The sequence below is a fragment of the Sciurus vulgaris genome (assembly GCF_902686455.1).
Source record: "Sciurus vulgaris genome assembly, chromosome: 12".
NCBI classification, from domain to species: domain Eukaryota; kingdom Metazoa; phylum Chordata; class Mammalia; order Rodentia; family Sciuridae; genus Sciurus; species Sciurus vulgaris.
In genome coordinates this window covers 105,757,454-105,899,809 of record NC_136473.1, presented here as the reverse complement: position 1 = coordinate 105,899,809, position 142,356 = coordinate 105,757,454, and the positions used below count along the sequence as shown (strand labels likewise).

Sequence of the window (142,356 nt, the reverse complement as noted above, 5' to 3'; positions counted from 1 at the left end):
TGCCGGGCTCCGTCGACCCCTTCATGATCCCGTTCACCCTGACCATCTCTCTAGTGGCCTTGCCTCTTCTATTCCACTGATTACACTGGGTCTCAGCACCAAGCCAGGAGAAAGAAAGGACCTGACTTCTCCAACATGGTGCATCATGAGGAAGGCTAGAGGCCCCGTCACAGGCTTCTTGTACTTTGGGGATCAGCTACTCAGGCTCTGGCTTTTGCATCGCCTGGAGGTGGTCCCTTTCCTCTGCAGAGGTCTTCTCTGCCCATGAACTCACCTTTCACTGAGAAGAAGAATCCAGCACAAAGTGCAACTTGGGGGCTAAAGGGAGGGTTAGTCAAAGTTCTGGTCGAAGAGTTTCCAGCTCATACTTCAGATGTGTCTCTGCAGCTTCTGACTTCCTTCAGTGGCTGGAACTTCAGAATTTTTTTAAAGCAACCACACATGTGTGTCTGCAAAGTGTTTATGCCAAGCGCGGTCTCACGCAGATGCTGGTAAACACACTGCCAGTTACCAGCCATCTTTCCACCAGTCCTAATCATTGTTCGCCTACCCGTCTGCAGAGAGGTGCATCCTGCGGCGACACACTCCCAATCACATGCCATCCCCCACAGCGCCTGCTGAAGTGCCTTCCCCACGTGCAGGCTCACATACTTGCCCTGGACCCCAGTGCCTTCCGCAAAGACCCACCCATCTGTCTCCCTCTGCCTTATGCTTAACCAGATCCTTCCTTGTAATTATTTTTGAAGTTTAGCTTTAAACTGCTCCCCAAACCACCATGGCATGGCAGAAGGTAAGTCTGCCAGGTTGAGTCATGATGTCGACTTTTGCCCTTTGCCTCAGGCCATTTTCCTTCTTGCAGAACACTGTGATGGAAAGGTGGGCAGACATTCTTCTGCTTTTGGTCTGATGGCTTCTTCTGGAACATAAACTAAAAGCCCCACAGTCCATGTGGCGCCGAGTCTCTGTGACAGAGGCTGGTCACAGGGGCTGTGGATAAGCCTGCATTTGGTTTTGGACTTGGCTAGACCAGCAGGATTCTTGGAGAATTCTTTTGTTCTTTGTCATTGCCAAGGGGCTGGTTAGAAGAACCAAGGAAACATAATGACAGCCCTTGAAATTCTGGGTTTTCTCTCCATCTTATTCAATTAGTGGTTAATTTGGTTTGGATGACACATTTTTGGATGAGAGTATATTCTTAAACGATCACTCTCTACTTCCTACCTCCAAATCTTAGATTTCGGACCCTGGACCCATACTGTTTCTCTATTGTCCTACTGAGACAGGAGTCTCAGCCCACAAGGCCAGCATGTCTATATTATCATTACTACTGTCATGGAGGGTCTAGATAAGTAGGCCATTTTATTTTGACTGACATTCAGGGGCTTCCAAAATCTGGCTCCTGCATACCACTCCAAAGTTCTAATCATTTCTTTGAACTATTGCTTTGATCCAAATGGCTTTCCTTTTTTCATATAATTTCCTGATAACCTTAGAAATCCTTCTACATTTCTTCTCAAACTCCTTTTAGGGTACTTCTTCTTCCAAACCAACAGTCTCCCGAGGGGTCTGATATGGGTCTCTTTTTTGCCCTTCTCATTTCACACGTTCTCGTTCACTCTGACCATTTCACCCACCACCACTATGTCCAGCCCACTCCCTGCATCCAGGAATATCTCCTGAATTCTAGATGTTTCTAATTTCACTGATATCTTGGACATCTCAGTGGACACTTCAAACCGAACATGCCCAGAACAGTCCATTTGTTCCCTCGAGCTTGGTCTATCTTATCTATTTCCAGCTTCAGAGAGTGACCTATACATCAGAAACTGGGATTCACAGTGCACTCTCCCCACTCCTTATTTCTCATCCAAAATTGGAGCTCCACCCTAACCCCCCCACATACATAGTCTTATCATCGTACATCCAGATGCCCAAGACAAAACTCTCCAGGCCTCCTTGATATCTCCCTTTCTATTATTCCTACATCTGATCCATCAGGAAGAATTAGTTCTACATCAAAATATTCCCCAAACTTCTAATTTTTTCTCGTTGAATAAATCTGAGTAGTTACTAGGTTCTATAGACCTTTATGCCACAACACCTCTGTTTAGTCAGCTTTGTTGCTGCTGTGACCAAAAGACCCGACAAGAACAATTTCAGAGAAGAAAAGTTTATTTGGGGTCACAGTTTCAAGGGTTTCAGTCGGTAGATGGCCAACTTCATTCCTTAGGGCCTGAGGTGAGGCAGCATATCATGGTGGGAGAGCATGGTGGAGATAAGTAGCTCAGGACATGGCCACCAAGAGGAGAGAGGGAGAGGGAGAGGGAGAGGGAGAGGGAGAGGGAGAGGAAGAGGGAGAGGAAGAGGGAGAGAGAGAACAAGAGAGAGCCTCTCGCCACTGACAAAATATATAAACCCCAGGAGCACACCCCCAACAACCTACCCCCTCCAGCCACACCTCCCTGCTCACAGTTACCACCCAGTTAATCCATTCAACCGGATCAATGCACTGATTAGGTTAAGGCTCTCATAGCCCCCGATCATTTCACCCCTAACTTTCTTGCATTGTTTGCACATGAGCTTTAATGAACATCAAACATCTAAACCATTGCAGTCCACATGGCTGTTTTCTCTCCTCCATTCTCTTCCCTTTCTTCACTTTCTGGCTCTTGTCCAGACTACCATAACTGCCTCCTGACTGGTCCTCCTGTCTCCAGACTTCCGTCCTTTATGGCCATTATTAATTGACTCTAACATCAGTGGAGTGAAGGAGCTGAACAGAAGTGCTTGGGGAGCTTCTGTGAATATGGCAGACGTGATGGCTGCCCTCTGAGCCTGTCATTTTGGTCAGAAAGACAGATGTCCAGTACTTACAAGAGTGACAGGGGGTGGGAGACCCTCAGGGGCCAAGAGGATGGGCTTTCAGTGAAGGAAAGTTTCAGGTGAAAACGAGAAATAAGTAGAAGGCAAGCAGGTGAAGGAGGAAAGGTGCGGGAAAGACTAGGGTATCCACGTAGGAAGAAGCATCAAACGAGGAAATGTGTAAGGAACTCGACTCACACAGTTACAGGTTTGCTCTTCCCATCTTTTTTCTCGAAGTAATGCATCGTTGTAGGCCATTTAAAAATCCTGAGAGATAAAACAACATTGACTGCAAGCTCAGATTCAGCTTGTCATGCCATTCCTTCTCTACCCCATTCTTTGGGGCCAAACCCCAGAGAACTACGTTTCCCAGAATGCTTTGTTTGCTTCTTGCTCAGCTTTCCATTCTTTGTGGAAAGCTAGCCTGGAAGCTGGTTGTATGTGACTCTGCATACTAGGGGCTTGGAGTGGGGAAGACAGGAGAGTAATAATGTGGCTGTTGAAGGCAGGGGCGTGTGAACTTTCACAGACAAGAGCAGTGTTCTGTACTAGGCCACGGGGTTGGGTACATGGTGGATTGAGGAATATTTGAATGTTGTATTTTGAGATTTTTTTTAAGGAAGAAAAAAAGTTAAATCCACTAAGTAACTGAAGGCAGTGCAGAGATGGCCATGCCTTGGACTTAGTTAATGTTTTCCAGGGCTTCCTGTGTGCCAGTCACTGTTCCAAGAGAGTCACCTCAATGATCCATTAATTCTCACAGCACTCATGGGTAAGTGCCACACTATGATCCCCATGTGACAGGCTAAGCAACAGCAGGAGGAAATAACCTTATCCAAGCCCATACAAATACGTGGTGGAACTGGGGTGTAAACCTGCTAGTGTGATCAAAGTATGGGAAGAGGTCAAGTCCCCACCCTTTGGAATGGCTCCTGGTTCACATCCAAGTTAGTCTGATCTGGATACCCAGGTGGCAGTGCCAAAGTGATATTTACAGAGTGAGTGGGAAGGGAGATGTGGATGTTTTCCACTGCTACTGCGGTCTGAGATGTTACTGAGATGAACCAGTTATTTCCTGGTTCTAGACTTCTCCCCGCAATGCATCTATGCCATCTGACCAGCCATCGGGGTCTCAGTGTGAACTACCAGCACGGTGCAGAACAGACAGACAGTAATGGAGGGAGGGGAGGAAGAAAGGGTCAGAGAGGGGGTGATACAGGTGGGTTTTCTAAGCATCTGCTGTAGCATCCCAGGTGGGAAAATCTCCTTCAGAAAAACATATGGCCTTGAAGTTTTAGAAGTAGACTCTTGGAGATCAAGATAAAAACAAGGACTCCAGTCTTCAGTATGTCCATTCGATTTTGTCAAAAAATATTAAAATAGAAAAGAAGGGCCAGGCGCAGTGGCACACAACTGTAATCCCATCAGCTCGCGAGTCTGAGTCTGGAGGATTGCAAGTTCAAAGCCAGGCTCAGCAAAAGTGAGGTGCTAAGTGACTCAGTGAGACCCTGTCTCAAAATAAAATATGAAATAGGGCTGGGGATGTGGCTCAGTGGTTGAGTGCCCTGAATTCAATCCCTGGTACCCACCCCCTCAAAAAATAAAGATAGAAAAGAAGGAAATCAAGCTGTTATTACTCAGATACTATAATTATTTACGTAGAAACTTGTGAAAATCTATAGGAAACTATCAGAATTGTTAAGAGTAAAAACAAAAATATCAGGCACTTTAGGAAGATATATGAAAGTCCCATGGAGAAAATGATAAAACTTTGTTGATAGAAGATACTAAGTGGAGGGGGAACCCAAGCTTGTAGACAAAGAATTCAATGTTGTGATTCTGTCAGTGTCCCCATACGAGTTCCCAGGGGCTGCATAACAAAGCACAGCTTGAGCATCGTGACCCGCCAAATCTGAAATCTGAAATGCTCCAAAGACTGAAATTTTTAAGTGCTGACCTGATGCCCTCAACTTTTCAGATTTTGGAGCATTTTGAATTTTGAGTTTCGGATTAAAGATGCTCAACCAGTGAGGTCTATGTGAATGTTCTCAAATCCCCAAACCTCCAGAGTCTGGAACGCTCCTGGTCCTGGCACCTCAGATAAGGGGTACTCAACCTATACCTCAGGCCGGCTGGCTTAAACAGCAGAAGTTTCTTTTTCTACAGATGCGGAGGCTGGAAGTTCAAGATCTAGGTATCACCAGGGCTGGTTTCTCATGAGGCCTCTCTCCTTGGCTATAGATGACCGACTGCATCCTCACCTGGTCTTTCCTGTGTGTTTATCTGCATCTCAATTTCCTATTCTTTTAAGACACCAATCATTGGTTTAGAGTCCATTCCAGTGACATCGTTAAACTTTAATTTCCTATTTAAAAATTCTATCTCCAAATGCAGTGTGTTTTGGTTTAGAAATTAGGTGTCTCCCAAAGCTTATGCATTAGACAACGCAAGAAAGTGCAGAAGTAAAACGATTGGATCGTGTGAGAGCCTTAACCCAATCAGGGTGTTAATCCAGTTGAATGGATTAACCAGGTGGTAACTACAGACAGGTAGGGTATGACTGGAGGAGGTAGGTCATTAGGGACATGCCTTTGGAGCTTATGTTTGTCCTTGTTGAGCCGAGCTCTCTCTGCTTCCTGGTCTGTGTCCTGAACTATTTTCCTCCACCACACCCATCTGAGGTGATAGTCTGCATCACCTCGGGCCCAGAGCAATGGGCTGGTTATCTATGAACTGAGACCTCAGAACCATGAGTGCCAAATAACTTTTCTCCTCTAAAGTGTTCTTGTCAGGTCTTTCAGTCAAGCAATGAAAAAGTCAACTAAAACAGTGATATTTGGAGTACTATGACTTCACATATGAACTTATTCCGCCCATCATAACATTCTCTGAATCAAACTACAAATTGAGCATGACCCCAATCAAATCCCAGTAAGAATTTTTCATGGAATTTGGCAATCTGAATCTAGGTTTACATGAGAGAATAAAGTTAAGTATAGACTAAAACATTTATGAAGAAAAATGAGATGGTGGGACATATCTGATGGGATATAAAGACATAAAATAATGAAGGCAGAGTGTATTGGTAGAAGAATAACCAAATAGAGCAATAGACCAGAATAGAGAATCCGGAAGCAAATCTATGCATGTATGAAAATTTGATAAATGAGAGATGGTCTGTTAAAGAGGAAACAGTTTTGCTGCATGGATAGCTAGCTATTTTAGCACCATTTATTGAATCTAGATCATCTATATAGAAAAAAATTAAATTGGGTACTTTATTTAGCCTGGACAAAATACATTTCAGGTATATAATAAACCTAAATGTGTTAAAGCAAAACTTTAAAACCTTTATAGGAAGATAGAGATGATTATCTTCATGACCTCAGGATAGAAAATGTTTCTTAAATAAGCCACAAAAGAACAAACCATAAAGGGAAGGGATGATACACTTGACCAAATTAAAATGAAACATCTGCATATTAAAATGCCAGAAAGAAAGTTAATAGAAATGTACAAATAAGGAGAAAATATTAGTAATGCGAGAATGTGCTTTTTCATGAAAAAAAAATCAGCACATTATGACATAATTGCCACTTTAAAATCATTATTGCAGTTTGATAGCACTGGATATACAGGCTTAAGTATCAGTTCAATATGTTGAACTTGTTATTCTCAAGCTTGTTATTCTCAAAAGAAAAATGCTAGAATACATGGAAACAAAAGTACATCTGAAAAATAACTATATTTAAACTTGTGTGTAGACATATGCCGTAAATATGTAACGATATGTGTTGGACTAATAATCCCCACCTCAGGAAGGTGTCTCTCTCTTGCAGGGAGGGGAGTATGTCAGAGGCACACGCGGCTCTTTACCAGTGTGTCTGCGTCCTGGGCTGGGTAGGGACACCGTGTTTGGCAGGCTCTTTATCCCTTCCTTGTATCTGAAATATTCCATAATGCGGAGCTTCAGGCTCCGGCACAGACCGTGTGTTGGCAATGACTTTTGCCCACTTTTCAACATTTTTCAGATCTGAACTTGGCAAGAGGAGTTGGAGAAAGGAGAGAGCCCGTGTGAGGCGGGGCGGGGACCTGGATGTGCAGACCAGAAGCCGCAGGGAGATGCGGAGGCGGGGGAGCCGTCTGCAGAGCTGTCGTCTGGGGATCCTGCCCCTCAGTCCCTCGGGCAGCTTCCAATAGACTCAGCTCCCCAGGCGCACAGCTGGCCTCAGACGGGCGCCTCAGCAGTTCCACAGTAGGGCCTTGTCATCACCGTGGCTTTGCTCTGCGTGGGATGGAACGCTTGCACAGCCCGCCTCACTGTGACCCTGCCCTCTGAGAAAGTGACAACTACAAGCACAAGAAGAAACCCCAACATGGGCGATTAGGGGGAATCGATGCTGTTTGAAAGGAAACATGAACAGGCTGGCCCCGGAGGAAAGGGAGCCGAGGCCTGTGGACTCAGGGTCAGGGGGCCACTGGCTTTTCCTGCCGTCGCAGCACTTGGTGTCTCAGGGTGGCCTGGCGGGCTCCTACATAACTTGCACCCGTGAAGTTTGAGAGGCATCGTGCCCTGGTATACAGACCGACAGGGGGTTTCTGGAGGGTTTCTGGTCAGGCTCAACAGCCAGCTCTCCGGAGGGAAGCCCTCTGTTGACTAGCATCCCGAGGGCTGCGTCGGAAGCCCGCGTTTCCGCACCCACGGGGGAGTGGGGAGGGAGGCACCCCCGGCTTTGGCAAGCCACACAGGCTGGTCCAACACACCACTGACCTGTCCTCCCTCGCAGGATGGAGCTCTGGACGGAGGTCTCTGAGGGAGCGGCCTCTTCCTCTTAGGACCTGGTCGCACTCCCTGCCGGTCCAACAACGCTGAGACTTCGTCACTCCACGTAGGTCAGAAAAGCACGTCCTCACAGCCATACATTCTTAAGGGATCATACTACATGAGACGCGATGATACCCGACTCTATTTCCTTCCTAGAAAAGCAATGGCGATAAATTGACCATCCCAAAAACGCCAGCGGCCCAGAGCCGGTAAGGGGTTTGACGTGTGCACGGTACTTTCATCAGCAGCAGCCAAAGGGGCAAGTGTCTTTGCAGACCCTCAGGGAGGCTTCATCGCAGCAAGCTCCGAAGCTCCCTATGAGAGACCCACGGCCCTGGGTCGCTGAGCTCAGGGTCTAGTCCTCTTGAAGTTCTGCAGTCTGAAGGGCACTTTCCATGAAAAGTTGGATGGTCTGTGTTGGTCAGAATGATTCGAGTATAAGTAACAAACTCCCTGACCCAATTTGCTTATTAGTGAAGAAATAAGTGATCTGAGATAACAAGCCATCTCAAGGCCGAAAAGTGCCACGATGGATTGACTGAGATCGAGAATGTCCTAATAGACCCAGGTCCTGCCCATATTTCTGCTGTGTCTTCCTTTGTCCTGTTTAACTCAAGTCTGTAAGATGACCGCCATATTCCAGGCCAGCACTGCAACAAACATTGACCCGAGAAGGACCGCTCCATCGGTAACGGAAAACCCTTCCAGAAGACCCACATGACACAATTGGATCAAATATCCTTTCCAAGTCAAAGCACATCAGGAGACTAGACTCACTGTGATTGGTTTAGAACAAGTTGTGATTTCACCATGTATCAAATGGGGGAGGGTCAACACAGACAAAGGTGTGGTCCTCTTTGGTGGACAGCCGTCCTCCAAAGACTTCTTCCACCATCAGAATGGTGGAAGGCTCAACCGGTTCAGGTCAATTTGGTCCTCTTGGCTGGTCAGAGAGAGTCGCTTTTGAATCAGACCATCAACTTGATCAAAAATAAATTATGCTATGTTTATTAAACTGATTGACCTCAGGATCAACTTTATTTTTTATTTATTTATTTATTTTTTGCAGTGCTGGGGATCAAACGCAGGGCCTTAGGTAGGTGCTTGCAAGGCAAGCACTCTACCAACTGAGCTATCTCCCCAGCCCAGGATCAACTTTAAAAACCCTTTGTTAAGAACCAGGTACACTGAGGTACTGCGTACTGGGCCCACAGGCATGTAGACCTAGACAATTGGACTGAGAATTCCTAGTGAACAGAATATGAAAAAATGGCATAATGGGGGGTGGAAGGGGGTAAGAATGGAGGAAGGAGGGACTGTATAAAGGAAAAAGAGAGGTGGGAGGGGTGGGAGGAAGGAAAAAATAAGGGAATGAATCAAACATCATTACCCTATGTAAATGTATGATTACCCAAATGGTATGCTGTTACTCCATGTACAAACAGAAACAACATGTATCCCATTTGTTTACAATAAAAATACATTAAAAAAAAGAATATGAAAAAATGTCTTCTAGCTGAGCAAAGGTAAATACTCAAAAATATATGTGACTGCAATTTTCAACAAGATTGTCAAGGCAATTCAATAGGGAAAGAATAGTCTTTCCAACAAATGCTGCTGGGACAACTCAAAATCCACATATGAAAGAAGGGAGCTGAACCCTTACCTCATATCATACACAAAAATGAACTCAAAATGGGTCATTGGCCTCAACGTAAGAGCTAACACTATAAAATAAAATTTTAAATCCCTTAGGAGAAAACAGGTACATCTTGTGACACTGGATTAGTCAAAGAAGAAAAAGAATTACTTAATTTTTGCCTCATCAAAATTAAAAATGTGCTTCAAAGGACACTATGAAGAAAGCAAAGCTGAGGCCAGGCATGGTGGGTGGTTCTCGCCTGTAATCTCAGCCACTGGGGAGGCTGAGGCAGGAGGATTGAGAGTTCAAAGCCAGCCTCAGCAACTTAGTGAGGCACTTAGAAACTCAGCGAGACCCTGTCTCTAAATAAAATACAAAAAAGGGCTGGAGATGTGGATCAGTGATTAAGTGCCCCTGAGTTCAATCCTTGGTACAAAAAAAAAAAAAAAAAAAAAAAAGAAAAAGAAAGAAAGTGAAGCTGGGTATAGTGGTACATCCTGTAATCCCAGCTGCTCAGGAAGCTGAGACAGGAAGATGATAAATTTGAGGCCAGCCTGGGTAACTTAGTGAGACCCTGTCTCAAAATAAAAAAATAAAAAAGGCCAGGGATATAACTCAGTGGTAGAGCACCCCTGGGTTCAATTCCCAGTACTGCAAAGAAAAAAGGAAGTGAAATGCAAATCAGGTATTAAGAACCTAGTATCCAGAATATCTAAAGAGTTCTTACAGCTCAATAATAAAAATACAAATAACAAGTTACTCAATCTAAAAATGCACAGAGGATTTAAATAAACATTTCCCCAAATAGATATTCAGATGTTCACTAACTACATGAAAAGATGCTCAGCATCATTAATCATTACAGAAACACAAATCAAAACCACAGACATCACTTCATACCCACTAGATGACTATAACTAAAATAAAAACAGACAATAACAAGTGTCACAAAGACTTGGGAAAAACTGGGATGCTGATTTGTTGTGGTGGAATATGAAATGGTGCAACCACATTGGAAAACTGCAGTTTCTCAAAAAGTTAAACAGAATTACCAACATGGTCCAGTTACCAATTCTACTTCTAGGTAAACACCCAAGATAAATGAAAACCTACATCCACATAAAAGCTTTTATACAAATGTTCATAGCATTTGATTCATAATAGCCAAAGAGCAGAAATGATCCAAGTTTTCCTTAAGCTGATCAATGGATAAACAAAATGAGGTAAAACTGTATTTTTGGAGTATTATTTAGCCATAAAAAGGACCAAAAAAACTGATGCATGCCACAGGACAGATGAACTTTGGAAACACTGCCAAGCAAAAGAAGTTGGTCACAAAAGAACACATTTTATGTGGTTCCATTTATCAAACGTATAGAATAGGCAAATCCACAGAGATAGAAATTTAGTGGTCACCATGGGAATATGGGAAGTGACTGCTAATAGGGGTGAGGTTTCTTCTTGGGTCTTCAAAATGTTCTCAAGTCAGATAATAGCAATACGACTTTGTGAATGTACAGTCGCTGCACAACCACTTCATAGTACATTTCAAAAGGGTGAATTTTATGGTGTGTGAGTTTTTTCTCAAAATATTTATATGATAATTGCAGGGTTTTGGGGAAAATGGGGCAAAAAATATCAGTGGGCTAATACATTTTTAGGTTTGCAAAATTTATAAAACTAATTTATGATTGTAAAATTTACCCGTTCCTCTGCCTGCTTGGTCCAAATGACGTACAGTGTGTGGTTCTTAACCTGGCTGTTCATTGCACATTTTAGGACTGCCACAAGAGCTTTCAGAAAACATGGTGCCTGCGCCCAGCACGTGGCCAGACATCCATCCGAGACTCCGCTTCTCCTCCACGATGTCGACATCTTATCTTACTAAAATCTTCCAGGTGATTCCCATGTGCTGCCAAGGCTGAGACTTGACAAGTGGACAAGGACACAGGTGACCCGGGGTCAGATTTGGGGTGACCCTCTAATAAAACTTTTTTTCCCTCAAGTCAGGTTTATTGCGATATACTTTATGTACATTAAGATTTACCCTGATAAAGTGTGTCGTTTGATGAGTTTGACAAGTGTGTGAAGTTCTCCGACAGCCACTATAATCAAGATACAGAGCATTTCCATTACTCCCCCGACTCCTTTGCGTTTCTTTGCTCTCAGTCCTTCCCCCGATGTGTTCAGTGCACATTCGAGAATACTATGGAACATGAGAAAACATGTCCTTGAATATATGTAAGAAAATGGAGGGAAAATTACCACGTAAAGAGTAAAACAGGCAGAAAAATGCTCTGTATAAGCTGAATACTTAACTGTTGAGCAGTGATGGAAGATTGGGGAGCAGTTACTGAGATCAGGGGTCTCTGATGTCCTCATGGAATGTTTCTGTGCAAGGGCACAGGACGCCTAGCTGCTGTGGCAATGCCCTGCATGAGGAGGCTCCATGCAAGAGCCCTGTCAGCTCTGACCTTGGTCTCAGCACACAGCTCCTTGGAAGAGAGAAACTCTTAAGCTAGACAACCACAATGTTTCACTTCTCCAGTTCCTGCCCGCCTTACAGTAACTTTAAACCATGGACTTTCTTGAGAGCTACACAGCGCTCCCAACATTGCACTTTACAACTGTGGATTGCAACTATGGAAAAGCTACATAGGATGTCCTGGTTTCTGTAACTTTCCTGAATACAAAGAATAATGACTGCATAGTTCTTAACCTGATTGCTGGTATAACTCTTTAGATCTGCACCTCCATCAGAGAGCAGGCTCCACCTGATCCCAGCTTAATCTTCAAGATCTGTGTCTGTGAATCTTTATTTTCCAATCCCCCTTTGCCCCTCGCCGGACCTAAAAGTTTGGTCATACAGGTCACGGCAATTAACTTTTAAATATGTTCACAGATTCGCACATTTCTGCACACATATGCATTAGTGGTTCTGGGGATCAAGCACAGAGTCTTGCTCATGTTAGGCAAGTCCTTTATCATGGAGTTTCATCCCCAGTCCATATTTATACAGTTGTAGGAAGAAAACCTGGGGTTATCTCTGATTGTGGGAATGATGGGAAATGTTTATTTTACTCTTCATATTTTTCTGCATTTTCTAGTTAGTTTATAACAATAAGTTGCTTTTTTATAATGAAAATTATGGTATTTGCAAAACAGTGGTCCCTGGACAAGTGAGGGGTTTAAAGAAAATTGCTACCCCTACAAGTTTCCAGGTCCCTAGCTGCAAATCTAGCTCTCTGAACCCACACACTTCAGACCATTGGCTCATAGCAACTGTTATTGCCAGAAGAGATTACTAAGAAGATATTGACTTCTACTGAGATGGATATCAAAAAATATTGACCCAAAAGAAGAAAATATTGATGGGAGAAGAATCAAGGTCTTTCACTGCTTGGAAGGGAGTAATAAACCTTCCTCTTTGCTGAATTCCATATTCTGTTGTCTAATTTTACAGGCAATTTGCACATCTAAAGTCAAAGATGTCACATTCCTGCAAACACTGTTAAGAGGCTTGAATTCAGAATATACTACAAGGGGGACAAGGGAGGACGGTCCTTTGGGTAAAGAATAAATAGAATTTATGGGGGAGAAAGTGACGGCCAGGATGAACTCTTGACAACAGGTCTGTTCGGGTTTGGTTTCAGCTTCTTTAGGTTCAGCAGCACCCTAATTAAAGATACGAAGACACACATTCCAACCAGCTCAAACAAACCAAAACCAGTTGAGACCAGCCCCAGGTCTCCGAACTAGACACAATTGATCCAAACTCCCTCGGAGCCAGCACTTCGGTCTATTGGGTTTTGATTTCTTAGAACAGATACAACGGGAGCTGACTGCCGTTGGCATGCTTTGTCCTGCATTTTTCTCAAATAAAAGAAGATGATATAATAACATGTTGGTTGAGTCATCATTTGAACCAGCAACTTTTCTTCCAGGTTGTTTTGGAAGGGTTGTCCCACTGGATAAAATGATGGGTTGAAAGTAGCATGGCATTAGAGTATGTCTCCCGTTAGGCATGGGCTCTTGTGTCCTTTTCCTGTCGTAGCCTAGCAAACCTTTCCAAACTGTGGCAACTTAAAACCATCACTGTCTTGTTCTCAGGCCTCCGTTTGGCATTTTGGGCTAGCCTGGGCTGGGACGGCCCCCTGGTACTACCTGCACTCTGGGGTCTCAGCCAGGCCTCTCTCTCCTTTGGTTTCATTCCCCAGAAGGCGCTGAAAGCCAGCAGATGGAGAGCAGGGGCTGCAGTGCCACAGGAGGCCGGTGCTCAGAATCGGTGTCATTTAGCTGTATTCTGCGGGAGAAGGCAAATCACAAAGCTAGTCCAAAGTCAAGCAGCGGGCAAGTAGACTCACCCTTTTGAGGGGAAAAGCTGCAAAAAATTCATGGCCGTTTTGATCTACTGTGGACTCTCAACCTGAAGACAACCCAGTGGAGATGCAACGACAGCAGGCTTTGGAGCTGGTGGCGCCTGTGGACCCGTCACTGGCTATGACTCTCCATTTCTTCCTGGAGGTCCTCACAGAGCTGTGTTCTTGGTGGCATGCCAGTAAATCCTTCTGCTGCTCAGGAATTAGCTGATCTTTGTCGAGTCCCCAAGAAGAGCTGCAGCTCTAAGAAACAAAACCCTGACTCCAGAAAGTTCTGAAGTAGGAAAACTTGAGGGATCATTCCTTCAGCCACTTAGCCATGTCCTCAAAACCCCAGATTCCTTCCACTTTCTGTTCTGTCATCTTTGGTGTGTTTTCTTTGTCTTTATGGTTAGTTATAAGGTGTCTGCCACAGCTCCAGGCATCCTACACACGCAGTGTGTGTGTGTGAAATGTTCCTTGACTCTCTGCCAGTAGCAGCTCCTTACGTCTCATCAGTCCCCAGTGCATTGCATCTTGCTTGAGTGGGTCTCTGGCAAGGGCAAGAGGATTGCTCTGGTTTACTTAAGTCAACCAGACCCCTCTTCCTGGAGCAAGGAGAAAGCCCAGACTTCTCTACAACCCAAGATCAGAAGGACATGAATAGATGATGAAATAAAATCGGTATTCTCTTGGGCCACAGGAAGGGCCAGGTTGTAAGGGAGACAGGCCAACAGGTGCCTGCCATCATGGCTGGCCCCTAAATGTTTGGGGAATTTCTTTTGTCCTTGGGGTATCCTAAGGAATAAATCCACACCATAACTAGTGGGTACTTTGCATAGGCCATGAGAGCGATCCAGGGAAACAGAGTCCTTTTCCACCTGGAGCCCATACTGAAGTGAAGACACGTCTTCATTGCATGGACACAGCTAAGGGTCAACGGGCACAGGCATTCTGGGGGAAATTCTGTACCAGCTTTCATGGCCGCTTCCTTCTCTTTGGGCAGCACTAACCAAGATGTGACCTGGTTCCTTTTCTTTGGTTTATTTCCACCTCTCAAACCAGTTGAAAAAATATTTATGTTGGTAGAAGATTCAGCTTAAGGTTTGGGACCGACCGAAGTTGAGGGTTTTCAAGATGGCGGCCTAGAGGGTGGCTGCATTCCGTGTTGCTCCAGGACTCAGGATTCAAGAGAGGAGATATTGGGACGCTTGGGACCAACTCAAAGTAGCCGGGTGACTCTCACCCCCTGGGGGGGCATCCCGGATGGGACGGGGGTCCCGGAACGCAGGAAACTTTGTGAAGTAGAACTGCCGGCGAGACGCCCCTCCCCCCGCTGGAGCTGTGAACTCGGATAGCTGGGAGCACTGTAGAGGAGGCCGCTCGGCACAGCGCTGGGACTCGGAGCAGCCACTGGGGCTCCGGCGGCTGCCCGGGGGAGGAGTGGCGGGGAGAACTGTGTGGACTCAGGACACCGGGGCCTGCCCTGAGGAGGAGGAGAGGAGCGTGGCCACTTGGATTCGGAGAGACTGCACCAGAGCTGCAGGTGGTTGCCAGAGGAGAAGCTGCGCGGCGAGCTGTTTGGAATCAGAACGACGCTTCTGAACACCGGGGCCTGCCCTGAGGACAAGGAGGAAGAGGAGCAGCCGCTTGGATTCGGGTGACCACACGGGAGCTACAGGCGGTTGCCAGAGAAGGGGCTGCGTGGCGAGCTGTTTGGACTCTGACCACTTCTGAACCCCGGGGCCTGCCCGGAGGAGTAGGAGGAGGAAGAGGAGGAGCGCGGCGGGTCCTTTGGACTTGCAGTGACTGCATTAGCGCTCCAGGCGGCTGCTCAGAGGAGAAGGCGAGTGGTGAGTTGTTTGGTCTTAAAGTGACAGCTCCTGAACACAGGGGGGCTGCCTGGAGGAGAAGCGTGGTGGGACGCTTGGTCTTGAGGGGCCGCACCTGAGCTCCGGGCGGTGCCCAGAGGACCCGTGCAGCGGGTCACATGGATTCAGAGCCACTCAGAGGGACTGCTCCTGAACACCCGGGGGGTTATCTGGAGAAGGAGGAGGAACGGGGAGGGTCACTTTGACTCGGAGTGATTGATTGCCCCGGGCTACGGGTGGTTGGTGGGAGGAGGAGGCACGAAGTGAGTTTCTTGGACTCCTAGTGACCGCACCGGCATACTGGGCGGCTGTCTGGAGGAAGAGGCCTGTGGCGGGTCTCTGGGACTCAGAGCGATTGTTCGGGGCCACAGGTGGCTGCTCAGAGGAGGGGCCACGCAGCCAGGCGATTAGGTGCAGAACAGGGTCCCAGGATCTAGGAGGCTTCTGGGTGGAAGAGCCGCACAGAGACAGGCTTAGGGCGGAGCGAAGGTTCCAGGCCTATGGGCAAATTCTCTGAGGAGGGGCAGCCTAAGGAGATTCATCTGCGAAGGGTGAGGCTCCCAGGCCCAGGAGGTAGGGCCGGGCCCCTGGAAACTTTGCAGAGGAAGGCAGCCCAACCCAGGCAGTAGCTGTAAATTGAGGGGAACCTCTAGGAGGAAACTGACCAGCGAGACCTCCCCACTGGGTGAGTCTTCCCTGCCTGGTGAGGTTTCCCCACAAGGACGGTAAAACCAGAGACACAGGCCCAAACAGGCCTTGCCTCAGCCCACAGCCTAGGTCCCCTTTGGATGACCATTGGTCAACAAGTGGAGGCACCTCTGCCCACTAGCAGGGATTATACCCCACCTGAAGGCCACCACTCCTAGAGAGGCAGCTTCCTTGTGGAGCACCGCATTATCAACTTCCTCCAAGACTTCAGCCTACTGAAGGCTAAGAGGGGATATATATAGAAATCTTCAGGGACATTGTAAATCAACAGAGGAAATCTGCAATATCTCAGCGGTCCACTGATATCTGAACAATATGAGAAAACAAGGAAAGAAAATGCTGCAAACAAATCTAGATGTTACATCAATAAAACCCAATGACAGCATGGCAGAAGAAATGACAGAAAAGGAGTTCAGAATGTACATAATTAAAATGATCAGAGAAGCAAACGAGGAGATGAAAGAGCAAATGCAAGCATTGAATGATCGCACCAATCGACAGTTAAAAGAGCAAATGCAGGAAGCAAAAGATCATTTTAATAAAGAGTTAGAGATATTGAAAAAAAACCAAACAGAAATCCTTGACATGAAGGAAACAATAAACCAAATTAAGAACTCCATAGAAAGCATATCCAATAGGATAGAACACCTGGAAGACAGAACCTCAGACATTGAAGACAAAATATTTAACCTTGAAAACAAAGTTGAACAAACAGAGAAGATGGTAAGAAATCATGAACAGAATCTACAAGAACTATGGGATATCATGAAAAGGCCAAATTTAAGAATTATTGGGATTGAGGAAGGCCTAGAGAAACAAGCCAAAGGAATGAACAACCTATTCAATGAAATAATATCAGAAAATTTCCCAAATCTGAAGAATGAAATGGAAATCAAGTTCAAGAGGCTTATAGGACTCCAAATACACAAAATTACAACAGACCCACACCAAGGCACATTATAATGAAAATACCTAACATACAAAATAAAGACAGAATTTTAAAGGCTGTGAGAGAAAAGAACCAAATTACATTCAGGGGGAAACCAATACGCATATCAGCAGATTTTTCAATCCAGACCCTAAAAGCTAGAAGGGCCTGGAACAACATTTTTCAAGCCCTGAAAGAAAATGGATGCCAACCAAGAATCTTATACCCAGCAAAACTTACCTTCAAATTTGACGATGAAATAAAATCCTTCCATGATAAACAAAAGCTAAAAGAATTTACAAAAAGAAAGCCAGCATTACAGAACATTCTCAACAAAATATTCCATGAGGAAGAGATGAAAAACAAAGAAGCAAATCAGCAAAGGGAGGAATTATCCTAAAGGAATTGTCAAATAAAGGAGGAAACAAGTTGTGTCAAACAAATAAATAAACAAAATTTTAAAAATGAACCAAATGACCGGGAAACCAAATCATTTCTCTATAATAACCCTGAATGTTAATGGCCTGAATTCATCAATCAAAAGACAAAGACTGGCAGACTGGATTAAAAAGAAAGATCCAACAATATGTTGCCTGCAAGAGACTCACCTCATAGAAAAAGATACCCATAGACTAAAGGTGAAAGGATGGGGAAAAACATACCATGCACATGGACTCAGCAAAAAAGCTGGAGTATCCATCCTCATTTCCGATAATGTGGACTTCAAGCCAAAGTGAGTCAGAAGGGATAAAGAAGGTCATTTCATACTGCTTAAGGGAAGCATAAATCAGCAAGATATAACAATCATAAACATCTATGCCCCAAACAGTGGCTCATCTATGTATGTCAAACAAATCCTTCTCAATTTCAGAAACCAAATAGACCACAACACAATAATACTAGGTGATTTTAACACGCCGCTCTCACCACTGGACAGATCTTCCAGACAAAAATTGAACAAAGAAACCATAGATCTCAACAACACAATCAATAATTTAGACTTAACGGACATTTATAGAATATTCCATCCAACCAAGAGTGAATACACTTTCTTCTCAGCAGCACATGGATCCTTCTCTAAAATAGACCATATATTATGCCACAAAGCTAATGTTAGCAAATACAAGAAGATAGAGACACTAGCATGTATTCTATCAGATCATAATGGATTGAAGTTAGAAATAAATGAAAGAGTAAAACACAGAAACTATTCCAACATCTGGAGATGAAACAATATGCTATTATATGATGAATGGATAACAGAAGATATTAGGAAGGAAATTAAAAAATTCTTAGAGGTAAATGAGAACAAAGAAACATCATATCAAAATCTCTGGGACACTATGAAAGCAGTACTTAGAGGGAAATTTATTTCATGGAGCGCATTTAATAAAAGAAGTAAAACTCAACAAATAAACAACCTAACACTACAGCTCAAAGCCTTAGAAAAAGAAGAACAGAACAGCACCAAAAGTAGTAGAAGACAGGAAATAGTTAAACTCAGAGCTGAAATCAATGAAATTGAAACAAAAGAAACAATACAAAAAATTGACAAAATAAATAGTTGGTTCTTCGAAAAAATAAACAAAATTGATAAACCTTTAGCCACACTAACAAAGAGAAGACAAGAGAAAACCCAAATCACTAAAATTCGGAATGAACAAGGAAATATCACAACAGACAGGATTGAAATACAAAACATAATTAGAAGCTATTTTGAAAATCTATACTCCAACAAAATAGAAAATTTCGAAGACATCAACAGGTTTCTAGAGACATATGAATTGCCTAAACTGAATGAGGAGGACATAAACAATTTAAATAGACCAATTTCAAGTACTGAAATAGAAGAAGTCATCAAAAGCCTACCAACAAAGAAAAGTCCGGGACCAGATGGCTTCTCAGCCGAGTTCTACAAAACTTTTAAGGAAGAGCTCATTCCAATACTTCTCAAAGTATTCCATAAAATAGAAGAGGAGGGAACCCTCCCAAACTCATTCTATGAAGCCAATATCACACTGATACCTAAACCAGACAGAGACTCATCAAGGAAAGAAAATTTCAGACCAATATCCTTAATGAACATCGACGCAAAAATTCTCAACAAAATTTTAGCAAATCGCATACAAAAACATATTAAAAAGATAGTGCACCATGATCAAGTGGGTTTCATCCCAGGGATGCAAGGTTGGTTCAACATCAGGAAATCAATAAACATAATTCACCATATCAATAGACTTAAAGTCAAGAATCACATGATTATTTCAATAGATGCAGAAAAAGCATTTGATAAAATACAGCACCCCTTCATGCTCAAAACGCTAGAAAAAATAGGGACAGTGGGAACATTCCTTAACATTGTAAAGGCCATCTACGCTAAGCCCATGGCTAATATCATTCTAAATGGTGAAAAACTGAAAGCATTCCCCCTAAAAACTGGAACAAGGCAGGGATGCCCTCTTTCACCACTTCTATTCAACATCGTTCTTGAGACTCTGGCCAGAGCAATTAGACAAACCAAAGAAATTAAAGGGATACGAATTGGAAAAGAAGAACTCAAACTATCCCTGTTCGCTGATGACATGATTATATATTTAGAGGAACCTGGAAATTCCACCAGAAAACTCTTAGAACTCATAAGTGATTTCAGTAAAGTAGCAGGTTACAAGATCAATGCCCATAAATCCAACGCATTTTTATACATAAGTGATGAATCTTCAGAAAGAGAAATTAGGAAATCTACCCCATTCACAATAGCCTCGAAAAAAATAAAATACTTGGGAATCAATCTCACAAAAGAGGTGAAAGACCTCTACAATGAGAACTATACAACACTAAAGAAAGAAATTAAAGAACACCTTAGAAGATGGAAAGATCTTCCATGTTCTTGGATAGGAAGAATTAATATTGTCAAAATGGCCATACTACCTAAAGTGCTATACAAATTCAATGCAATTCCAATTAAAATCCCAATTGTGTACCTTACAGAAATAGAGCAAGCAATTATGAAATTCATCTGGAAGAATAAGAAACCCAGAATAGCTAAAGCAATCCTTAGCAGGAAGAGTGAAACAGGGGGTATTGCAATACCAGATCTTCAACTCTACTACAAAGCAATAGTAACAAAAACGGCATGGTATTGGTACCAAAATAGAAAGGTAGATCAATGGTACAGAATAGAGGACACGGACACAAACCCAAATAAATACAATTTTCTCATACTAGACAAAGGTGCCAAAAATATGCAATGGAGAAAAGATAGCCTCTTCAACAAATGGTGCTGGGAGAATTGGAAATCCATATGCAACAGAATGAAACTAAACCCATATCTCTCACCATGCACGAAACTAAACTCAAAATGGATTAAGGACCTCGGAATCAGACCAGAGACCCTGCAGATTATAGAAGAAAAAGTAGGTCCAAATCTTCACCTTGTTGGTCTAGGACCAGACTTCCTTAACAGGACTCCCATAGCACAAGAAATAAAAGCTAGAATCAACCACTGGGATAGATTCAAACTAAAAAGCTTTCTCTCAGCAAAGGAAACTATCAACAATGCGAAGAAAGAGCCTACAGAGTGGGAGAATATCTTTGCCAATCATACTTCAGATAGAGCACTAATCTCCAGAATCTATAAAGAACTCAAAAAACTCTACTCCAAGAATTCAAATAGTCCAGTCAACAAATGGGCTAAGGAAATGAATAGACACTTCACAGAAGAAGATCTGCAAGCAATCAACAAACATATGGAAAAATGTTCAACATCTCTAGTAATAAGAGAAATGCAAATCAAAACCACCCTAAGATTCCATCTCACCCCAATTAGAATGGCGATTATCAAGAATACGAGCAACAACAGGTGTTGGCGAGGATGTGGGGAGAAAGGTACACTCATACACTGCTGGTGGGGCTGCAAATTAGTGCAGCCACTATGGAAAGCAGTGTGGAGATTCCTTAGAAAACTTGGAATGGAACCACCATTTGACCCAGCTATCCCACTCCTTGGCCTATACCCAAAGGACTTAAAATCTGCATACTACAGAAATACAGCCACATCAGTGTTCATAGCTGCTCAATTCACAATAGCCAGACTGTGGAACCAACCTAGATGCCCTTCAATTGATGAGTGGATAAAGAAACTGTGGTATATATATACTATGGAATATTACTCAGCCATAAAGAATGATAAAATTATGGCATTTGCAGGCAAATGGATGAAATTGGAGAATATCATGCTAAGTGAGATAAGCCAATCTCAAAAAGCCAAAGGACAAATGATATCGCTAATAAGTGGAGGATGACACATAATGGGGGGGAGGGAAGGGTTAGAGTTAGGGTTAGGGAGGGGGGCAAGTATGGAGGAAGGAACTACTGTATAGAGGGTAAAGAGGGGTGGGAGGGGTGGGGGGAAGGGAAAAAATAACAGAATGAATCAAACAACATTGCTCTATGTAAATTTAGGATTACACAAATGGTATGCCTTTACGCCATGTACAAACAGAGAAACAACATGTATCCCATTTGTTTACAATAAAAAAAAAAAAAAAAAAAAAAAGGTTTGGGACCATGAAGGGGGAGGTACATAAAATGTAAGCAAGCAATTTAATGAAAAGAAATTTTTGTTTTTAAAAACAATCGAATTTCTAAGGAGTTACTCCTCCTCAAGCCCTACCCTCTACACCCTTCTGTTTGCCCACTGCCAGTTCCTGTTCATTTCATGCAGATCCATTTAGCTGCTGCTGCTGGTGGTTTCTTTGCTTTATGGCAGCCCATTCTTGGGATCCCAAGTATCCTCCTAAGCAAAGACAGTCACCTCCCTAAGAAAAACTTTGGCGTCATCTGTTAAAAATGCAGAAGTTTCACCTTGACTTGGGTGATACTGCAGGGGAATTGGAGAAGACCTCAGGAGGTGAAATTGGCCTCCAGAAGCAGGGTTCAACAGTGCCAGGGAGCAGAGGCAGGGAGGAGCATCACCTAGCAGGGACGGAGGTGTCTGCGTTGGTGGAAATGGATGGCTTGTATCTGTAAGTGGTGGGAGAAGAGTTTGGGCATAGGAAGGGGTGTGGTGGGGAGAGCACAGAGAACTTTAGAAACCTGATCTGGTGGGTAAGGGGTTTCTAGAATACTGGGCAGGGGAGTGTAGTATGATGAGATCTCTCAGTTCAGGAAGAGCATTTGCCATGGTGTGTGGGTGGCACGGTGGTGGACTTTGAGTTTCCACTAATGCCACCCTTCCTCTCTTTACTCACAGAGCTCCTGAACTCTAGCAGGGCCCGTGACCACCCACTGAGAGAGATGCCAGCCTCTCCAGCAGCTGTAGGTGAACACGTGACCAAATTCCGGCCAACGGGAGGCAGTAGAATTGAGGCACATTCCCTGCGAGGCTGTCCTTTATCCAAAGTGTGCACCGTCCTCCAGTAAGTGGAAGCAGGGCTCCTGGTGTAAGTGCTGGCTCTGGAGCTGGGACAGGAGCAGAACCAGGCAAGTCTGGGCTGCCTGCTGGGCTGGGCCGGAAAGTAAGGGAGTGCCCAGTGAGCAACGGGGCATGTTAAAGACACGCGGGGGCTCTGGTCACTGTGGGGCGATTTGAGCAAGAAAATGAATAATGATAGGAAAGGGATAAAACCCACAGGATGGAAAAAGAACACAAGTCAGTTTGAATACAGGTAAATAAAATATTTAGTTAATAAAATGGGGATGGAGAAGAAGCTCTGCTTTATGACAGAATTCTGCCTAATAAATGCAGAAAGCTGGAGCTAGAAAAACCATCACTGACAGCTACGAGACGGCAAGAAGCCATCGCAGCGAGAACCAACAATGTGGATGGAAACTAGTGAGTGAAAGCATAAGAAGAAAGCAGGATATTTAACATCTTCCCACGAGACATTAATTACAGAAGGGGCAGACACTTGCCATGCAGAAACCTGGCACTTCTCCTTGTGATCCGGGGTGACCGCCCCAAATCAGGACAGACGGATCAGCTCAGGTGCCTCTGGATGTGGCGCACCGAGGAGTTCACGCTACCTCTGCAGCATTCCTGCCAAAAGGTAGCACCCGACTCTAGTCCTGAGACACACCAGATGCATAGCTGCCATCCACCCTTCAAAGATGTCGAGGTCATAAAAGGCAAAGACTGTTCTAGATCACAGAGACTCTAAATACGGCACAACTAAATGCAGTGGATACCCCAAATTGAATCCTGGATCAGTAAAGTTTTGTTTTTCTATAAAGGACATTAGGGAGACGATGTAATCTGAATCCAAGCTGCAAGTTAGCTGAGAGGATGTCACCATGAATTCCTGACTTGATCACTCTATTGAGGTTATGGAAGCATGCTTTTGTTTGGGGGAAATACTGCACACTGAAGTTATTTAGGGATGAAGGGATAAAGGTACAAGTCATTATCAAAAGTCTTAGGGAAAAATATAGAGAAAGAATGAACGATAAAGCAAAGACGGCAGAATGTTAATGTCTGGGGATGTGGGTAAAAGAGGGAGGGGGATCCTTTGAAATATTTCTGCAACTTTTCGGCAAGTCTGAAATGATTGTAAAATAAACATCTTTTGGTTCATGTGTTTTTAAGGAGTGAGTGTGCACTCCACTCTGCCCCTACGGCTTCCCGTCCCCACTGGCTGGGAGGTGCCTGGAGCGGAGGTGTGCTGTGGGTGGGGGCGCCCCAGCACCCGGGACTGCCTTCCCCGCCTGCGGCCCACCTTCGGTCTTGTTACGCTTCACTCCCTGGTTCAGTTGTATCTATGGAGGACGTGGAAGGCAAGTTAATGACGATAGTAACCAGAGGCCCTCAGGCGGGGAGAATCAGAGAAACTATGAAGAAGAGGCCCTAGAGGAGATTTTCAAACTTAAAAAGCAGAGAAAAGGTCTGAGGGAGGGGAGAGGTGTTTGGGACTGGCAGCCCTTAGTTCACCCCAGGGGTCACTCTGTGTATGACTGACCTGATTCCAGGGGCAGAGAGCAGAGCTGTTGGTGGTTGTGGGTGAAGAAGGCTGAGAACTCTGAACCCATGCGCACTGAGGAGTTTATCAAGGACGCGTAGTGGGTACACAAGAATAAAAAGTGATAATGATCACAGCAGCAATGACAGCTGATGTCTACCGAGTCCTTGTTTTGTCCTTGAGTCTACTCGAAGTCCTTTCTGTGCATCAGCTCATTTAACCCTCACAATAACTGTACCTTTTATCCTGTAGAGATGAGTAAACTGAGGCACAGGAGGTTACATTGAAAGTCAATTGCCAGTCACAGATGCAAGTTTCAGATGCAGGAATTCTCTCTCTGGCTCACCTTCAAACCGGGACCTGAATAAACCCTTCAGACTTCACTCACTTCACTAGCTTTTATCACCAATTTTAGAGGTCATATAACGGAGCGATATATTAGCATCTGTTATGGTTTGGATATGAGGTGTCCTCCCAAAGCTCCTGTGTTAATGCAGAATGTTCAGAGGTGAAGTGATTAGATTATGAGAGCAGAAACCTAATCAGTGGATTAATTCACTTGATGGATTAATCATTCGGATAGACCAACTGGATGGTAACTGCAGGCAGGTGGGGTGTGGTTGAGGAAGTGGTCACTGAGGAGGAATCCTTGGGGATTATAGCTTGTCCTTGACTCCTTGTTCACTCTTTCTCTGCTTCCCTGCTACCATGAGCTGAACTACCGTCCTCTGCCACGCCCTTCTGCCATGGTGCTCTGCCGCACCTTGGACCCAGAGCAATGGAGTCGGCCCATCATGGACCAAACCATGAACTCCATATATTTAGCTTTTCCTCCCCCACGTTGTTCTTGTCAGGTGTTTTAGTCACAGCGATGAAAAGCAGGCTAACATGGTATCCTCCCAGCTGTTCTATAGATGACACCTATGATGTGTGGGTCACAATGTGATAGTTGCCTCAGTTGTTTTTTGTATAACTTGGAGGCTACTGTTGTCCATCCTGAACCAACTGAAAGCACTGACCCCTTCACTTGAACCTGCACAAGTGTCCAACGGGCAGCCTTTTGATGTCAGAGAGCCAAACCCCAGTTCCAGAGCATGGTAACACCACCATCTTCTGAACATATGTCCCATGAAGAGCCATGACTCTGGATTAGCACCAATTGCTTCTTTATATCCAATTACCTTTCCCCACACCTCAAACCACCCTGCTTCTTTATCTCATCAACGTCCCTAAACCCTGTCCTCAGGGAGGAGGATTTGAGACAGCTCTCATCTCCACGCTTGGCTGCCTCGTGAACAAACCCTTCCTCTCTCACAAACTCATCGTCCCAGTATCGCCCACCACACGGCAAGCACAGAGGGCTGGCTGAGCAGCAGGACTTCCCAGGGCAACTCTGATCTCCCGTCTCTCCTCTCCTACCTCCTTCCTTCTCCTTCTCTCTCTGCTGGTATTTGATGGCAACATAGGTGACTTGAAACCTATGGGCTCCTTTCTTAGCAGATCCACACTCCAGAATCTACTCAGGCAGCTGGGCGAGGAACATTGGGGAGGGAAGAGCAGCAGGTGCCACCTGTGACCCACTGAAATAGGTCTGGTTTGTAGGAAGGAACTCTGCCCCTGTGATGGCCAAAGAGGAAGGTGGCCTACAAGGGCACCCCCCTCCTTACCTGGTCAGAGTGGGCCCAGAAGCCCCAGTCTGCTCTCAGACCCCTCCAGAGCCCTGCCGCTCACAGGTGTGAGATGGTGTGAGGCAGGAGTCAGCGCGGGCTCTGTCTCTGAAGGTCTCCGCTCATTTTCTTCTATGCCAAAGGTCCTTTCCCATTTTAAAAGTAGGAGGCCCTGATCTCAGAATGCCTGCAACAGGAAAAAGAGAAAGAGGCTTTCTAAACATACTTCCAAACCTTGAGACTCAGCTTCTGGCCAGGGGACGTGCAAACTTTTTTAATATCCTTATTCTGGATCCACTTAAATGGAAACAGCCTTGGGTATTTTTAGCTGCTGCGTAATCGAAGTGAAAAAGAAGGGGGAAACGTATATTTTTTTCTCTCCTAGTTAGAACAAGAGGATGAATTGCTCAATCCTTAAAGGAATCCTTGCCAGGAAGAGAGGAAAATACCCAAAGTCCCTGTTGGCTCCTCCTCTGGCCTAAACAGGATTTAAACTCAGGGAGGGAAGCCAAGGACAGAAGAGAGTGAGGACAGACCAGCACCAAGGTCTTCAGCACCGGGAGTCCAGCTTGCAGGAGATAGGGGTGCAGGAAGCAGTGCCCAACAGCCTCCCAGGTAAGCGTGCCTGTTGCTGAAGCTTTACCTGTGAGAGGTCGGAAGGCGGCCAGGTGTGGACGGTCAGGGGCCAAGGCACTCGACTCACGTGCCTCAGTTCCAAACCTGAAAACTTGAGCAGTGTAATGCAGGTTCAATTAGAATCAGGAAACATCTCCCAGGCAGCTCTCACATCCGCAGCCAGAGTCCCATTCTGTCCTCCGACAGGACTAAGTCTAGCCATCTCCTTACCTGGCCAGATGCAGTCTGCGTGGTACCAGCTGCTACCTGGAGTAGGACATTTTTAGATAAAGTGTTTCCTTGAAATCTGTCTAGTATGTCTTTCTCATCTATTTTTCTTTGCTCACTTCTTCACAATGTCAAAGGCCTACTTTTAAGAGAAAATTCTTATCTGTTATATTTCAATTTTCTTTTAAATCCTTAAACAAGACTTATTTTAGTCATGATCTGGAAGGTAGTATAACTTCTCCTATTTCTGGATTTCATGTGTACCAACTAATACGATATTTGTAAACTTACTTGAAGAACTTTGAGGCTTAATTGGTCTTAATTATTACTTGTAAGAGGACAATTTCTTTTCCCCAAATTCTGTTACCCTCGCAATGCCTCAAAGAAACCATTTTGAAACATCCCAAGAACAATGTGATTAGACTAGTTTTTGGAGGTCTGACTTTATTTACTTCTTAATTTTTGTGGTTGGGAGGGAGCTGGGGAAAGAGGAGAAAGAATGAACGAGAATGTGCAGGATTTCACTTTGAAGCATGAAACTTGGGTTGCTTCCGTAAGCATTAAAAATAAAGAAGAAGAAGAAAACTCCCTGTAAAAGTAATGAGTTACCAACACCTTGACATAGGTAAGCCACAATGTCCAGGTCCGCTGGAAGTTGGCCCAGGACAGGATCTGCATGGAAGACTCATTGCCATCGGCATTGGGTGTTGCAGATCCCGAGAGAAGGCTACGATGTCGGGAGCAGGGACTAAGCAGAAACAGTGTCAACACCAGTATCCTTTTGTCTCAGGAGGGATCAAAGCACCTGACATTCTTCCACCCCACTTTGAGTCCTGCTGTATCCCCAAGTGTGTGTACTGCAGCTGACTTCCAAAACAGAGAAAATGGGACAGATGACTCCAAATCATCTCGTGGCTTCTGGTTTGCATCCAGTGTTATTCTGTGGTTTGAAATGTAGGGTAGACTGAGGTCTGTTTCTGAGAAATGCCGGGGGAAATCGTGCCCAAGCCCATGGAAACTCTTGTCCATCCACCACTCATTCCAGAGCCCTGGCTCCTATAGGGTCTGGCTGCAGACATGAGCTCATGGTTCAGGTTCTGTGGCGGCATGTGGAGCCCCCGTCTGTGAGCCTGTGCAGCTGAGCTCTCAGGCCTAGTCTCTGATGGACAGGGGCTTCGCCTGGTTCCACCACAGTGGACTCTAGCTAATGCCAACCAGCTGCCACTGAACTATCTGCCCAGCAAGTGTGGGTGGAACAGTGCAGATCCTTGGAAATTAGCACCGGCCTCTCCTCTGTGATGGAAGGCTGGGAGTTTGAAGTTATTCAATATGTGGAAAACCACACGTTAAACTAAACAAAGGAATTTTACCTTTTCATTATGTGCCTCTCTTCATCATCATTTAACTAAAGCAGAGTTTGCCGTGAATGCGCCTTGTGCCCAGCGCGAAGAGGGTTCATTTTGGACCAAGTATCGGTCATTCTGGGGATCGGGTGTTGGGTTGGATGAGGAAAAGAAGGTTCCTGAATTTGGGCCCTGTGTCCATTTTATCTTCTCATTGTGCATGAGCCTAGTCTCTTGCAAGCTGAAGGAGGACGTTCTGTGAGAAAGTCTTTCATCCCCGTGGGGGTGAGCGAACGCCTTTGCCTGATGTTCAGGAGGAACTTCACCAGGGCTGAGCATGGCGCCTGGCATGTCAGGAGGTGCTTAGGAAATGGGAGCTCTGTTTTCATCACCCACTTAAACCTTTGCAAGGCAGATTAAGATGCAGCTGATTAAACAAAACATGCCCCTGGGGACCCTGAAAAGGGACTGGTTGCCAAGACGGGTTCAGGCGCCATCCTTTCCTTTGTCTTTTCTCCCTGATAGTGGGCAGCAGCCCTGATGGAGAAGTCTTCAGGAAGAGGCCCGTTGCACCGGGTAAACTCATCGCAGGCGCGTCCTGGGGGCTCCCTGGTGGATCCGCCTGAGCTGCGGTGGGGTGCGCCCAGCGACCCTGTTAGCCTATCACGTAAAGCCAGGTTCCATCTTCCTCCTCACCTAGCCTCCTCACATCCTGGGTGGGATGCCCCTGTAGAGTTCAGGGTCACAGAGACAGAAATAAAAATGCTCATGCTTGGTTCAGCTGGGGGCCGGCCCAGGGAGACGTGCCTCGGACGCCGCTCACTCTTCATACCGAGGGAGGAAGGAGAGAGGAGAGACTCCAGTGCGGGGGAGTTGAGCCAGCACGTCTCCCCAGCCACCGAGAACTCCGTGGGTCACGAGACCCCCGAGTCGCCCCGCGTCACCTGGGGCCTAGGTTGTGGATCACTGGCAAAATATGCTTAAGAGAATTAAGGCAGGAATGACAAGTTTGCTGGTGACATTTGTGATCCAAGCATCCCCAGCACCCACGTCCTTCATTTTCCTCCATGGTTCAGTGATGTCCACTCTGCCATTTGGGGACAGAATTTCTTAAGTGACTCCTTTGAATATCCATGATAATACAGTTTTTTTTTTTTTTTTTTTTTTCTTCTCAAACCTGAAGCAGTGGCTCTCATTTGCCTGTGGTCAACCATAAGGCAGGATGAGGTAATGAGGGAATGAGAGAAGGCCTGGACAAAGATCTGTAACCATGGCCAGAAACTGGCTACTGCTCTCTTTGGTGTAAGTAGTATTGTTATTTCCTGGACCAGGGTACGTGGAGAATGAGGTGATGTAGAGGCCATTGGCCTGGGGTTGCGAGGACTGTTGGGCCTGGGAGTCGGGGCATCTCTCCTGGCCAGGGCTTGGTCAACTTCTGCCCCAGCACGCAGGTCTTGGTGCACTCTGGTGTCTCCTGGGAAGGGTATTCTCCAGCTTCTCATGAGAAGTGACTGGGTCTTAACTTCCTGTGTGGGAAAGAGCTCATCTTTCCAAGGACCAAGGGATGCCAAGGGGTCCTTAACACCTCTGGGCACCTCTAACAGAGAATGCTATCAACTGATCACCAGCATTCTGAGGATTAAATAAGAATAACATTTATAGAGTGTTTGGCACTGTACCCATTGCCTTTAAACACACATACAAACAGCAGTGGCTATTATTTAATTCAGAAAATATTTAGACAGAACTGTACCGTGGGAATACAGAGGATTGACACAGCTTTAGCCAGTCATCCCTGAGCTTATAAGGATTTCTGGGTAGGAATGTCCGTATGGATTTGGGAGCTGTTAATGTTCGTCTGGAAACTAAAGCCACAGGGCTAGGGGCTGCTACCAAGAGGAGACAGCACAAGCAGAGAGCCTGGGACATGAGCCGGGCTCTGAAGGCAGAACTCGGGGGTCCATCCATCCAGCCCAGACTCAGCAAAACCTTCAACAGCACCAAGCAGTCTGCTCCTGTCTCCCACCTACCCAGTCCTCTCCTGCAGTCAGAATTAAACACATGCTCAGCTTCAACGAGACAGGGAATTTTGGGGAACCCTGGTTTCCAGGTTTCTTGCATGCACATTTCCTGTATGTAAATGCCCTAGCCCTCTACCCCACTTTCCATGGGGAGCCGCCCCTCCCTCGTGGGGTGAATATTCACCCCTATTCAGAAGTCTTATCCTGTGTTTTTCTTGGTGAAACTGGGGGCCCTCCCCCCACCCCCGTCCACCCTGGGGAGCTGTCTGTGGTGTGCCCTGCGTCCCTAAGCAGTGGATGAAGTCATCCCTTCCTCCTGCTGTTGGGCATGGAAAGTCTCTCCTGCCACGTGTTGGAGGGGGAGCCCACAGCTCCTCTCCTTGCTCGTTACACTTGTTAGGTTGAGGATTTCCCAGCTCATCTTCTTTCGAGAAATTACCCTGCCCAGGAAAATCTGATCTCAACATGTGGCATCTGAGAGGCTGCAATTAATGAGGACATCTTGTTACAATTCAGAAGGACAGGCGGCAGGGGAGGGCTGCGAGAGCTTCTGGGGTTTCTCATGTTCCAGGCTTCAAAACAAACACCGTGCGACGGGGCTTTGGGCAGCCTTGCTGTGGTTTATGGCGAGAGTCCCTGGCTTTTTTGCATTTGTTCAGAACTAATTCAGAAAAACATCTGCACTCCATTTAGGTCTTAGGCATAGTGAGCCACAGGCTGGGGGTGGGTGGGGAGGCTTCTCTGGCTCTGTTGCTCCCAGGAGGGGATTTAGGACAGTGGAGAACCGAGTAGGTGCTTCAGCCACGACGTGTGCTGTTACTGGGAACGGCGAGCACGCGGCTGAAGGGCCCCGGAGCTGGAGACCCTGCGTCTGCGGTGTGGCCTCGCAACCTCAGTGCGGTGGTCAGGGCACAAGGCTCGGTGCCTCGGCGCCTCAGTTCCCACCCTGAGGATAAAGTGCAGAATGCGAGTGTGCATTTGGGTCACTGGGCGCAAACTTTCAAGATGGCGGTGGTGACGTCTCATCATTTCTGTCCATCTGCCTTCCAGCGGACTCCTGGCTTTCCTGCCTCCCCCATCCTCACAGAGGTCCCCAGCAGATTCCCGACTTCTCTGGTTGCTTTTGGGCTTAGAACAGAACCACTCTTTTGAGGGCAACTCTGTTTCAATACCAGAGCCTCAGTCCCCTGCAGGCACACAGGTCCTTCCTCTCTCCCAGCCCAGGTTGAGGTTGGAGGCCACAGGTAGGAGGGCAGGGCCACGCCAGCCAGGGACTTTCTTCTTCCACTTCTCCCGACTGCACCGCGGCTCTGGCTTCCTGGGGGCAGACTGTCGCCCGGTGAGGGGCTGGGAAAGCAGGCCAAGGGCTGTCTCATGTAGCTGGGGCTGCAGTCCTCCACTTACTGAATGCTGTGAAATGGCAAACCTCCAGCCAGGTGCCCACCTCTGAATCAGTCCTGGCCAGAGTTAGGCACCTGTCTCTTTTTCTGCCACCCATTCCACCCTGACCTCACCCCACCCCCAAACCTCGGCTAGAGCAGCTCTTTTTAAAAACGTGTGGACACTTATCACCTACTGTCCAAATTCCAGAACAGTCAAACTGTCCCTGACCATCCCACTCCTGATGCCAGGTGCAGAGTCCTGCTCCTGAGGGGCAGTAGGTGCTTGGAAATGTGAGCTGCCACTATTATTATTATTGTGAATCCGCACTTTGGATGATCGGAGAATCAAGAGGAGCGAGTGCAGCAAAGGAGTAACATGAACTCTCTCTTCCAAAATGGCTTGAGGAGTATAAGCCCCGGCACATTAAAATGATTAAAGTTCCAGGGGGTGGAGGTGTTGTACCTGATGTGATCACTGCACATTGTCCAGGTGTGCTGCATTATCACACCGTACCGGTAAACACGCATGGATGTTATGTCACCATGGAAAAGAACTCTCTGTTGGCACCGTTCTGATTAGCTCTCCGTGGTGGCACATCCCAAATGAGGGAATTTGGGACATTAGGGACATGAATATACCAAAGTCGTCTGCTGTTTGCGTGAGACACTCATTTGTACCTGTCGATAGGGAACTCATCTGCTGGGGGTGTGAGAACACCATACTGACGCAGACCCAGAGCAGGCTTGCAATCATGTGGACCTGGGTTTGAATCCTGCCTCTGCCCCTTACTAGTTGGGCAACCCCTGGCAAGAGCTTTACCTCTCAAACCTGGTTTCCTCTCCCACTGAGTGAGGAGGGCAGCATTGACCTTCCGCAGCAGCTCTGAGCCTTAATCACGAGAACCCATGCACCTGGCCAATGCCCAGCACGCAGCAGCAATTTGACAACAAAACTTTGCTGTTTAATATGTTGTAATGTTATTCTTGTTATTTCAAGTAATAATTCCACCAGGGCCCTTCATCCTTTATCTCCTGCATTTCCTGATACTAAATAAACAATAACTACTCAGGAGTGAAAAGTTTTACTCAGTACTGTGCTGCTCTACCTGTTGAGCTGGAAGAGAGGCAGCATCAGGCAAGGCCCTGTGAGGCTGCTGGGTGCTGGCGATGGGCCGCCTCTGCCCTGACGGTGCAGGCGGGGCTGAGGCCTTTGCCAGTCGTTAAAGCGGTGCTGAGCATGTGCTGCTCTTTTCACTCCAAGCATCAGCCTCCACAATTAAAAAAAAAAAAGATAGGGAAGAACAGGAAGTCGCTTGGTAGACCCTTAAAAACAAAATAAACCTCAGAACATTTGTTGAGTGCGTGCTGGGTGCTGGGCATGGTACTATGTGCTGCGATGACAGGAGGCAGCTGCCTCTCACCATGTGCAGGGAAGTCTGGGTGGAGGAGGACACAGACGCAGGAAAGGACTTTACGTCTGTGTGGGTTGCAGAAACCCATTGTCAAGGGGCAGCTTGGCATATGGGTCTCTAGATACCTGCTGCCACGCAAGCCCACCTCGTGAGTGAGATTCCTGGGTCCATGTGAGCCCACCTTGGTCCCCCAGGTCTGCCCCAACTTGACTCTTCAGTGGATCAGAGGGTGCCCCTTCCCAGAAGGGCACTAGGGGCAAGAGGGGAACCTGTGGGGAGAGGGGTCCATAGGCCATTGATGGTGGTGAAGGCCCATAGTGCCCCCTAGTGGTCAAGGAGGGAAACATAACTGCCTGCCTGGCTTTACGCACCAGGCCACCCTTGACTGCTGGCCTTGAGGAACAGACTGAACCCTTCAGCATGAGACTCTGTGCTCCTGCCTTAGGACAGCAATACGATGAACCCACCTTGGACCCCAGCCCTAAAAGGTTCAGGCTGGCAGGGGGACAAGCTGTCTACAAGAGTAACTAAGGAGACGACCAGAGAGGGACCAGTTCATTACTCTGAAAGCTTAGCAGTGGGAGAGCTGGTTCCAGCTGGGGTGAAATAGGGGACAAGTGGGGGGGGGGGGGGGAGAGAGAGAGAGAGAGAGAGAGAGAGAGAGAGAGAGAGAGAGAGAAGACTTCATGGATAAGGTTCTTCAGTTTTGCTGGTATGCCTGTGGAGGCAGGAGCAGGACGCTGACTTTGAAGCCAGTGGACTTGGGTCTGAGTATAGATCTGCCCTTCCAGCTGGGATATACAGCATGACTCGTTCAGTATCAGGGCCACCACTGCGCAAAGCAACGTGACATCATTGCGACGAGCCCGGTCTCTGAGGTCAGGTTATCTGACTTTGATTCCTCCCACAGGGCTTGGGGTGCAGCTCGGTGGTAGAGTGCTTGACAAGCATGCACGAGGCCCTGGGCTCCATCTCTAGCACCACACACACAAAATAGTAATAATAAATAAGAAAAAAAAATCCTGCCACTTTTGCTTGCGTGCCTGTGGGCAAATCATGTAAGGCAGTTGTATCTCAGTTTCCCTGTCTGTAAAATGGGAGTGATAATGTATTCCACAAAGGGTCATGAGGACCTAATGAGTTAGTCAATGGAAGCACTTAGAACAGTGCCCATAACATCCCAAGGGCTCCCTGTGCAGCTATCACTGTTGATATTATGAAGAGGAGAATATTAGGGCTGTTGCCAAGATTAGGGATTAGGATCCAAGCCTGGCACACAGCGGGCTCTCGACATAAGACGGCAGATCTTGCTATTGTCAAAGTGCAGGTGAACCTAGAATTAGAAGTGAGAGGACATTCTAGATAGTGTGAACAGGGTAAGCAAAGGCAGGAGGCAGCACCATGCCTGCCTGAGCAAGGAACAGAAAATAATTTTGCTCAGACCTCAGGAGATCCAGGATGAGTTCCTTCTGTTAGCGTTCCATCTTCCTGTGGACTTTTTAGGACCTGTTCAAAACACCAATTTCCCTCAACAAATCACATGGCTTTCTTTTGTGTTTTTTTTTTTTTTTTTTTTTTTTTTTTTTTTGGATTCAGGTCTCCTGGAGGGTCTGCTCCTTGTCTCTCCAAGGATGGGTCTCCAGGGAACATCCAGCTTCTCCCTGGGGCTCCTGCTTGGCTCTGTGCTCCTGGTGGCTTCGGCCCCAGCCACTCCTGAGCCCCAGGGCTGCAGCAACAAGGAGCAACAGGTGACCGTCAGCCACACCTACAAGATTGACGTGCCTAAGTCTGCCCTCGTCCAGGTGGAGACTGACCCACAGTCCCTCAGTGATGATGGGACCCCGCTCTTGGCCATGGGGGAGGCCGGAGAGGAGCAGAACTTCATCTTCAGGCACAACATCCGCCTCCAGACACCTCAGAAGGACTGTGACTTGGCAGACAGCGTCCAGGATCTCCTGGCCCGGGTGAAGAAGCTGGAGGAAGAGATGGCAGAGATGAAGGAGCAGTGCAGTGTCCAGCGCTGCTGCCCAGGAGCTGCTGGTGAGTTGGCCAGCTGGTAGATTCAGCCACACTTAAGGGGCATCCCCTGTGTGTGGGGTTCTCTACTGGCCTCAGGAGCTCTTTGAGTCTAGGGTGTCCTTGCATCTCACTCTGGGCTTTCTCTGGGCTCAGCTCATCTCCACTATTTATTCATTGGTTTCAGCTCCAGGGAACAACTGGATGCCTGATCAGGGAGCGACCAGCAGCTCCTGAAGACAGTCCAGCCTCCTGGGGCAATGCTTCCAGATGGAGGTTCTAGGGGCTTCTTTACCTGGGGATCCAATCTCCACTCAAAGGGGAGCAAAGGGTATGCAGGAAAGACAGAGGGCCAGCTGTGATTCTGGGCAAGTTACTTAAGTTTCTTCAACTATCCAATGAGGATAATCCTATCAGCCAGCGTGGTTCTGAAAGAGATTATATGTACTAAATTCCTGGCCCACAGTAGATGTTCAGGAAATTGTAACTATTTTGTTAGTAATAAAGAATTACAATTTGATTTTACAAATAATGAAGTTCCCTCTGTCCCACCCTTTTAAAAACATAAGCCAGCTAGATTGAATCAGAGGCCAACCAGTGGTACTGTGGCATGGATTTTAAATCTGTGGGAATTGCTAAGGTTGAGAGCACTTCCTAAATGCCAGAAAGGGAACTAGGCAGCAGGGACACTGCTGTGAATAGAACAGTGTGGATCTGTCCCCGAGGAGCCTCCTTTCTGGACGTGTCCTTAGGAAGGAAAAGTGTTCTGAGAAGCAGGAGAACGGACCGAGAGGGGATTGCCCTGGCTGGCCTGCCCTCCTGCTGTCTGTTGCCATAAAGGGTTGGAGAGGGTGATACCCCTGTGAGGAGTTCTGCTCCCTCAGATGTGGAAGTTTGGACATTAGAGAAGCACACCAAGGCAAGCATATAAAGCAGGTTTTATTTCAAAGTAGTAACACAGACTTGTCCCTGGAGGGAGAGGGGCCATGGCTGGTGTTCTGGTATCCCAGGAAGTGAGAGCGCCCTGCCCCTTTTATAGACTTCCCTTCTTCTCCTGCTCTCTCCCCCTTATATCTACCAGGAGATGGGGGGATGGCCAAAAGGTAAGAAGCAGATGGGCAGGGGGAAGGGCCCAATGGAGTGATCCAGGCAGGTAACAGCCCAGGGGGCGTCCATTAGCAATTCCCTGCCTGCAGCCTCTTGGGTGGGGTATTATAGGCAGGTGACCTGGATGATCAAAGGGCTCTGGAGACCCTGACATTCCAATCTCCCAGGGGTGGTCTCTGGCTTTCAGGATCCAAACTGGCCTCCATTTCCTCAGTTCGACCGGGTCACCTATAATTTTGGCTTCAAAGGGAGCCTGGTTAAGTCCCCCGCCCCCACCTCGTGCCCATCATGGAGACCCGCTGTTTTGCAGCTCCTGTGAATCGCTTTCCCAGGCTCCGGCAGGGTTCATTTCACAAGGCCCAGACCTTGCTAGGTCCAGCTCCACTCACCTGGAAGGCGATCTCCCTCCTGCGGGGTCTCACCTACCTGGCAGGAGTCCTGTCCCTTAGTGTCAGCCAGCCAGTGACTCGCCACCCTTGGGACTTTTAAGGCCTATCCTAGGAAAACGCTAAATAGTTATCGCCATTCAGAGGGGACAGAACCAAGGGCGTCACCTGGGAAGGGAAAGGGGTGGTTTCCACGCATTTCAGAGGAACGCTCCTAGCAGCTTTCGCAGCCCAGCCGGCGGGCGCGGTCCTGCTCCGCTGGGAACCCGGCGTCCCCAAAGCCAGGCAAGGCCCAGTACCCGGCCTCCTCCACCGTCCCCGGGAAGATGGGCATCCACCGGGGTTCCTGTCTTCCCCCAGATCTGAGCCGCCACTGCAGCGGCCACGGGACCTTCTCCGCCGACACCTGCAGCTGCCACTGCGAGCAGGGCTGGGAGGGCGCCGCCTGCGAGCTGCCCGCCTGCCCCGGGGCCTGCAGTGGCCACGGGCGCTGCGTGGACGGGCGCTGCCTGTGCGACCACCCCTACGTGGGGCCCGACTGCGCCCACCCCGCCTGCCCCCAGGACTGCAGCGGGCACGGCGTGTGCGTGCGCGGCGTCTGCCAGTGCCACCAGCACTTCACGTCGGAGGACTGCAGCGAGCAGCGCTGTCCCGGCGACTGCAGCGGCCACGGCTTCTGCGACACCGGCGAGTGTTACTGCGAGCCGGGCTTCACTGGCCCCGACTGCGCCCAGGGTGAGGGCTGGGACGCGCCCTGGGGCCTGGTTGGCGTCCCCTGTGGTCTCCACTCCGCATGGGTCCGCAGTTCCGCTGTCCTGTGAGGGGGCTCCACTCAGCCTGCAGCAGAATTCCCCGGAGGGCTCCTGGGTCCCGCCCCCCAGAGCTTGTGATCTTGCGGGTCGCCTGGGGCCTGAGAATTTGCGCTTCTATAATTTCCCAGGCCTTGCCCATGCTGCTGGTTTGGGGTCAGAACTTTGAGGACCACTAATGACTCCTCCCCCACCATGTGGGAGGGTATCAGTTTTAGCTCCCAACCAGATAATAACCAGGTGTGTGTCCCATAAGTAAGCCTGCGTCCACCAGGCCTGCCATCTTAGTGTCACATGTGCCCTAGGTGCCCACTGAATACCCGTGGTCTATATTCCCTCCCTTGTTTTGCGCCCACCCCTCACCTGCTCCTGTTCTGCACACAGTGGTGGCCCCCCAGGGCCTGCAGCTACTAAAGAGCACAGAGAATTCCCTGCTGGTGAGCTGGGAGCCCTCCAGTGACGTGGACCACTACCTGCTCAGCTATTATCCCCTGGGGAAGGAGCTCTCTGTGAAGCAGATCCAGGTGCCCAAGGAGAAGCACATTTATGAGATTCCCGGCTTGCTCCCTGGCACCAAGTACATAGTCACCCTGCGCAACGTGAAGAAAGACATTTCCAGCAGCCCCCAGCATCTCCTGGCCACGACAGGTGAGGAGGCAGCAGATGCTCCCGGGTCCCGGGAGAGGACCCATTTTGGGTGTTTTCTTCCACTTTCCCCACAGATACCTTTCCGCTAGTCAGGCCACTGTCCTGCTTTAGAGTTGGAACACAACCCGACGGTCGTGGGTTCTGGAGAAGAGTTCCCATTCTCTCTCCTCTCCCTGCTCCCTGGTTATTGGGTCTTCCAAGCCAGTGATGGCAGCCTGCTGCTTTGGGGCTCAAGGGATCCTGTGTCCCCGAAATTAGTCAGGTCTGACTGCCTTGTACCCCACCTAAGCAGCCAAAGAGTACACCTGCGTCTGGCCCCTCACTGAGACTCCAGAGCCTTTCAGCAAGTTCCAGTGAGAAGGGGTGAGAAGCTGCTGAGGCGGCCTGTGTGGGTCAGGTTCATCTCGGCGGAAAGAGGGGACACAAATGGGGCAGCTGAAGGACATTTAGGGAGGAGGTCGTTTACAAAGGCATGAGGAGGTGGAGAGCAAAACAGGAGGACTAGCATCAGTGGGGACCACCCCAGCCTGAAAGGGAGAGGGACAGGCATTGGTCCTCGGACCCAGAGGCACGTGGCAGAAAGACACGAGGCACTTTTGGTAAAGGGATGCAGGCAGGCCATGTGCCCCTGCAGGGAGGGAGGGAAGATCAGTTACTTGAACTCTTTCCTGCTTTCTGCTCTGCTGGCCACTGCTGCTGCTGAACCCAGAGGCCAGAGGGCAAGGCCTTGGCTGACTTGATTCATAGAACTTGCAACCTGCAATACAGAGCAGGATGGAGGCTGGTGGAGGCTGGCTTGGAGGGACAGAGTCTCCTGTGTACCACCAAATACCACCAAAATGTTTGGAAGAACCAGCATCACTGCTACCGTGATCAGGGAAGTGGGTTTTCCTCTTGGTGAGTGAGTGCAAAGCCAGTGAGCACCAGGAGATAGAGTGGAGAGAGCTTCTTACTTGCAGCAGGTAAACAGAGTGCTGGAGATAACTCTCAACGCAGTGTTCTCCAAACAAAGAAAACCGGGCTTTTACTAGGAAACTCATACATATTCATTTAGGAAACTCATCATCACTTGTAGAGGTGGGCACGTTCCTGAGCATGCTCAGTTTGAGGTCATATATTATAGGTTTAAAAAATGGTGGAGAATTTAGTATTATAATAAAAAAAGAATGAGTTGCTGCTTCCTTGTAAGTTTCTCTGAAGGCCTTTAACAGTAGCAGCAGCAGCAGCAGTAAAAGCGACTTTGAAGGCACTGCTCACAGTCTTTTAAAGTGGCAGAGGCTTTTCCTCTGTTAGTACAGGTTCTTGCCCCTAAAACTGCCTATCTAGCAGCTAATGCTCCTTAGAAATTCTTGTTTTCTCATCAAAGTTCTTAAAGCAACTTAGATCTTCAAGGGCTTGGAGAAATCTAGCTGTTTGAATGACTCTGACTCATTCCTTTACTCAAAACATTTTAGCTGAGCATCTGTTGTGTGCCAGATACTGTTACAGGGGCTTATCAACCTCCTGGGAGAGATTCAATTAGATCCAGGTGGATGGGACTTTGGCATGCGGGTGTCTTTGCAGAATTGTCAGGCTGCTTGTCCTTTTTTGGTGGTGGAAGTAGGGTTGGGGTAGGATTGGGTCAGTGTTGAAAAGGGCCAGGAGGGACTTAGCACTTGGGGGCACAATTTGTGATCACCCTTGTTGGTGTCCTCTGACCAAAGACACCTAGAAATACCCTGTAGCTGAACAAGTTGGGTTTATTGATTGTTTTAGCATAGGAGAATGTACACCATGGGGACTCGTGGGGACATCTCAGTAAGAGAGTGTAAGAAAGGACTGGAGTGACAGAGGACTGGTTATAGCCTTGGGTGAGGTAACTTGGGGAACTAGGGGCACTTCTGTGGTTGGTATCTTAGAGGATCTTTTCTAGAAAGAGGGCAGACTGGAGGGAGGCAGAAGGAGTCATGTTTGTGTCCATACGTGGTCACAGAATGGCCTGTTTTTGTTACAGAGTGGCCTTGTCTGATGCTCATGTTCTGGGAGGGCTTGAGGTCCAGCAGAGCCCCAAGCCCAGCTGTGAAAAGCCCCAACTGCTTCTCTCCTTTCCCCCTTTTGACCTGCAGCTGCATCTGCCTACTGACAGGAGTGTCCAGCCTCCAGGGGAAGTTAGTGACCTCTGTTTAGAAAGTCGTAGCACCCCCGGGGGCATCTTGCTCTGTGGACTTGTAAGATCTGACTTATAAGTTTGTCTTTCTGCCTAATCTGATTCGAGTTAAAACCTTTCTCTTTTGCTCCTCAGGGAGCCGCAAACCGAGCCAGGCTCACCCTCATGATCTTGAACATTCTCACAGAGTCCTTGCTTTTCCCTTCACGCATCCCTCCTGAATCCCTTAAGCCACGTCCGCCCTCTTCTCCAGTCCACACGTCACCTTCACCGCTGTCCTCTTGACCTGTCTGTCAGGGAATCTAATCTTTCAAGGAGTCCAGAAACAGGACCGGGCTGCAGGTGGACACTGGCAATGGTGGGACGTGCTTCCGAGGAAGCTCTGAGCGGCTTTCTCCTTAACACAGGGAGTCAGGAACAGTCTGCCAGGGACCGCAAGCTCACCCAGCTCACACCCCGCCTAGTGCACGAGTTCCCTGCCCCACGTCTGGCCAGCCAGCATGGATGGGAGCACCTCCAAGGAGGTGACGGTGAAGTGATGGCAGAAGGGGACAAGGCTGAGAATCTGGGGACTTGTCTTCCCTGCGGCAAACTTCAGGGTCAGGCTCCATCAGCCTGGGGACCGCTGCTGGGATTCAAAGTGCTCCCCAAAGACTCCATTCAGTCTCCCTGCTCCCAGAAGTTCTTTCCTTAGAGCCACATCAGTGATCTGTTTCTCTGCATTAATTATGATTTTGTACTTCTTCTCCCCTGAGTGGAAGGGCAAAGATTTAGGCTTAAGTACTTTGCTATGAATAAAGCTGAGCGGGAGCTCTTCTGCCCCATGGGGGAGGCAGGTGGGGTCACAGGAGAATGCCAGGTACCTGGCAGAAGTACCAAAACGTGTTAGAAGATGCAGCTCAGATACACGGAAGGATCAAGTTAAAATTCGCCTCCTTGGTAGCTTAGCTTTGGGTGAATCCTTAAAGAAGAATTTGCAAGTCAAGGACTATAATTTGGGAGATGGAGGAGGAGCTGAGTGTACGATAGAAGTTTTACTATAGAAAATTTGGAATGCGTTCCCCAACTTTACACAGAAGGGCCTGAGTGTCTCATCCTGAGGTGGTCTCCGAGGGCAGGGACTGCGACTGGAGGGTGACCATTTAGTTCAGAGCAGTGTCTAAGACCCTTGTTAAAGACCCTGTCCTAGGGTTGAGGCCTGCCCTCCGTGTGGAGCTGATGGCAGCTGCGGACATGGGGACGCTGCTCCTCACTGCTTTCTCCTGTGCTCTCTGACCCCTGCCCTAGATCTTGCTGTGGTTGGCACTGCCTGGGTGACAGAAGAGACAGAAAACTCCCTAGATGTGGAGTGGGAGAACCCGCCAACGGAGGTGGACTACTACAAGCTGCAGTATGGGCCCTTGACAGGGCAGGAGGTGTCTGAGGTTACTGTGCCCAGGAGCAGTGACCCCAAGAGCCGATATGACATCACTGGTAAGAGCCAGCACTGGGGACATGAGGCGTTTGCTGAGGAGGGGACTATGTGCACAGAGGGTTCTGGGGCCTTTGCAATCACACTAGAACCCTAACCTCTGAGACCACCAGACGCGAGTCTGCTCTGGCCTGCAGGCTCTGCTTGGCATCCTAGAGCTGGATCCCAGAGCCCCTCTCCACAGCTAGACTTCTGAAGTGTAGCCCGGGCAGCGAACCCTTCTGACAATCCTCCTGTCTACGATGGATTTGATGGTGTACAAACATTCCTTTTGAAGGAAGGTGTGTGTGTGGGGAGGTTGAGGTTGGTCTGTGGAGCACTGGGGGCATTGGTTCAGCAGGCCCGGGTGGGGTTTCCTGTCCCAGATGACCGAGCTAGCTGCTGAGAGCCGGCACTCAGCAAAACGGGGATGCAGGGATGGGTTGAGTTTGCAGTGCTTGAAGTTTGTACAATTTTCAGGGCCTCTTGAAGAGCAGGAACGAGCAGTCCTGAGCACCCAGTTAGGCACAGGCTGTGGAAGAAGCCCTTGCAAGTTGGGGTCCGAGGCTTACTCGCTTCATGGCTAACCCTCCTCTGGGGTTTTGTTCTGCCCACTTCTCAGCTCCGTCTTGAGAGATTATCTTGGGGTCCTCTGTTTGTGGGCTGGAGAAGGAATGTGTGCACCTCACACACACTGCCTGCCCTTTGCCCCGGGGTCTAAATATTTGTACCAGGAGGAGAAATCTTTCAAGTTCCTTCTACAGAGAAATAACTTTAAAAAGGAGGAGAGCTAGGTATTACAGCAAGAAGGAAAGAGGCTTTGGAGGGAAGATAATTGTTGGAAGCAGGAAAACATTTGGGGTTATGAATAAAATTGGGAGATAAGTGCTAAATGGCCCAACAAAGAACGGAGCATGGTGGACTTCCCCTCATCTGTCCTGTCCCTGCCATCTGACCCACCAGATTCTTCAGTGATGCCTTCTATTCCATGGATCCTGTGGCCCTTTATCTGCCCACACCCCTGGTCTTTGGGAGGGAAGCATAACCTCTTCTCTCCCCTCCACAAGAGAAGTCTTGGGAAAGGCAGCGTGGGGAGAGGGGGCCGGAGTCCACCCTCACATCCAGCACTGGCTGCTTGTTTCCAGGTCTGCATCCTGGGACCGAGTATAAGATCACAGTTGTCCCCATCAGAGGTGATCTGGAGGGCAAGCCAATCCTCCTGAATGGCAGGACAGGTAAGAGCTACCTGGAGATAGCTGCATGTTTAATTGTGTTTGCATTCAGGTATTGTTCTGGGTTGACTCTTCTCTGGGTAAAAGTTCTGGGATTTGCAGGCAGAGAGATTCTACCCGTGTATGTGTAGACATCTATTTTCAGGAACAAGAGAGGGAAAGAAGCTTTTCCTGCATCAAACTTTTCTTGCCTAGAAAGTCTCCCCCAGGACCATGAAGTCCAAGGCATTTCCGACACCTTTCTATTTATTTCAGTTGTTTCAATCACTGACTTTGGACCTAGGCACACAGTTCCATATTACTTAGGAACAGGGTGGCCTGTAATTTTTTTCTTGCCTAATTGTTCCTGATGTTCACACCCAGCCTGTCCATTTTGAAATATTTACATGGGAGTAGTGACATAGTTACCATCTGTGTATTGAGAAAATACATAGTGACAAAATGTTATAAATCAACAATTTATAAATTTATTTAATTTGTAATTTATATTAATCAGAACAGAATTGAAAACATCATAGGCATATATATATATATAAGACATGTACGTAACAGCTTATTTATTTATTTTTACAGACTGCATCTTGATTTATCGTACACAAATGGGGCACAGCTTTTCATTTCTATGGTTGTGCACGATGTAGATGCGCACCATTTGTGTAATCATACATGTACATAGGGTGGTGATGTCTGCCTCTTTCCACCATCTTTCATACCCCTGCCCGCTCCCCAATCTCATTTCCCTCTACATAATACTTGAGGCTATGTTGAATTGGGAGCCTCCGACAGTATTTCTGCCCCTGGCTACCCTAGGTGGGAAGCTGTGATCTAGAACATGATGGAACTGGTAGAGGCTAATTATTGGAGCCAATAAAGATGGGCTCTTTGGATTTTGAGTCTTCCTTGGAAACTGTTTTAGTTCTTACCAACCCAGTTGTGAGTAGCTAGCTGGGAAGGTGAGAAGCGGGTGAGATAGGGCAAGAACTGAATTCACTACTTTAACTGTTTAACAGATTGTATCTAAAGTATGGAAGAGTCATAGTTGTGTGGTTTTAAAGGATAAGATAAAATATAGTTTGTAAACTAGACAATACAGACTGTGTGGCCTGCCTGAATTGTGGACTAGTGAAACACTTTAGTGAGCTGGAAAAGGACAAGGACTTCCTCACTCCTAGTGACTTTTGCTGTGGCTTTGGATTCTGAGAATTCACTGTGTGCCAGGCATCATCCCTCCTTCTCATGACTTATCTCATGTCGTTCTCAGCAATTATATGTTGTATTTTTGTGTCATATGCACAATATTATTTCTATGTCATATGCATACAAAAACTGAGGCTTAGGGAAGTTAAGCTCAGGAACCACCCAGCCAGGAAATGACAGAGCTGGGATTTGATGCGGTATGTGCGGATCTAAGCCTTTGGGCTTAGCTGCAAAAGTGAATGAAGTGCTTCCTGGCTTTGTGGTTCTGTACGAGATGAACACGTGCTCTTCTCTTACACAGGCAGCACAGAACAGAACTCTTCACCTAGGGTCACCCAACTGTGTGTGGGATTTCTCCTCATATATCCAGTGGCTGTCCATCGACACCATCTGGGTGTCCTATAATTCAATTCCATTCAGACACCATGTACCTGGAGATAGTGTCAGATCCCATAGATTGAGGGCTTGGTCTCACAAGACTCTTTTTGCTTTAGATGCTAGACAATGCCAGGTTGTGATCTGTGTTCACAAGCAACCAACAGTGAACCGAGAGTCCTAGGACTCCTTCCTTGGGCTCTATTAATTTGCCAGAGCACCTGCACCTCACAGAACTTTACTTACATCCTCCCGTTTACTATAAAGGCTATTGCGAAGGAGGTTCTGCACCCTTGCTGAGACCCCACCTCCGGGGCCTCCCCCAGGATACTGTAGGAGCCCTGGCCTTGGGTTTTCATAGAGGCCTCATGTGGACGGCATATCTGATTACATCACTGGCCACTGACCATCCCTCAGCCATTAGACGCTTCCCTACACCAGCCTGGATGAGGAGAGTGGTGCTAGCCCTCTAATCTCTCTGTGGGCCCTCCTGGCAGCCAGCCTCTGTCCCGAAGCTGTCCCGGAGACCCCAGTCATCTTTTATCTCCTTAGCATACAAGAAACCACTAATCACTTTGGAGATTCCAAGTGTTTTAGGAGCAGCGTGCCAGGAAATGGGGACAAAGACCAAATACCTATTTCTCATTATAAATGATTGTTGTGAGCTGAGCTCTGCCTTTGACACACACCAGATATGCCCGCGTCTTTCCACAATGTCAAAACAATCAATTCACCAGCCACATGACTTTTATCAGCTGCGATTCACCAAGTATTCCTGGTTCACTTGGTGGCATGGCTGTGTCAATCACTAGTTCTTTATCCTATTCCAATCCTGACATCTGTAACGTGCCAGCCATGCATTGACTTTACACCATGGTATGCGGGCTAAGAAAGGGTGGACGAGGGCCACAGCGCTTTAAGACGCAGAACTGAAAGCAAAGGTGGAGAGCTGACAGAGTCGTGGGAGTCGCTGCAGGCGATGGGATGAGGTGGAACCCAGCCAGAGAACTTGTCGGAGGTGTGGACCCGTAGGCACGGAGCCCTTTGAGGCAGTTTCGAAGGGGGCTGAGTCAAGCAGGAAGCTCAAACTGAGCTGAGGCCTGGACAGAGTAGGGCGTTAGTGGTTGAGTCACCAGGTGGTCTGACAATGAGGGCTGGGCGTGCGCTGCCCAGTACTGCCATCCAGATGCCTCTCTTTTATGCATTTCAGATGAGGGGTGCATTGTTCGTGGTCTGGCGTGTCCGATAAGCTCATGGGCCTTGTGTCCCTGGAATGGGTTTGATATACCCACGAATCCATGTGTTTTTGATTTCATTCAATGAATTTGCAGGTGGTCATTTTTATTAGCACAATAAATATTCGGTTTGTGCCTTATGATTTTACCATGAGACTGGGAGTTATTCTTTCCCAATGTCTGGTGGTTATCAGTCAAGTGATCAGGTCATTCAGCCTGAGCACTTGCTTCAAAATGGAGTAGCTCAGGGCCACCTGCTGCTTTATGACACAGAGTGACTCAGGGCAGGGCCGGCCTGCCTGCCACGCTCACCGCGCCACAGCTCCGCTCTTTTCCTTTACTGCTGGTTCCTTCTCATACTGTGTGCTCCTTAGCGACCAAAATTTCTGTGGCTCTTCATTGCCTCGAGAGAAGGTCTAATCTTTTTATCTTGGCTTCCCTGGATCCTTGTCCTCACCATTTCCCAACAGGAAGCCTTCCCATATCCAGACTGTTCTTGGGGCTTCCCAGAATAGAAGCCTCATTTATCCACTGCATTCATTTATGTTGTAACTGCAGCTTAGAAAATGCTCTACCATTATCCCTGTCAATTAATTCAACAAATATTTACTGTGGAGTATAATTGGGAATAAAAAAAGACGTGGTCCCTTAGAAACTAACAAAGATGACAGGTCATGATTCCTGCTCTTCAAGGGTTCATAGCAATCTCACCCATCCTTCCAGGTTCCACTCAAACCTCTGCTACTGGGCTGAAGATTTTCATGACCACATTAAATGCCAGCCATCTCTGCCTCTGAATTCCTAGGGCATTTAATCACATGTGGCCTTGAATTCTAGTTAACCTTTCAAGTATGCTATTCCAGCTAGAATATTAGCACCCAGGAAGTGTTTTTATTACCAATTATATCCTAAAAGCAGGATGGAATGTTTTATTGAACTATAAATAAATGTGTGTTGTGTGTTCTGCTAATATAAAAAAGAAAAGCTCTTGTAACTTCTGAGGTCAGGAAAGACTTTCCATCTGACTGGACTGCTAATTAATTTAAGAGAAAAAGGAATCTGCTTTCTCCAAACATTCTGCCTCTCATGAGATGGAAAAAGACACTGGAATTTAAGAATAGTGTGTGCAGGGAGGAAAGGACAGAGTTCAGGTGTTTTCTACTTAACAAGTCACCCAGGGGAACTTGTTAAACCAAAACTCTTGAGACCAAAAGATTTCTAAATAAAAGAGTTTATTGAGTTGTTACAGCTGCTGGCAAGAAAGGACCAGGTCCTTGGACAGACTCCTGCAGCTGCCAGCAGCAGGGGGAAGTAGCAATTGGAAATATATCTATAGCACCTAGAGCCAAAGGTAATTTTATAAGATTCGGGGAAGGAGAGCACAGGTTGTTTACCTTGAACACACAATGCCGGCTGATCAAAGGGGTGGAATTACACAAGGTGGGGAGGCCTTGGAATAGAAGGTGGGTGGTACTTACTACCGTTTCCACACTGGTTGGAGTTAATGGTTTGGAAAATTTATAAGTAAACAGCAAGGTATCCCTGGGAAGTAATGGGACTTAAGTCAAGTTTTCAATATACACTCAGGGATGTGAAACTCTTTGTGTGTGAGTTTCACCCACAGCTGTTAACTGGTTAATTTCCCATAGCTCTTTCCTTGACCCTCCTCTGGACTTTGTAATTATGTTGAGGACATCTCTGAATTTTTCTTTTATCAAATGAATATCACAAAAGAGACAGGGTTGACAGAAAATCCTCTCCCTGTTAACATACTTTCATGTGCAGAGAGAACCTTCTGGAAAGGTGTAGCTTTAGACTGGGATGGCTTCCAGAGCAGCAAGCACAACCAGCTCAGCATCCTTGGAGGACTGTCCCTGGTCTTCTCCATTAGCCCCACAGTACACTTCACATCGAAGACGAGAAAAGCAGACCATTAACAGAGAGGCGGTGCCATTTGTCTTCAGTTTCTCCATCTGTAAAATGAGGGGTTGGGCTAAATGAATTTAAAGTCTTCTTTTCTATGATTATGGTTATTGTTTTGATAATCTCTTTGGTTCATGCCTTTTCCTGGTGAGCATAACAACAAAGCAGGCATGCTTTGCTATGATTCCACAGGCTCCCAGGCACAGCAGGACCTGTTGTCTATGTATTCGCTTGTTAAAGTTTTCTCAGAACTTTCTCCTTGAGACGATGCAATGAAATAGCAATTTTACTTCTCTTACCTTTTCACTTTTCATTCATTTCCAGTGGTCTTGCTTCTTGATACCTTCTTCCCCAAACTCCTTCAGCATTCCAATATGAGCTCCTGTCAATCTTAGAACTCCTGTCCCTCAGACAGCCACCCAGCGCAAACACCAGGGGCTGAAAAACAATGACTGTCTCTTTCACTGGAGCGACTGCTCTATTCTGGTGACTTCTGCATCCGTGAGGCTTCTGGTCCTCGTTACTATCACAGTAATGCAAAGTGTTATCATTTCCATCTCACAGATGAGGAAACTGAAGCTTAGGAGACTCAGGGTGAGCTAGTGAGGAGCTGATTTGCCACTTGAACTCAGATCCCCTAGAGACCAAAGTTGGTAGACTTTCCAGAAGCAAAGCTAGAGGGGAGCAGGAAAAGGAGTTCATCTTTCTGAGCACATTTTTCTAAGAATAGTGCCCTTCAAATGATTTTGTTGACACAACAAAAAGACAGTCACAGAGGCCTTGAGCACAGGGCAAGGGCATGCATAGGTACTGTGGTCCGACTTTTCATGAATTCACCTTCAAATCAATGGCACAAGCCCTGGTCCTCATCTCTGCCCCCAAATCTGTGACCCTAGATTTTATATTCTGACTCTGCTCTTCTCTACTACCCAGTTGGAAGAGTCACAGGTGACCACTGTAAATGGGGAAACTGGTTTTTAGTGCCTGTGGCTGTGCAAACACTGGACACGTGCTGTTGAGCATCTCAGCGTAGGCCTAGGACGGCCAGTCCCTCCCTGACCCTCTGCGAATCTTATTATAAACTTTCCTTACGAGAATGGAGCTCCTAATTAGCTTGCCTCTTCTATATATTCTGTATATTCAGGTTTTGCAGTTTAGGTCCCTCTGAACTGGGACTCACCTTTATTCTAACTAACACATGCACTCAAAGGTGAGTCACCTCTCAGGTCTTGTCGGTCTTGCCTTAAATCTGTCTGAACTTAAACAGCCTTGAGAAAGGTCTCCCAGGGTGCTAGTGTCCAGCAGGAGAGATGTGGCAGCCCGAGGAGGAAGTGGGACCACAGTTCCAAGATCCTGTCTTGCAGTCGAGGCTGTAGCTGTGACTCACTGATGATTTGGCCAGCTGGGACGGCTACTGGGAGACTTTTGCATGGAAACACTGTTTAATGATCACCACATACTTTCTTGGCAGAAGGGAGGTTTTGGTCTTGCAGAGCTGGCTGCTTCTAGCAATGTGGTGTATGGTGGGGGGCCCCATCTCTCTACCTCGGCATCTGGTTCCTGTCCTGAGAATGGTTGAGGAGCAGAGCTTTTTGCAGAGCCTCCTTCTTGTCTAAATTGTTGGGACTAAGAGAAAAGAAGTGGCGGTGACCGAGGCCCTGTGTTCTAGGCTGGCTCTGCCTCCTACTGGCTGTGTGAGCTTGGGAACTTTCATCTCTTCTTTGGGGTAAACTTCCTGGTCTCCTGGGACCCAGCATGATTTGATGCTATTTACCCTTCCTACTCTTCATAGCCAAAGGGCCTCTACTGCATGTCTCAAGTGCTCTGGGACTGTTGGGGGAATGGCGCCCCAGTGCTGGTGGCTGTTTCCTCCATCTGCCGGTGGGGATGAGGTGGATTTCTCAGCACACGTAGGCAGCCCGACCCCACCAGCCATGTGCCTGTGCTATGGGCCTGGAGACTGTGGAAGAAGCAATGATCTGGGGAAGGGAAAGGAGGTGGGGGCCACAGCTGGGACCTGGGGTATACAGATGTGGGTCACTCTGGAGAGGGTGAGGGCCAGGGACTTCAAGAGCAGGATGGTGAGGGTGTCCTCGCACTCCTCCTCCTCCATGGCTTTTCCATTCTCAGTTCCTGGCTGGTTTCCCAGGCTGAGAGTTCACCTTGGGCCTCATCCCTTCCCTAGCACCTGCAGAATCATTCTCGTACAGAAAGGGGCTGCAGGGCCAGGAGGGAGTCCTCTGTGTGTGCGTGATTCCTCCTGAACACCCTCTCAGAGCCTGCTGCAGCCTCCTGAGGCCTGGGCACGGCCCTCTGGGTGCAGTGTGCCAACTGGCCTGCTGTGCCAACGAGGTACGCCCAGAGCCTGTCTCCCAGGGGCAAGAGGCCAGGACCATTTTCTCTCCTCAGTTTTCTCTCCAAGTTCTGATTTACTACTGCTGCTGGATTTTAGATAATAGTAACCTTTCCGATCACACTTTGTTTTGTTAATAATTTATTATTTGTAGTGGTTCCAATAAAAACAGACGGATGCTAATGCTGCATGGGATGTAATGGTGGGAACGCATAGTCTGACAGAGTTGGGTTCAAATCCCACCTAATGTGTCTCAAAGCAACTCTTGGTCCTAGCCCTCCTCCTCCCCCTCTGTGGACCTTTTCCTCCCCACTGCTGTGCCTGGTCACTCCGTTCTGCATAGTGCTCAGGCCCCAAACCAACGAATCATTCACTGTATTCCATATCAAGTTTGCCAGCAGATTCTGGCAGCTTTACCTTTGAAAACTCCCAAACCAACCCCTTTCAGGACCTTTGTCACTGCCGCAGTTGTCTGAACCCCTGTCATCTTGCACCCAAACTGTTAGAGTGGCCTCTGGGTGTCCTCCACTCAACCTGCTGCAGTCTGTACTCTTCTCAGCAGCTACAAGAATCCTTTAGTAACAGAAGTCAGACCATACCATCCTTCTTTGCAAAACCCCAGAGACTTCTCATCTCAGTGCAAAAGCCAAAGTCATTACAATGGCCTCAAGGCCGTCCACAGTCCACTCTTGCCCTTGTCTCACTGGCCTTACGCAGTCCCTTACTCTGTCCAGATGCACGGGCCTCCTTGCTGTTGCCTGAACACATGAGGCAGGGTCTATCAGCTTGCTGCTCCTACCTGGTAGGAAGTCCTGCCAGGTGCTTATGACTGGCTGCCTCATTTCATTTAGGTCTTTGTTCAAACATGACATCCTTAGTGCCAGAGATCTTCCCTGATTTCCTTGTCTAAAATCACGAAGACCATTTGTTCATTGCTTGCTTTCTTCCTTTGTGGTGCTGAGGATTGAAGCCAAGGCCTTGCACATGTTCAGCACCTGCTCTGCCCCCTCAGCTATATCCCTCGCCCCTGTTCCTCACCCTGGACTCCCTTGACCTTGCCTTATGTGAATTCATGGTGCTGTACTGCTTGCTCACTGTCTGTCTCTTCCCAAGAGAATGTACACTCATAAGACAGTCTGAGTCTTGTTCATTGCTTATGTTAGTTCCAAAGGCTGCTGGAACAACATGCCAAAACTGGATGGCTTAAAACAATGGAAAATTTTATCTCATAGTTGTGGAGACTAGAAGTCTGAAATCAAGGTGTCCCCAGGAAAATAATCTCTCTGTTGGTTGGAGAGGAAGATCCTCCTTGCATCTTCTAGCCTCTGATGTTCACTGGCAATCCTTGTTATGTGACTTATACATATATTATATTCCTCAAGTCCTATGGGATTGAGTCCACCCTAATGACCCCATTTTAACTTGATTATTTCTGGAGAAACTCTATTTCTAACTAAGGTCACATTATGAGGTCCTTGGGGTAGTGCTTCAACATTTTTGGGGGGATTGGGAATGGGGAAACCTGATAAATCCTTAGCTCCCAGGAACATTCAGTGACTTTGTGGAATGCGTCAGTGACTACTGTTTACTATCTGAGCAATCTTAAACAAGTTATCTAACCTCTTTGAGTTTGACATATACTTAGTGCTCTGAAAACGGTGGCTTTTATTCATTTTCCATGGGAGTATCTGATAAATGCCTTGTATTTCTGCCATGAGATTTGATAAAGTAATGTATAAAAAGCACCAGGCACTTAGTATGCACTCAGTAAATGGCAGTTGACTTACTAAATGAAATCTGCGCTTCCTCTGGTGATGGAACCTGTTTCATCTCTACACACAAATAAAACATTGCCATTGTGCTCAAGAAAGATACATTATAGCTGATAGTAAAAAATGAGACTATGTGAAGTTGTAAATTCTCCCTGGAGAATCTTTAGCCCAGAGACCAAGAGCAGCATGGGAGGGAGAAAAAATGCTTAGGTGTCTGAGAGGAAGAAGCTGTTTTGTTTATTCACCCCCAAATATGCCAATGTGCATTTGGGAGTGTTCTGGTGGCATGCCTTGGATTTGCTGAGAGCAGCATCTTTACCAGGGATCTTGATGGATGTGCTTAGATGGCTTATTATAAGTTTCTCCAGTGACAAGAAACTGGACAGGAAAGTAGGTATATTGAACAAAAGGCTAAATGATAAATGGAAGTTATAAGATAAGGGTCCGTGTTGGGTCCAGGAAATGTATTATACTTGCAAAAAATGAGCATGGTGTGGCTTAACATAAGACTCTTGGTTTTTGATGTGCATCAGTCACTTGAGAGTTTGTGTTATGTACTGACTTTTAAAACTAGAAATGCCCAGGCTTATCTGAGATCTTCTGAAGTGGAGTCTCTGGTGGTGGTACTTAGCAGGCACCCAGTGTTTACAATGGTCAAAAGCCCCTGGGTTAGTAGGGACATGTGTGAAAAAGATTTTGGATTTTCTAAAGCCACAAGTTCAGGACATGTTATTGGGAAGCATGTGTGTCGGGGCCAAGACCTGCATATTGTTCTGGGTTGGTCCTTTTTGAATATAAACTCGATACCGGCAGGGATTTCTGTTTCATCCATTGATGACTCCCAGGGAGTCCATCCCCTGGCACTTAATGGATGTGCAGTGAATTGTGGAAGAAACGAACTCAGCTTGAAGCACAGGTCAGTTGTCTACCTGTCCCTGGCCTCTTGCCTGGTGTAGACTATGGGATGAAGTCGCCCAGATGAACCAGATCTTAAAGCATCTGTGATCTTGACCAGCCAAAATGGTTCTCTAATGTTTCTTTCTCATGCATTTTTATGAAGAAATTGATGGTCCGAGGAATGTGGCCACTGATCACGTGACAGAAGACTCAGCAGTAGTCTCCTGGGACCCTGTGAAGGCTGACATCGACAAGTACGTGGTTCGCTACATTTCCCCCGAGGGGGAGACCAAGGAGACAGCAGCACCCAAGCACCAGCGTAGCACCGTCCTGACTGGCCTGAAGCCGGGGGAGTCATACAAGGTGTATGTCTGGGCCGAGAGGGGCAACCAGAGGAGCAAGAAGGCCGACACCCAAGCCCTCACAGGTAACGGAAGGCCGGGTCGGCACGATGCCCCAGGGCGAGGGGAGTTCGTGTTTGAATCAGGAGGTCGTTGCCACTTGGCATCAGCTCTTTGGCTAGCAGGGGTAGAGGAAACTTGCAAAAGCAATTTTGAGTTTCGTAATTAGAAATTCTTTTCCTTTTTAATTTTAAACTGAGAAGACCAGACTTTTTATTTGATGCAGAAGGTCATATTTATTTGGGCTAGAATTCTGTATGCAGCTCTCTCAGTAGAGTGCCTTTTTTTTTTTTTTTCTTCTAATTTTCACTTTTCTGAGTGTGAAAACTAAAGACGGACAGACAGGGAATTTGGACGCTTACCTCAGTTTACAGTGATGGTGTGGGCACTTGGCACATGGTCTGGAGCCCTCTTTCCAACCATGGGAATGGTTTGCTTCGTGAGTCAACATTCACCAAATGTGCTGGTTCCGCCTTTGAACTTTAGGAACATAAGCGTTGTGAACTTCATCCACTCATTCGGCTCAGCTCCAGCCTGCAGGTGTGCTGAGACAGAGCCTGGCCGTTCCTTCAGCCTACACCTCCCTAGTGCTTCCCTGAACTCTGAGCAGCCTGACTGTGATGCCTACTTGAGGTTCTAAAACACTCAACAGGAAATCGGGGAAAAGGATTTGCTTATTTTGTGAGCCCTGTTCTGGACAGTCACTCAGTCTAGAGACTTTCAGAGAAGCAAGGACATCATTAGGAACATGGTTTTGGAGTGTGACTGTCCAGATTTTAATCGCAGCTCTGCCATTTACTAGGCAAGTAGCTGTAGGCAAGTTACTTCACCTCTGTTCCTCAGTTTCTTATCAGTAAAATGGCGCATGAGCGTCTGCATCAGAGGTCGTTGGGAGAGTTATCGGAGTTACTTCACATGAAATACCTGACACGTGGCAAGTGTTATATAAATGACAGCAAAGGTCATTCTTAGAATTAATCGGCATTTGGCCCTTGGAATATTTTGTGGTGCACAGCCTGCTGGATGCTGGTGGGCCTCAGAGAGCCCACCTCTTCTCCAGGGAGGGTAGAAGTTGACAGTAAGGACTGGGAGTTCTAACTGTTGAAAGTCAGAATCATTGGGTTTTCTGTAAAGGGTCAGATAGTGAATGTCTTTGGCTTTGGAGACCAAGCAGTTTCTGTGCAGCTACTCAGCTCTTCCAGGCAAGGTGAAAAGAGCCACAGACAACAGTGTGTAGATGAGCTGGCACAACCGTGTTCCAGTGAAACTTATGACTATCTGCAGTGGGGCAGGTTTGGCCTGTGGACTGGAGACTGCTACCTCCTTGTTTATATTACACGATTGTCTGTTCACTCGGATTTTGAGCATTGTGAGAAGAAACCCTGTGGATCTGCCCTTTTAAGACAATGGAGGGTGGACTAGAGAAGAATCTTCTCCTGTCTCAGGTGGGGGTGGTGTCAGTAAGCACCCCACCACTGGGGATCCACCGGAGGGTGGCATTGCTGCTGGGCAGGGGGGTGTCAGGCATGGACCTGGTTCATACCTGGGAGTTGTTCACAAGTGAGCAGCTAGAGGGCGTTACAGCCCCGGTCCTACCGCAGCTTGGTCACAGGGAAAGCCGGGCGGATTCCACAAGGAGGATTTGTAGAGAAGACAAGTGAAAAAGATCAAGTACGCCGGGTTATGGTCTAGGGGAAACACTCACCCCTGGAACTGTGGCAACCTAATAAAAAGGATACCAACTGCAGTCTGGGGTGGGAGAGGGGTCATGGCAGGCTGTTGGAGGAGGTGACAACTGAACAGAGCCTGGGAGGCAGGTGGGAGTGAGAGGTGACAGCAGTGTGTGCAGAGGCTTCCGGTCAGGTAGTCACCCGTGCTCGCTAAGGGTGGCAGGCCTGTGAGGGGTTATGGTGTGGAGAGGCCGGAGTGGTAAAGCCAGCTCAGATCCTGGGAGCTGTCTTCTGTCCTTACGTGACAGTTGTCTGTGCTGCAGTCTGAACTCTGGTCCTTAAGGCCAGTCATGTCCCTTGGCCACGGATTTCCCAGAGTCAATCTGCCAGGCTTGGCAAGCGCTGCCAGGCAGGTGTGAAATGCGTTTGCTCTCTCGGAGAGCCCAGCCTTTTGAGGAGTTGGTGTTTAAACACAGCAAGAAAGGCATCACCTTCTAACGGTACAACAGGTCACTTTGACTTTTAACTCTCTCTGGGGTTACATTTTTGAGGAGAATGTGACATTTCACACCTCAAGTGCCACCTGTGGTAACAGCTCACGTAGCATTTACTATGCGATGGCTCCTATAGAATTCACCCTGGCCTGTGAGGTAGCACCAACACTTCCCTCTTTCTAGAGGTGCGGTCACATGGAAACCTGGGCAGCTCTAATAAACAGGATTATTTTTATTAGCCCAGACCTTAAATACTCTCCCTTTAAAACTTTCTGGTTCCTGGACACAGACATGGTGTTTAGATGGAAAGAATGGACGTCTCCTACTTCCAGGATATTTTTCTTCCCCAAAACGAATATAGAGGGTTATCAGAGTAATTGCTTACAAGAAGTTAGGAAGAGAAAGAGTGTGTTGTGTTAATACAGGGTAAAGGAGAAATCTGTATGTGAAGACCAATTCTTTTTATCCAAAAGCAAGTTATGGGAAAAGCTTGCAGCCTTGATCTATCTGTTGGTACTGTACCTACAAATGCTAGTAGCTCATTCTTGGGATCTGACCGTTTCCTTGATTAAACCTCCCAGTCACTCAATCGTTGGCATACAGCAGACTCTGAGGACTCTGAGGCTGATGGAGGTGATTCACATTTGGTGAATGTGCTGGCTTTTCAGGACCTAGAGGGTGGTAAAGTCTACCTTCTTTTTTTTTTTTTTTTTTTTTTTTTTTTTTTTTTTTGCGGTACTGGGGATCGAACTCAGGGCCTTGTGCTTGCGAGGCAAGCACTCTACCAACTGAGCTATCTCCCCAGCCCGCTACCTTCTTCTTTTGTATCTTAAAGAAATCGATGGCCCGGCAAACCTGGTGACTGACCGGGTGACGGAGAATACAATCACTGTCTCCTGGGACCCTGTGCAGGCTGACATCGACAGGTACATAGTGAGCTACACCTCGGCAGATGGAGAGACCAGGGAGGTTCCAGTGGCCAAGGAGCAGAGCAGCACTGTCCTGACGGGCCTGAGGCCAGGCATGGAGTACACCGTCCAGGTGTGGGCCCAGAAGGGGGCCCGGGACAGCAAGAAGGCTGACACCAAGGCCCCGACGGGTGAGTAGAGAGAGGTCAGAGTTGTGCAGCACAGAAGTAAAGCTGTGCTGTGGCAGTGTTTTGGGACACGTGTAGGATGTGGTCATTGCAAGGGTTGGGGCGATACTCTTTCAGAGTGCTGCCCGGTGAAGTAGGCCTTCGTGAAATGAGAAGGCAGGTGCCCCAGAGCTTGGCAGGTGTTTAATGAGCGCCGGTGTGCGCGTACTACCAAGGGCAGTCTTCCTTCCGCGTGAGGGAGCTGGGCACCAAGAAGTAGCACCAAGTTCGTGATGATCCCCCTTTGAGAACCAGGGGTTGCTTTCTCCCCGCTCCCTCTTCCATACTGTTTTCTCAGTAGCGGGGATTGAACCCGGGGTGCTCTGCCACTGAGCAACCCTTTTATTATTTTAGTTTTTATCTTTTTAGTTGTAGGAGGACACAGTACCTTTATGCTATTTTTATGTGGTGCTGAGGATGGAACCCAGGCGAGTGCGCTAACATGGAGCCCCGGCCCCCTTTACTTTTTGTTTTGAGAGTGGGTCTTGCTCAATGACCCAGGCTGGCCCTGGACTTGCCATCCTTCCTTCTGCAGTCAGAGCTTAGGCTTTTCCAAACATGTTCTTTCCAGACATTGACAGCCCCCAAAACCTGGTGACTGACCAGGTGACGGAGAATACGGTCACTCTCTCCTGGGACCCCGTGCAGGCCGCCATCGACAGGTACATAGTGAGCTACACCTCCGCGGATGGAGAGACCAGGGAGGTTCCCGTGGGGAAGGAGCAGAGCAGCACCGTCCTGACGGGGCTGAGGCCAGGCATGGAGTACGCCTTCCACGTGTGGGCCCAGAAGGGAGCCCGGGACAGCAGGAAGGCCGACGCCAAGGCCCCCACAGGTGAGGGGCCTGCGTCACACTGGCTCTGTGCAGGCTGGTCTGTGCAGGCCGGTTTCCTCCTCTGACCTTGGCAGGCGGGGCGGCTTCGTGGGCTGGGGCTTAACATCCTTCACATGGAAGGGAGCCCCTCTCACCTCCCTGAGAGGCTTGCGGTCTTCACAGATGGACGGTCACTGCCTGTGGCCCCCATTCCTCCCGGCCGTGCTCCCTCCTCGTTGCTCAGAAGCCGAGTGTTTCTTGGTAAGAAGGAGGTTTGAAGAAACAGGCAGTGTCGGCCGAGAGAGCCAGAATCCCGATCCCAAACCAACTTAAAAAGGACCTCCCCCCTGCTCACACCCTTCCTGTGAAGTGTGTTCGGTTTCTGCCTTTCGGATGATTGTCTAGGCAGAAATGATCACTGTGTTTTTCTAGTGAAACACCAGACAGGGTCTAGTGCCCCATGTCCATTTCCCGGGGATGGAGGCGTGCGAGTCCGGCCTCCTTCCCAGTCGGCTGTTCGCACGCTGACTGCCTGCTCTCCAGGTTGCTGCTCAGAGGCTCTCGAGTCTCCTCCTTGGACTTGGGCCACTGTCCTTTCAGCTTGCTTAGTGCAAATTCTGGTGCACGTGTTTGACACACTGGGTGGAGTAAGCTGTGGGGAGGCCAAAGGTCCAGAGAAAGAGCTGCGAGGGGCAGGAGAGGCCAGGTCAGGAGGAAGGAGGCTGGGAATCAGGGGGGAGGAGAAGTCAGGGCAGGAGCAGAGGCCAGGGGTCATGGCACGCTGGGCTAGATGTAACCATCACAGCTGGTTTGGCCTCTCAGGCTGGGACAGAACCTGGCCCCTCTCAGTCTGGGGTGCCGATCATGCCCCTCTTCTGTGCTGCCTCCTTGAGGATCCAAGAATCCAGCTGGTAGGCAAGGTCCGTGTCGTGACACCCCTGAAAACCAACCTAGGAGAAGGGAGACCCTGAGAACAGAAAGCCGCCTCTGCCCAGCAGTGGTCTCGCTCTCTGGTGCCTGTGAGCAGCGTTTACTGATCAGCACTTCTCCTCTTAGACATTGACAGCCCCAAAAATCTGGTGACTGACAAGGTGACAGAGTACACTGCCACCGTCTCCTGGGACCCCGTGGAGGCCGACATTGACAAGTACGTGGTGCGCTACACCTCTGCCGACGGAGAGACCAGGGAGGTTCCCGTGAGGAAGGAGCAGAGCAGCACCGTCCTGAGGGGCCTGAAGCCAGGCGTGGAGTACGTGGTGGATGTGTGGGCCCAGAAGGGGGCGCGGGCCAGCAGGAAGGCCACCACCAAGGCTCCCACAGGTAGGGCATCGCCCTCTGGCCGTCTAACGCCTTTCATGCTACACCTGTGGGAGGATGTTTTTATTTATTTATTTTTATTTGTTCTTTTTAGTTTTACATGACGGTAGAGTGTATTTTGACATATACATACATGGAGTTGAACTTCTCGTTCTTGTGTTTGTACGTGATGTGGAGTTTCATTGGTCTGTATTCATAAATGAAGAGAGGAAAGTCATGTCTGATTCATTCCACCACTTTTCCTATTCCCATCTTCCCTTCCCTTCCTTCTCCTTCATCTAATCCAATGAACTTCTATTCTGCCCCCGTCCTTGTGTGTTAGTATCAGCATATCAGAGAGAACATTCGGCCTTTGTTTTTTGGGATTGGCTTATTTCACTGAGCACGATAGCCTCTAGTTCCATCCATATAGGGCAAATGCCATAATTTCATTCTTCTTCATGGCTGAGTGATATTCCCTCATGCACATATATCACATTTTCTTTATCCATTCTTCTGTTGAAAGGCAACTAGGTTGGTTCCATAGCTCAGCTATTGTGAATTGAGCTGCTATAAACATTGATGTGGCTGTGTCACTGTAGTATGCTGATTTTAAGTCCTTTGGGTATAAATCTAGAAGTGGAATAACTGGGTCAAACGGTGGTTCCAAGTTTTCCGAGGAATCTCCACACTGTTTTCCAGAGTGGCTGCACCAATTTGCAGTCCCACCAGTCATGTGAGAGTGGGCCTTTTTTTCCATGGGAGGAAGTTTGGTTTTCCTTTCCAACACTGGCAGACCTGGATGGCGGACTTTGTCATGTGACTCCTACCATCCATCAGTAACTTTGAATACATTATCTTGTAACAGGTCCTGAGATTCAGCTTCATATTTCATAAAGATTAGTGGTGACTTGTCATGTCCCCCCACTGTTCCTCCAGTTGTATGTTTTCTTTGTGGTTAGTCCCTTTTAGAAAGGAAAGAGATATAAAGAAGTCATGTATATTAGGAATTGTATGCTGGGTCCCTGGGGAGGTGGCTTTTGCTGTGATCACTAGGGAACGAGGGGAGGTTATTGCTTTCTTAGTGGATAAATCCTGTTTAGAATCATCTTTACTACATTTGAGGATCCCACAGTTGTAGTTATGTGTGGTAACAGTTCCAGTTTTGGTGCTTTTCCATCTCTGTTCTTCATTTTTCAGGAAGTCTTCTTTATATGCATTTACATAGTATAAAATTTGCTCCTTTACAATGCACAGTTCGACAGTTCTAGTGCATTCACAGAGTTGTGCAGACGTCACCAGAGCCTGTTTCAGCACGTTTTCATCACCACAGAGAAACCTCATATCCATTCCCAATAGCTTCCTGTCCCCGGTCCCAGAACCCTAGGTAACAGCTGCTGTCTGTCCACGGATCTCCTTTCCTGAGCTTTTCACATCCAGAGTGAACATAATCTGTGGTTTTTTTGTGCCTGGCTATCTTCATGGAGCGTGGTGTTTTCCAGGTGCATCCATGTTGTAGCATGCATAGGTACTTAATTTTGTTGTGAATTAGTATTTCAATGTATAGTTATATACTTTTTATCCATTCATCAGTTATTGGATATTAGAGTTGGTTCCACTTTTTAGCTATTTTGAGTAATGGTACCACGAGCATTTGTGTACAAGGTTTTGTGTGCATATGTGTCTTCATTTCTCTTAGGTATATGCCTAGAAGGGGACTTTCTAGATAATTTACTAATTCTGTCTTTAATCTTCGGGGCACTACCAAACTATTTCTTTTTTTTTTTTTTTTTAAATTATGATAGTTTTTCATTTTATTTTATTTATTTATTTATTTATTTTTATTGTAAACAAATGGGATACATGTTGCTTCTCTGTACATGGCGTAAAGGCATACCATTTGTGTAATCATAAATTTACATAGAGTAATGTTGTTTGATTCATTCTGTTATTTTTTCCCTTCCCCCCACCCCTCCCACCCCTCTTTTCCCTCTATACAGTCCTTCCTTCCTCCATACTTGTCCCCCTCCCTCACCCTAACTGTAACCCTAACACTAACCCTTCCCTCCCCCCATTATGTGTCATCATCCCCAAACTATTTCTAAAGTGTTTGTGTCATTTTACATTCCCACCAACAATGATTGATGGTTATGTTTGTGTGTGTGTGTGCGTGTGTGTGTGTGTGTGTGTGTGTGTGTGTGTGACCGGGGATTGAACCCAGGGCCTTGTGCATGCTAGAAAATTACTTCATCACTAAGCTATATCCTCAGTTCTTAAAAAAAATTATTTTGACCCAGGGTCTTACTAAGTTACCAAGGCTGGCCTTGAACATGTGATCCTCCCATCTCAGTCTCCTGAGTAGCAGGGCATACCAGGTGCCACTGCGCCCACATGAGGGTTATTTGTTGAAATAGCAGAACAGAAATCTGTTGAGGTAGCAGAACAGGAGCCAGGCTGCCTATGCAGCTGACAATGCTCTAATGCAGCACAGGATGTCTATATGTCTCTCATCTGATGACTCACGGTTCGGTTCATGGAATACTCATGGGTTATCGAGGTATCTTAAAATCTATTTAGTGAAAGGTCACATTTACAGATGAGGAATGTGAGGTGCAGTCAGAGGTAGTGAGGGGTCCTAGGCCACGGTGGCTGAGGGCAGAGCTGGAGAAGATCTGTGGTCTGCTGCCTACAGCCAGGCTGCTTCCTGACCCTCAGCTGTGCCTCAGGTTTTGGGGTGCCGCTCATTCCACTCTTCTGTGCTGCCTCCTCAAGGATGCAAGAATCCAGCTGGTAGACAAGGTCCGTGTCGTGACACCCCTGAAAACCAACCTAGGAGAAGGGAGACCCTGAGAACAGAAAGCCGCCTCTGCCCAGCAGTGGTCTCGCTCTCTGGTGCCTGTGAGCAGCGTTTACTGATCAGCACTTCTCCTCTTAGACATTGACAGCCCTCAAAATCTGGTGACTGACCAGGTGACAGAGAACACTGCCACCGTCTCCTGGGACCCCGTGGAGGCCGACATTGACAAGTACGTGGTGCGCTACACCTCTGCCGACGGAGAGACCAGGGAACTTCTGGTTGGGAAGGAGCAGAGCAGCACCGTCCTGACGGGCCTGAGGCCAGGCATGGAGTACGCTGTCCACGTGTGGGCCCAGAGGGGGATCCAGGAGAGCAAAAAGGCCTACACCAAATACCCCACAGGTAATGAATGTCATTCTTTGGGAATGTAACATGTTATGCTAAACCCTTGGGAAGCTGAGCGTGATTTTCCTTCTCTGATATTGGCAAAAATCGGTGATGTGTAGAAGATCTGAATGATAGACCTTCTCATACTACTCGCCTCATACCTTGGTGCTGTTTAACATGTGATCTTATCATAAGGAGCCTATATTCAGTCTCATAATTTGGTTTCATAAAGATTAATGATGATTAGACATACTCACTCACTGTACCTCCAATTACATATTTCTTTTGTGGTTAACCTTAAAAGACTTCTAAGAAGAGAAGAGATTCAAAGAAGCCCTACATGTAGATCTGTGAGCTAGAAAGCTTTTGTGCCCGTCATACATAGCCTTTATGATGTTGAGATAGGTTCCTTCCATCCCTAGATTCTTCAGTGGTTTTAGAATTAATGGGTGGTTTTAGCATTATGGCTGCTGAGTTTTGTCAAAGACTTTCTCTGCATCTATTGAGAAGTAGATGAGAAGAGTATGTGATTTTTGTCCTTAATTGTATTTATGTGGTGAATGACATTTATTGATTTGCATATGTTAAACCATCCTTGCATCTCTGGGATAAAACCAACATGGTCATAATATATGATCTTAATATGTTGTTGAATATGATTTGCTAATATTTTATTAAGGATTTTTGCATCTAAGTTTATCAGGGATATTGGTCTGTAGTTTTCTTTCCTTGATGTGTACTTATCTGAGGGTGATATGGGCTTCATAGAATGAATTTGGATGTGTTCCATACCTTTCTATTTCATGAAATAATTTGAGAAGCATTGGCATTAGTTCTTCTTTAAACATCTGGTAGACTTCATCTGGGTCTGAGCTTTTCTTCTTTGGAAGACTTTTTATCACTGCTTCTATCTCACTGGTTACTGGTCTTTTTAGGTTTTCTGTGTATTCTTGATTCAGTTTTGGCAGTTCAATATGTGTCTAGAAAGGTAACCATTTCTTCCAAGTTTTCTAATTTATTTCAAAATAGTCCCTAATTTTCAAAATAGTCTCCTTTTACATCTCAAATTTTATTAATTTGTGTCTTCTCATTTTTCCATTGGTTAGTTTGGTCAAGGTCTTATCAATAATGTTTACTTTTTCAAAGAACCATGTTTTATTCCATTGATCCTTTGTATTTTTTTTTTTTAAATTGTCAATTTTATTGATCTTAGCTTTTAGCTTCTACAGGTTTTGGAAATTGTTTGTTCTTGTTTTTCAAGGACCTTGAGATGCATAATTAGGTAGTTCATTTGGGATTGTTCTGATTTTCCTATATTGGCACTCATAGTTATAAATCTTTCTCTTAGAATTACCTTCATAATGTTCCAGACATTCTGGTATGTTGTGTAACTATTCTTCTCTTCTCATTTTAAGAATTTTAAAATTTCTACCCTGATTTCTTGTATCATCCACTCATCATTCAAGAGTGTATTGTTAAATAAAACTATAAGATAAAAAGTATATTGTTGAGAGCTGGGGATGTAGATTATTGATAGACCCAGGCCCTGGGTTCAATACCCAGCACTGCAAAAAATAAAAACAAACCCAAAAGTTTATTGTTCAATCTCCATGTGTTTATATTGTTTCTTTAAGATTTTTTTGGTATTTTTTCTCATTTTATTCCAATAAGATCTGATAAGATACAAGTAATTATATCAATTTTTTTGAATTTCCTAAGGGTAGATTTGTGGCCTCAAATCTGTCCTTTTTCGATGTTTCATGAACTGCTGAGAAGGAAGTATATTCAACTGTTTTGGATGAAATATTCTATAGATGTCTTTTTTTTTTTTTCCACATAAGGGAGTTTATTAAGCAAACAGAGTGTCTCCCTGCAGGGTAAGAGAGAAAATGAGAGGGAAAGAGAAAGGAAAGAGAAAGGGCGTGCACTAGAGAGAGTGGAAAGCAAGGAGGAGAAAGAAAGCAAGTCAGGGGGAGATAAAAGCAAGAGCTAGATGTCTTTTAAGTTCATTTGCTTTATAATATTTGTCAGATCCAAAGAGTCTTTTCTGACTTTATGTCTGGAGAACCTATCTATTGGTGAGAAAGGTGTATTGAAATCATCCAGTATTATTGTACTGGGTCTATTTGAATCTTTGAATAGTGTCTGTTTTATGTAATTAGGTGCACCAATATTTTTTGTATAAATATTTACTATTCTTGTATCTTCTTGTTGGATTGTTTCCTTTACCTGTTTGAAGTGATTATTTTTGGCTTAAAGTCTGCTTCATCAGACATAAGATTAGCTAGCTATCCCTGCTTGTTTGGGGCTCCATTTGCATGGAATGTCAGTTTCTATCCTTTCACTTTCAGCCAGTGGCTGTTTATGCATGTAAGGTGAGTCTCTGGCAAGCAACCTATAGTTGAGTTTTGTTATTTTAATTCATTCTGCCAGCCTATATCTTTTAATTGGAGAGTCAAGACCATTTACAATCATGTTATTATAGAGAGATATTTATTAATTCCTGACATTTTGATTTATTGATAATGTTTAATTTGGTCCTATTTTACATTTTCTTACCTAATTCTTAAATGAGATTGTTCACTTGTGCATGCAAGCTTAATTTTATTTTTAAATTTCTTCAGTGTGAAGTGTTTCTTTAAGTATTTTCTGTAGTGCTGGCTTAGTAGTCATGAAGTCTTTTAACTTCTGCTTATATTGAAAGGTTTTTATTTCTTATTTGATTCTACAGGATTGCTTTACTGGATATAGCAATCTTCGTTCACAGTTATTTTCTTTCAGGGCTTGGAACACATCATTGCAAACCCTCCTAGATCTTAGAGTTTATGCTGAGAAATCAGAAGTACTTTTGATCAGCTTGCCTTAAAATGTGATCTGGCATTTTCTCTTGAGACTTTTAAAATTCTATCCTTGTTCTGTATGTTAGGCATTTTAATTATAATGTATTGTGTAGAGATTCTTTTTGATATTGTCTTTTTGGAGTTTTGAACACTTCTTGTATCTGAATGTCCATCTCATTCTCAATGTTTGGAAAATTTTCTGCTCTTCTTTCCCTGAAAAGATTATTCATACCATTAGCTTGCATCTCACAATCCTCTTCAATTTCGATAATTCTTCAATTTGGTCTCAATGTAGTCCTAGAGTTCTTGTATATTCTGATCATGGTTACTTGTTTTCTTTTCTTAAGCATTATCTGAATGTTCAAGGCTGGCCACTTTGTTTTTCAGCTCTGAGAGTCTCTCTTCAGCATGCAGTAGTCTGTTAGGGAGACTTCCAACTGAACATCTTGTATGATTTCTTGTTTCTTTCATTTCTAAGATTTCTGTTTGATTCCTTCTCAATATCTCCATTTCTCATTCATATCCTGTACTAATTTCCTTGATTCATTTGGTTATTTTTATGTATTCTTGTGGAATTCGTTGATCATTTTTATTAGCATTCTCTTGAATTTTTAATTTGATATTTCATCCATTTTAATATATTTGGAGTCAGTGGCTGGTGAATCATGAAATTCAGAAGCTGTCATGCTACCTTGTTTTTTTGCTTTTATGCATCAGTTGGGATTTATTTCTCTTCCTTTATCATATCTGGGACTTTTAAAGTTACATCCTTTCTTGCCAATGTGTGCTAGAGTGATTGAGATTGAGATCCCCTTATAGGTGTGATATCCAGTCTTTGTGTTAATTCTCTCTGTTTCTGTTATAGGAGTACATGTCATTAAGTGGGACCTGAGGACACCCATAGATATTCCTGCTTCGGGCCTGATTGTTAGTTTGGGGTTTTTGTCTTTTCTATTCTTTGTATTAAAGTATTACTGAAGTTTGGGTGTGGTTTGTGTGTGGAGCAAATCACACTGCCTCTTGACTGGGTGTAGTTCAGAAGCAGAGTCTCTACTCTCTGAACTTGTAGTTCCCTCTGGTTTCCTAGCACCTAAGAGAAAAGGGGGAAATAAATAATGCAACCACTGAAGCAAATAATATATAGTATCAAAATAAATACCCTGTGCCTACTACGACATCTACACCTAGTTACCTATGCTGGGAGCCCGGATCTCAGGAGTTTCCTGAGAATTCTCCTCATGGAGCAGGGGAGCCAGCCCTCCAAAGCTCCCACACACTCTGCTGCCCACAGCTGTGGTCTTCCAAGGCCTTGGCTCTGAGAGTAATCATGCCCACCAGTCCACTCCCCACCCTGTTCGGCTGGTCACGGGAGCTGCCCAACTCAAAGGGAAAGTGAGTCTCACTCCCCGTGGCATCTCTGACTGGACTCCCCTGGGCACCATCTTCTCTGTGCCCATTCACTCACATTCTGCCAGGGACGCCCTAGGCCACAGGACAGTTGCTCGCCAGGGCGGTGTGGCAGTGTGTTACCATCTCCTGGTTCCTGCCGCAGCAGGCTGCAGGGCAGCTGCCTCAAGGTGGCTGCCTCCTCTGCTCTCTGCAGCCAGTTGAGAAACAGCACTTTTCAAATATCAGTTCACTGTGCAGCCTCTGGATCAGGTAATTTCAGGCTCCTTTTCTAATCTATAAGGTTCTCCTCTCTAATCTGTTCACTGTGTTTATTTCTGTTCGTATCATCCCTGCCTCTGCAGTGAACCAATGCGCTCGGTCTTGTTCTTTGTCAGTGCACCTTTCCAACAGTGAATTTCCATAACTTTGCTCTGTCCCCCACCTTGCTGAGAAGCAGTTCTCCTACTGCTTGAATCTAGAGCCTCAGAGCAACTGGAAATGCAGTTTTCCTCTGATATGCCACATCTTGAAGATCTCCATAAATCCTGTTTAGAATCATCTTTACTACGTTTGAGGATCCCACAGTTGTAGTTATATACAATAACAGTTCCAGTTTTAGTGCTTTTCCATCTCTGTTCCTCATTTTTCAGGAAGTCTTCTTTATATGCGTTTACATAGTATAAAATTTGCTCCTTTACAATGCACAGTTCAACAGTTCTAGTGCATTCACAGAGTTGTGCAGACATCACCAGAGCCTGTTTCAGCACGTTTTCATCACCACAGAGAAACCTCATATCCATTCCCAATAGCTCCCTGTCCCTGGTCCCTGCAGCTCCAGGTAACAGCTGCTGTCTGTCCACGGATCTCCCTCCCTGAGCTTTTCACATCCAGAGTGAACATAATCTGTGACTTTTTGTGATTGGCTTCTTTCATGGAGTATAGTATTTTCCAGGTTCATCCATGTATCAGTACCTAATTTTACTGTGAATTAACATTTCTTTGTATGAATATATCACATTGTCTTCATCAATTCATTGGTTGCAGGGCTTGCGGGTTATTTCCACTTTTTAGCTGTTGTGAATAATGATACTTGGACATTTGCATATTAGTTTATTTTTGTGCTTCTGGGGATCATACCCATCCTAGGCAAGCATTCTACCACTGAACTTGACCTTTACAACCTTGTATGCAAGTTTTGTTTGCATATATATCTTCATTTATCTTAGATATGTGCTTAAGTGTAGAATTAACTGAATCATTTGGTAATTCTATCTTCAACTTTGAAGGAACTCCAGATATTTCTATGGTGGTTGCGCTGTTTTGCATGCCGAATAGCAACGAATGAGGCTTAATTTTTTAATTTCTTTTTTCCTGAGAGGAATTTGTTAAAGTAGAACAGGAATTGATATGTCCATTTTGCAGTTGAGAATATTCAAATAAGTGAAATTCAGAATTTCTACAAATTACATAGCTGATGATTCATGGTTTGATTTGTAAATACTCATGGATTATCAAGGTATTTTAAAATCTATTTAGCGAAAGGCCCACATTTATAGATGAGGAACGTGAGGGGCAGTCAGAGGCAGTGAGGGGTTCAAGGTCAGAGCTGGAGAAGGTCTGTGGTCTGCTGGGTGCAGCCAGGGTGCTTCCTGACCCTCAGCTGTGCCTCAGGCTGGACCCAGGACCAGGCCCCTCTCAGTCTGGGGTGCTGCTCATTCCTCTCCTGTGCTGCCTCCTTGAGGATCCAAGAATCCCGCTGGTGGACAAGGTCCGTGTCGTGACACCCCTGAAAACCAACACAGGAGAAGGGAGACCCTGAGAACAGAAAGCCGCCTCTGCCCAGCAGTGGTCTCGCTCTCTGGTGCCTGTGATTCATTGATCACAGCGTTTACTGATCAGCACTTTTTCTCTTAGACATTGACAGCCCCAAAAATCTGGTGACTGACCAGGTGACAGAGAACACTGCCACCGTCTCCTGGGACCCTGTGGAGGCCGACATTGACAAGTACGTGGTGCGCTACACCTCTGCTGACGGAGAGACCAGGGAGGTTCCCGTGGGGAAGGAGCAGAGCAGCACCGTCCTGACGGGCCTGAGGCCAGGCATGGAGTACAGAGTCTACGTGTGGGCCCAGAAGGGGAAGCAGGAGAGCAGGAAAATCAACACCAAGGCCCCCACAGGTAGGGACATCACTCTCTGACAGTCTAACACCACGCTAATTCTGTGGGAGGATGTTTGGTTTTCCTCCGACACTGGCAGACCTGGGTGGCAGATCTTCGTCATGGGACTCCCACCATCCTTCAGTAACTTTGAACACGTTATCTTGTAATAGGTCCTTGGATTCAGCCTCATATTTGGGTTTCATAAAGACTAGTGGTGATTGGTCATGTCCACCCACTGTACCTCCAATTGTGTTTTCTTTGTGGTCAGTCATCAAAATACTTCTAGGAAGGGAAGAAATATAAAGAAGTCAAGTACTTTAGGAACTGTGTGCTGGGTAGGTGCTTTGGGAGATGGCTTTTGCTGTGATCACTAGGGAACGAGGGGAGGTTATTGCTTTCTTAGTGGATAAATCCTGTTTAGATTCATCTAGACTGCATTTGAGGATCCCACAGTTGTAGTTATGTGTGGTAACAGTTCCAGTTTTGGTGCTTTTCCATCTCTGTTCTTCATTTTTCAGGAAGTCTTCTTTATATGCGTTTACATAGTATAAAATTTGCTCCTTTACAATGCACAGTTCGACAGTTCTAGTGCATTCACAGAGTTGTGCAGACTTCACCAGAGCCTGTTTCAGCACGTTTTCATCACCACAGAGAAACCTCATATCCATTCCCAATAGCTCCCAGTCCCTGGTCCCTGCAGCTCCAGGTAACAGCTGCTGTCTGTCCACGGATCTCCCTCCCTGAGCTTTTCCCATCCAGAGTGAACATAATCTGTGGCTTTTTGTGATTGGCTATCTTCATGGAGCGTGGTGTTTTCCAGGTGCATCCATGTTGTAAACATGTAGGGTACTTCATTTTGTTGTGAATTAATATTTCATTGTATGGGTATACCACATTTTGTGTCAGGTTTTGGACTGTTTTATTTTTTTCTATTGTTTCACAATTGTGCATAATGATGCTATGAGGATTTGTGTACGAGTTTTGTATGGATATGTATATATTCATTTCTTTTAGGCATCTGCCCAGAAGTGTAATTACTATATCATTTGGTATTTCTATCTTTTATTTCCCCCTGGCTGTACTGAGAATTGAACTCTGACATGCTAGGCAAGTGCTCTACCAGTGAACCACATCCACAGTCCTTTCTTAAAATTTTATTTTGGGACAGGGTCTTGCTACGTTGCCGAGGCTGACCTCAAACTTGTGATCCTTCTGCCTTAGCCTCACAAATAGCTGGGATTACAGGCATGTGCCATCAGGCCTGGCTTTGTAGCTCTATTTTGCATTTTTGAGGGACTGGTCAGTATGTTTCCATAGTGTTAAACTGTTGTATGTTCACCAGCAATGAATGGGGGTTATTTCCTTCATTTGTTTTACCCCCAAAAGAGGATAAGTTTTTTTTTTTTTTTTTTTTTTTTTTTTAAGTTATAGAGCAGAAACCACATTTCGCAGTTGAGAATCCTCAAATTCAGTGAAGTGCGTGATTTCTACAAGTCACATAGTTACATTTATTGGGTTTGATTCATTAAATATTTATGGAATATTATGGTACCTTAAAATCTATGTAGACTGAATGGGCATGCTTGGAATTCCAGCAACTCAGAAAGCTGAGGCAGGAGGATGGCAAGCTCAAGGCCAGTCTGGGTAACTTAACAAGACCCTACTTCAAAATAAAGATTAAGAACTGGGGGTGTAGCTCAGTGGTAAAGTGTTTTTGCCCAGCATATGTGAGGCCCTGGATTCTATCCAAAGTACCACACCAAACCAAACCAGACAGACAAATAACAAATATCTATCTAGTACGAGGTCACATTTACAGATGAGGAATATGAGGCACAGTCAGAGGCAGTGAGGGGTCCAAGGCCACGGCTGGCTGAGGGCAGAGCTGGAGAAGATCCATGGTCTGCTGCCTGCAGCCATGAGGGTGCTTCCTGACCCTCAGCTGCCTCGGGCTGGGACCAGAACCCACCCTCTCACTCTGGGGTATTACCCATGCCACTCTTCTGTGCTGCCTCCTTGAGGATCCAAGAATCTAGCTGTGCAGACAAGTCAGTGTCCATAACACCCCTGAAAACCAACACAGGAGAAGGGAGACCCTGGGAACAGCAAACTGCGCCTGCCCAGCAGTGGTCTTGCTCTCTGGTGCCTGTGATTTATTGATCACAGGGTTTACTGATCAGCACTTCTCCTCTTAGACATTGACAGCCCCAAAAACCTGGTCACTAAGCAGGTGACAGAGAACACTGCCACCGTCTCCTGGGACCCCGTGGAGGCCGACATCGACAGGTACATGGTGCGCTACACCTCTGCCGACGGAGAGACCAAGGAATTTCTGGTTGGGAAGGAGCAGAGCAGCACCGTCCTGACGGGCCTGAGGCCAGGCGTGGAGTACGCAGTGGATGTGTGGGCCCAGAAGGGGGCGCGGGAGAGCAGGAAGGCCACCACCAAGGCCCCCACAGGTAGGGCCTCGCTCTTAGGAGATGACACCTGTCCTACTGTCCTACGGGAGGTCAAGGTTCATTCTCCCCGTGACGTGGGAGGATTCGTGCCTGGGCAGGACCGTCTCCCCGGGTGACAGGCACTCTGCTCCGTTCCTCACGTCCCTAACCAGTGTCCTTAGAGGTTAGTTCCTCATGCCAGTCTCCAAGCTATTTTTGAATGGCGTGTCTATCGAATTCTCTTCTGTGTGCTGTAGACATTATTGATGTTCCCAATAAGTTTGAGTAGGAATAGAAAATGAAAATAAAATGCCACTGAGAGTGTAGTGAAGTTTCGATTTTGTAAGTTTCACTTCTCATACAGCAGGTATGTGGCTTGCTTTGTATCACACTTATGAAACAAGTTTGTGACTATGAATGATGATTACTTCTGTGAATGAGAGAGGTGGACAGGGTGTGGGTATAGAGCGTGACGAGGTTGGAGTGCTTCTCAGACATGGAGGGGTGTTGCAGTAAGCACGGTGACAGAAACACCCAGATGACAATGACTAGGCAAGGGAAACGCTTATTACCCTGTGTAGAACTGCAGAGCGCGGTGGGCCAGGGTTCTGAGGAGACGCACAGTTCTCGGGTCACATTCTTACTATGGTAGAAGAGATGCGTGACCACAGCCTGGACAGTATTTAACTGGCAAACCAGTGTGACCAGTGGATCTGTGTATACTGAAGAATATTAAAGTAGGGTGGAAATGTTTGCTGACATCTTTTGCAACGTGTGCTGAGCACTTTCCATGTGTCCTGTCCTCTGCCTGCCCTGGGAACACGGAGGGGAAGAGATGCGGCCCTTCTCCTGTGAGAACTCCCGTTTGGATGTGGCGGGGAGCATCGCCTTGTCTGAAGTGGGAGGTCTTTGCTGACCCGCGGGCAGACACAGGCTATCAGCTCCCAGGTCCTCATCCGCCCTGAACCGTGCACACAGCCTACAACGTGCCTCACACCAGAAGGCTCACTGGGCCTTACTAAACAAACAAGAACACTAGCCCAGATTTTCAGATCCTGGCTGACAGTGCTTCCCACTTGAGGAGACAAGTGTATCCAAGGAGAGAGACGTAGGTTCATGAACTAGTTAAAACACAAATGAGATGAAAACCCACAGAACTTGACAGGGCCCACCACAGGCAAAATGGCCGCCAGTTTCAGTATTAATAGCTTATACTGATCTGCGCTTTTCCTCTTAGACATTGACAGCCCCAAAAACTTGGTGACCAACCAGGTGACAGAGAACACTGCCACCGTCTCCTGGGACCCCGTGCAGGCTGACATCGACAGGTACATGGTGCGCTACACCTCCGCCGATGGAGAGACCAGGGAGGTTCCAGTGAAGAAGGAGCAGAGCAGCACCGTCCTGAGGGGCCTGAGGCCAGGCGTGGAGTACACCGTCCAGGTGTGGGCCCAGAAGGGGGCCCGGGAGAGCAAGAAGGCCGACACCAAGGCCCCCACAGGTAATAGACTCCCCAGATAGACATGCGGGGAATGTCAGAGCTGCCATGCTAAGCCCATGGGGTCAAGTTTTGTTTTCTTTTCTTCCGTTGGCAAGTAATGGGGCAGGGCGGGAAGAGCAAGTAGGATAATTAACACCACTTATTGCATTAGTTTTTATTGCAACCTAAGGGACTGCGGGCTGTTTTGGGAGGGTGCCTTAGTGCAAGTTTTACTTCCGGAGTCCGGGAAGTCCCAGAGCTTGGTGCTGTCATCTGCTGATGACCTTTGGTGCTGCATCATAACTTGGCAGAAGGGCAAGATAGAGAGTGCAAGACCTTATCCCACTCTTGTGATCTCTCACCTGTACCTGTGATAATGACATTAATTCACGAATGAGGGCAGAACCCTCAGGACCCAGTCATCTCTGGAAGCTTCCACTGCTTAATACAGGGGCAATTAAATTTCATTACAAGTTTTGGAGGAGTCAGACATTCAAGCCATAGCTTATTCACCTAAAGAGAGAACAAAACATAGTAATAGACCCAGCACTGGGTAGTCCCTCTAATGTCTGAAAATCCTTTCTAAAGTCTATGTTTTTAACCATTGTACCTCTCAACTATAGAAAATTCTAGGAAATTAGCTGGGGTGTGGTGCACTTGAGAGGCTGAGGTGGGAGGATTGCGAGTTCAAGCCAGACTGGGTAATGTAAAGAGACCCTGCCTCAAAAGTAAAAATAAATAAATAAAATAAAATAAAATAAAATAAAATAAAATAAAATGGGCTGGGGGCACAGCTCAGTGATAGAGCATCCTTGGGTTCAATTTCCAGTGCAAAGGAAGAAAGAGGAAAAAAGAAAGAGAAAGAAAACTCTAATGTTAATAATGCACACCAATTCAAAATTCCTAAAACCAGTGGATTAGAAAACTGTTTTGTGGCAAGCTGTTTTATGTAGGTTTAACTTAATAGATACCATATAGTCTAAGTTGTAAGTATTAACTGGGCAGCTAGAGCTCCATGTTTAACATGCAGCTAACTTTTAATGAGCATCTTCTCAGTGGCTAGTCCTGGAGATAGAACCGTGGACAAAACAAGTATGATTTCTACACTCTTGAGGTCCCCTGGGAGAGAGAGACCAAAAATCAAATCGATGACTATGCATTGTGATAAGTTCTGTGAAAGAGATGAACGTGGTGTAGGTGTGGAGAATAACAGGGAGGGCTGGTTCTTAGCTGGGCTGAGTGAGTGACAGGATAAACATTGAGTTCTTTCAAGAGAGTCCGTTCCTCTCTTTAGAATGGCAGAGGGTAAGCGGGCCAGGGCTACGTGGTAGGTCCTGGTGTGGGACACCCGGGCTCCTTGTCTATGGTTGCTCAGTGGTCCCCAGGGAGTTGAACTCATTCACATGGCAACCGCCGCATCTGCATTCCAGCCAGTAGGAGGGGGCCTGGGAGAGGGCAGTTGCCACCGGCATGTTGTACACATTGGTTCTTACCTTTCACTCTCAGATCCAAGACACAGTGCCAGGCTCACTGCGGGAGAGACTGTAAAATGTGCCCAGCTTTACTGCTACTACTGCTACTTCTTTTTCTCCTCCTCCTCCTCCTCTCCTCCCTCCTCCCCTCCCTCTCCCTCTCCCCCTTTCTCTTCTTCTTCTTCTCTTCTTCCTCCTCCTCCTCCTCCTGCTTCTCCTCCTCCTCCTTTCTTCCTCTTCCTCCTCTCCTCCTCCTCCTCCTTTCTTCCTCCTCCTCCTCCCCTTCCTTCCTTCCTTCCTTCCTTCCTTCCTTCCTTCCTTCCTTCCTTCCTTCCTTCCTTCCTTCCTTCCTTCCTTCCTTCCTTCCTTCCTTCCTTCCTTCCTCCTCCTCTTCCTTCTCCTCCAGTATTGGGGATTGAATCCATGACCTCGTGCATACTAGGCAATCACCATAGCTCTGAGCAAGATCCCCAGCCCTGAGCTTTAGCGCCTTTAAAATTTCCCTATTAACTATTTAAGTTGCATCTGGCTAATGTGATTAGTTTTTTTTTTTTTTTTTTTTTTTTTTAGTCTTCTCACTGTTTAATGCCATTATGATGGTTCTTGCTAGAAAATAGCTTTCCCCAGTTAGCCTTCCTCTGAGCATTTAATAGAGCACAATTTCAAGCTAAAGATATTTGAGCATTTCCTTTTTGGTTACAGGGGGATGAAGATACTGTGGGGGGTGGGGGGGTGGGGATTCTGTGAGCTAATTCAAGCATGTGAAGTCACAGCAGGGGGTCTGACACACGAACCCCCCCACACCAGGGGCCTGCCAATGCAGCCCATGTGGCCTAATGGCTCTTTAGCTCCCTGCAGTACTAAATACTGCTGGGGAGCAGTCAAAGGGCAAGGAAGTACGCCCATGACCTCCAAACACCCAGGGTGCCACCGTAAGCCTCAACTACTGCTTACAGAGAGATGACATCCAGCCTTTGGATCTTCCTGGCATCCCTGGGTTTTATCGAAATAGGAAGGGTTCTGAGACTGGACTCCGTGGGACGCCTGTTCCTCTGCCGACTGGCTGGTGACCTCGGGCAGCTAACTGGCTTCTGAGCTTGTTCCCTCATCTTCACGTGGGGACTAGCACAGCCCCACCTCATGGGGTTGCTGGTCAGTTAAAGCTGCACTTGGCCAGATTCCTCCTGTGGCCCACAAGGTCCCACGTTTGAGGTCCCATGTTCATGCTGTACTTATTTCCCTGACCCCATCTCCCCCCTCCTGCCCTTCTTGTTCCACTCATCACACTGGCTGCCTGGCTGGTCCTTGACCCCTGGGGCACTCCCTCCTGTTATGCAAGAAATTGCTCCCTTTCCTCCTGAAGGGCTCCCTCAGGTGTGCCCTGCTCGATAAGGTGTCTCCACTCACGTATTATATCTGCCCTCCCCAAAATGACTCTCCCCAACTCTTGTTCCCTATTTCTTGTTTTTGTCACGTTTACCAACAATTTTTTGGTTCCTCACCCCATTGCTTCTAGAACACAGGGCCAGGGTCTGTGGTTCACTGCCAGGGTCTCAGCATCCAGCAGGGCCTGATGCAGTAGGTGCTGGCAGACCTTGGTTGGAATGAATGGATCCTCATTCATTCAATTCGGGTGAGCTCCCTTTAATGTCCTTGGGAGGAGGGGCCTATAACCTAGGCTGGGGCTGTCCGGGGCCAAGCCTCCTCCCACCCCAGTAGAGCCCCCGCAGCCACTGTGCCTGAAGCCATGAGGGCACACAGGACAGAGGGGCGCTGGGTGCTGGCCTGCTCCAGCCTGGAGGTGGTGGGCGGTGGCAGCGGGAGGGGCGCCCTGCCCTGGCTTGCCTCAGCTCTTGGAGTAGCGCCTCTGCAGCGATTCCCGGTAGAAGCGGAAGACGTGTTGCGAGGCAGCCTGGGCTGCAGCCAGGCACTGCTGGAGCTCAGCATCAGAGTAGAGCCCCTTGGTGGTGGACATCAGTAGCTTCCGTTCCACACTGTCGAGAGCAAAGGTCAGGACTGCTCGGGCCTCCTTTTCTTGCTTGACTGTGGGGTCTAGAACCAGGGTCCCATCAGAGTCCAGGGCACAGGTGACCCCGCAGAAGAGAGCTCGCATGGGGACACCTGCATCCACTAATGCCATGCAGGCGGCATTCAGGCAACAGGCCAGGAGAGAGCCTGCATCGCTGACCACCTGAAGCACCACAGTGATGGAGGTGCGGGGGTGCAGCGCTCCCAGCACTACTGCCTCGCACGTGTTCCTGATTAACCGCTCCCGGCTCTTCTCGGCTACACCAGGCAGCCCGATCTTTGGCCTCAGGATCACTTCGAGTGTAGCCTTGTTGAAGATCTCTTTGCTGACCTTCACCTCGGCTGGCCCATACACACCAGCCAGGACAGAGGTATCACCTTGCAGAAAAGAAGCAGAGCCATCGGGCCGGGATAGCAGGTTCTGTTCACAAGCAAAGTGCCGGAGGCTACAGCCTGGGCCCCGAGGGCTGGACTCTGTTCCACCCTCACTGCAGACCTTGGCGTCAGCACGCACCGGCCCCTCCATTTCCCCAGACCCCACGTGCTAGGGGCCGGCAATGTAGCTTCCGCACCGTTGGGCGCGGCGCGCTTGCGTACAGGCTGCGTACTCAGTTGTGATTAGTTTTTAATTAATTAAAAATAATTAAAATACAAAATATTTCCTCAGTTGGACCAACCACATTCCAGATGGTCAATAGCATTGTAACTAAGGCTACTGTATTGACCAGTGCAGATTCCAGAATATTGATTGCATCCTTGCAGAAATTTGTTGGACAGTGAGCTTGTAGAAGAAGGGGAGGACTGATACTGGGGAAAAGAGCTATTTCTGGCATAGGCAGTAGCATCTGTGATGACCCTGAGCAGGAACAGCACAGGAGACGGCTGGGAGCCATAAAGAGCCTGGTATCTTTGGAACACAGAGGTGAGAGAACAAGTGTCTTGAGATTAGGTGGGAAGGGGCAGGCTCGGGTCACACAGGGCCACGTGGGGCCTGAAAGAGGAGGCATGCCGTATTTACTAGACAAGAGTGATACAATGCAGTATTCAAGAACGTTTTGCATGTCACAGTGAGGAGAATAAACGGCAGAGAGGGAGAGGCAAGAGTAGATGCAGGAAGATTAGTAAAGAAGTGATTAAAGGGGTTGTCTGGGAATATGTTCTGCAGATATAAACAGCAGAGCTTAATTGATCAGTGAAATGTGGGGCAAGAAGAAAATAAGGAATCAAGTAGGACCTGTGTTTATGATTTGAGCAACATAGATGATTGTGGTACCATTTTTTGAGAAGTGAAGCTGAGATATAAATGTTTGGGGAAGAATGTCGAGACTGTTAAATATTTAAGTTTGAGATGCGTGAGGTTCTTTGGTGAATTGAATGATTTATTCATTAATTCCCACATGTTTCGGGGGTGTCTGATACAGGCTGGGCACTGTGGTGGATAAACAACAGTTGACAGGAGCCAGGGATTCAGAATTCGGTGGAGCAATGCGCATCTAGTTGACATTTCAAGCCATGAACATGCACGAGGCCCCCAGGGAGAAACGTACAGGGCGAGGAAAAGAGGGAGTTTTGGGTGGTTCTTGAAGTTTTCTAACACAGTACTGAGGGTGAGGCGGAGGAGCCAGTGAGTTAGGAGGAAAGTCAGGGGAGTGCGTAGTCATGGAAGCCAAGAGCTGAGAGTTCCAAGAAGCAGTGGAGGGATCAACTTTGTCAGATGCTCTCAAATGTCAAGTAAAGTGACGATTTCAAGTGTCCACTAGGAAGCTGTCCATGTAGGAGTTGTGGTGTTGTAGGCAGGTGCCAACCGTGATCAAGGTGAGGAGTGAGCCAGAGGCAAGCGAGGCCGAGTAGCCAGAGGCCTCCCTTGAGCTGTCAGTTCAGAGGTGCAGGGAGTGAGTGATGCGGGGGTGGGGGGGGTGGGGGGGGGTGGAGATGGGGATCCTGGAACTGGCTGGTCTGAACTGATGGGGGAGCAGAGGAGGCTGGGGATGCAGGAGAGAGCGGGCAGAGGAGAAGGAGCAAAGTCTGTGGGCAGGTGAGAAGCCTCAAAATTCAGAGCAAAGAGGGTCTAGTCTGGTTTGAACACAAGAAAATAACAGGAATTTGGATAAAAGTCTTTATTTCTTTGGTCTCCCATTCTCTTTCCCATTTTATAAGTCAAGAAGTTTGGGAGGTCTGATTTCTCGGCTCTCAAATTCAGTGAAACATCGTAACTAGAAACCATGGAGATCATAAAAGAGTGTTTTAGCTGAAGCTTTGGTGGCTTGTCTTGATGCTCAGATTTTTATTGTTAATTTTGGTAAGAACTACAAGGACAGAAAATTTCCACATTGATAAATGTAGAGAACATCTGATTCCTTCCAGTTTTAATGTCCAGTGACTTGTTTCCCTAGAAAATGGAAGCCTCGTACTCCTGTTTTACATGAGGTCCTACCATTATTCAGGACAGTCCGTGGAGAGTGGTTGGGGTTGGGGGAGTGGCAGGGTGCCCTTTCTTGGTTCTAAAGTTCACCCTTTTCTAAATCTTTCAAAAAAAAAAAAAAAAGAAATCGACAGCCCCAAAAATCTGGTAACCAACCGGGTGACAGAGAACACCATCACCATCTCCTGGGACCCCGTGCGAGCCACCATCGACAGGTACATGGTGCGCTACACCTCTGCCGACGGAGAGACCAGGGAGGTTCCCGTGAGGAAGGAGCAGAGCAGCACCGTCCTGACGGGCCTGAGGCCAGGCGTGGAGTACGCCATCCAGGTGTGGGCCCAGCAGGGGGCGCGGGAGAGCAAGAAGGCCGACACCAAGGCCCTGACAGGTATGTGAGGGACCAGCCAGGGGAACCCTTCACATTTAACACCACTGGGGCGGGGAGGGGCCCAGGAAGGGTGGTTGATTTACCTGAGGACATTCTTCAAGGTCGATCCCTGTTTACATTTTTGAAATGATACTCTGACCATTCAGAGAAGATGGTGTGGGGAGCTGGTGGTGGGATGGTTGTCCAAACCATGGCGGCCTGTAGCCCTGTCCTCTCAGCCCAGCTGCCTGGAGCCCTGTCCTCTCAGCCTAGCTGCCTGGAGCCCTGTCCTCTCAGCCCAGCTGCCTGGAGCCCTGTCCTCTCAGCCCAGCTGCCTGGAGCCCTGTCCTCTCAGCCCAGCTGCCTGGAGCCCTGTCCTCTCAGCCCAGCTGTCAGACTCTCTGCCCTTGGTATCAGAATTGTTTGGGCCTCAGCTCCAGGTGGGGGAGGAGAGGCAGGGACTCTGTCTCCATCCTCCAGGGTGGGGGCCATGCTGCAGCATTTTCCTCTGTGCCTTATCCAGTGGCTGACTCAGTGCTGAGTGTGTTTGTGTGTGTGAGGCTGCTCCAGGCTTAGCTGAGCATCAGGAGTCAGTGGGACTTGGAGGTCTGTGGGTTGTTCAAGCAGTTGGGTCAAGTTCTCTTCATGCCCTTTAGAGTCAAGTACACCAACTGGGGCCACCAGTGTTAGAGGTGCCCTAAATTTCTTCATGATTTTAATTTTATTAATAATTAGCCAGCATTTTTAACCCCCAAGTGAATATGTGCTTTTAGCAAATGTTTTCAAACTAAAGAAAGTTATGTAAAACAAAACAGAAACCATCTCTTCTCCCTATCCCAGAACTCCTACACCCTGCGTGCTCTCCAGAGTGAGCGGCAACCAGGGTCTCTGTCCCTGCCTTCTCCTTCTTTCTCCTTCATTTCATTTCTCTCTCGTCTCCCTTGTTCCTTTCATCATCTCTTCCTTCTTCATCCTCTCGTTAACGTACTTTTCCCGTTTTTAAAGACAGGAATGAAATTTTCATCTTTCTATTTCATTGAAATGTGAAAGTAAACAAGACAGACATCTCAAGTCCATGACAGGGGACTAGTGGGCTGTCAAGGAGGTGACAGGAACTAGGTTAAGATGTTTAAATAGTTACAATTTTGCAGGCAAATTCAGTTTTTCCATGTGATGGATAGAATAAGATCTATGCCAGATGCTATGGTTTAGAAAATCAAACAAAGCTATTACAGAAACTCGAAATTTGTCAAAACAACCTAATTCAAAACAACATCTGTCTGATTTCTATTAAAATACTACAGTTCTGTTCTGAGCTGAAATGCTACTGGGTAGAAAATAGCCTGGAGATGTCGTTTTGGGAACTTCTAAATTAAAATTGCCATCTCTGATGATGTTTCTTCAAAATGGAAATTTCCATTCATGTCTTATTTAGTTTTTTTTTTTAAGAGCTGCCTGACCAGTTGTAATGGTGATAACTAGTATTTTTGCTGAGCTTCAGTTTTCCTGATCCCCAGGGTGCGCCCGCCTGCGCACACCTCCTGGTGTTTGGAAGTACACACAAGAAAAACTGCTTATTCTACCCCTCCTGCATGCCTCCATCTCTCCCTTCATTTCTCTCTAATGCTGTCTTGTCCCATGTCTTTCTGTGCTGGGTATGCATTACCAACACACACCAATGTATACCACACCCTTAGGTATTTAAGAAATGTAACTTCATATTTTCATCACAGAAATTGTCTTTCCATGGAACTTAATTTTCATCATAGTTCCCGTTATGCTTGGTGGTGAGCAATTTTATAGCTGTGTTTGCCCTGGTTCCTGCGTGTGGGCCCTTTTGGGTCCGTGTCTCCGTCATGGCCCCACATCTCTCTAGGAGAAAGTCCGCCTCTAAGAGCTCACTGCTAATCTACATCGCTCATCTCTACTGCTCCCTGGGAATCTGCTGGGAGGTGGGGGCCCAGATTCCCTCCCTTTGGGATGCATGTAGTGCCCTGTTTCTTAATCTTCTTGTCCTCTGTGCGTCTGAACTTTTGGAAACAGAGGCCAGGAAGGCCTGTGGCAAGGAAGAATTTGCACCGGAAGGAAGGAAGAGAAATGGGAGGATATGTAGGGAGAAAATATAAACCAATAGCTTCGAGAGCCTTGCCTCAGCTCTACCTTGGTAATGATGATGACGTTGTATTTACAGAAATCGACCCTCCCAAAAACCTTCGTCCATTTGGTGTAACACATTCTGGTGGGGTGTTGACCTGGATGCCTCCCTCTGCTGAGATCGATGGCTACATCCTGACCTACCAGTTCCCAAATGGCTCAGTGAAGGTACTGGATATGCCCTGTCTTTTCTCTTAGCGGCCTCTCTCTGGAGGTACTGACTGGGCAGATTGCTGCCTGGATGGCCACATGCTGATTATGCAGTGGATCCTCGTCGATCACCTGCTGTGTGTAAGGGACATTGCTAAGCACAGTTGTTTGTGAACACTGGTCTCAGTGCAAGGACTAAGCTTTGTGCCCGCTCCTAGCTGACCACTGCGTATTTGCAGGCTGCACATCTGCCCTGTGTTATTTATTTTTATAACCAGGGAGGTTATAAAATGTGAGGTCTGCGAGGGCAGGGAATCGTTGTCCATTTTGTTTATAGCTGTATCTAAAGTGATTGGGATAATGCTTAGCACGTGGTGGATGCTCAATAAAAATGTATTGAATGAATCGATGAATCCTTATTTAAGGGATATATCTCCCCTTGAATCTGAAGGCCAGCAAATTTTCAAAACTTGTCCTTCTCTCTCCTTGGTTAGGTAGAAAGAAAGGAGGCAGAAGAAAAGAAGGCACTTTGACTTATTCATTATTACAATGAATGCTTCTGAGTCCTGCTAGGGGAGTTAGCCCTGTGCTTGCAGAGACACCATGACCCAGTTTCAGCCCCCCCCCCCTTTTTTTTTTTGGCAGTGCTGGGGATTGAACCCAGGGCCTTGTACTTGCTTGCAAGGCAGGCTCTCTACCAACTGAGCTATATCCCCAGCCCTTCAGCCCCTTTTTAACACCTCCTTGGCGCATTGTTGCCAGCAGGGTGTCACTAGAGGTGACTACTGTTAGTGCCCGGTGGGTGTCTGAAGGAGAAGTCCCCAGCGAGTCACAGGGCTGGAGGAGCAGCAGTGCCTGGTTCTTAGCCTGTCGTCCCAGTAGTGCTGAGTCTCCATGGCATGACCTGCAGAGAGGTAGCTGGGACCCACTGGGCTCCTGGGCTGCCACTGGGCCCTCAGAGAGCTCAGCCCATCGCGTCAGGGAAAGCTGTGGCCACCCAGCATGCTGGGGCCCTAACCCGCGTCACTGACCATTGCTTCTCCTTTGCTTGGTAGGAGGTGCAGCTCCGCAGGGGCGACCAGAGGCTGGAGTTGCAGGGCCTGGAGCAGGGCATCACCTACCCTGTCTCCTTGGTTGCCTTCAAGGGGGATCGCCGGAGCAGGAGCGTGTCCACCACCCTCTCCACAGGTGACGCGGAATCGGGTCTCTGAATGACCATGCCGTCATGGACGGGCAGTGGCCAGGCTGGGAGAGCCCAGTGCCCACAGAGCTGTGGATTTCTTTAGGCTGGGGAATGGAAATGGAGTCACAGGTTTCACAGAAATCCATCCCGCGTGGAGGCGGTAAAGATGGGAGTGAGTGGAGAGCTACTTTGAGAGGGAATTGGATTGAGCGAGCAAGTGAGGCGAACTTGACCTTAAAATGCATGTGCGGAGTGTGATGGGAGCAGAATGAGGGAGGAAGATACAATGTGTGTGAAGAGTTGGAAGAAGCAATAATAGTAGGAGGTCAGGAACAGATTTCCAAACAAATTAATTGCCTTGAGAAAGGGGAAAGCCCTCCTGCCCACTCTCCATGCTGCCCCTCTCCTTGGCTTTCAGTCGATGCCCGTTTCCCACACCCCTCGGACTGCAGCCAGGTTCAGCAGAACAGCAACGCTGCCAGTGGGCTCTACACCATCTACCTGAACGGCGATGCCAGCCGGCCCCTGGAGGTGTACTGCGACATGGACACGGATGGAGGCGGCTGGATTGTGAGTCCTGCAGATCCCAGGCGCTCCGCGGACAGCTGCCGCCTCCCTCGGGGGCTGGTCACAGCTATGCATGGGGCGTCTGGGGCTCTATTTCCTCTTTATCCAGGGGACTGAGGAGCTTTGGTGACTTGCAGCTGTTTTGAGAGCCATCCCCACCCCTGGACAGAGCTGAGTACCTCACACCTGTCAGAGCAGGCGTGGTTAAACTGGGGCTGATGACCACATGGGCCCATGGGTTTATCATCGTAATAATGCGTGTGTTACTTACGTTCCTCAGACTTTTGTAAACCTGGCCCCTCCCAACAGCGTTAGAGTAAGGGGGAGAATTATGAGACCTGTCTTACAGGTAGGGAGCGAAGCCCACAGAGAAAAGCACCTTGGCTGAGTCACACAAGGTGATGACAAAGCCAGGACTCCAGCCTCCTTACTCGTTCGTTTTTCCCGGTGGGTCAGCTCAGGCCATTCAGGATGGAGACACGTGGCCTCTCTGGGGACTTGGTCCTCAGAGTGACAGAGCCTGTTGTCCAGGTTCTGCCATCTTGGCTCCACAGGATAGAAACAAGGCCTTTGGGGATTTGGTTTGAAGGAGTGAGACCTGGGAGAGGGAGGCTTGGCCAGGGCTCTCATGGTCTCTCTTCTGTGAGGAGGTTGTCTTTTCTTGGGCCATTGTCTACTTGAACCACGCAGCCTCTTCTCTGATTGCATGCCTGATCCAGGCCCATGAGGAGCTGCCTGTGAGGGTTGCCATCTGATCCCTCCGTCTCCCCACCCGCTTCTCCCAGTGTCTGAACTGGTGGAAGCTCTCCCTGCCCGCCCAGCACACAGCCTTCGCCTGCGTGCGCCCACAACCCTCTGTGGGATATAGAAAGCATGATCTCTTAGTGCTCAAACTATATTCATTTACACCTTGGCTCAGGGGCCTGGGGAACCAAACACACTCGGGCAGCCATGGGTGAAATGAGACCATGCAAAGAGCAGCATCAAGAAAACTCACCATCTGCACAGCGGCATCTGATACTGAAAGGCCGTCATTGGATAGATGGGAATTCCGGATGGGGGGATTCCCGATTGATTTGTCAAGTGACAGAGCAGGCTGCAACGAGGGAGGTGTCCCCCTGGCCAGAGCCCACTGCACCTGCTGCTTTCCATCAGCACCGCTGTGACTCTGGGCATTCCATCGCTTGGGGCCTGAAGCCCAATTTTCTGCCTTTGTGCTTGTAATTGACCATTGGCAGGCTGTACCCGTCTAGTGTGGCTTTTTGAAAGCCAAACTCGCATGGGGAAGAGGACATTTGTCTAGGACAACTGTCTGGGAAACTCACTAACTATTGCACAAGTGTTTATCGAGGCCCTACTGTGCGTCAGGCTCTGTTTTGTGCACTAAAGATCTAGCAGTGAACAAATCAGACTCAAAGGCCTACACTTGGGTAGCCTGCCTTCTACCTCCTGTCTGTGCAGAAGACCCTGACTCAGGCACACAGTCAGTGCCAGACGTCCTGAAACCACCCCTCATCCTTCCCAGCATCAGTCCCGACCTGCTCCCAAGTCTTGTTTTTGACCCCTGGAGCCGAGCCAAGACCCTGCAGGCTTCCCCTCAAAGTCACACGCTACAGAAAACACGTGGAGTCCTGAGAAGTTCTCCACGTAATTCACTGACAATTTCTGTGTTTGGGAGTTCTAGAGTCTTCCATTACTGAAGCCTGGCCTAGTGTACATGGCTTCTTTTGAGCCTTTGGAAGATTTTTAAGGACATTCTCCATTCTGGGCAGCGGGACCCCACTCTGATGAACAGGCTGGAAGAACTCCGCCTGAGGCAACCAAAGCCGCTGGTGGGAGGCTGGGAACATCGGGGCTGCTTAAGTGTTTCCATCTCGGAAGTCTCCAGAACCGCATCACAGGCTCTTTCCACAGGCTTTTAAATGCACTTTAGATTTTTTCCTCCTGGTTTAGTCATTCAGGATATTGAGTTCTCGAGGGTAATGCCTGCTTTGGCGTGTAGAACCAGACACAAAGAGATTTTTCTCCCATGAGACTTAATTGCTAAGGGCTTGGGTTATTCTGAAATAGTTCATTATAAAGTGTTTTTGTGTCGGAATGGAAATGGGCTAGATTCTGAGTGGCTCAGTTAATGCTGCCTGATCAAGATGTATAAATGATCCCTTTTGGGTCAGTTCACTTGAATCTGATTTAAGACAATGCTAACAAGCATTTATTGAGATACAATAAGTTATGATTATCTATATAATCATATCCGAATATATGATTAATATATTAATCATATCTGAATATAAGATATAATCATATCTGAATTAAATATGTTATGATTTACTGTGATTAATGACTTTGCTGAAGCCTGATTTTAACCCACGACAGAGGGGGTTATTAACATCTTGATCTGACAATTTAGGAAAGTGTTAACCAACTTGCCAAGGACACGGTTCATTCTAAACAATGGGTCTAAACATGAGTCAAGAGCACCGGAATCAGTTTCCCTGGTCATGCTGGAACATTATTAAAAAAAAAAAAATCAAGTGGAACTCTGTTGAGTGCGGGCACCAGGCTCTTGGATGAGAGGTGGAGACCAGATGCCTCTGTAAAGCTCCTATCCTCAGGAGGTAGGGTTGACTTTGAGCCTGACCTTGTGGTGGAGTGTGATTTGATGGTTACAGAGCTGGGGCCTTCTGAGAAACTGGGACAGTATGAAGACCCCTTCTCTAACCCATGCCTTGGGACCAAGTCAAAAAGATTTTAGACATGTCCCTCAGAACAAGAGGCTTGAGTTTATTGAAGGGACAGGAGAAGGGAAAGGGTACACTTTCAAGGGAGAGAGTGGGTCCTCTCAGAGAGGAGAGGGACAGTGTGCCTCTCCTGCACTCCAGTTTTATTGGGGTCCCAGAGAAGTTTCTAGAGAGTCCCTTGACTTTTGACTGACAGCAGGGTGACATCAGACTTTCAGGTCCCCACTGCACGGCAACTCTCTTACTTTGGCCCTTGCTGACTGGTTCTAATTGGAGTCTTAACCATACATTCTGACAGATTTTATGGTTAGAAGGAACCATCCTTATCCTCTAGAGTCTGGTCTGCGAAAAGGGTCATACAAGTCTCTCCCTTCAAAGTTACTTGGGTTCCTCTTATCCGTGTTATTTCCTGCCTGTATTTCCTTGCAGATGATAGGTAGTTAGCAGAGGAATGTGACTTATTCTGTCTACTTAGGCCAGGCAGGGCTGCAGGCAAATTGCTTTTTGGCAAAGAAAGCATACATGGGTCAGCACCATGGGCCCATTCTATAGGATTATTCTCTTAGCCTTGTGTTCCCACTGTCCTCATCTGTCTGTCCCCTAACAATATGATGCATGTGAAAGCAAACATCAGTACTGCTTCCACCCTAGGATGAGTCCTGGGGAGGGGGTGGCACAGACCTTCCATGTCTTAAGAAATGCTCTGTGGGAAATAGACTCAGTAGAGCAGTATGTCCAGACTATTTGATTAAAGATGAGGAGGTGTGTGTGTTTATCTTGCTTCAGCCACTAAATAAGTAGCTGGCTACTTGCTCTTCTGGACTTTCACACCTGTAAAATGGTGTCATGAATACTCGCTCCAGAGCTGACCCTCAGCAGATGCTTGGAATGTTGTTATTATGTGAGTGAGTGAATGAGCAAAGATGAAGGAAGTCAAGAAAGGAACAGATCAACTCTAACAAAGGGACACTTGAGGAAAGGGGACCAGAGCAACAGGCCAACACCACCTGTGACTGTTGGCTGTGACCGCTCCTGAATTCTGTTCAGCTCTTTCTCATTTACAGGACATGTTTGTAGGGCACGTACCGTCTTATTCAGTCTTCCCAGCAGTGCTACGTGGTGGAATCTTCTCTCCCACTTTTACAACGGGCTTCCCAGGGTCAGGAACAGAGAGGGCTGCCTCCCACCTGCCCCCCTGCCAGGATGTGGCTGTGGCTGACTCAGCCGAACTCCCCTCCCCCGTGGGCACCTTAGTTCAGCACCTCCTGGGCCAGCTACCTGGGCTGGCTTCCGGGGTTCAGGTGAGCTCCCAGGTGGAGCTTCGCATCACTACAGCATCACTACCCTCCCTCCCTGATTCTTCCTGGAGAAAAACGTGAAGGCCGCACATCCATTAGGAGGTCCGCGGTACCAAATTCGGCATGATGTGCTTTCCTGAGGCATGCGCTGTGAAGTATGGTGGAGGGCAGGGGATTAGATTTTGTGTCGTGGCTTCTGCATTCGAATGAACAGAGGAAAGTAGGTAAAGAGAAAGGTGCAATGCAGCCCCTGGCTCTCAAGGCCAGTGGAATTATATGTATTATCAATTCCGATAGTGCACGCAGGTGCATTTAGCTTCGGTACTTTTCATTTCATATAAAATAACTCAATTTCCTCGGACAGGACTACCTTCCTTCTCCCAACAGAGGAAGTTTCGTGAGGAAAGCTGTTACCCTGTGGACTAGGGGAGTTCCTAGTTTTCCATTTCTCACTCACTCTCAGTCCGTTCCAGTTTGGCTCTCCTGCCATCTCTTGCTAACACAGCCCTGGCTTTAAAGTCACTGGTGATTTCTGTCTCTAAATTCTAGGGACAGGTTTGGTTCCATCTTCCTTGCCTCTCCTGGTTGACACTAGTGACCGTTTCTCACTGTGGCTTTGGTGGTTCCACATTGTTCTGGTTTTCTTTCTACATTTCTCTCTCCTTGGTGGGCGCATCCTTCCCCATGACTCTCATATGGTGGAGGTCCTCAAAGTTGGATAGCAGGCCATCTTCAGTTGCTAGTTCCTTCCTGCGGGGTCCCATCCTTTCCGGTGACTTCATTTTCCCTGTGCCTGGTGGCTCTGTGTTCATTAGGATGGAATGGGTTATGTTGTGAGGACAAACCAGCCCCAGGTGCCAGACATCTAGCACGTAAGCGTTTTGACTCGTGTGTGAAGCCACTTCTAAGAGGTGACTCAGGATTCAGGCTGCTTCCATCTTGTGGTTTGCCATTTCAACATGTGGCCTTTGCCACCACACTTGGCAATGGAAGAGAACACCAAGAGCCCCACCCGCTCTCCTGTGCTCCATTTACAGCCTTTTGGCTAGAAGCGGTCCCACGGCTCCAACTGAAGTGCCAAGGGAGCTGGGGAGGGACATCTTCCTGGGTTCCTGGGAAGAGGACAGTGAAACGGGATTTGGTGGACTCCTAGTCTTCTCCCAGACACGCACCTGCCTCCAACATCCAGCCGGGACTTCTCTTTGGAACTCAGCCCTTGCATTAACTCATTCACCAGGAAGGCTGAAAAGTGACACCACGTCCTCAGATGAGCTCCTCATGCTGTCACAGGACCTGTCCTCTCAGAATCCCACATCTAAGAAAACAGCTCAGTGAACCGTTGCCCAGTCTGCAAACCCATGCTGTGCAATTCATTCTTGACTGTCCTAGTTCAGCTCCCCATTCTGAGTATTGCCACATCTACCAGTTGAATCTTTGTCCACTTCTGTCTACCCTTAGGGCAGCCTTGAGTCCAAGTACCCTACAGTGGCCTCCTGACTTGTCCTCCTCGTCCACCCTCCATTCTCTACTCTGTAGCCCCACAGGTCTGAGCGAGGTGGAAGTAGGAACAGCTCATTTCCTGCTCACCCACCCACCACTATTACATTAGGCCAACACCTTCATCGATGCTTATTAAAGCCCGGACACCATCCACCCTTGCCCATCTTTCCAGCCACCTTCCTGTCCCCTCCTAATCTGCCCCAGAACCCCCAAAACCAGCCTCCAGTTCTCCTGCCTGATCCTCTTACCCACTGAGCGACTGTCAGCTACTTCCTGGGTGGGTGCTCTCCTGGCCTTTCAACCAAGCTCTCACAGTCCCATTGCATCTTCTTTTATAGCCTTATCATTGTTTTAATTGCATGTTTATTTGCTGGATCATCTAACTCACGTTTCATTTACTGGGCTGCTGGCCCCATGCGGGCAGGGAGCATTTCCGGTTTACCCGTTATACGTATCACCTTGCATGGTGCTGACTACATGGTAGATGCTCAGTAAATATTTGTTGAATGGACATTTTCCCCCATAAATACCAAACACTTGCTATGTTAGGAATCAAGTGAACTAAGAAATAAGTTTTCAAACTGTAGGAGGGAGGGCAGACAACACAATGTGCTCCAATGGAGTTGAACAGAGGTTGAAGGTTATGTGTCAGAGCCAGCAAAGGTCTGGAATGTTCTACTAGTGACCACCACTAGTAACTAGAACACCAGTCCCCTAGTTCTGTGCTCTATAATTGGGATTTATTGAGGGCAGAAACCTTCCATAGTAGGTGCTCCACGTTTGAGCACCCAGCAACCTTCTTGTTCCCCGACACTACTTGTTAATGTGGTGGACAAATACAGTGAATTGACTGGTACATAGATGAGAATCCTTTCTAAAATACATGAAGATGAGCTCCTGGGGGGAGTCCATGCAGTCCAGGTTCACAGTTCCTTCTTGTCCCCGTACCACCTTGAGAAACATAAATATCACTTCCCTTCTGCTCAGTTGTGTCTCTTCCTGTGTCCGAGTGGAGCACCCATTTCCTGTGTTTCCCTCCTCAGGTCTTCCAGAGACGGAACACTGGGCAGCTGGATTTCTTCAAGCGTTGGCGGAGCTACGTGGAAGGCTTTGGGGACCCCATGAAGGAGTTCTGGCTTGGTCTGAGCTCTGAAAATTGGGAGGGTGGGGGTTGTGGAGGGGTCACTTTCCCTTAGGCCAGCTGGCCAGGCAGCTCAAGGCTGCTCTCTACACTCAGGGAGAGGTCTAAGTTTCAGGGACACTGTGCCACCGTGCCATGTGGTGGAAAGGCTAGCATACACTGTGGCCTTGGGGAGAGGGAGGACTGTCCCGGGGGCTTTTATGCTGTGTCTGAGCTCTGCAGGATCAACGAGCCTGAGTATTTTACAGACCCCAGTGTGGAAAGCTGGTTGATTGGGCTCCTGGGCTCTTACTGGGAAGACGTTCTGTTGTCCCTGAATTTTTTCTAGTGATGCCAAGCATTGTGGATGTTGTTCCCTCTCTTCCTTCTGCTCTCTTCTGGAGCAGATGTTCAGACAGGGTGAAAGAGCCAGTCATCCAGCGGGAAATGTGAAATCTAAGGCATAGCCGGACACTCAGTGTCGGGTAGAGCAGGTGGTGTTTGGAGTTGGACTGGTGCAGGTCTCTTCGGTTCTACTTGGTGAGATTAACGGACCGTAAGTGGAGTTGCTGCTTCTTTAAAGAGATGGGCCAATTGTGGATTAGTTCCATGATCGCTCTGCTCCTTCATTGTGCCTTCTATAGAAGTCTTCGGCACAGTCGTGCACAGTCGAAATAGTAGGGTCAGAAAATTAAAGAGAAAGTGTCGGGAAGGCTCCTTGTTAGCAGAGAAGGTAAAGGCTAAGGTGACTTTTGGCTCTGAAAGTCTTAGAGGCAAATGGCCAGGTCTTACACACAGGGTTGATAGGTTACTGGAATTCCATCCCTTGTCTCCAGGACTTGAGAAACTGCACAATCTCACCACGGGCACGCCCACCCGGTACGAGGTCAGAGTGGACTTGCAGACCGTCAACGAATCTGCCTATGCCGTGTATGATTTCTTCCAAGTGGCCTCCAGCAAGGAGCGCTACAGGCTGTCAGTCGGGAAGTACAGGGGCACAGCAGGTGAGGAGCGGATTCTCCAGCTGTGGGGCCCTTGTCCTGGGTTGGTCTGCAGAGGGAGGACTGTGTGGCGCTGAATTGACCTGTTGACAGCGGAGGCCCGCTGCCCCCCGGGCCGGGGTGAGTGATGAAGTTCAAGCAGCGTTTCGCCGTAGCCAACCTGGACCTGGGCCGCTCTTTCGTCTTGGGCTCCCCGAAATCAGGCTGTGGTAACTCAGCTGATGAATCGTTCAGAGGCATCTGAACGATTTCATGGTGCGCTCAGCCGTGTGACGGGGTCTCGTCTGCTCGGCAGTGTGTGTGTGATCACTGAAGCATTTTGGGGTCCCTTGCTGTAAACAAAGGCAGCAAAAAGTCGATTTGACCAATAAGAAGCACAGGTCTCATTGACTTAAAGCAATTGTGCCGGCCCTGCTGGTGTGGGGTCTTCAGCCCGTGCCCTGTGGACTGGACTGGCCAGCAGCGGGGCAGATGGGGTGTTGGGGTGTGAAGGTGAAGGACTCGACGAAGCAGCACGGCTGAGATGCTGGATTACACCAGCAAATATTTTATTTTAGAGGGGGAGGTGTGGTTATTGTTTTAATACTAATATTTAAAAATCTATATTTGTGATATTTAAACAAAGTGAATCTGTCCTTTGACTTTGGAGTGTTCCCGACTTTGGCATAACTGGGTAGGAAGGTGTCACCAGCCAAATGCGCTGGCTGTATAGGACAGAAAGGGGTGCACGGGGAAGTAGAGGGAGAGGGTAAGGCTGCTTTTGCAGAGGAGCCAAGAGGCAAGGGGAATAGCTAAGGAGGGGGCAGGTGGAGACGTTGAGGACCAGAGTGACTGGAGGAAGCTTCTGGCAGGACAGGGGCTGGCAGCGGGTCTGAAGGAAGGGCTGAGCCTAGGTGGGAGAAGGGCAGGGCTCCCCGGGAGAGCAAGGATGGAGCCAAGGCAAGGGAGGTGGGTACTGCCTTGAAGCCTTATGGGGCTTCTCGAAGTTGCCCACTTGGGTTCCCCCAGTCGCAGATGACTTTGAGCAGAACCCTTGAGTGTCTGGGGCATGGTCAGGAGTGGTCAACTGCTAACGTAGCATTTCTTTGAGATTTATACTTTTGTTTTTTCAAACAATCACTTGAATTTTGCTCTTGTTTCCTGGGGCCTAGCACAGAGCCTGGCTCAGCATACATAAATGGGTTTTAAAAACCAAACTTTGCAGGACTTTTCTGTATAATCTTATGGACATTTAGTATCTCACAGAGTAGTTCCTGAGGCCCAGCAGGTTCCACAGGGTCAGTGAAGGGTGGGTTTGGTGACGTGGCAGTAGTGGGTGCCGACCAAGGTATCGGAGTTTGGGTACAGACAGAGGCTGTCTGCAGAGTCCAAGCAAGGCTGGGGCAGGGGGAGAATGAGCAGTCCTAAAAACGAGGACCTGCAGCTCCAGAGGCTGCCCTGCTTAGGATTCTTCTCCTTTCCTCGGTGGCCTCGGTCTCCAGGGGCTGCAGACAGGCTGTGCTGGATCACGCCCGTGTGGTATAAGTCATGGAGGTCGAGCATGGAAAAGAGGCGGTTCAGATACAGTTGAGAAACAGATGGACGTGCGTGTGGCTTTATCAGGCGTTCATGGGATGATTTAAATGATAACGATAATACTCAGAAAATGAAAAAATGCTGTTTTGTAGGACTAAACCTACTTCCTCCACCCCACCCTCTCTAAGTAAATCCAGCCTGCAGTCCTGATGACCTCTCCCATCTGGGTGGTGGGACAGGGGACACAGCCCAGTCTCCCCCACACCCCTGGGCCTCCTGCTCTGGCCCAGTCTGCACAGAGCCTGTCACGTCCACTGCCCTCCTCTCTGTTCTCATCCTCTGCTATCTGGGACCCTCAGGCTAAGGGGTCCCAGTCTCCACAGGCTCCATCTGTGGCGGTTCCCTGCCAGGGTAGCAACTGGTGCTTCCCTGTGGTCCCTGGGCCCTGCAGGTCTCCCTGGAACTCAGTCCCATCACTGGCTTCCTGGTTGGGGGCCTTGCTCAGGCCCGTCCTCCCAGGCTGTCCCTTCCCCTTTCCTCCAGCATTAAAATCTGCCTTTTCTGCATCTGTTTAACATAGTCCAGGAAATGAGATGTTGCCAGTGGAAAGTGAGCCGAGGGGAGTCACCGTATTCCTGAGTTGGTGCTGTTCCCCTCGCAGGTCCTCTCCTTGCATGGGTGACAGTGATTCCTGTCCCCAGGTTGTTCAGGGGACGGTGCCAGTCAGTGGAGCCTGGGAGGCCAGTCTTCCTGCTCTTAGGCTCAGAGCTGCGGGCGGGTCAGCGGGGCTCTGGTTTCCTTAGGTGGCTGATGGGTCCAGGAGGGGGCGTTGAAACGCTCTGGCCGCCCGTGTGCTAAGGATGAGGCGCTATATGAGGCAGGTGTTCAAGTGGAAGGTGACGTGTGATACCCGTGACCCTGCCTGCTCCTCTGGCTCCTCACATGAAAGCTCTGATGAGAAGCTGGGGCTCTGCCGCCCTGGGAAAGCGTGTGGCTGAAGGCTTGTCCTGGCCCCGACCACGCAGGCGGTGGGCCCTGGCTTTCAGCTTTATGGAACTCCCTTCGGAAAATCAATTATTCCTCCACAAAGGGGACTCCAGCCAGACGATAGGGTGCGAGTTCTGTTTCTAAGTGTCATAGCGGGGCCGGGAAGCGACCGTATGGCTGTGCCTCCAAGATGCCATGCATCCACTCAGAGGTGACAGTGGAAATACAGAAATGTGAAAGGTGTTGCCAAATGACTTCTGTGGGCCACCAGCTGATTTCAAGTCCCACCTGTGTGGGCCTCTGTTGTGCCCAGGTGCTCAGGGGCTGTGTCCCCCACTGGGGGCACTTGGAAATGTGACCCGGTATCTCGGCCACTGCTTAGTGGGCTGGGGTCAGGGATGCCACATATCAATGGTGTAGACTTTTTTTCTACCAAGGACAGTGCCTTCCTTGTTTTGAAGTAGATTTTCAAAAGCTAGTGGTTGAGGAAGAGGAAAAAATAATTAATGGATACGGGGACAGAAGGGAAAGGTAGGCATGGCACAGGGCCCTGTTTTCTTTGCCTACTCCACATCCCTGGATAGAAGACTTTCCAGGTCCAGATACGAGATCCTTGTCTATCTGTGGTCATCGGTGTGAGGGGTGGCTGGACATTTGACATAACCAGGGAGCTTCCGAGTGAAAATGTCGAGGCTGTTGGTGAAACAAGCCTGGAATTTGGGTGACAGGCCAGGAAAGAGAACCTGTTCACTCATGTTCTGCTCTCATTATGGCCATTTTGAGAGTGCGATGGCCATCTGTGACACATAAGTGACTGGATCTGTGGCATTTTCATGCTGAGATGGTTTCCGGCGGGCCCTTTCCGGGAACACTTTGATCATCCCCTGACGGCTCTGCCTGCCCACTCTTCCCTCCTGCAGGAGATGCTCTTACTTACCACAATGGATGGAAGTTCACCACTTTTGACAGAGACAATGATATCGCCCTCAGCAACTGTGCCCTGACGCATCATGGTGGATGGTGGTACAAAAACTGCCACTTGGCCAACCCCAATGGCAAATATGGGGAGACCAAGCACAGTGAGGTATGTGATAGGCAAACATCTCTTTTGTCCCAGGCCCTGCCCACATTCAGCTCTGCCTAGGGCACCCTGCTGCCTAGTCTGGGGGCTCCTCTCTCCATGACTGGCAGTCAGGACAGGAAAGCGTCTCCTCTAGGCTGCAAGGTCTTGAGGTTCTGTCCCTCCATGCCCACTCCGATTGGTGGTGGGTGGGTGGGAGCTCCATCTGCCCACTGCCATATAAAGATAGATGACCTGGGTCACACCGTTTCGCCTTACCAGTTCATGAACAGATCACCTTAGCTCAGGCTGCTCCAACAAAATACCACCCAATGGGTGGCTTGAACAAGAGACATTGGTTTCTCATAGAGGTTGGGAAATCCAAGATTGGGGTGCCAGTTCTTGGTGGGGCCTTGCTTCCTGGCTTGTAGCCAGCTACTGCCAAGCTGTATTCTCACCCAGACAGAGAGGAGGTGGAGTAGGGAGGAAGGGGGATTATGGCCTTTTCCTCTTATAAGGGCATTAATCTCATCCTAGGACTGTACCTTCATGATCTCAGCTAAACTAATTATCTCCTAAAGACCTACCTTCTGATACCATCGCAGTGTGGGGGCGGTTAGGGCTTCAACCTATGAATTTTGGGGGGACATAAACATTCAGTCCATAACTGATACTTCATAGTCCTCCCTAGTTTTTATCATGAAATCAAAGGTGTTTCTCTCAAGTCCTTCGATCACCAAGAAAACAGTCTTCTGCCTCAGGTCAGACTCATCCTTGGATCCCCTTTACCCAAAGCCCACCCAGGGTCTTCCCAGAGCATCGTGCTGGCTGGTTTCTCCATTAGGAATATGCGCAGGGCTGAGAATCCAGGAGGGCTCCTCTCCCCTCCCTTGCTCTGAAGATTCCCTAGTGGCAACTTCTCCAACTCCATGACCCTTGTACGTCATCTGGATTCTTTGCCAGCTACTAGGTGTCTCTTGTCAGCTCTCTCCCAGTTTCTGGAAAATTGCATCTTTTCTCCTACTCATCATCAGTCCTCTCCACAAAGTCTTGTAGTTCCATCCTGGGTTTCTAATTTCCCATCTGTGTTAGTTAGCTTTTCATAGCTGTGACCAAAGTACCTGACAAGGACAACTTAGAGGAGAAAAAGTTTATTTGGCTCATGGTTTCAGAGGTTTCATGTATGATGGGCCAACTCCACAGGCCGGGGCCCAAGGTGAGGCAAAGCAGCATGGCAGAGAGGTGGAGTGGAGGAACCCTGCTCTGCTCTTGGTGGCCTGGAAGCAGAGAGAGACAAAGGGGAAGTGGCCCTCGGGAAGATGAGCCCTTCCAGGGCAGGCCCAGTGACCCTCTTCCTTCAGCCACGCCCCACCTGCCTACACTTATCACCCAGCCAGTACGTTCAAACTAGGAAGGACTGATCAGGTTACAACGATCCTGATCTAACCATCTAGCTTTGAACAGTCCTCATGTAAAAAGCATAACACAGTCCTAGGTCCTGACCCCACCCGCCAGGAAGCCACCTTTCCCAGAACCCACTCCACAGCAATGTTACTAAATATTAGCACATCTAAAGTCCAGGTCCATTTTTATCCCTTTGATCCTAACTAGGCTGTGGAGACTCCCCATCCTTATGTAGTTTTTCAAAGGAAAGAATGAATTTGCCCCCAGGAAGTCAAGGAGGGTGGGCCCATCAATCATGGTGATAGCATGTGGGCTGACTCAGAGAAGCTTGTGATCAGAGATCAAATATTTGAACTGAGCAGCCAGCATGCCCTAAACCATCCCCATATTTGCTAATAAAAGACATTCATCTGGTTAATGTGCTTTTCACAGTCTACGAGGCATTTAGCTTCTTGTTTATTATTTACCTCACAAATTAAAATACATAAAATCGGTCACTTGGGCTCTTTATTGGCCAGGTTGCAAGGTTATTAAGTGAATTAAATATTATTGTGCTCACCAGTCAAAAGACATAAAATGAAATTTAGTTTTCAGCGGGCTATTTGTTACCCCAGAGCTAATATCTAAGCAGTCTAAATTGAAAATGATTTTACACAATTGGCCAATTAATATGTTTATTTTTGCCTTTAATTTTTTGGAAAGGGAAAGAGTGAGGCCAGGCTAATTTGCTCATTGCTGACCAGGTGGACCCTGGAGCTCTGGCCTCGTCCCCATCCTGGACTCATGGCCCCGTCTTCCCACCACAGAGGCTGCAGCTTCTGTCCTCTCAGTCAGTCCACCCCAGCTGCCCAGCAGAGGGCGCATGCTCTCAGCTCTGACTCACCTCCCCAGAATCAGAGGTGCCTCCGATTCTCTTTTCTCCCCTGGAGAGAGAGAAGAAAGGAGGAGAGGGAGGAGGAGGGAGGCGTTCAGGCTTCATCCTGTGCCCCTCCCTCTGTCTCTCCTGCTCATGTCTTTTCCTGATGCTGGGTTGTTTTGCACAGGGGGTGAACTGGGAGCCCTGGAAAGGACACGAGTTCTCCATTCCTTACGTGGAGTTGAAAATCCGCCCTCATGGCTACAGCAGAGGCCGTTTCTCTGGCAGAAAGAAGCGGACATTAAGAGGGAAGACAAGATCCTTCTGATGGCGTTGGAGCAGTCTCGGCAGGAGGGGAGTGCTGGGTTGGGGCTGTGCAGGCTTGGGCTGGGTGGGTAGTGGGGACGGAAGGCTGAGGGTGTCTCAGGGCCTCTAGTTTCTGAGATCCATGGGTGCCTAGAACAAATGAGTCACCACCCTTCAAATCCCAGCCGTTCCTTCCCTGTCACCTGTGTTTCCTCCTGGCTCTCCCAGGGGACATGAGAATCCTCCACACTGTAGGCTTATGTTGGGTGGGAAAGGGCGTTGGAACTTGAGGGTCTTCAGCCTGCTTTTGGATTAGGGTGAAAAGGTGAATCAACCATACTTCACCAATTGGAAATCTCTAGAAATTGGTGTGTGTATATATATATACATATTTAAAGCTTTGCTACTACAAATCTTCTTTCTAGAAAGAAGCATCAAAGAGGTTCTGATTCCCCAGGGGTCAGGGCCGAGGTGGGAGGTGCTTGTTGCCTCCTATTCTCCCTGGGTTTTCCAGAGAAGTGTGCCTCTCACCCCTTTTAAACTGCTGGAATGAAAAGCGGAAGGGGGCCAAGAGGCACTGGCATGTAGCTAAGCTCTGACTGGGCTCCGTCTTGCTGGAACCCAAAGCTCCCATTTTAATGCTATTTTTAACTGCCCCCTTTCCATCCATTTGCATAATCACTTGCATAGATCTGCATATATTGTAAATAAATTCTCACTCATTTCAACTTTGAATGATTTGACGCTCTTAATAACTGGCACCACCCAGAACTCCTCCTGGACTCCCTTTTGTACTCCTGCGGCCCTCGGCCTCGCTGCTTCCCGGCTCCCCTCCTGCTGGACCCCGGGTTTCCCCAGGATCCCCAGCGCCGCGAGGCTTACTGCTTGACTGGACACTCGGCGAGTCAGATCCTTCTTGCTTGTTTCCCATCATCTTGGAAACTTCCTGTAGCCAAGCCAGTGGCCATTGAAGTAACTTAAATTCCTATTCAAGAAAAAATAAACCACTTGATAAAAAAAAAAAAAAAAAATTGCCTTGTGTTATTTTCCCTGCATAAGTGCCCTTGAACGCTGAACTTAACCTAAGTGCAAGTGAAGGTGCAGTTGGTGCTTTATGGAGGCATTTGGTTGGCTGTGCTCGCTTCCTGTGTGATGGCAAAGATGGCATTGAAGGAAGTATATGTCCTGAAAGCCACAGTGTCCTATCAGGGGTGTAGGTGACTGCCTGGGCCTTTCCAGGTGTCGACTGCCGGGTGAACACCATGCCATACTCCTGAGACCTTCCACGTTGGCAGCATTCCTCTGGTTTTGTCCCCACCCTCCTCCAGAGGGACCGGGCCATGCCGTGGTAACCCTAGATCTAATAATGGGTGGTCTGGATGAAGTGTGGTCTTCATGTTGGGGCTGATCACTAGCAATGAACGGAGTTCACTGACTCGGGTATCTATTGAGTGTCACTTGCTTAGTATCAGGCAGCCTGCAGGGCACTGGGGAAACAGGTGAGCAAACCCAACAGGGGCCTCGTGCTCACAAGCTGCCGCTCACTCGTCCATTCACACGTTCATTCGACAGACGTGTGACGTGCCGGCTTCCCTCCAAGCCCTGGACCCAGCCACGTGAACAAGACACTCACTTGTACATTTTATTCTGTATGTTCCAGTGCTTACACACTCGAGGTTAAGACCAACCACAAATAGCAAATAAGTTATGCTCACATTCTAGCGGTGGAGACTGACAATGAAGAATATGAGTGTGTAATTTTAAGAAGTGATAAATGCGGCAGGAGAAGAAGAGGAGGACTAAGAGCTGGAGATGGCCACGGTGGAGGAGGGTGTGGTGGAGGCCTCTGGGGCAGACGTTTGCAGGCACGCCAGGTTTCTTTCAGCCCTGACCCAGCTTTGTTGGGGCCTGAGCCTGAGCCATTTTCCTTGCCTGTCCTGAAGGTCCCTTTGTACAGCTTCACAGTTCCAAGTCATCTCCTCGAATTCCTTTGTGCTATGCTCTGCACCTGTGCACGAAGGGTACTCAGCTCTGTGACTCAGAAGCCTTGGGCCCATGCCAGTAGGTCAAGGAATTTCAGCAAAGAAATGCCTCCTAGGCCAGCAGAGTGGATCCAACCCAGGGACTGCTCAGAGCCAGGGATGGTGACAGTGCTCCTCAGTTTTAACATGCTTCTTAAACTTAAGTGCTCATTAAAAAATGGACTGGGCCCTGTCCCCAGATATTCTAAGTCAATAGGTGTGGGCGGGGGGCTCCAGCCAGCTGTCAACTACTCTGAGTAGCCCTGACCTGGGGAGCCACTGATGGTCTTTTTGCTTTGGAGGGGTCCGATGGCAATAGATTATGGGCACACACCCCCTGTTCACTGAGCCAGGTTTTCTTGACACCTGCCATGAGGGACTTGTGGGGAACTGGAGTGGGTTCTTGCCTTCTTTCGCATGCAGGACCTACACTGGCCCACAGGAGTGGGTGGGGCGGAGAACTCAGCTGACCTTCAAGAGTTCTGCTGGGGAGGGAAGGAAGTCTGGGAAGCTCGTTCTGAACGGTGTTTATCTGACTGTGGGAAGCATTCCAGCCCTGACCCTCATGTGTGCCTAGCCTCGTATTGATGTGGCCACCTGCAGCTCCTGCTCTGGTGGCTGAATACAGGCCCATGAGACACTTGCTTAGAGCCAGGTTCTGAGCCAGCAAGGTTTTGAAGCAATTCCGACACTTCAGTACAAACCAGAGCACACACAAGCTCATATAGGAGGGTCGGACTGTAGGCCAGGCACCAGGGTAGGGACAGGACGGAGTCGTGCAAGCATTTGGCAGAGTCCCCTGAGTGCCACCTGCTCCACACAGGACACAGGTGAGTGATGAGTAGAACCCCAGCTGCCCTAGAGTGGCTGTGGACTGTGGGGAGACGGTGTGGTAACAAACCAGGACAGTGGCAGCCTGGGGGACAGTGAGTCACCAGGGCTATGGCGAGCAGAGTGGGTAGACTGATCCTGCCACAGTGTGGAGAAAACGTGGTGATGCATCAACCTTAGGTCTGGAAGGGCGGGTCTTCCAGACCCTGGGGGAGCCAGGGCACCTAGTGATGTGGGGAGCTCCGGAGCCAGTCTGCAGGAGTGATCAGCGATCCCCTGCCACACCACCTCGGTGGCCCTCAGCTCGCACTGCCCATCAGTCCGCTGAGCTTTGATGTGCCCAGGGTCGCCTCCCCTTCTGAGACGACATTTCCACGGGTCTCAGGTGAGTCCTGTGCATGGGAGCTTTTCAAAGCGCCCCAGGGGATTCCAACATCCCACCAGAGACCAGGACTGCTGCTCACACCTGGACAGCGGAGCTTCCTAGACTCTGCAGTGACATGGTCAGGCTTGTATTTTGAAAAAATATCACCAGTCTGGAGGCAGACTAGAGAACGGGAGGGGGTGGAATTAAAAAAAATCTTTATTTTTAATTGAAACATATTAATTGCACACATCTAAGGGGTGCAGTTTGACCTCTCAATATGTGTATATAATGTGCAATGACCAGATCTGGGTAATTGGCATATCCATCGCTCAGACATTCATCGTTTCTTTGTGTTGGAGGCATTCAGAACCCTCTCTGCTAGCTATTTTGAAATGTTCAATTAATTGTGGTCAACCACAGTTACTGGGCTGTGCTGCAGGACCCGGAAGGTGTACAACTGCACCTGCCACCACGTCACAATCCTCTGGGGGACCCTTGGGAAGGGTAGACTCACAGGTTCAAGCACGACGTAATGACTTTCTTGGCCTGTGGCTGGGAAAGGGCGGAGGGCACAGATGGAACAGATCTTTGGAAGGAAAATCAACAGGATTGAAGAGGAGGGGCCCCAAGGCGAGGAGATGGTCCTCACCTGGCGGAGCTTAGAGTCCGGTGTTCTTCGCAGCTGCTTCCTCTGGGAAAGGGTCCCAAGTTTATGTTAGTCAGATGAGGTCAAGAGCTCTGTTTTTGAACTTGAAATTGTCAGCAATTCAAGGATTATCGCAGCTAGGAAGTGCTGCAGGAGCCCGGGTAGAGAATGATTTAAGGAATTGTGATCAAGGAAGGAGACAGACCAGGTGTGGGTGTGAAAAGAAAATGGGACATGGGAGAAACGCAAAGGCAGGAACAGCAAACTCTTGGCAAAATTAGTCAGTTACTGGAAAGGGGCCTCTGCTAAACAAATTTCCAGGTCCTGCCTTAATCCCTTCACCAGGGCGGGAAGGCGCACCTGCCCCTAGGAGTTGGTTGAGGAGTAGAGCTGAGGCCTGCAGCCTGGTGCCAGAGCCCTCATGCTCATCCTGGGCAGGAGATGGCAGTGTTGTTCTTCTGGGAGCCTCTTGGCTTAGCGTCTCTCTCTTCATAACTTGGAGACCAGGTTTCTCACTTTTCTTCCTTCTGGGTAACGCTGTATGGAGGGTCAGCCAGGGTGGCTCATCTCAACATCCACCTGCACTTGGTGGTTGCTCAGGCAGTGTTGTTGCTGGATCAATTCACAAGTAGGTAAGTGGTGCTACCTCGAAGAGGTTGCCCAGAGAGACCTGGTGTACCAGGCTGAGCAGAGAGCCGGGAGGTGCAGGGAGCACCCCTGGAAGGAATTTCAAGCAGTTCCAAGTTTTCAAATGCTTCCCAAAGTCCTCCTTTTAGTTGTTTGCTTCCCTGGGGGAAAAGCTTTCGGTTCTAATTCCAATGTTATGCAGAGATGTTAGGTTCCCAGGTTAGCCCGCAAAGCCTGTTTGTTCTATAAAATAGATGAACTGCAGTGTAATTATAAGGGCAAAATAAAAAACAATAGTACTGCAGTAGTATTATAATTTGAATAAAAGAAGGGAATGAAATGAAAACAGTTCTTTATTTTGGTGAGTAAGGACAATTAGGCTTAGAGACAGCTAAGGAGGCAGATGGGGCTTGCCGTGGAACATCTGAAGGAGACATTTGGGCTCTTCACAGGCTTATGGCTGATTGCATTCGGTAAGTTTCTGACTCAAAGGAGGTGCGCCTGCAAGTCCAACAATCTGGAGGAGCCCAAATCAGCATGGACCAGGGTCTTGGTGTGTGGGTGCACTGGGACAGGAGCCTGAGACTCCGGTTTCCATCCCAGGCCAGGTAATGGGCTCCCTTCCATGGGTATCATCTTCATTTATGATGTGGACATCAAATAAGGTGATGAACAGGCTCTAAGTATTGCAAAGCCCTCTGGGATAGTAAGAGAGTGGGTCTGAATCTTTAGTCTTTATAATTTCACTCAAAACTTTTGAGTTTTGTGTTTCTTTTCTCTTTTTCTCCTTGCTAGGGGTGTAACTCTAGCCAGCTCTAAGGTGGTTCATGGGATCGTATGTTTCCCAAATGGAAGAAAGAGAAAGAGAAAGAGCGAGAAAGGGAGAGGTTAGTTAAAATCAGGGTGAGTCACCATTGCGTGTGGTCCGCCTGCGTTGTTCTGCCCCATTGGCCTTGGCTTTCTTCCTGAAAGTTTTTCCTCTTTCAACTCCTGGGACACAGCCCTCTCGTGACTTTCCTTCTCTTCTTATTAACAACACCTGACTTTTACTGAGCACTTTTTATAAGCCAGGCCCTGTGCTAGATGCTTAACATGCGTTATCTGCTTTACTCTTTTCACCCTCATGAGACAGGGACGTCACCAGCTCCACTCTGCAGATAAGTCTTGCAGAAAGATACATGGACCTGAAGGACGTAGCCAGTGAGAGCCGGAGTTGGCATGGGGTGGACCACCCTCCTCCTGAGTCCTAACTGGCAGCACCTGTGACTCCAGAGAGCTCAGATGGCTTCTGCACGGTCCTGTCAGCTGCCCCCTGTACCACTATTCCAGGGGGCACCTTTACAATGTCCACCATGCAGACGGCCCTCCTGCCCATCTCCTACCATGCGCTGTCCATGGTGCTCACGTGGTCTCCTGTCAGCCTGTCTTGACCCGAGCCCTGGGGCTTTCCTCTAAGGAAACAGGGACCACGCTGTATCGTGGTGGTCTCTTTGCTTGCCTGTCCCCTCAGTCAGGCTGTGAGCCCCTCTGGACAGCTTTGTACCTCTGGTACCCAGTGTGTGTGGCACATAGTACAAGGTCCAGACCGTTTATGGAACCAATAGCTGTGAGAAGGGACGCAGGCCGCTATTCCTGAGTAAAGCACCACTTAGTGGGGCTGTCCATGAGGGCATCTGGAAACGTCCCTTTGAACTATGACAGAAACAGAACGCTGGCTGCAGGGATTCTTTGCTCAGCCTAGTAGAAATGTGACTTTGAACTTGGGAATTGTGTTGAAGTCACAGGCAAGGCCAGTGCAGAGGTGCCCTTGTGGGCTGAGAGTGCAGGAGGAGGATGGTGCTGTGGGAACCCACAGGCACACCCTGGTGGCAGGGCTGGCCTCACCAGCGGGGGCGCCCTTCAGGTGTGCAGTGGCTGCTCCCTCCCTGCTGGTTGCTGGGCAACATCCCTAACTGCACTGGACAGTTTTGGAATGTCCTGGAGGAATGAAGGGGAAGCCGTGGGAAGTCTCTGTTGCCTGGTTGTCATGGGTGTGTGGTGACAGGGAATCAAGTAGAACTTCAGAAGGAGCCTGCCTGAGGGGAGACAGGGCAAATGGGAGCCTGTCCCACGGGCCTCCCTTCCTAAGCCTGGTTAGAATATAGTCGGCATGGAGTTTGGCCAGTGTGTTTGGCAGCTGTTCCCCATGAGATTGTAGACCTATGCTGTCCGGGGTGTGAGCCGCTGGCCACATGAGGCTGTTGAACACTTGGAACATGGCTGGCAGAGCTGAGCTAGTGGAACTTTGATTTAATGTTAATGATTTAAACAGCCACCGTGGCCTACGTTTCCACACTGGACAGTGTGGAGAGAGCATTGTATTGGGCAGCGTGCTCTGGTGGCTTCTGCTTTAATAGCAATTCTCAGCATCATAGGAGAGGAATTGGGATCTAAATCATTTCATTCCATAACCAATGCAAAGCTCTGGATGACTTGAAAAAAAAAAGGTGTACGTTTAAACATACATTCAAGTGTGCACATGTGTGTGCATGTGTACACACACACACACACACACACACACACACACACACAGGCATATACTCATATCTCATCCCTGGTGGCTGCTCTAGACGTTCTTGATCCTTCCCTTCCCAGCACCAGATCAGCTCAGAGGTGGATTTTTGCTTCGGTCCTTGCTATTTCACCTTTCTCTGTGAGAAGCCATTGATTGACCTCAGAGAAGGGAAAGTTCTCTTAGTGTTGCCAGGGAACATAAGTGTGTTTTTCCGCAGCTGGTACCTCTGAGGAGTTTGGTCTCTGAGGCTGTCTGCTTAGCAAAGAGGGGTGAGAAAGCCAGGTTCCTGGTCCTTTGACCTATGACTCTGCTCGGGGGAGGCTGTGAGCCGGCAGGGCTGGGTTTTGTGTCCAGAGTGAGTCCCTGCCCCCATCATTTCTGAGGGCTGGCCCAGGGACAGTAATGCCTGAGGTTAAGGAAGTAATTGACTCCAGCCAGCAAGGAGGTGAGACATAACTTTTGATTTTCAAAATATTTATTTAAATAAATTTTTCTTTTATGCATATTTGAATTTTACAGAAAAGATACTGAAAAATATACAACTTTGATCATTTATATTCTTCTTGAGAAGGGGAGTTTTCTTTCTCTACCTTTTCCTCTTCCTTTCCCTTCCCCCCAGAAATGCAAACAGCGACTGAGCAAAGGAGGGAAGATCTCCTCTGACTGCCGTCTGGGTCTGGCTGAGGCTCAGAATCCTGGCCTGGGGACCGTTCCCCGAGGCTGCGCTGGTTGAGGCCTCTTCTTTACAGATCCTAATTTGGTCCCCCATTAACTTCACCCCACCCCCAGATGAGCCATGTGGGCACAGGTCCCAAGGTCCCACTGGTTGCCAGAGGCAGTTCTGGGACAGAGGCTGGGATACAGAGTGAACGGGGCGGGGACTGATGGCTGCGCTGGCCTGGCACAAGGAGAAGAAGAGGGGCATGGAGAGGCAAGGCAGAGTGGGAAGGCCGGGCGGAAGGCGTGACCCCTGGCCCCCCATGCTGCCATGTGTCCAGCAACCTGAGGGCCCCCATGGTCCCAGCCTATCCTAGGCACGCCATAAGGTGTTGGGGAGGCCAGGTGCAGAAAAGACAGGCCCCCCAGGTGAGGCCTTCTGCATCCTGGGCTTCGGAGGTAACTGAGATGTGCCTCTCTGGGTGTTTCGTGCCCAGAGTGGGAGAAAGTCCATGCGTCTAAGAGATGGCAGGGCCCTGTGCCCGGAGATGGAGGCCTTGTCAGGGCAGGCAACTGGCTGCTGTCTTAATTCAGTGCAGCAGCCAGTTGCCATGGAAACCATGTTACTCCTAGGGTCCCTGATCCTGGTGATCCACACCCCAGATCATACCTGACACCCCATCTTGCTGCCAGCTTCCACATCTCTCCCAGGTCTTCCACGTTAGAGGGACTAAAAGCTAGAGATGGGAAGGTCAACTGATCCTGGTGAGCAGCAGAGGACATACCTGACACCCCATCTTGCTGCCAGCTTCCACATCTCTCCCAGGTCTTCCACGTTAGAGGGACTAAGAGCTAGAGATGGGAAGGTCAACTGATCCTGGTGAGCAGCATGTGGTGTGGGGAGATGACTGGCCATCCTGTGACACGCGGGAGACAGCCAGATGCTCTACAAGTTCTTCATGTGACAAGGGGATACAGAATCAGACAGTGCCCCTTCTTTGGGTCAAAGGGGTCTAAGAGTGGAGGCCAGTGCCTAGGGAATTTCACCCTAGAGTCAGAGGGCCAACATGACTGGCTAAGGATATGTGCAGGCCTAAGTCAGGTGCACCGAGTTCTCTCTTAGACCCTGGTCACCACCAGATCCCACCCTCCTTAGGCCTGGAGTGTACCTGGAGGCAGGAGAGTACCAGGTAGCCCAAGAGAGCAAACTGAGTACATCTCTCCATTCACACAGTCCTAATGAATTTAGGTTTTTGCTATTATAAATGTCATAGTTTAGCTGTGCTATTAGACAGCGATTTTTGCCACTGACTAGAAAAACTTCCATGGGAAAATACTTCGAGAGCTCCCTAGATCTGAAAATGAATTGTGAGAGTACATCCTACTCTCAATTGGAAATGATCCGTCTTTGTAATGTGGTCATAATACAATCAAAATGCCAACTGGTTCATCATATAGCGATTAACTGTGCCTCCCACCTCAGCCCGGTGGGGAGGAGCCCTGCTCCACTCTCTGCGGACTGAGCTTGCGTGTCCTCTCGCCCCTTGGTTCTGCACGTACTCTCCCACAGAACCCAACACCCTAGTTCCAGCCATTGCGGCCATCAGTGGGCTCTCTTAGAAGGCCACTTGAGGGGAATTGGCGAGGTATCATGAGTTTACCCTTAACATCACCATGCATCCAACAGCAACCACAGTTATGAGTATCTACTGTGTGCAAGATACTTGCCTGAGCTTCAAGATAAATATTAATAAACTTCTTTATAGCTACTTCCAACTTTCATTTCAACTACTACTTCTGGGTACCTCCTGCAACATACCAAGCACCCATTACAACCACATGAAATCATTCCCAGTGTGCTTTCTTGGAGACTGTGCTGGTGATTGTCTTAATTCCTTCCCTGATGAAAATCTTTGGTAGGAAGAGGACATCTAGCTCAGGTGTAGCATCTGACCTTTCCATCTGGAAAACATTCATTGCACAGGTACACAACTCCAGCCCACTGAAGTGGGTGAGGGGTTTCCATAGCTTTTTAGCATCACTGCCAAGAGCTGTTTGTTTTTGCTTGGAAAAGGGCACTTTGCCGAGTGATGATGGGGTAGTGTCCCAAAGAGGTCTTGGACCACATTAAACACCCATCAGTGGTAATGAGAACGACATTGCAAGAAAAGAGCTTTCAGTGAATTTTGATCCATCAGACTTTACATGGGCACAGGGGAGGGGTCAGAAGCACAGGAACTGTGTCTGCATCTATCTGCACTGGAATGGGGACAGTACCAGGTTGCCAGAATTTCCAGTAAGAGTGTAGGTACAGGAACAGGAAAGCACACATTTCCAACCTGGCTGAAATATGGAACAGACAGTGCACAGGGGCCTTGCCTGGCTGTGTAATTGTGTATATGTGCCTAAGTCTAGCCGCCTTCCCACAAGACATTTTGGCCAGTGTATATAATGCACTGTCCTGCACAAAGCACATGTTCAACAGCTGCCTGATGGACAGAATATACGTGCCATTGTGCCTGTTGCCTGAATTTTCACATGTGTGATGGGTGTGTGGGCGCACTTGGAAGCTGTGTCGAGATGGATGAACTAAGGTTCTCAGTGCTTTTGGGTACGGGGTGTGGCAGAGGCAGATGGAAGGGCTTGCTTGGGACTGTGGTAAAGAGCATGGCTACTGGACACAGAGCTGCCAAGACAGTGCAGGACTTGTCCATGTGCTCCCCTGGAAGTACCCTCCTTGGGGACACTCAGTCTGAGATTGGTTCCTTGGCCGAGTAGTTAGTCTGTGGACATGAGTGCGTCTCTTCAGGGATCCTTCTCCCTAGTCTCTGTGCAGCTGGGAGGAGTCTTGGCCCCAGAGGGAGGACGCCAGCTTCCTGCCTAGCTAGACAGGTAGCGATGGCCTCTTCTCCATCTGGAGAAGCTTGGGCTGGGCAGAGATCCAGAGGTCTTCTTCATCCTTCTTCTTCTTCTTCTTCCTCTTGTTTTGCTCCGGCTGTGGTCCACTCTTGCCTGACCGGCTCCAGCAGCAATGGCAACAGATGAAAAGGAGTGTGAGAACGACCAAGAGTGGCAGCCCCAGCAGGACGGCCAGGCAGATGGTGTTGAAGATGCCCTCTTGGTGCTTGGTCAGGATGATGTCCCAGATGGAGTTGAAGAAGGAGATGATTTTCTCCATGGTGCCGGGCTGTAGGGGGCTCACTAGCAAGTGACCAGCATGTGACCAGCAAGACACTCACTAGCAAGTCCTGGGCTCAAGAGGACACAACCGTGGCCACTTGGAATTTATTCCTCTTTCAGCTCTGGGCTTGGGCATGCCATCAATAGCACCTGAAGAGAGAAAAGCAGAATTCAAGAGACATGCAGTGGGAAGGTTTCTAATTTTATGTATTATTCTGACTGGCTGTTTTGTGCTGCTAGGTGTTGAACCTGGGGCCTTGCACGTGCCATGAAAGCACTCCAGCACTGAGCTCCATCCTCAGCCCTATAATTTTAGTAGCATCAGAGATTTTAGGTTTAGAAAGGGGAGGGAAGGAATTGAGGATTTCAAATAGTTTGCTGAAATTTTATTGCCACTCAATGAAGAAGGTAAATGAGTGCATTTAGTCAATAAGTACGAGCTAGTTCTCGCTATGTACACACACAATATTGGGTTTACTATACAAACATCACTATTATATCAGATCTGGTACAGAGTAAGGGATCAAAAATTGTTGGATAAGTGAATCAATGTGAATAACCAGGGTTCGGATGAGGGGCTGGCTCTCCAGACCCTGTGGACAGAAGCACCAGGGAGCCCGGGGCCAGAATGCCAGGGTAGCTCAGGCTTAATTTCTTTACCTTACGCGGGAGCCTAAAGGCATGAATCTCCGCGGTGGTGTGTTACACATGGCACCCCCATGGTTGTCCTTTAAGGTCTAATTCCTTGGATAACGTGCTCTATAAATGTCTCATATACCCAGTGCCTGGACACCCATCCAGGCCCTATCTGACCTCAGTCCTATTCTGCTGGCATGTGGTCCCAACCTGGATGCCATTATTTACACAATTTTTGCAACTATATAAATTGGCACCTACTCTTGGGCCCTTTGACCCATAGAGACTGAAGTAATGCTATAAGAGGACAGGAGTAATTTCAGCTAACTTTTATTAAGCACCTATTATATGCCAGGCACTGTGCACCTATGATCTCATTTAACCTTCACTGCACTCTCCTGAAGAAGGTGCCTTATCTCTCATCCCCAGCTGAAGAGATGGAAGCACAGGTCATGCAGTGACTGGGGAGCTGACTTTGCTCATTCTGGGGAGTTTTGTTCCAGATCTCCAAGGGTTGAGCTGTTCACAGGTGTTGCTCTGGGGCCTATTCGTTTGTATGGAATTAACCCACTTCTGGCAAGCAACCCAGGATTGGCAGAATCTTACAATTCCTGGCTATTCCCCAGACTGACTTAAACATTGATCCCAGTCTATCGTAGAAAAGACTGCAAAGAGATTTATTTCCCATTGTTAGACACTTTCCAAATGCATAAAGAAACATAGCATAAGACCCAAGTCCTGCCCGAGTGCAGGTTTATAGAAAGCAGCTGGCTGCCCAAACTCAACAAAGAAAAGTGCTCTGAGAAGCCATGTCCCCTGGCTGGAGGCTCCGCCCGAGCCCCCAGGGGTCTGGGAATGTGGGGAAAAGCACCCTGGGGGTCTGCAGCCCTCAGTGTTCTGTCGGCCACTGGCCTCTGTTGGGTGTTTTCTTCTCCTTTGGTCCGGACCTTTGCTTTTGTGTCTGCTCTGTGTGGCCCAGTGTTTTGAGCTCATCTGGTGGTGAATTTTTCTGCTCTGCTGTGGGAAGACTTTGGTGCTTTTTTCTAACTGGATCCTGTACACAGCCTTCCTAGAACTGAGTGCTCCTTGCACAGAACTGTTGTGACTCACATGAGATGACAACACCCCACAGTTATGGAAGGGCATTTGGGGCCCACTTTGGGGTCCACCAGAGAGAGGAAGGGTGTTGAAGCCTTAGAGAATATTGTAACAATTTTCATGAAGGTGGAGTCACTAAAGGTCACTGAGGACCTTTGGAGAAGTGGGATTTTGATGGAGAAATATGGGTGAAAAGGATGTCCAAATATTCCAGGCAGAGAAATTTCTAGAATATGAGCAGGAGAAGAGGACATCTCCTGATGGCCCTGGGGCTCAGGGTGGAAGAGAAGATTGGCAGACAAGCTAGAAGCGCAAGCAGTGGCCAGGGTAGAGATGGGGGTGAAGATTATTTGGGAGCTTTATGACAGGTGAACCCTGTGATCAGAGCTGCCGTTTAGGAGAAGATAACAAGATGTAAAAGCTCTGGAAAATGTTTGAGAGAGCTCTTTGCCAACCCACCCAACATTAATTGGACATCTAATACATGCCATGCTCTGTGCCAGGTGTGGATTCAGCAACAAATGACGAAGGTGTGGTCTCGATATCATGGGGCCTTGTGTATTCCAGGGAGTTACTATGTTGAAGGATCATGTCGTGAAAGACAAACATAATAAGCAAATTCCAACTTAGGCAGCTTAGCTTGCTGAAATAGATGCCTGCATTTGAATTATGTGTTTATCTCAATGTCCCTGGTACTCGTACCCCTCCCACCTGTATTAAACTCCTCCATCCCATGGCACCTAAAACAGCCTTAGACTAAATAGATTTCTTTTTAAGCTAAAGCTAAGTCAATAACTCACTTCTGCATTCCTAAAGGTACTTATTTGAGTCTGCTCTCCACAGCCAAAGAGAGTATTCATTAACATTTGGGAACCCAGTCTGGGGAAAATTCGATTAAAAGGTATTCTTTATATTTTTTTAATCTAAGAATTCTCTTCTAGGCCCCCTAGGTTACTTGCTGAGCTCCGCTAATCTATAGTGTTTCATTAGTATTTATGAGCTTTGCATTATTAGCATTTCCAGGAAACAATCAAATAGCTCCTTGGTGGTATGAATTAAAAGTTAGCGCTTCTGTGGGATGCTTTGCAGAAGCAGCTAGGCCTGGGCCCTGAACTGTGCTCTGGGAGACTGGAGCCTTCTGTTGCCTTTCAGCTACCACTGACACCGTTTGAAATGTAACCCATCTATTCTTGTCAGCCCAGCAATGGGTGCTAATCAACCTCCACCATCTGACTCTGGTTGTGGGTGTAAGGAGAGAGATGATGGGAAATATCACCTTCAAGTCCCTGGAACTGAAATATCACTTATTTCTACATCCTTTGCAGTGTTTAGACAGGGAGACTTGTTCATTCGTTATTTTCTTCCACAAGCTCTTATCCGCCTGTGTGTGAGGTGTCGAAGAGCAACAATGCCAGAGACAGAAGGTCTGGGTTTAAGCCGTAGGTCAACCTGCACAACCTCAGCAAGTTATTGACCCCCGGCTACAAAATGAAGCTAATAAGCTTCCTTCATGGTGATGTCAGAGGATTAAAAAGGCTCAATATATTCCATGCATTCTGTAAACTATAACATACAATACAAACGTAATCCAGAAATTAGTGGGTTATCTCCAAACAACAGTGGCCTAATTCTAGCCTTGACCTTTTCCTCCCTATCCTCACCTCCAAACCTAATCCTCACTTCCAAAGAACCACATTTCCCACCTCATTCAGACGGAAAGCACTTTGTGAGGGGCTGCCCTGCTTAGGCCAGGCTTCAGGTCTGTGGCTGAAATTCTAGACAGAGGGAGAAGGGTCAGGATCACCTGGGGGACATCTGCTGGTGTCTGAGGATTGTTGCGCTCCCAGTTGAGGTCTGAGGAGACCAGCTGGCTGTCTGCAGGCCCCAGGCTCTGGAACCCCCGGAAGCACACAGAGGTGGGTACAGAGAGGTGTGATCCAATCTCTGAGAGCCAAAATCTGTGCAGGGTTTTGTGCAGGGCTGGCTCTGGGGTTGGTGTTCCTTCTAGAATGCTCTAAGAAGGGGGTGGGCATTCTATCTATCACTGGCCTCTCATTGTTCCTGTTTATTAGATAAAATAATACGTGTAAAATTCTAGAATAGTGTCTGTCCAGTAGTAAATGCCTTCTAGAAGTGTTAATGGTAAAGACCATGATGGCACTCAATTAAATCCCAGACCAACTCCAGAGTGACCAGCAGATGGTACGGATCTTCAGCTCTCTTATGGAGGGAGGAGGAGCGGAGCAGGAGGTTCAGGCCTCCATGAGAGCCATCAGAGAGTCCCCCATGCAGTGCAGACCTGGACAGGTCAGGCAGAGGCCTCCCCACTGGTCTTTCCCCAAAGGTTTCCACTGTGCTTTCTGCCTTGGGCTGTGATTATCGCTGTGCTTGCTGTGTTTCCTGTGCCCAAGGATCTCAGGTGAAAGAGGATGGAGTGCTGGCCAGGAGCGGCTCACAGAGTTAGCTAAAGATACAGATTCCTGGGCTCCACTGGTGGAGGCCCTGATCCAGTAGATCTAGGGTGGGCCCAGGAATGTATGCTTATGATAAAACCCAGAGTGTTTCTGGACAATGGTCAGGTTTGGGAAGTACTGGAAAGCAGGTCGGGCTGATGACCCCCATCTGGGGGCACAGGAGCCCTGTGCTGATGAGGGAATGTTTTGTCCCATGCAGAGCTGCACCATGGCCTGCTGTGGACCCTCCTTTGGGGTCATTTCTTGCCCCATGTAGTCAGGGCATCTGGGCCAGGGCTGCTGGACACCCACAATGTATCTGGTGCTATGCACTCAGATCCTGAGTCCCTCTAGGAGTCCTGTGGCCCAGCTGTGCAGGGGCTGGAGGGGCAGCACAGCCGGAGGGGTGAGCCCATGAGGGTCATGGGAAAGTGTGACGAGGACATGACCCCCAAGATGTTGGCTCCTTGGTCGCAATGCTTTATGAGCACTACTCCATGTTGGCACCCGTGCTGGGACCAACGCTAGGAGCTCCCAGATCAGACCTGTCCTGTCAGCGCTCTGGTCTAGTGCGGGAAGCAAACGTGCACCAGAGAATCACAGGCAGGTGCCAAAGTGTAGTGATGGTAAGTGCCACGGCCAGGAAACCCGGGACACTCTGCGAGCGCACAACAGGCCAAAGAGACCCATCGGGGAGGCCCTGAGTGGGACACTGAGCTAAGGTCCAAATCACCCAACAGCAAACACACAGGCAGGGGGTCTGAGAAGCCAGGGAACGTGGGAGAAGCCTATTTTCAAGCACTCCCAAGTAACAGGCCTGACGTGTTTTTCTTCAGCCCTCAGGTGCCTGAAAGGAGAAGCGTCTCTACTTTTCCAGCAATGAGTTCAATTGTTAATACACTAGAAAGCGTCCTCCTGAATCAGGAGGGGTAGGGAAATGACACAGTCATTGGAATTTTGATCGGATCATCAACTGGACTCACTGCTTCTCCTGAAAAGGACAGAGCGGCTGAACACAGCAGCTCGAGTGGGGCAGGAGTGCGTGCCGCGGGGCCCGGGAGGCAATCACCCAGGGCCTTGCAGGCTGCATTAAACTCGGGTGTGAGCTGTGGGAGCCGAGGGGTGTTAGGCAAGGAGGGGACATCACTGATGTGTGTTTTGCAAAGAATACTTCCACTGAGATGCAAGAGGACAGACTGAAGAGGAGGAGTGGGAGAGGGTCCCCGCCATTTGTGGGAAATGGGGGGCGGGTGAGAGTGACGGTGGTAGAGGGGACCATGGTCTGGTGTTCTCCGGATGTAGAACCCCCAGGCAGGGGCACACACGGTAGCACCCTTGGCCTGTGCTCTACTTTCCTTCTAGCCCTACTTTCCTGTGATGGCTCTGAATCTGGAGATGTATAAACTTTTTTAAAAAATCTTTTTTCTTTTTTCCAAAATAAGAATCCCATCACAGAGTCTCTGCCTCCTGCCATCTCTCCTGGAGGTTTATAACATCTTATTCAGCCCCAGGTCTCTCCACCCTGCCTGTCCAAACCTTGCCCTGGCTCTCAAACCACCCCAACTTGCAAAATCCCAGTGGTTACCATAATATCACTCACTTCAGAAACCAAAGCTCTCTGGCTGCGAGGGCACAGAGTGGAACTGCAGGCGGCAGTTATTAACGCTGCTGCTCTGGATATATATTTTCTTGACAGTTCTCACCTTGCTAACCTGGCATGCTCAGACGCCTCTAACAGATGTAAGTACTGTGTTGTACAAAAATCAGATCACCACAAATAATCTGGTTGGAGAACATTATGTTTATTACTTACACCTGGCTCAAGGCAGTAGCAAATAGGTATCTGTATTTTCCCCAATTGAATTAATTGCTTCAAGTAACTAGTCCTAATAAAAGTTGGAGACTCTTTCTTCCCCTAGAGTATGCAGATATGATGTGTTACCAGATATCGACTGTTAAAGGAAAATAGATAGTGTGCTCCCTCAGAATCGATGTTATAATTATGGCTGCAATTTTGAACAAAAGCACAAATAGATCATCAATATAGAAATGATAAAGGCACCACGGTTATTAAAAATAAAAAAAACAATGCTTTATTGTATGGCCTTTCTGGGTTGAGAAGAATCTTGAGGAGCACCACCTGATTGAAGTCCCTAGCTTTATTGATAAGAATCTAGGGCCTCTTGCTGGAGGTCACCTAGCTAGCCACGAGTAGACTCGGGCCAGAATCGGTGTCTTCTGCCTCTCAGGTTACCTTCTTGCCAGGTTTCTCCTACCAAAGTCCCTAAAGACCAGTGCCTAGGCAGAGCTTCCCAGGAGGCCCACCACACTCTTCCTGCATGAGCTAGATGACCTTCCCAACACCCTCTGTCTCTGAGGGGCAGGAGTGAGTGCGGGCCAGGGTCCTCTCCTTTCTGCTTGCTCATCTGGCCAGAGGCAAGGGACCCAGGGAAGGACTCCAAGAGCCTGGGAGCAGAGACTGAGGTGCCCTGCATGACTGCGTGGAGCAGAGAGCCCGGGCTGACCGCAGTGAGCAGCGAAATCAGGGAGAAGCAGCTTCTGGGGCTGAAGCTGGAGCCCTGGGGCTTATGCTGGGGATCAGCCTAGCCTGACTAACACCAGTGCCGAGTTCAACCGCTCTCTTAGGCCTTCCACCCACGGAGCACCCTGAGTGCTTTGGGGCGACGGTTCTGGGACCAGATATTCTGGGTCTGAATTCTGGCTCTGTACCCCGTGCAGGTTGACCTCTCTGCGGCTGTTTTCTCCTTTGTAGAATGGGCTGGAAAATATGGGGTGTCGTGAGAACTGAATGAATCCAGGTGGAGCACCTTAGAGCCTGGCCTGGCAAAAAGTGTGAGTCTTGATGATTTGACCCCAAAAAACAGGCCAACCAAACAAACACCCCTTCACTAATAATGACTTTGTTTGCCTTTGTCAAATTTGGGAGAGTTCTGGAGTCTTCACTTTGATTACGTTTGTCCCCTTTACAAGGGGGTTGCCCCCTTTCTCGGGTTTTCTGCAGTAAGAAGACTCTTTTTTAAAATGATTTCATTCTTCATTCTTTTTCAGAGTAGCCACTACGGAACTGACACACGCGCAGGCCTCAGACAGAATTATGAGGGATTAGATACACCCGTGGCCCGTTCTCCACGGTCTCCCCTCACTGTGGAAAAGGGGCACCGTTTCTCACCTCCGCACACACCGTCCTATTGTCTCTCCCTTCTTTCCTCCTGCTCGTGTGTTTCTCTAACGCCTTAGCTGGCATGGCTCAGCTCCCTGCCCTGCCCCCACAGGGTCCTGCGATGAGGAGCTGCCCTCCTCTTCAAACTCATTGTTACCATATTCGACCAAGCCTCATAGCGGTCTCCTTTTCCTTCCTTCAATTCTTCTTTCTAAAATCTGAACGTGATCCCACACCCCCTGCTTAACCCTTGTTGGGCTCTTTATCACTTCCGTGCTAATCTCCACTCCTCAGCAAGGAGGACAAGTCTCTTGTGATCTGTCCCTCATCTCCCCCCACCCAACTCTCTGCACACCCCCATGGCCACGTGCCGTGTGCCTCGGGTGTGCTCCCAGCTTCCTCCCTGGGCGCATCCATCAGGAGAACCCTGGTCACTCAAGCCTCCTTTGTGAGGTCTTCTGTGACTCTCAGGCCCTGCCCCCACTCCTGGAACTGATTTCTTTCTCTTCTGAGTTTCCAAAGAGGCAATTACCTACTGGAACCTTGATCTCATTGTATTATAATTATTTATTTCCTTTGAAAAGTTATTAGAATACAGAAAAAGACAAAGGGTTATATCTATCTCAGCACTGACCGGTGCTTGCTGACTGGCTTTTCACCCTCACTTCAAGCCCTGAATAGCTCCTGGCTCCTTGGTGTGACCAGAAGGTCTAGCTGTGTGCCTGTCACATAATGGGTGCTAACAAGTATTTGACAAACTAACAAATCTTTCAACATTTGGGCTGAGCAAACCAATGGGCCTTCTCGCCCTCTCCTTCCTTCACCCCACCTCCACCCTGTCAGTGGGTCTTGCAGGCTTTCCCTCCAAAACACATTGCAAATCTGTGCTCTCACTTCTGTGCCAGGAGCAGCGGTTTATCACATGGATGATGGCAGCTCCCCCCCCAGTCTCTCCTGCTCTTCTCTTCCCTTGCTCACGTTGGTCTCACCCCAAATGTGGTTTTCCATCTCTCAACGTGTAATATTGAAACTCCTTATATCCACAAGGCCCTCATCATCTGCCCCCTGCCTCCATCATCTAGCCCCTGCCTCCATCATGTGGCCCTCACCCCATCATCTAGCCCCTGCCTCCATCATCTGGACCCTGCCTCCATCATCTGAACCCTGCCTCCATCATCTGGACCCTGCCTCCATCATCTGGACCCTGCCTCCATCATCTAGCCCCTGCCTCCATCATCTGGACCATGCCTTCATCATCTAGCCCCTGCCCTCCATCATCTGGACCCTGCCTCCATCATCTGGACCCTGCCTCCATCATCTAGCCCCTGCCTCCATCATCTGGACCCTGCCTCCATTATCTGAACCCTGCCTCCATCATCTGGACCCTGCCTCCATCATCTGGACCCTGTCTCCATCATCTGGACCCTGCCTCCATCATCTGGACCCTGCCTCCATCATCTGGACCCTGTCTCCATCATCTGGTCCCCACCCCATCATCTGGACCCTACCTCCATCATCTGGACCCTGTCTCCATCATCTGGTCCCCACCCCATCATCTGGCCCTCACCCTATCATCTGGCCCTCACCTCATCGATAGTCCTCACCCCATCACATGGACCCTGCCTCCTTCCTCTGACCCCTGCTTCCTGTTGACCTTGTATTGTACTCCTTTCTCACTCTCTGTGTCCTGGCCTCACCTACTTTGGGGACTGTCCACCTGCTCAGGCCCTTGTTTGTCTCTCTGCCTGTACATTGTTCTCAGTCTTGGTATGAGTACCTCACAACATTCGGGTCTCAGCTCAAATGCATTTCTGTTCACATTTACTCCAGTGTTGCCTCAACAAGAGGCCTTTCCCACCCAGCCAGCGCCCGCCAACCACCCTGCCTTCCTGCCTCGGCAGTGCTCCCCACTGGGAAGCTCCTGTCACTCCGGATGGCCCTGGAAGTGGCAGACACACTTGAAGCTAGTCTCCCTCCACAGGCATGCGAGCTCCAACAGAACAGGGAGCCTGTCTGTCTGTCCTGCTTGGATCCCGTGTCTGGCATGTGGCTGCACAATGAATGCAGTTAACCCCAGTGTTCTGAAGAAACAGGTGAGAGGAGAGGGAATGTCTGTCAGTCCATTCAGGATGGGGGGACCTAGGAGAAGCACTGAAGGGCACAGAGAGTGGCCATTAGCCCAAGGTCTGGCTGGACTTTGAGGACAATCGCCTGCCCATTTAGTACTGTCCAGTTAGATCCTCCAGCCACAGAACTTGTTTGAGAGGGAAATAATGACCAGGAAAATTCCATTATCACTGAGCACAGTAGGCAGGGGGCATGTATGTTTTATCAGCTCCTAAATAATCGCCTACCTTCCTTTGCTCAGTTACAAAGAGCCCATTGTAGCTGGGACTTTCTGATAACAAGGGATCCTTTCCTAATTACTATATGCTCTACTACAGAATCAGCAGAAAAGAAAATTAAAAAGCTCAATTTCACTTCGGATTCAAATGAGTCAATTTTTCAATCAATCAAGTATTAATTAAGCCATGCTAGGACATACAGGGAGAGTAAAAGATACTCTCTTCTCAAAGGTGATACCAGGGAAATAGAGAATGATTTAAGAACAACGAAAAGAGTTTAAAAAGGTTTTCACTGGACTTTCTTTGATTTTCTATTATGGAAAAATAGAGCGCCTGGAATAGCCGGTTCCTTTGTTCTCCTTTCCTCTTTCCTTCCTTTACCACATTGTGCCCAAGGAGTCTGGGACTCATCTGTCCTTTCCACCCACTGGAGTGGTCACTGAAAACCATGTCTCTGATTCCCTGGACATCCTGGCTGAGCTGCGTGGCACCCAACATGCCCCCAGCCTGCCTGAAAGTCAACGGCTTCTTCATATCTGCACCCCCTGAGATCATTCAAGACATTTCTTAATTTTTCTTCTCATACACAAGAAAACCTATAGCCAAGAATTTTGCCTCTGCAACAAACATGGCGCAGGGCCTGGGACACCCCAGCACCCTGGAGTTCAGCTTCGCCACTGCTAATACAGTAGCCAATCTGGCTCGGAGGGTGGGCGCTCGGTCCGGTGCTGCCTCTCTTTGACCTGGGAATCTGGAGCGGTGCCTGGTCAGATGTGGGCAGCAGCCTTTGCAGAGTGGATGGATGAATGAACGGTTGCATTTCTGGAGGGATAAGTGAGACAGTGTGTGGGGTGTGTGATAGAAGAATGCCTCACACAGCAGGTGCCGTATAATTGCATTAAAAACAGTAAAGCTCCGTATTTCCTCCTAGATGGTTCATATCGTGTGGAAGGTGGAAACTTCCTTTGATGAACAAATTATTTCATTCTCACTGAGTCTGATCAGTTTCTGCCTGAACTGGTTTAGAGGGTGAGCTGACTGACTCCCCGGGAATCAGGGCAAACACACTGGGCTCTCCTGGTTTTCTCACTGACTGGTTCCATTCATTCCCGGATGCTCCCTCTTTCAGCCCTCCTGACCCCGGGATCTAATTTCTTCGGGGAGCCTGCTGTGCCCATCACTATCAGCTTTCCCCTCTTCATTTCAGCGAGAATGCTCACTTGTTTTCCTTTGACCAGCCTCTTTTGACTTAGATGCTTAAGGAGGCCACAACCTCCAAATGGGGTTGGTAAAGGTCTCACTGCGCTGCACAGGAGCAGGGATGATCTGTTGATTCAAAGGCCATTATTGGTTGAGTTCTCACCAATATGTGTGACCGAGGGGTTACAGACAAGGTCTCACTCAACAACTCAAAGAAGCCCTATGTATGCCCATCGTACAGGAAACGGAGGCTGAGGTTAAGATATTCGCCCAAGGCTTTGGAGCTACTAAAGGGCAGAATGAGGTTTCAGTCCAGTCCTATCTCGGTCCAAAGATGCTGCTATAATCACAGGAGTCCCAGGACTTTGGTCTCTGGATCTCCTTTTTTAGGATGATGTGCTGTTCACCCAAGTCATTCATCCGCCAGCATCTGAAAGCTGCCGCCTGTGCCACACCATATGGATACAGCCCTGATGGACTTGTCTAATGTGACTCCAGGAGCTCACATTTAAAGGGACCAAACACCCAGAAGAGAGGTGTAACACTTTGTCACCTCTGGCAGTGGGGGATGGAGCCCCAGAGGCGTGAAGGTCCTCCGACAAGGTGCTCACCAGCAGCCCATGAGCTCTATGCAACACAGACACTCGGAATTTTTTGCAATTTTTCTGCCTCCTCTGATTTCATATAACACGGTCAGTCTTTAGCTAGTCCTCGGTTTTGGCCTCACTAACTTCCCACATAGCCACAATCTGCTGAAGATTTAAAAGGGCCTGTGTTCTCTCTGACCCCCCACACCCTGCCTGCTCCACCAGGCCTGTTCAGCCACCTGGTCCCTGGAGGCATTTCGCCCTGGGAGCCCCTGGATCACAAAATCTCCCAGGAGTAGGGACTCTATTACCCTCTAGGAAAAGGAGAGACAAGCAGCAGCTTGAAAACTACTAGGACGAAAGGCAAGGTTTTCTTGGCAGCTGTGACTTCCAGCATGATTGACTGACCCTGGTCTCTGGCTAATGAGACAAATGATCAAGATGAGCGATGTTTGCTGGAAGAATTAGTACACACGGAGAGATCCCTGGGCTCAAAACCAAATGCTGCAGAGGGGAAGTGGAGAGAGTATGAAGCTAGGAGATGCAGGACCCAGTTCTAGTCCAGTTCAGTTGTCCTCCATGCCTTTGACCTTGGACAAAATTAAGCTTTCTGAGCTCTTTCCTGGTCTGAGAAGTGAGGTTATTACCCGTCCTGGATATCTCTCAAGATAATTGCGAAAAACAGACAAGACATGAAAGAACACAGAGAAGGGGAAACTGTAACCTAAATGCACGGTAGTAGTATTTCAGAGGATTATATTAAAAAGCTGAATTAAAGCTAAAATTAGAACACTGAGCTTTTCCTGCTAATGCACTCCTGGGCTGCCCTCTCCCTCCCCTTTCGGCTCCAGGTCTTTTATGACTCGCAGGAGCTACATTTCCAACGTGCAGGATTTGAGTGCACACTCTGCTAGCACTCACCCTCGGTCTATCCCCCATCTGACCACATCCTGGTGTTAGTGCTCATAAAACCCGTAGTCATGGTTACAGTGAAAGACTCAGCTCTCGTTTTCACTCTTCAAAACTGTTTGGTACAAGATTTTGGAGCCAGTTTTTGTGGGTGTGGAAAGCAACTAGGTGAGGTTTTATTTTTGGAACCAGGAACCTCTGAGGTCATCTGTGAGTTGGCCACGGTTGGGGTGGGGTGGTGCCTTTTCTGTTCCACAAATAAAGGGAGAGTTCTGTTCCTGGCCCACTCCTGACACTGATGCTTGTCTTCAAACGTCACATCCTCTTGGAGGGAAGGAGTGTTTTTTGAAACAGCAAGAGGACAACCAAACACTTGTGTCATTCCTGGCCTCCCACACAGGTGGTAGTTAAAAAATAGACCTTCAATTAAAAGTTGCATAATTCTCTTTAATGCCAGAGAAGGGAATTTAGAGTTCTGCAAACTTTGCAGCAGTAGCAGAATGACTGACTGCTTTTCCTCAGTGGTGATGGGAGAGGTTTACAGGCTGGAGTCGTTGGAAACTAATGGGGTGGCAAAAATATACAATTATGCAACTCAAAAGCAGGAGAGAGTCCTACTTTCTTTTCCATTTTCTCCCTTCATTTAATGTTAACAAAAGTCCAGCGCAATTAAAAGCCAAACACTACCTTATTGCACTACTAAGCTTAAAATGTAAAGGCCAAATCATAGAGTGAGTGAGCAGAAATAGCCTCATTTCAATAATAACTCATCCCGGTGGAAAGTAAAATGTGGCACATTTCAGAGTCACCAGGCTTCAGGTCCCAGCCCCCACCCAGAGGGCGACTGTGCAGGGGATTCACCCTGTCTGAGGAGCCTCCCCTTCCTCTCTACGAGGTGTAAATCTGCATTCCTGACACTTCATGGAGGCTTTTTCCTCTTATAGTTTTGATAAATAATAGTTAATGCATGCAGAGGACACAGAGGAGAGAGCTGAGGTGTTTACTGAGCACCATCCAGTGCCAGGCAAGCAACTCCTCCTCCCCCTTCTTCTTTTTTGCTTCAGCACCTAATTTCTTTGCTAGAGATGACTCCCCCCACCCCAGTCTCACTAAATACAACTGCATTGTAAATATATGCTTCTAAACGTCCCTGGCTCTGTCCCTCCCCGTACCCAAATATCTTCCTCTCCAACATAGAAATGCCCTTCCCAAGGGAACCTGCAAGTATGGTAGTTCCCCTTACCCAAGGTTTCACTTGTGTCTGTTTTAGTTACCCACTGCCAAAAATATTAAATGGAATATTCCAGAAAGAACCAATCTGTAAGTTTTAAATTGTGCACCATTCTGAGTAGTGGGATGCATCTTGCACTGGTCCTCTGTTTGGCCTGGGACATGAATTTTCCCTTTGTGCAGCGTATCTATACTGTATATGCTACCTGTCTATTGGGCACTCAGCAGCCACCTGGGTTTTGAGATTGGCTGTCAGGCTATCTCAAGTGTTTGTGTTCAAATAACCTTTAATTAATTTAATAATGGTCCCTCACGGCAATGCTGGCATATATATATATTATATAATATATATATATATATATTATATAAATATATATATATATATATATATATATAACCCAAACAGTTGGAAGTGAATGACAGGGCCCTTGGGTCAACATATATATATATATATATATATATTTTTTTTTTTTTTTTTTTTTTCTTTTTTCTTCTTCACAGTGCTGGGATTGAACCCAGGTCCTTTGACATGCTAGGCTAGTACTCTACCACTGAACTCTATTCCTGACCCTACAGTATATTTTCAAAATTAATTCCTTTAACTATTTTTAAAGTATATTGTTATAATTTCCTATTATTAAATATTGTTAATCTCTTACTGTGCCCAATTTATACATTAAACTTTATCCTAGGTATATATTTGTAGGGAAAACACATTATAGATAGGGTTTGCTATCATTTAAGGTTTCGGGCATTCACTGGAGGTCTTGGGACGCAACCCCCTCAGGTAAGGGGAGACCACTGTGTTGCAAATGCATGATTCGGAAATAGGGATGAGAGAAATTGTTTAAGCTGGGGATTGCAAGGGAATGCTCCATAAATACGACACTGCACACACACACACACACACACGCGCGCGCGCGCACGCGTCCTTTCTCCTTACCTTCTACACTGCCTCTGCTCTATTTGTGACTGGAGACATCAAGGCTTTGTGATTGCTTTCTAGAAAGCTCTCGAGGCTACTGGGAGATGGGTAATATGGTGGAAGAGATTGGGGAACTCAGTCCTATCTCAAGGCTCTCTGTGGTGTGGCCTTAGGGTTGGGCACCAGCCTTTAGAATTTATCTCCCTTTAGCAGCCCAGAACACATTGTTTATCAGACCAACCGTCAAGATGTCCAGGTCTTGAAGGAATGGATGTTGGTGGGAACTCTTTGACAGAGCAGAACAACCTCAAAGTTGGGCCATGGCCCTGCTATGAGAAGGCAGGAAAGGGTCTTAGGTTTGGGTTTGGCTTGGAGCAGTAGGGGAAGGGAGCGATGCCCTTGCAGTTCCCCCCAGGGGTGGGCAGCCAGGCTCCTGGACAGAGAGTCTGAGGGTCCTAGGCCTCCTGGTCTGGCTTTCCTTTTTACCTGGCTTGATTTGTTTATGCTCTTGTGTGCTTTCATAAGAGCCAAAATCTTGGCTAAAGGACGGTTCAAGAGTCCCAAATGCAGTATGAAAAGCAAATGTGACTCAGTGTGTGTCCTTGGGAAAGTCACTCAACTGCTTTGGGCCTCATTTTTTTCATCTCTAAAATGGGATAAAATCTAGAAGAATACATAAGAAAATGATAGTGTGTGTTGTCTCTTTGGAAGGAAATTGGGGACAGTGCTGGGAAATGACTTTTCTCTCAGTCCTTTGGTACTGTTCCAAATGTTTGATGGTAGGCACATACTTCCTAAAGGACACAAGCAAATGCAAGTGACCAACAGGGTCCTTAGGTCAAAGCAGGCAATGCACGTGATTGTGCGCTGGGGCTCTTAGGAACTGTACAAATACTCAGAGTCACTATTGGTATTATTCTAGGCAAAAGAAGGAGCAATAACAAAAGTCACCCCTTAATTCCACCTGGTGTCAAAGTTTCTGCCTGAGATTCCCGAGAGATTTGCTCTATTGCTGGGAGGTCTTCCTGCCTTCAAGCCAGAAGGGGGATGGATGGACGGCACCTTCATCACTTCCAGGGCATCTCTTTCCCCTGGCTGTGCAGAGACGCCGAGGCTGCCCGCTGGCTCCATGCTGGTTGACTTGGGTCCTCTGTGCGCACAAGGACTCCAGGTTTCTAGGCTGGTGGAGCATGTCCACCCCGTTCAACAGGTTCTGACAAGCATTCCATCCACTGCCAGGAGGCAGTGGGGCTGCTCATATGAGCAGGGACAGGTCTCTGCATTTTTGACTGCCCACCGATTGCCCCCCTGGGTCAGAGGAGCTTTGTTATAGAATATGCATGGGTCTACCTAGATTGTTTACTGAGTCACCAATAAAAATGGTGCCGCAAACTGTTCTTTATACTTGTGCAAATAGTAATGATCTGCATTAAGAAACGATGCCATTTGAATGATTTATATATGAATTCCATTTCAAGAAGCATTAGTTAAGTATCTACTAGGTGATTGACATGGTGCTGAGGAGGGATTAAAAAGAAATGCATGACCTGGTTCCCCTCCTGAGTGAGTTTCTTCATGAGACTCAGCACTATAAATTCTGCCTGCTCGGCCAGGTGGTAAGGAAGTCATGGAACCTCAGACGCTTCAGGCTTCTCATCCCTAAGCTGTGAAGATAACAATAACATTGACTTTGGAACAGGGACTTAGACAGGCTGTCCTTGCTAAAAGCAGTGACTCTTTATCTAGACCTGCAGATGCCCTCTGGGTAAGTGAAAGCTGGATGGAGCTGGTCTTTCTGCCTTCCTTTTGTGTCCATCTCCTTAAACTTTCAGTCAGGTCCCTGCTGAGCTTTGCACATAGGCATGTTAATCATTTAAGGAATGTTCATTTAAAAACTCATAATACATGGTTTATTAGCTCTAAATTTACCCTACGTGGCTCATCCCCCTTGAAGATTGAGGCCAGATTTGCAGCATCCTGTTGCAGAGCCCTGGAGTGGACACCTCCCAGGAACAGCAGGAACTATCCTTTCAGGGGGACCGAACCGCCCCCTTCCAGGATCACAGGTCTGATGGATAAACATCCTGAGCAAGAGGTGGAAATTGTTCCCTCAAGTGATAAAGACTTCTCCAGAGCCATCTTGCAAAACCAGAACTGGAGAATGATCAACTCTGATCAAGACAACCCACTTATACAGACCTCTCACCCGCCCCCAGTTCTTCCTCTATTTGAATTTAAAGTTCCTGTCAGCACCCGAAGTCAGGGCTGCGTGTGGGGTCTCACTCTGCCTTCTCAACATAGCCACACTGATTAAAGTTCTTTATCTGCTTTTCACCATGATGTTTTTTGCTTGGGGAAAGTGGCCCAGTCTGGTATGCTGGGACCCTTGGAGGCAGGCCTCTGGCCTAGGGTGCCAGTAACAAGTTCACTCATCCAGTGTGACTGTGTAAGTCAAATACAATACTCACACAAGTTCTCTTTTATCTGAAAATTCTCTGCAAAGTTTAATTTAAAAAAATGATAGCAATTAAATCCTTAACTAAATATCAGCAAGTGCCAGAATACGAGAGCACCATTAGGAAGGAGAGGTGGATGTTGGCTTAGGGTCTGTGGGGGAGGGGTGCGGGAGGGGAAGCGGTGGGCTTGTTATCACTTGGAGGAATGTCATGCTGCTGGGGACGGGGGCGCTTGGGGTGAGTGCGCAGGGTTTGCGACTGGGATGGTAGTGGAGATACCTTCTGAGGAGTGGGAAGGGCTGTGGAAGTAATTTTGGTGAGATTACCAGGGCTCTGAGAGCCTAGCATGGTGCCGTACAGTGAGCCCCAGGAACAGCCCAGAGGTCGTGAGCACAGGGACCTAATGGTATCAGTGTTTCAGTCTCCACATCCTCCTGCCTGATCGCACTCACAACCGAAAGGACTCCTCGCCAGGAGGGAGGATATGCAGGATTAAGCCCCCACCCCTGGTTTCCCTGGCAGTCTGCCCTACCCAGCTGGGTAGAGTAATCACAGATATTACAATAAAAAAACCTTTTATTAATAGCACACTTTCTCCCTTAGACAAAATCTGATTATGACCTGAAATGAAATATCACCAAACCAATCAGAAAGAAATGGCTATTTATCTCCTGGTCCCTTGGGAATGGGGGGCAGACAGGAGATAAAACCACTGATGAGATCACTTCTCCAGGCTGTGAACCGACACCCAAATGGCTTGGTTTTATTTGCCATTAGGAAAAGTCCTACCAAAATTGAACCTCCTCTGGATGTTTCGCCCCTGCAAACGTGTCTTCCTTCCACCCACAGGGGTGGGGACAGGGGAGGCCTTTCTTGTAAAGAGAAAACAACCGTTCAGCTGGCTGGGGCCGCAGCAGACGGACTGCCGCCTTCCCGATTCCCAGGTGATGCTCTCTTCACCTCCCTGGGCCCTGGAGAGCAGCGCAAAGGGGGACAAGGAATGGTGGCCAATCGCTGCCATACTGTGAGACTTGTGGCTTCCCTCTTGCTTTGGGTACTCCCATGAGCTCCTCTGTGTGGAACCCACAACTGTCCCCCAACCACCACCTCCGAGTCTCCCGACCTGTATTCATCCTCCAGTCTCAGCGGAGACCTTGGGAAAGGTCAGGGCCCCACTCTTTGACCCGTACTGTGCCTCACTGTAACTAGGACCCACACTAGGGTAATTGTTTATTTAATCACCTTTGTTTGGGCACAATAGATGGAATCTATTTCCATTACAGCTTCCCCATCTTCTGGGACCTATGTCCCTGGGAAATTTCTGCTAAATGAATGAATGAACATTTTTCTAGATGAGGGTACTCTGAGGCCCACTGAAATTAAATCACTTGTCTAAGGTCTACCAGCTAATTAAAGATGGATGACAAGGTCGTTCTCCTCCCTCTCTACTTAGTGCTGCTTCCACAATGCCACAGTGGTGTCTAGGTTAACATAAAACACTGTCGTCAGATAAAAAAAAGATATTTGGGGAAAAACTCTGCCAACTGGAATTTCGGTATTCTGGGTTTGGAGAATTCTTTCAGCCAGGGCAGAATGCTCGGATGCCAGATATGCTGGGGCATTCCAGGGGAGGCACTCTCTGTGGACAAAGACCATTGGCCTCAGGGGACGTGACCTTGTCTTATTGAGATGACAGCACTTGGAAGTGAGATTGCCCCCTTGTGGTCGTAAAGCCTGGGTTGATATGCTCCTGAAATGCCCACTGTTACAGTTTGGATGTGTGGTGTCCCCCAAAAGCTCATGTGTGAGCCAATGCAAGAAGGTTTGGAGGGGAAATGACTGGGTTATTCCCTTAATAGGGAATTAATAGGATTAACTGAGTGGTAACTGGAGGCAGGTGGGGGTGGCTGGAGGAAGCAGTTCATTGGGAGCGTGGCCATGGGGCATGTGTTTTGTATCTGGCAAGTGAAGACCTCTCTCCCTGCTTCTTGAAGCTCATGTGAGCCGCCACACTCTTCTGCCATGATGTCCTGCCTCACCTCGACCCCTGAGGAACGGTCTGCTGTCTGTGGATTGAGACCTCTGAAACGGTGAGTCCCCAAATAAACTATTCATCCTCTACAGTTGTTCCGAAGGGTCTTTTAGTCACAGCAGCGAAAAAGCCGACTAAATCACCCAGTGCTCTTGAACTAAGGGTATTTCATTTGGTAATTTTCGGTGCCAAGCCAACCGAGTAGGATATGTGTGTCTGTCCTCCTAGGCATCTTGTAAGCCCACTGCCATCACTGCGGAAAGTCTGCCTGCTTTCTCCCCTGGAGGGGAGCTCCCTTTGCTGCCTGAGCCTGGGTTGTGCACACCACTGAGGCTGCAGAAGCCGAGAACTGCCATGGCTGTTCCTGGTAGTGCAGCAGGTATTTCAATTCAGTGTACACTGGTCAAGCACCTACTATGCGCATGGAGGGCTTCTCTCTTCTGGAAAGTCTTATTTCCAGAAAATGCTGCCTGATGAGAAGTCTGGGTAAGGGATCCCCTGATCTGACCCAGAGACTGTGAACTCCAGGAAGCTGCTTTTTGGTTGGGAAATGGAGGAGCACTGGGGCAGGACGAGTTAAGTGGCCCAGGGGAACTGAAGCCAATGGTTACGGGGCTGTTGCTTCCAAGGAGGAGCCTGGCGAAGGCTTTAAGGAGGGTGGGACTTGAGTAGCACCTGCAGGGTGAGTAGCATGTTTCAAGGCAGCAGGTCGGGAAAGAAAGGGTGTTCCAGGCTGCTCAAGAAAGCACACGGGCTCAGAGGAAGAACCGTCAAGGTGGCCCAGGCTCGGCCGACCTGCAGGTTTCCAGCATCCCCTGTGGGGACATTCCATCAGCTCCCGCTCCTTCTCCCATCACCACTCTGGCTGCCAGGGCATTTCGGGGAGTGGCGGGGCACACGCAGGGATTCCTCAAGGCTGTGGCCCGTGGAGGAGTGCGACCATTGGGAAATTTCCTTTCTCCACACCTCATAAGGTGTTAGGCCTTGAATGACCTGGGATAGGGCTGGGGGTGAGGGTGGCTGACGATGTCCCAAGCCTGGGGACCTTCAGGAGAGGTTTTCCATGTTTGACCAAGAAGGCAGATTACTGCACTAAGACACTTGAGGAAACAGTGGGTTTTCCACTTCCCCTCTACCCACCCATCCCAACCACACTTAATCTCTTTGCACATCCTTAAATTTGGTGATGATCCTGATTCCAAATCTGCCACAAGGCTCTGGGTAACCGCAGCCAGTCCTACTTGATTGAAAGGGCTCCCTCTCCCTCACTCTCTCTCTCTCTCTTTTACACACACACACACACACACACACACACACACACAGGTCACCTACTTGTTTAACATCATCATCAACATTTAGCACAAGGTTTATGGAAACCCCATGATATTTTTTCCCCAAGAAGGGCCTCCCTGGATCAGCTTGTGGATCTGAGATTGCAAATGGAAGCCCACAAGGTAGATGCGAGCAGTGAATGGGTTCTGCTGGACCCACGCCCTCCCCATGCTCCTCACCACCTACTTCCCCCTTTGACTGACCACCCCTCCCTAGCTAGCTGCACCTCTCTGGGCCTCAGTTTCCTTAACTATAAAAGGAAGATAAGAACAGCCCCTCTGTCCTAGGATCATTGTGGGAAGCGGTTGACTTAAGTAATCTGCAAATGGAGTTACAACAGCAACTAGTATGGGATAAATGTTCACTGAACATCGTTACCCAACAGGCCCCTGTCAGCATTTGAGCTTGTGATGCCTGCTGTGGTCCACCAGTGAGGGACTTGCGAGTACAGAAGGGACTGCAGGGACGACTCCCATGCGTATCAAGCAGACACCTTTCATGCTTCATTATTTCAGAGCCAGACAGGAGTGCAAAGCTCTAGCAAAAATTGGCCTGCGTAGCTCCCACAAAAGGGATAGGAGGAGAAGGAAGACTTGGTTGCTAGGGGGCTTTTTCTAGAATCCCGGTTCCACAGAGACCATCCTAATTGAAAATCTCTTTCCTTCTCCACTTCCTGCCCTCCCTGACAATGCATAAGGTTATTGTTTCCTGAGAGTACACATGCTGTTCGTGTTTGCTTTCCGGCTTGACATAAGCCACAGAGAGCCCTTTTCTCTGGGATCCTCGGGGTCTAGTCTGGTACTGGCACAAGCATGTTGTATATGCTTGTTGATTGAGTAACTCACTGACTGGTTGTGGTCTTGGGGATGGAGAAGAACTGAAGTTAAGAGTGTGTCTGCGAGGGCTGTGTGTTACCTCCACTGGCACCCCAAGCTTGTGTGTGTTTACACACCTGTAGGCCTCTGTAGGGTCATGCCATGGGGTGGGGGTGGGGGGCTACAGCTAGGTAAGGAGACCAGGACTGGGGCCTGGGCAGATCAGGAAGGCCTCACAAGTGGGGCTGCAGTCAGAGTGGCAGCGTGCAGCTCAGGTAAAGTGGCTAGACACCTGGGGACCCAGCTTGGCAGGGATGGAGTGGGCATGAGGCATTCCAAGGTGGAATTCCTGGTCCTGAGCCTGGTCGGGGGGGCAAAGAGATGGCAGCCCCAGTGAGCAGAGACCCCCCAGGAAGAAGCAGTTTCTCCCGGCTCTAAGGTGAGGACAGGAGGGGCAGGAGGTGCTTGCAGGCTCCTGGTGGTAGGTCCCAGGTGGATCTGTGCCTGCTTTTTGTTTTGTTTTGTTTTGAAAATTCCTCACGGCCTCTAGCATGGTGTCAGGCACACACAGAGGTGCTTAAGAGATGTGTGTTAAAAAATGCAACCAGGTCATGTTGGGGCAGCTCCTGCTGTCTCAACAAGGCCACCGGGCCTCCTGAGAGTTCTATTGTTCTGCCTTCGCCAAGAAGAGTGGAAGATCAAGGGTAAGTGATAGGCATGACAGAGCTCTGACCCAGGAAGGAGGAGAGGGAACTAACATTTGGGGAGAGTCTAGACCTTCCCAGGGAGCTACCTGTTGGTTGAGTGAACCGCCTGGGGTATTGCCACGAGCTAGGAGTCTCTGAGGCATTAATAAGACCCGGACGTGAAAGGGAGAAATCACCATTTTGGAAGGTGGCGCCCAGTTAATTTTTTCTTTAGGATCTCATCCAACGCTAGAGTCTCCTCTCCAGGCCATTTGAAAGACCTCTTGTCCCCTTCCGACCCTCTTCCTTCTTTGCATTTCTTCTCATGTAACAGAGCTGTTTCTAGACACAGAGAGCAAAGGTCATTTTAGGATTTTTTTTGTCCCCTTTGCTGATCCTTGTCTGTCTGAGAAAGACTCTGAGTTGAAGTACAGGTCCCAGGTGTCGGTGAAAACAGGGAGATGGGGCTGGAAGCTTCATCCCTAGAGGGCGCGTGTTTATTAACCCACACGGAATGAGCAGCCACTCTGTGCCAGACACTGTGCCCTGGGCACGCCGTGGTGGAGGGGTGGGCCCAACAGGTGGGGCAGGGAGAGGCTCGGACTTTACCAGGGAGCCCAAAGGCTTATGAAGAAGATGATGGACTCTGGAAAACTGATTGCCCAAGGTGGGCTTAGGGCTCCTCTTCTGGGACCCCTGGGCCCCTAGTTATACAACCGTAGCACCCATGATACAGTGCTGCGATCACCTCTTTGCCTGTCTGCCGAAACAGACCGGCAGCTCCTGACACTAGAACGGCTTCCCACAGCTTCTCTGCAGGTGAGTTCCTGAGTGGGACGGGGACAGCACTTGGCCCCGTGGAGACCTTGTTTCCTCATCTGCAGGTGTGGGATAGTAGGAGCACCTCTTGCTGAGCTGACATCAGGGTTAAATGTGAGGAGGTAGGAAGGACTCGGTGCTCTGCCCAGCACCCACCCAGGACTCCACAGATGCTGCTGCTTCCTGTTCGGTGACACCCAGGAGGAGCTTGTGTACTCCAAGCATCCGAGCAATCCCGAATCTTGAGGACACTGGATTTAATATCTCTTACTAAAGCCCAGGATCAAAGGCATTGAAGAAGAGACCAACCAGGCCTGGGAATGTAAGCCACGTAATACGCACATGGTCTTCAAGAAAGGCAGATGGATTTCTAAGTACGCTGATAAAATGTAGGGGAAAGGAGAGCAGTTTGGCAAGTCCTCAGAAAGAAAGCTAAACACAGATGTATCGCATGATTCGCAATCCACTCCTAGTTCAGAAGAATGGAAAATAGTCCTCGAACTCACCCTGTGCGCGCATGATTATAGCAGCCCAAAGGTGGGAATCGCTCCAACGCCCACCAACAAACGAATGGATAGACAAACCAAACGGTGGCCTTACATACCATGGAGCACTATTCATTCATAAAAGCATCAAGTTCCAACACATGCCACAACGCGAATGAGCCTCGGAAACATCGTGTTAAGTGAGAAAAGCCAGTCACTGAAGGTCACATGCTGCATGAGTCACTGATGTGAAACACCTGCCCTAGGTAAACCCTCCCAGGCAGAGTGCAGGTGGGTTGCCAGAGGCAGGGAAGAGGAAATCAAAGGGAGAAACTGCTTAACGGGTTTTATTTCAGGTAAGGAAAAAGTTTTGGATGAGATAAAAGTTGCGGTGAATGTCCTGAATGCCACTGAGCTGCTTACTTGGGAATGGCTGATTGTACGTAATATGAATTTCACCTCAGTGGAAAAATACAGGAGATAATGCACCATTTCTTAAAAACTAACACACAGCACATGGAAAAGAATGGCTTGGCCTCATTATCCCTCGTTGGAGAAGCAGGAAATGTTGTTATAGAACTCTCTGGTGTGTTCATCCATTCACTCTAACACCAAGTGCTGAGCGACCACATACCCAGGGGTTCAAGTACTTTTTCCCTTACTTTCATATCCCACCTTGAAGGAATAATATTTTTCAAACTACCCAGATCTTACTCCTTGGAAAATGTCAGTCAGAAGCATCTGGCATTGCCCGTGTGGCACACACCCTATGACTGTATTTGCCCTCTGTCCCAGACAGTGGGCTGCTGTGGGGGACGCCGTGCCTTTGTCTGGTAGTGAGCTATCCTTTCAACGGCCAGCCTGGGAAAGCAGTGCCAGGCAGCCACGGCACAGCAAAAGCCCAGCTCTCTCCCCAGAGAGGCCAGGAGCTCTGGCAGAGCAGGGAAGAACAGAGTCCTAGGGAACCCACAAGCACCCCCAGGCACCTGCAGAACCTTGCTTTCTTCCTGCCTCAGCCAACTTTGGTCTCACCATCCCAGAGAGCAAGCTCTGAGTTTCTGATCTGGACACTCAAAGAGCTCGGAGCAGGCCATGTCTGTGTGGTGTGGGGGGCAAGGCGCGCCCCTCCCCCAGTGGGGGTCACACTGTGGATGGAGTGGGCCGCCTGTGTCATGGGCTGGAGGCTTTACCTGGGTCACCACTGCGCTGGCAACTCTGCTCAGCAGACTGTGGGCTTGGGGCGGGAAGCCATGCTTCAGGTCAGGCGGAAGGTGGAGAGGGAGGCGGGGTGGGGGCGGAAGCCAACGGTGCTTTAAGATGGGGCAGGGCTGCAGGGCTGGCCTTAAGAGCCGCGCATCCCCTGCTGGCTATGAACTTTCTCCCCAGCATAATGTCGAACAACCGACACATGCAATGATGTGCTCCTAAGGTGACCTGGGGGGGGGGGGGGGCGGGGGACAGCCACGCCATCATCTTTGCACGTCTCCAATTCTTAGCACCACCACTGCATAAATGGCCAGCGCTAGGCTCGCATGGACACTGAAAGTCTGTGGGAGCCGAGAAAGCCTGGAGGGACATCTGTCCACTCCAGGTTCCCAGCTACTGAGAAGGTCACTTTGACACCAGTGTCAGTTCCTGAGAGGTTTCAGATCAGTGGTGTCTAGTGACTCCTCTCGGGAGCTATGGCCGGGGCTCTGGGTGTTGATGACCACATGAAGAGGGGTTTTGAAAGCCTGTACCTTGTCCTGCTGGGTGGGCAGCACAAGGGTCCAGGATTAGAAACCACAGGCAGAAGGTGCAGACTCAGTGTCTGACTTGGGTGGGGGAGGGCACAAGTAGGCTCCACAGAGGGCCGTGTTTTCTTGGCATTTACAGTGGCTCCTGTCACATGCCACTGTGTCATGCTGCTCCCACAAGACTAAAGCTAATGGGACTTCCCACTGCCCATGACCCAGCCTCAGCCTCCACGGCCATTTCCAAACCTAGGCCCCCAGCTCTTCTCCCTCTCGGGACAATCGAAAGATGAAGAGTTCTGTAACGTGCAACTATCCTTCCTCTACTGTTCATATACTTCCTCCTTTCTTCTGCCAATTTTCTTTCACGGTTTCTCCAGAAAACTAAACGAAGGTGCTGATAGGCTTTCCTTCAAGCTATGCATCTTGACGTGAGGGTCGTAGTCAAGGAGAACAAAACCTCGACTGCAAAACATCCTAGGCGGGGGTGGACACAGACGGCCAAGGACAAGCCTGTCGCGGCTTACAGCACCGTCTCCTCTTCAGTTTTGGCCAAGAGACAACAATGGTTAGGTTTCATTTCGGTTTTTAGACACTGAACTCCATGCGGCGGCTTGTTCACAGCCGTGGGAGGAAGTCTCTTCTCAGGGGTGAGAACTGGGTCTGGCTACTGCCATGGTCCCTTGGGAACTGCCCCTGGGAAAGGGATCCTGTGTTTGTGGGCGGTTCATTTAGGAGCTTGGCTCCCCTCTCCTGGTCGCCCCGAACTGTGCACTCATGTCCCCAGTGGAAGCTCTGTCCAGATGGCTCAGACTGATGTGGGGGAGTGCCAGACACCTGAGCTGGCCTGCAGCCCTGGGGATCACCCTTCAAAGAATTTGTTGTGGATTTTCCTCTGGCTGCCTGGGAGGGAAGAGGTCTGTCCTGCCACTCTTCTTACCGCTCGCTCTTATTGTACCCAAGATGAGTCTCAGGTGCTCGGTTGTTTACCGGTAGCCCTGCTTATCATGCTGCAGGCTGTATGCTGACCTGTGACCTGGAAGGGTGACTCAGGCACTGGTCTGCACCACATTCTCATTGCCGAGGCCAGTCTTCACGACAAGTTTGGCAAAGCACCGTAAAGGTTTGAGCTAATTAAGGTACTGGGTATGGCCCCACCTCAGGGGGGGTCTTTGGGAACTCCTGAGAATGTTTAAGGATGGAGCTGAGGAGGCAGGGGGCATGGGGATGTAAGGCAAGTGTCCTAGGGGCTAGATCTACCCTCGTTTCCTCAGGGTCTGCTCCTGATATGCTCCTGAGGCCACTCGGGGAAGGCTCAGCTGTCAGGTATGATCTTCTTATTTCACCTCTCCACCACCATTGGAGTGTCTGCATGTGTCCTTGTGTGCAGAAGTTCTAGGTAACAGAGATCTTAGATACTGTAGGGTATTTCCGAACAGAAGAACAGAACTTGGATTTTGGTCTTCCATGAACCAGCTGTGTGACCCGGGGACTCTCTTCCCTCTCTGAGAAGTGAGGGGTAGGTGGGGTTGGCTCATCTCTAAAGTGATTTTCCACTTGAAGTCTCTGAACCCGGGGTAACTTCCTGTTTTTCATCAACAGTTGGCTTTTACTAGAATTCCGTTCACTTAAAAGTTTGGATGCCTGAGTAAAATTGCGCTGCCCTGGGTTGCAGTATGTCAGGTCTCCCTGACTGGGAGAAGGGAAAAGCACACACCCATCTAAGCTATCAGGCGGTGCGCAGATTCAGGGCCACTGTACCGCTGGCTTAATCAGCACCTTGGCAAAGATTAGAAAAAAGTGTCCCCTCCAGGAGGACTCAGCTGCAAGTGGGGTGGGTTCCTGACCAGGTCAGTGAAATCCTGGCTGCTTCCAGTCCCATGAGCTCCCAGTGACCCTTGTGCACTGAATGACCTGCATACATACGTATTAGGGGAACACTGGCTTCTTTGGGTTCTGATGACTTTGGCTAAGGAGTAGAAAAGGTTGAGGCCAGAATAGATGCACACCAGTGGAAGATGGAAGGGGACTTTTATCAATACTGCCCTGCTATTAAAAAGCTCCAAATCTGGGTCTATGATGCCCCTTAGATCCTATGCCTACACAGCCCATCTGATTAGGGTCGAGTCAAGAGATAAGATTAGTAATGATAATAAAAAGTCTTACATTTTTATAGAGCCTTACAATTTATGTGGCACATTAAATGTACTTTCTTTTTCAATTGGATTCTGATTCTAACCATTGCCCTGGTGAGTAATAATTATCCCCATTTTAAATACAAGGGAAATGAAGCTGAGAGATTCAAAGACTTGTTCAAGGACAGCTACTTAAGTGGTCAAGCTAGGAATTGAACCCACAACTGTCTAGCTCCAAATTCAAGGATTTTTGTTTTTTCTTCCATGCAAGTTATACAAGATCCTGATCTGGGTGACTCAGACCTAAGGAACTATTCTGCAAGGGTCTGGAATTAGTCTGAGCTGGTCATCCTCCTTGTTTTAGTGAAGGCTGGACTCTCCCACACAGGTGTGGTAAAGATTTGGGTCTGAGTTCTGGAGAGGTCCTGGCAGATCTTCCAATTGAACTCAATATTCATTTTTCACACAGTGGAGACATTGGGGGTTGGAATCCCTGGATATTCACTCATTAAATGCATCTGTGTGCCATTAACCCACAGTTATTGCCAACATTTTAGGAATTACTCTGCTGGGTATCTCGGGAAAACCTGGAGTCTGGAGAGTCATCTCTCCATATGATGGGAAAATAATGCCCAAGGCCACAACTGCTGACAGACACTGCTCTTCAGTCATTGTGGCCTCCATGTTAGTGTCCTCACCGGTCTCTTCAGCTGCCTTCAACACTGCTTCTATACACAGCCCCGGGGACAGTTAAACTGGAGTCTCCTTGGCCTCTGTCTGAGCTGCATACCTGCATTCCCGGCTGCCCGCTGCCTCAGTCCATGTGACCCCTCCTGGGCGATCGACTTAAACATGTGTCAAGGGTCATGCTGCCTGCTCCTGCAGTTGCTTCCTGAGCCATGGACGATGCCACCACACACCTTCCCCTGCCCTCCAGTACAATACCTTGCTACATTCTGCTTTTGATTCGACTTCCTAAACACTCTGAAAATCCGCTCCCTCTCCTTTTCCAGTGCCATGGTCTTCTTAGTGCTGCTCATTATCTCTGCTTCTCATCTCCAGGTCAGCCGCCATCTGGCCATTCATTCCTTCTCCAAACTGAATCTGGCTACCCTTCCTCCACCTAACGGCTTCCCACTGCTCCAGGCTGGGAGTCTCCCTTGGCAGTGCAGGAGTGTCATCTCCCTCAGCTGCCCATACACTTGACATACTTTTTCCTTTGCCCAAAAGACCCTTTCCCTGGGAGTTTCTAGTCATTTTCAAGATCCTACTCATGCATCCCTTCTGAGGTGCTGACTTCCCAGGTAATTCCTAGGGAGGAATTCCCGTTTCCTCCTTTGGATGGTTTTATTACTATTATGATGTGTATATTCCTAACTGTGTTTTGTTTCTGTAGCATCTATTTGTCAGGTTAGGACTCCTCAGGGGCAGAAACTATCTCATTACCAAGGCCTGGAATGCTCTCAGCCCACAGTAGGTTCAGTAATGTTGGCTGGATGGATGCGACGGGTGCTCTTCCCTGGCAAAATCAATAATGTAGCTTGTGGAGTGTTCCTTATCCTCTTGGGTTTTGTCTTGAGGTAAAAGGGCAAAGATCACCATCTTCATTCTCTAAGCTGAACGCTGACAATGTATAAAGGCTAAGAGAAATATTTGCTTCGCAATGCATCTCTTTCCTAAAATTGTGTCTGGGGTGGGGATGGGGAGGTAGAATTTCAGAGAAAATCAAGGACTTGACCCGATTTTTCAGCACTGGGCAAAGGGCAAGCATATCACATCAAGTGATGGGTAGAACGGAATCAGCTTAATGCCAGTGAGACCCTTGCTGGATTCTGTAGGTAGAACTTGCAAACCACTTGTAAAAGGGTTAGGAACAAGTTGCATCAACACTATGTTTAACTCCTCCTAACTCAAGACTCTTATTAACCAGCAGAACTTCAGAATGAGAGTTCCGTAAGGGTAGCTGCAGGTTCCTAGGCGTGAGATGCAAATGCCTTGGAAGGCAGGTGCTTCCCAGATGCCAAGTGCTATTTCTCCCCTTCGCTCAGCAGTCAGCAGAGCAGTCCTGCAGGTTACCATGGAGTGCTGGCTCCAGGAGATGTCTTAAATTAGGGCAAGTGCTGGCCTCTGCTTCGTTTCCCTTTCGGTTAGGCAGCGCTAGTGCTCCCACAAGCTATTTATCATTTACTTAACTCCACTGCTACACAAAGTATTCCCTTAAAACTTTTCAAAACAGGAGGGAAGCAGGTCCAGGTGAGTCCTTCAGTCTACCTTCGGGGGTGGGAGGGTCTGAGAATGGGACCCTTTAGAGAGTTGAAAAAGTCTGGAAACAATCGAACCACTGAAAATTTCCCGGAGACTCAGAGACGCTGCAGCAGACAGGTCCCACTCCGCCCCTGGCTCCAGGCCACATTTTCATTTTGGCCAGTTTCTTAGCCCCATTGACTATTTGGCTTCACCTGGAAACCTCCAAGCCTGGGATGCTTTGGAAGGGTCTCGGGCCTGGACTTCCTCAGCGGGAGCCAGAATGACTCTCTGTCCCTTTCTCTGTCCTGTGGCAGCAGTGTCCACTGGAGTAAGAACTCCACCCCAAACTCCCGAGGAGCCCATGTGGCCTCTGCCCAGAAGCCTGCTGAGAATCCTCGCAGGGGACGCAAAGTGGGACTCAGTCCCGCAGGGCAGGAGGTGTCGGAGACGACCGCGGGTCTCTCTGAAGGGCGCGGGCCCGGGGTGCCCTCCGGAACACTCCGATCACACGGTCTGAGACTCACCTTTCGGGCGGGTCGAGGAGGCTTCCTGCGGGCGCGGCCCGGGACCTGCCGCGTCCCTGAGTGACAGCCACCCGGACGGCGGGGCCGCGCTGCTCAGCGCTCGGGGCGGCGCGGCTGGGCCCGCGGGCGCCTACCTGCCGCTCCGCGGGGAGAAGGGCCCTGGGTGCGCCCTGCCCCGCCGCCGGCCGACGCCGCGCATACTCGAGGTTCCACGGCCGCCCGTCCTGCCCCTGATGTCGCGGACACAACTTCCTGGATCGCGCTGCCGTCCGCACCGCTCCGCAGCTCGGCCCGGGCTTCCCGCCGAGCCGCCGACCACCGGCGCCCTTGGCCTCGGGCGCACACGCCCGGCCGCGCCCGCCCCGGCCGCGCCTCCGCCCCCGCCGTGACGCGCTCCTGCCCTCGGCGGCGGTGGCCTTGCGAGCGCGCCTCCTCCAGGACACCGCGCCTCCTCGCGGCCCGCGGCGCCAGCCGGTTTCTTTCACAGACGCCCCAGTGTTCCCAGGGTCCGGCGCAGCTCAGGGCAAACCCGGCCCCCGGAAAAAGAGCCCCGTGCGGCCCAACAGAGGGACTTCTTGGAGAGGAATGGGAGGCCTTGCAGAGGGAGACCGCGCAGCGCGGGCGAAGCTCCTGTGCCTTATCTGGAGGAGCCAAAGTGACAGTCCCTCTAGCCAACGCCCTATGTTCCTAGCGACATGTCTTCTCAGAGATGTCTTTGAACACGCATGGAAGGTGTTAGGGGAAATCGTCACCAGGCGTTGTCAGAAGCAGAGATGGAGGGGAAAGTCAACTGCAAAAGTTCTCTGGGGTTCTTCTCACCCCTTTTATCCCTGTCTCTCGAGTCCAGTCCTAGAGATCTGAGAAACAGAAAGACAGTGCCAACGTTTCCGGGAGGATACAGCACAGAGTTCTGATGGCCTCGGCCTGGGAACTTGTTTAGTGTCTCTAAGGTTTCTTTGGGTGGGGAGACAAGGGTTTCGGGACCTGGCTGTGGAGTGTCCAGGGTCTTCCTCAGAGTCCTCTTGGGAGGCCTTTCTGGGACATGGGCGTGAGATTCTGCCCACTTGACTGTGTTTCCCAGGTGCACAGGTACCAGCTGCCAGGGGCTGCTTTGGGGCTTGCTCGCCACCAACTGGCCCTGGGCATTGCCCTCCCAGTGGGGCCATGGAAATGACTGGTGCCAACTGTTAAAACTGAAGAACAAGCGAGCCCTTCCTGTTTATGCTGCAGAGGCCAAATGGCTCTGAGTTGAAAGGCCAAAGAGAAAGCCCAGCGCCCCAGCCAGGAATGTCCAGAATGGTCAGGGAGAGAGAAAGAGAAATGTGTTCTTTCAAGTGAAGATTAGAGGACATCTTCCCAGAAATCCAGGCAGATTTCTGTGCTCAGTCTGGATTTGAATAAGATGGGGGAAGAGGAGTCCCAGAAATAGGTGGGTTAGTGGGTAGTTAGATGGGATTGCAGGGAGTGGAAATTTGGGCTTTGAAAGAAGATACACAGGTTCTTAGGGAAGACGTTGCCTAGACGTGGACTGAAACAGCCTCTTGGGAGAGCCAGTTCCTCAACAGGTGTTTTTACCAGTCTGTAGCAACACTGTGCCTGTTACCATCTACCTACATAGAGTTGGTTCCCCTGAAACTCCTGAAACCCAAAGCTGGAGAGCAGGGTCTGATAGTTGAGAAAGACAGGCTTGGGGTTTGACAGGAAGGCCACAAATGCTGCGCTGAGCATTCCAGAAATGACGGCTCCTTCCACCTGGAGCCGCATGGCCAATGTGTCATTCGCTCTGACATTACACATGTATGGCATATGATATTAACCTTTTACACATGGGAAACTGAGGTTCGGAAGAAGGCAAGTGACTCTCTCAAGGTCACAGCTCATAAGTGATGGAGCCCAGATTTGAGTCCAGGTTTTTCCCACCCCTGATTTCCCCTCCATCTCATCCAGCAGAGGAAGACGTGGCCCTCTCTGAAGGAACACTTGGGTAGAGTTAACGAGCAGGTCTGGAATAACGCTCATATAGGGAAAGATGTGAAAAGTACTTTGCTTACCAACATTACAGACTGTTTCTGGCTGAGGAGACAGTTATCAGGGTGACTTTAAGAGAAAAGCCAGGGAAGAAAAATGAGAGAAACTGAGGCAGTTGACTTGCTCTCGGGGCTTCGTGGATATGGCTGTGTGAAGAAGGAAAACCAAGGCCTATCCACAGGGTGGTATTTCTGTGGCGTTTCAGTTCCTAAGGAGAAAAGCCCAATGCGGAGAGCTAGTAGCTTCTGTGGCAGACAAGTCAGGGACTTATTGGAAGGCAAGATGGTGGCTTTGCTGACCCTGGATGGCCAAGACTGCAAGGTCTGTTGAGGTATTGAAGCGATTAAGAAGATACAATTATGGCAGAAGGAGAGGAGTGGGCATCCGGCCAGAGTGTGCTTGTCCAGGGTAGACGATGCCTGCCTGGGAGAAGGCAGGTCCGAGCACCCACCTCTTATTTCATTCAACGCCTACCAACTCCTGACTGGCCGCGGACCATCTCAGCTCTGTTCCAGTTTGCTTCATCCTCATTATTTTTCTTGTTTCAGTACAGATATTTGAAGGTGGTCAAGAAGTTAGTGGGTGCCAAATGGAGTGAAACGGATCATTAACATCTAATTAAGAAAAGGAAGGCCTAAAACAGCAGGTCTGTGACCTGAGACTTGAAATGCGAAGCCCTTTTCTGGGGGACCACCCCCCACTAACTTTCACACCTGATGTGTCTTGGTATCATGTCAGTGTGTTTCAGACAGGAGGTGTTGCTTCCCTCGAACGTTGTGAAAATCAGCAGGGCATTAAGTGTCGAACTTTGGCCTGCTCCCACGGCCAACACTGACGGCGCTTGCTCCTCTTTCTCAGTAATGCCCTGTTTCAGACAGGCTGGTTGCAGTGCTGGCCAGCTTGGATCTACCTGTGCAATCTGCCTGTGGGAGAAGTTTGCCCATCAGTTTCCAAATTCCAGGTCTAGAAGTGTCTAAGATAACGTGGTTCCGTGGAGACACTGCTGCACAAAAAGAAGCACCTTCTCCAAGTGTAAAAATACCGTATTGAGAACACTCTCCTACTCTCATCTAAAGCTGTGGTGTATTCTTGCCTGCAACATTGTGAGGGCCTCGCACGTCAGAGCAGGGTGGGAGAAAGCCCTGGAAAAGCAGCCCAGAGGACCAGGAGTCGGGGGGCTGCTGATAGGCAAGGAAGGAAGGAAACCATGAGACCATAAATGGTGTGAAGAAGATGAGCACAGACTTGTTCACCAGCTCCGGAGACAGCAGAGGGAGGCAAGCTCAGGACAGGCCCGCAGACACACCACTTCACAGGCAGGCGATGAGTTTGTGGGGTGATTATCCCCCAGAGGCGGCACAAGCTGGCAACAGAAATGGATTCCAAAGGTTTTGGACAGACTGTGAATGGCAGAGGCCTGAGGGAGACCCGTGGGAGGCTGAGACATCCTTTCTGGGGTTGGGGTCCAGGGAGACTCCATTAGCACTCACACAGCGTGCACCTTGTGGGCAGGGGCCGTGGCCTCTGTGGAGCGGGAAGCGGCCAGCAGGCAGTAGTACACTCCCTCCAGTTTCTACAGTCTCTGTGGCCTGTGCCTTAGGAAGGCAGCAAAACCTTGTTCTTTTCACCAAAGTCTCATGACCCATTTAAAATGTGTTAGTTACCTCTTCCTCATTTTGGCTTTTGACTTCTTTCAGATTTTGAATGTCTGTCTTCACATCAGTTATTGTATCTATCTCTTGCAGTTAGATTTCTGGCAGAACTTCCCTCCTAAATTACCTAATTCTGACATAGACTAATGTAATTGTGAAAGCTCCTTTAAAAAGAGAAGCAACAATATACTTTTCTTGGGGCTCTTTTTTTTTTTTTTTTTTTTAAACATGTCTTTTTTTTAAACCTTTATTTGTTTATTTTATGTGGTGCTGAGAATTGAACCAGTACCTCATAAGTGCTAGGCAAGCGCTCCACCACTGAGCCACAACCCCAGCCCCTTGGGGCTCTTTTTAATTGATATCCAGAATGTCCTTCAATGTGTACCCGGGGTGCCAGGAAAAATGGTTATTCTTATGGACTCCAACTCTTGGCATTGGGGCAAACTTGACTGTCTCCTCTAATAATTCTCCTACTCCTCCCCTACCAAAGTTCCCGTAGAGATCCTATGGGTTCTAGAGATAGCGCCAAAATCCCACCTCCTCTAGTATGGCGGTGAGGGCCGGGTGGTGGCTTCAGTCCCTTTGTTTATGCCTCTGGGCACTAAGGGGCCAGTTCTCATTCTATTTCTGGCTCACAGCCCCCCAAGTGGTGTCTTTAAAGCTGTCTTTATGGGACTGTGGCTGACAGTCGTCAACTGGCTGGCAACTTTTGTTCGGGGCCTTTGTTGGATTCAGCGTTGGCCTGGATGTAAACGGTGGGCCTCTGGACCCTCTTTTCTTGTGGCGGGGGTCTCAGAGTGGGAGGAGAGCTCTAGAGAGTTCTCGTTTGCCTGTCCGTGTGGTTTCCCTGGTTGTCTGCCTCCTCTTGCGGGTGGGTGTACTCACGGGCTTATGCAGTGAGCCCGGAGTGTGGGTTTCCTAAAGCACTTACGCGGACTAGGTGAGCGCTTCTCCCCTGTCCAACTCCCAGGAACCCTCAGCTGGCCCTGCCTGGCACATCCACTCTGGCAGAAGTTTTCGTGAAGCCTCGAGTCCTTCATTGCTCTCGCCCCCAGGGCCCATGGAGTAACTGTGGCTTTGAAATTTGCTTCCTTAACTACTTCACTGACTCAGAAGGCCAGCCAGCGTTGCCACGAACAGACTTCCTGTCCCTAGGCTGGCTGTTTGGTAGCAGGTAAAAGGAAGGGCCAACAGAGACATCAGAAGACCCTGATGGAGCCTTCATTGCCCAAGTGTGCAAACACACTCACTCTTTGGACTCGCTGTTTTCTGTGTTCCAGGCACCGTGTGACGCAGCTCGTGCACATTTCTTTTGACATCTAAGGGCACTGTGAGTTATTATTAGCCGTAACCCACCTAACACATGTGGAAACTGAGATTTGGAAAATTTAAAAATTTGCTAAAGCTCAGGTAAGTGGCAGGGAGAGAGTTAAAAAATAGAATATTTATTCAGGACGTATATGTTCCCAGTATCACGCAAAATATTAGATAGATAAAAATAAATGAGAGTCTTATTTCATGGGCTTACACTCGAGTCAGGTTTCAGCCCAGAAGTCCCTGAGTTCAGAGCGCCACTGCTGTCCACCTTGGTCACGTGGGCAGGTTTGGGTTGTCTGTGGGACAATTGTTTCAGGGGTGATAACGACAACAGTGATACCTAGTGCTTTGTAAATTTTCAGTTTGCGGGAGTGTTTCCTGGGTATTACTTAACACAGGGCAGGTCATGAGCAGCTGGGGCTTGTGGAGGCCATTGCCCACGAAGTTGCAGAACTGACTAGAATCTGGGTGTTCTGCTCCCAGACCAGTGGTCTCTACTTGCACCATTCAGGGTAAATGATGCGGTCCAGGAGCATCTTCTGGTGAAATATGGAGATGGCCATCTAAAAGCGTAGAAGCAGAGACCAGACTGATGGGCTCAAGTGGAATATTGATATCGCTTGGAAAGCATGGGGCACAAGAGCATTGTGCAAATTTTCCTACCAAAATATTGTTGGACAGAGGACAGAGGATTGTTGCTTTAGGAGGACATTAGCTAATATGCTGTGGTTTCATTCACTCGATACATATTGCCATATACTCCTGGGGATGTGTGCCCCACAGATTGAGAAGCGTAGTAGCAGATGACTTGTGAAATAGCATTAGAACCATGACGTAGCTACCGGGCTAATAAAT

At 48.5% G+C, this 142,356-nt stretch overlaps 3 protein-coding genes and 1 long non-coding RNA gene across 8 annotated transcripts; 2 read left to right on the top strand and 2 right to left on the bottom strand.

The window, feature by feature from the left end:
- The first annotated feature begins 26,329 nt into the window (after positions 1–26,329).
- On the top strand, positions 26,330–96,781 carry TNN (tenascin N). Of its 4 annotated transcripts, none has more exons than XM_079107254.1 (22): positions 26,330–26,429; positions 34,412–34,855; positions 36,685–37,059; positions 37,518–37,781; positions 41,215–41,400; positions 42,523–42,612; positions 52,525–52,788; positions 55,762–56,025; positions 56,633–56,896; positions 57,932–58,195; positions 61,107–61,370; positions 67,499–67,533; positions 69,975–70,203; positions 71,420–71,683; positions 77,709–77,972; positions 80,143–80,273; positions 81,311–81,443; positions 81,857–82,008; positions 88,588–88,684; positions 89,501–89,668; positions 93,088–93,251; positions 95,675–96,781. In XM_079107254.1, exons 2-22 carry the CDS (start codon positions 34,447–34,449, stop codon positions 95,813–95,815), a joined length of 4,422 nt encoding a protein of 1,473 aa, XP_078963380.1. In that variant the 5' UTR covers positions 26,330–26,429; positions 34,412–34,446; the 3' UTR covers positions 95,816–96,781. The 4 variants fall into 4 exon arrangements, with proteins under 4 accessions (XP_078963380.1, XP_078963378.1, XP_078963379.1 ...); XM_079107252.1 differs by having other exon boundaries at positions 67,499–67,762; positions 69,940–70,203; XM_079107253.1 differs by lacking the exon at positions 67,499–67,533 and having other exon boundaries at positions 69,940–70,203.
- LOC306641902 (exosome complex component RRP46-like) lies at positions 74,763–75,760 on the bottom strand. Its single transcript, XM_079107256.1, has one exon. It carries the CDS (start codon positions 75,686–75,688, stop codon positions 74,981–74,983), a length of 708 nt encoding a protein of 235 aa, XP_078963382.1. The 5' UTR covers positions 75,689–75,760; the 3' UTR covers positions 74,763–74,980.
- Positions 96,782–100,202: 3,421 nt separating the features above from the next.
- LOC306641639 lies at positions 100,203–115,014 on the top strand. Its single transcript, XR_013758229.1, has 3 exons — positions 100,203–100,290; positions 100,738–100,893; positions 111,700–115,014. It is a non-coding gene; the product is annotated as an uncharacterized lncRNA (long non-coding RNA).
- Positions 105,677–136,878, bottom strand: KIAA0040. 2 transcript variants are annotated; one of them, XM_079106831.1, is made up of 2 exons: positions 136,505–136,878; positions 105,677–106,826 (listed from the first exon to the last, which is right to left on the bottom strand). In XM_079106831.1, exon 2 carries the CDS (start codon positions 106,672–106,674, stop codon positions 106,381–106,383), a length of 294 nt encoding a protein of 97 aa, XP_078962957.1. In that variant the 5' UTR covers positions 106,675–106,826; positions 136,505–136,878; the 3' UTR covers positions 105,677–106,380. The 2 variants fall into 2 exon arrangements, with proteins under 2 accessions (XP_078962957.1, XP_078962958.1); XM_079106832.1 differs by having other exon boundaries at positions 136,639–136,878.
- Positions 136,879–142,356: the final 5,478 nt, after the last annotated feature.

Excerpts from the sequence above, each read along its gene's own strand:
- TNN (XM_079107252.1), top strand. The coding sequence starts at position 34,447 with ATGGGTCTCCAGGGAACATCCAGCTTCTCCCTGGGGCTCCTGCTTGGC. Across the intron at positions 70,204-71,419 it reads CACCACCAAGGCCCCCACAG|ACATTGACAGCCCCAAAAAC; the intron begins GTAGGGCCTCGC and ends TTTTCCTCTTAG. Across the intron at positions 89,669-93,087 it reads GAAGTACAGGGGCACAGCAG|GAGATGCTCTTACTTACCAC; the intron begins GTGAGGAGCGGA and ends TCCCTCCTGCAG.
- LOC306641902 (XM_079107256.1), bottom strand. The coding sequence starts at position 75,688 with ATGGAGGGGCCGGTGCGTGCTGACGCCAAGGTCTGCAGTGAGGGTGGA.
- KIAA0040 (XM_079106831.1), bottom strand. The coding sequence starts at position 106,674 with ATGGAGAAAATCATCTCCTTCTTCAACTCCATCTGGGACATCATCCTG.